Source organism: Ictidomys tridecemlineatus, chromosome 2, assembly GCF_052094955.1.
Source record: "Ictidomys tridecemlineatus isolate mIctTri1 chromosome 2, mIctTri1.hap1, whole genome shotgun sequence".
Lineage (NCBI taxonomy): Eukaryota > Metazoa > Chordata > Mammalia > Rodentia > Sciuridae > Ictidomys > Ictidomys tridecemlineatus.
The window spans coordinates 147,577,336-147,721,514 of record NC_135478.1 but is presented as its reverse complement, the minus strand read 5'-3'; the positions used below and the strand labels follow the sequence as shown (position 1 = coordinate 147,721,514).

General features: G+C 36.4%; 1 protein-coding gene and 1 long non-coding RNA gene across 2 annotated transcripts; both read right to left on the bottom strand.

Moving 5' to 3' along the window:
* Positions 1-32,316: 32,316 nt before the first annotated feature.
* On the bottom strand, positions 32,317-143,480 carry Hibadh (3-hydroxyisobutyrate dehydrogenase). The gene is made up of 8 exons (XM_078039929.1): positions 143,263-143,480; positions 134,099-134,259; positions 122,048-122,157; positions 119,104-119,225; positions 44,027-44,160; positions 42,262-42,338; positions 35,230-35,386; positions 32,317-33,282 (listed from the first exon to the last, which is right to left on the bottom strand). Exons 1-8 carry the CDS (start codon positions 143,351-143,353, stop codon positions 33,124-33,126), a joined length of 1,011 nt encoding a protein of 336 aa, XP_077896055.1. The 5' UTR covers positions 143,354-143,480; the 3' UTR covers positions 32,317-33,123.
* Positions 124,430-134,090, bottom strand: LOC144375364 (uncharacterized). The gene is made up of 2 exons (XR_013435090.1): positions 133,680-134,090; positions 124,430-132,021 (listed from the first exon to the last, which is right to left on the bottom strand). It is a non-coding gene; the product is annotated as an uncharacterized LOC144375364 (long non-coding RNA).
* Positions 143,481-144,179: the final 699 nt, after the last annotated feature.

Sequence of the window (144,179 nt, the reverse complement as noted above, 5' to 3'; positions counted from 1 at the left end):
CCGGATCTGCCTTGGTCCTTGAGCAAGGTCACCTCATTAAAGCATGCATGCAATGTCCCATCAAATGTCCTCTAAGCAGCATGGGGTACGCTTGGCAAGGAAATTTCGATGCGTCATTCCTACTTGGTAATGGCCCTCAGCATCTCCCCCTTTCTGATTAATTAAACAACAAGCAATGCGGCTTAGGACCGTGCCTGGTAGGTTGTCCAATTCAACATATGGTTCTTACCCGTCATCGGATGAACTGACCTCTAGGCGTCAGTCCCCTGTCTTAGGTTGAATCCACTGCAATCAGATCAACCCGTCGCTGACTACCGGTCCAGCATTCAGCCATGCTTGTGGATAGGCCTAAGCACCAGTGGGGGGGTGAGGTTCTTGCCTCACCTCTGTTGGCCCCCAAATTTAACCTTGGTGCCAGTGGGGGGGTGAGGTTCTTGCCTCACCTCTGTTGGCCCCCAAATTTTAGACCATCACTAGTAGAAGGGAGGAAGATACAGAAATGCCACGACACCAAGCCAATTGACGGCTCCTTTGGAAAAATTGCATCACTGGTGACACCATCAGCAAAGATGCCAGCATTACCACAATTAACATGGGGTGCACTGGCAAGGAAATTGCATCACTGGTGACACCATCAGCAAAAATATGCCAGCAGTACCACAATTCGCTGCACCAGACGAGAGTTCACAATGCATGCAACTGATATATAGTCCAGGCAAGTTCTGCAGACAGTTCAAATTGGAAGAGTCTATCAATATGTCCATTTCCTCCCAAAGTAAATCAAGTCCTTGATTGAGCATTACTTGTTGAGTTATATTCATTGATGCATCAGTTTATACAGTTTACTGTGGTAGCTATCATAGAAGCTGTAGTTTGGTTTTCTTAGTCTTCACCGGCACTGGGATGGAGATGGGAATTCTGGTAATGATGTTAAAGAGACATTATCCTGAACAGGATTATTAAATATAATGAAAAGGAAAAGTGAAAGTAAACAAACAGATCTGTTAATCACCTTTAAAAACAATAGTAAGCAAACAGATCTATTAACCACCTTTGAAAACAATCATTAACAGCTGTTTACCTAATTAGATTAAACCACTTAAATCACGTGAATAAAAAAAAAATTCGGATCCATTTTTTCATGAGCGCTCCTCATATGGACATACACACATACTGACATGCAACACAAAACAGTGCAGACATAACATACAACACATAAGACAATAATAACGGCCTTGTAGCTTTACCTAGGTAAAATCTCCATTGCAATGTTTAAAAACTCCACAGTCAAAAAATTAAAAACAGTCAAAAAACAAAACTGATCAGAAAAACATTAACCTAGGTTTGTATGAGCTCAAAAAATAAAATAGAACTTTACGATGTGGGAAAAATGCAATAATAAAATAGATATTGAAAAAAAGCACCGTGGTAAATCACTGTCGCAGATGTAAGAATAGCCAAGCTGGAGCTCTGGATTTCAGCTGTTATGGATTTCAGTCAAATCATCTTCTTTTTCTGTAGAAATTGTTTTGGTTAACCTCTCTGGAATCCAAATCGGCTGCTGTTCTCCCTGTGGGAACACACAAACGGAACCCCGACTCCAGACAATAACTGGGTCGGGACCTTTCCATTGTCCTGTTAGAATATCTTTCCAAAGTACCTTAGGCTTATGTACATTTTTCGGATACATATGTCTTTCCGCAGCACTAAGTCCTGATGAATCCAAATTTAGAAAGTTTAGAGTAAAAAGGGTTATTTTAAGTTTATCTTTGGGGGATATATACCCCTTTCCAATTCCCTCTTTTTGCTTTAATAGGTACGTTTTAATAGTTTGATGAGCTCTTTCAACTATGCCTTGTCCCTGTGGATTGTATGGGATTCCTGTTATATGAGTAATACCAAATGATGAGCAAAATTGTTTAAAAGATTTAGACGTATAACCAGGACCGTTATCAGTTTTTAACTGTTTAGGAACACCCACAGTGGCAAAATTTTGTAAGCAATGAGCTATAACATCTTTAGTTTTCTCTCCGGCATGAAGGGAGCCCATCAAAAATCCGGAAGAAGTATCAACTGTAACATGTAAATATTTTAATTTTCCAAATTCTGGCAAGTGTGTGACGTCCATCTGCCAAATATGGTTAGGTATCAGTCCTCTAGGATTGACTCCAAGATTAACTTGTGGTAAAAAGGTCACACAATTTTGACATTGTTTTATTATATGCCTGGCTTGTTCCTTAGTTATTTTAAAACGCTTCTGTAAAGTATTAGCGTTAACATGAAACCTTTTGTGAAAATTTGTAGCTTCTTCTACAGTAGAAAAAATATGTATATCATGTGTAGTTTTATCTGCTAAATCATTGCCCAAACTAAGGGCTCCAGGCAATCCTGTATGTGCCCTGATATGTCCTATAAAGAATGGATCTTTTCTATCCCAGATTAGACTTTGTATAGTGGAAAACAAAGAGAAAACAGTAGAGGAAGGGGAAATCCTACCAGCATCTTCAAGGGATATTATAGCATTAACTACATACTGGCTATCAGAGAATAAATTAAATACAGAATCTTTGAACATCATAAAAGCTTGTAGAACTGCATTAAGCTCTACCTTTTGAGCTGACTGTTTGGGAACTAAAAATGTAAAAGTTTGATCAGGGGTAACTACTGCAGCTGTACCATTATTAGACCCATCAGTGAATATATTTGGAGCATTCACGATAGGTGTTTTTCTTGTCATTTTAGGAAAAACTACAGGATGCTTAGACCAAAAAGACAACAAAGGATTAGATGGTAAATGATTATCAAATGAAACATTCGATTTACACATGATTATTGCCCAAGTATTTAATTCATTAGCTAACTCATCAATTTGCTCCATAGTATATGGAGTAATAATTTTATTGGGAGAAATTCCAAACACTGTCTTTGCTGCTCTTATACCTTTGAGTATTAATTGTCCTACAGCCTCAGGATACCTAGTAAGAATAGTGTTAGGAGAATAAGATAAATGTATCCACAATAATGGACCTTCCTGCCAAAATACTCCTGTAGGAATATTTCTTGTTGGTAGTACAATAAATAATAAAGGCAAACTTATATCAATTCTATCTAAATGCATATTTTCCATATATGTCTCAATAATTTTTAATGCCTTTCTAGCTTTAGGAGTTAACATTCGGGGTGAATTTGGATCTGATGGACCTTTTAGAATATCAAATAAAGGTCCCAACTCTCCTGTTGGTATGCCTAGATAAGGCCTTATCCAATTTATATCTCCCAACAACTTTTGAAAGTCATTAAGTGATTTGAGTTGATCTACTCGTATTTGAATTTTAGGTGGACGGACCATGGTTGAGGATAATAGAACTCCTAAATAATTAATTGGAAAATTTAATTGTACTTTGTCTATTCCTATCTCTAGATTATAATTTTTTAATAAGTTTGTAAGTGTGGCATAACATTCCAGCAATGTTTTTATCTTTATGTGCCAATAATACATCATCCATATAGTGAAATATTTTTAGTTCAGGATTTAGATTTCTAAGTGGCTGGATTGCTTTATTAACATATATTTGACACATAGTTGGACTGTTAGCCATTCCTTGAGGGAGTACTTTCCATTCATATCTCTCATCAGGACCTTCATGATTTAATGCAGGGATAGTAAATGCAAAACGTGGACTATCCTCGGGATGAATTGGAATCGAAAAAAAGCAATCTTTAATGTCTATAGCTAAAACATGCCACGTTTTTGGTAAAGCAGACAATTGAGGAATCCCTGATTGAGCAGGTCCCATAATGACCATTTCATTATTAATTGCTCTTAAATCTTGTAATAATCTCCATTTACCCGATTTCTTTTTGATAACAAAAATGGGAGTATTATGGGGAGATACGGAAGGTTGTAAATGTCCTTCCGCTAATTGTTGTTTGACCAGATCATGGGCTACTTGTATCTTTTCTTTAGTCAGGGGCCACTGAGGAACCCACACTGGTCTTTCTGATTTCCAAGTAACTTTGATTGTCTCAGTGGCCCTTTCTGAAAATCCAACCCATGTCTGTCTGTTTCTTGATCTATTTGAATTGGTGCTGCTATACCTTGTTCTTGTTTTCCTAATCTTTTTTCTTTCCTGATACCTTGTCTAGCCCTAGTAGTGGGCACATTAGGATTGATGTTATTTGTTAACATCAAACCTAGTTGATCTAGGACATCTCGTCCCCATAAATTAATAGGAAGGTGATCCAAAACATATGGCTGTATAGTTCCTTCACATCCTTCAGGATCCTTCCAATCTAATACCATAGCACTTCTATGGGGATTAGTCGCCACTCGTAGGCCTCGAAGCGTTTGAGTGGCTTGTTGTAATGGCCAATGTTTTGGCCATTCTTGAAGAGATATGATGCTAAGGTCAGCACCTGTGTCCAGCAGTCCATTAAAGTCACGACCCTGAATATTTAGTTTTAACATTGGGCGAGAATCTAAATTTAAAGACAACATAGCCCAATCTACACCTGTGGAGCCTAATCCCTTGGAACCTCTTTCTACATTAAGACTAGAGAACTTATTATGTAGGCTGGGTAGTATTAACAACTGTGCTATTCTATCTCCAGGTGAAATTACTGATATACCTCCTGGAGAACTAGCTATAATTTTTATTTCACCTACATAATCGGGATCAATTACCCCAGGACTTATCATAAGTCCTTTTAATGTAGATGAACTACGTCCCAACAATAAGCCTACTGTTCCTTGGGGAAGAGGTCCTTTTACTCCTGTGGGAATGATTTGAACTCCCATCTCTGGAGTTAATACTGCTCTGGCAGAGGCGCAGATGTCCAACCCTGCGCTCCCTCGGGTTTGTCTGATGAGGGATTTAATGGACAATGTGTCCTGGGCACCACCCTGATGGGGTTTCTGGGTTCCTCCACTGCCCCGTATATTTGTGGTTGTGGGCCCCGGAGCATTGGGCCCCCCGGTCCGTTTTTTGGCAATGAAGCCTGGTGCCTTTCTCCACGATATCGTGGGTAAATACCTGATCCTTGTCCGTTTTTTGATAAGGGAGTACCTTCTATGGTGGTTTGAGAACGGCATTCATTAGCCCAATGTCTCCCTCTACGGCATCGTGGGCAAATACCCGGTATTCTATTCCTTTGATTTCTAGTTTTGTTAAACCCTCCTCTTATGGGGCAACTCCTTTTAAAATGTCCTGTTTGTTCACAATTATAGCATGTTTCTAGCCTGGCATCTAAAGCCTGTTGTACTGCAGCTGCCAAGACTTGCCCTTGTTCATTAACATCTCTACATAATTTAATATATGTGTTTAAATCTTCATGTCTCCATGGTCTAATAACCTCTCTGCAGCAACGATTTGCTTGGTCATAAGCCAGTTGTTTTATTAATGGCATTGCTTGTTCTGTGTCACCAAAAATTTTGGCAGCCGTTTGAATAAGCCTATCTACAAAGTCAGCGTAAGGTTCATTAGGTCTCTGTATTACCTTAGATAGCTGACCTTGTAAATCTCCATGTCCTTGTAAAGCCTTCCATGCCCTAACTGCGTCTGCAGCAATCTGTACATATACAGCAGGATCATATTCCATTTGTTGCTGCTGACCCTCATAAGGTCCCTTTCCTAATAACATTTCAAGACTTCTTTGAGGGTAACCGGCTGCTGCATTTCGCCTAGCTGTCTCCATGCAAAATTCCTCATTGGCAACCTTCCATAACAAATATTGTCCTCCATTTAGCACAGATTTACACATGCTAGCCCAATCTGCTGGCGTCATGTCCAAGTTAGTAATGGACTCCACCATGCTTACCGTGAAGGGGGCTTGAGGACCATAGGTTGTTACAGCCTCCTTTAACTGCTTTACTGTGTTAAATTCTAAAATACGGTGAATTCGCCGCCCTCCTGCCTGTTCAAATACAGGGCATGCTAATCTTTGAGGTCCTGTCTCAGGATCCCATCTATCAACTACAGGGTTTGAGGGCCACTCAGCTGTCTCCATCGGTGGGGCTGTTGGTTGAATTACACCCTCTGGTAAAACGGAGTTAGTGACAGCCTCTTGTTGTGGCCTTTTTTCTAATAACCCCTTTTCCTTTAAATTTTCTCCCTTTCTCTGACTAGCTCGAGAGACCTTCTCTTTTGCTTGACCTAAAATGTCTTCCTCCATGGTCTGAATCTCTAACAATTTACTTAACACTTTTTCGGCTTCTTTTTTAATAATTTCTAATCTTCTATAAAGATAACGCAACCCAATAAGATAACACAAAACAAAACCACAACTGAATGAAACAAAAACTGAATAAAAATTCACTGTATCAATTTTCTTTTTCTCGGGGCTAACAAACTTCAAACCTTGAGCCAACCATTTTTCCCAGTTTGCCTGAGAAATTTCTAGGGATAGGCAGCTTGAAACAAAAATGAAATAAATCAAAACAAGAACACATTGTTTTTTGAAATGGTCACCCATTCTCTCGCCTTCCCTCAGGGGGGAGCGATTTTACTCACCTCCAAATTTCAGACGTTCCGCGTACGGGCCACCAAAATGCCAAGGCCAATGTCTCGGCTTGGCACCAGAATCACGAGGCACTCACAGCTTTGTAGGTTCAAACAGCAATTCTTTATTCCAGCTCTCACACCACCTCCACACAGGTCCAGGGGCAAACGCGTTCTCCTGTCTCCCGCACAAACCACCTACTCCACGAGGCTCTCTCCAAATCCCATTTTTATCTCACGAGAACTCAATGGGAACAAGCAGCAGGAACACCCTAATCCCAGCAATAATCTTCAACTTCCAACTTCCTTAAAACCCATTATCTTAAACTGGCAACGCCTTAAACTCAAGGAGCCGGTTACTTCCTCAAACCTGATCAGCTCTAAACCCGGATCTGCCTTGGTCCTTGAGCAAGGTCACCTCATTAAAGCATGCATGCAATGTCCCATCAAATGTCCTCTAAGCAGCATGGGGTACGCTTGGCAAGGAAATTTCGATGCGTCATTCCTACTTGGTAATGGCCCTCAGCACTTGTGATTCTCCTGCCTCAGCCTCCCAAGTCACTGGGATTATAAGTGTGTATCAGCACACCCAGCTCCAGAAGACTTTTACAAACTATTTTGTCCAGGTTTTTTAAATTATCCTCAACATGTAAGTTGGTCCAAATTTTCTAATCTGCTGATACTGAAAGCACAAATCTGTCATTCATTATGAAATACAGCTTTTAAAGGGTTCCTATAACTCTTTTTATCCTTGTTATGAAAAAGTTTAACACTTTTTCCATCTTTTTTGGTGAGGGGAGCGGAGTACTGGGGATTGAACTCAGGGGCACTGAATCACTGAGCCACTCCCAGCCCTATTTTGTATTTTATTTAGAGACAGGGTCTCACTGAGTTGCTTCGCACCTCACTTTTGCTGAGGCTGGCTTTGAACTCGCGATCCTCCTGCCTCACCCTCCAAAGTCACTGGGATTATGCCCAGTACTATTTGCTTCTTAACATTATCATTCTTTGTTTCTTTGATGCTCTAAAGAATTACCAACCAAAACTTCAGAAAATTGTATCTGCCTAGGATTGATTTGGCAGTAGATAACTGTTCAAGGGTTCTTTCTCTTTTGGTCATCCACTTATATCCCATTTTACTGGTCTGAAATTTATCCACAATATTGCCTGGCAAATTGGAACCCAAGATGCTTGGACAGTGGTTCCTGATGTTTCCCTTATGGATACCACACTGCCACTTCCTCTTTGAGATCTAATGCTGGCCAAAGGAGAAAAGCCAAGTCTATGGTTCTAATTCTAATGCAGGAAAATGTGGCCTGCAATTCCACACTCTAAAGCCTGAGGATGCAAAGCTATTAGTATTAATGGTTAATGTTAATATTTATTATTTAAACACTTAATATGTTTAAAGTTAATATTTAAAATGAATAATTAAAATTCACTTTAATTGGGGCTGGGGGTATAGCTCAGTTGGTAGAGTGCTTGTCTCACAAGCACAAGGACCTGGGTTCAATCCCCAGCACCAAAAAAAAAAAAAAATCACTTTAATTAATCTGCCTTTCACCCTCCTCTCAGTTGTACTGTTGAGAGCTATAGCTACAGGCTCCTTTTCAGTCAGTGATTCACATAATTTTGTTGCTAGCACTGAATTCCTCAGCTACCAGAAGAAAGATCTAATGTTTCTTTTTCAAAGGTCAAGTCTATCACAGTTATTATTTTCCTGTTTGAGCTGATTTTAAGAACAGCCTTTGGAAGGAGCAAGGGTATGATGGCATTCTGTAACAGGCTTCCCTCCACAGGGTTCCTATGAACAGAATTAGGTCCTGGGAGAAGGTAAGTGCAGAGGTATCAATACTTCTGTGTCCTGCTCCTTGGGGGATGGAGTTCTGTGGGCTCTGGGTTTTTTAAGGTAGAATAAGAGGCCATGAGTTTTCTGTGTCCCATAAAGCCTTTGTGAGTTAGTGACATTTGGACACCTGTTTGACTCATCAATGCCATGGATTGAACTCAGGGGCATTCAGCTACTGAGCCACATCCACAGCCCCATTTTGTATTTTATTTAGAGACAGGGACTCACTGAGTTGCTTAGCACCTTGCTGTTGCTGAGGCTGACTTGAAATTCAAGATCCTCCTGACTCAGCCTCCCAAGCTGCTAGGATTACAGGCTTGCACCACCGCCCCCAACCCCATGGAATGTTTAGAGAACTGGGAGTCCTAAGTCCAACAAGAGAGAGCTCCATCTTAGCCCTTTCACATCCCCTTCATCTTTCTGTGAGATGAAGATACGCCAGACTTCCCATGCTCTTGGATGCACAATCTGTGCATCACCTCTTACGGGAGATTTTTCCACCACTGCTACCTACTCTTCCTCAGACAACAAATTCATAGCATCTCTAGTCCCCATCTTGAAATTGTTATCCTCCTGACATTTGGACACTGTTTGACTCATCAATGCCATGGATTGAACTTCAGTCTTGCAAGCGAGGATTACAGGTGTGTGCCACCTTACCAGCTTGAAACCTCTTTTAAAAGGACACTAATTCCATTCACGAGAACTCTACCCTCCTTACCTATTTGCCTCCCAAAGGCTCCACCTCCTAATTCTATCACATTGCAAATTAGATATCAACATAAGCATTTTAGGGGACATAAATATTCAGATCATAACACTCACTCCTTTCTTCCTAGAATATATACTCATTTTATGCTTCTTTTTTAAAAATATTTTTTAGTTGTAGATGGACACGATACTTTTATTTATTTTTATTTATTTATATATGGTGCTGAGCATTGAACCCAGGGCCTCACACGTGCCAGGCAAGTGCTCTACCACTGAGCCACAACCCCAGCCTTACACTTCTTGTAGGATCCTTGCTAAGTACTTGAGAGGATAAAGAAATGAGAAAAATCATTCCCACCAGTAAGGAGTTTATAATCTAATGGAGGCCAATGTCATGGTCTTAAAATGTTTGTCCAAGGTGACAGACAATGTGATGTACTTCTCTGATTCTCCTTCAATAGAAGGCTGGTTGTCCTGACTGCCCCGAAATGGGGGCAGACTCCTTTCAGTTGTCAGATCCTCAGGGATTGCCTCAGCTCCAGAAAGCCACTTTGCCCAAGGTCTGGTATCTTCCCAGGGTACCCATTTCCAATAACCAACTGATGCACCATGTAAAGACCCAGACATCTGAGCCCAACTTTGGAACACTCTGAGGGGATATTCCAGCTGAGTCTATTCCTGGATCTGCACCACAGATGACTCATCCCTCTACCCACTCCAACTTTCTTTCCCCATCTTCTGCAGTCATCAGTACCAAAGGCATGCCTTACTTAATATCTGCATGTTAAACTCCATCTCAGAATCTAGTCCCTAGGGAATTAAACTTGCAACACATTAGTCCTAGAATATCCAAGTTTACAGAAAATGCTAGAATAAGTCAACTGCATCGACTTCTTGGCATTAACTTATCGAGGACTACAGAAGCAATATGTTGCATAGGGTAGGGGATGGCAAGCTTTTTCTATAAAGGATCAGAGAGTAAATATTTCAGGCTTTGCAGGTCACCTAAGTTTCTATTGTATCTTCTTCTCCTCCTCCTTTCCCCTCCCCCACAACTCTGTTATAGCCCATTAAAAATCTAAAAATCATACTTAGTTTATTGGGACTAGAGAAACATGCCTCAGGCCAGTTGGCTACAGTTTACTGAACCCTTGGGTAGGTATTAAGAGTATATAGACTTGTTAGGAGACAATTCTCCATGGGTCCCTTATGTTTCTCTGCACATCTAGCAAAGCAGAGAAACTGAATTACATTGTTCCAGTGTATATATAAATTTTTAATTTCTGTAGCTGTAACCTTGGAAGTTATAGTGTCTCCCACCATAGAGCAGGTCAGACATATTCTCTGTTCATTATAAAAGATTCAGGTTCCTTAATACCAAGGTTCCTCTATTAAAACTCAATAACCATATGTAAAGGTATCAAATGGCTCTTTTCATGTTGTCCTGTGGGAATTGAGGCTCAGGAAACAGGCACCAAAAAAAAAAAAAATGCTGATACTCTGGCTACTGATATTGCTATAAGCAATAAATTGTGCTTTGTCTCTGACTCAGAAATATGTCAATGCCAGCATCCATGAAACTGTAGTAGGCTAATTTGTTAGACTGCGAGTAGAAAAAAAAAATCACATCTTTCACATCTCTTGATTTGCTGGCTTCAAATTCTGGCTCCACCACTTATAGGTCGGCTAGGTGTCATACTTCCCAGGAAGGCCCCAGGGACAAGCCACAGAATCCACCAGCTGTTTGCCTGTTGAGATTTCTCCCTCTCCCTGGGGTATAGAACTCTGCCACGGAGCTTGTCTTTATTTCTTGCTTTCTTTATGTAAGAGCAGTGTGGGCACCAGAACTGCAGCATTAGCATCATAGGAGAATTAGAAAGATGAATTCTCAGCCTCAACCCAGGTTCATTGAATTGGCAATTCTAGGGACAGGACCAGCAACCTGTTTTAGAAGTCTCCCAGGCGATATTGAAGTACAAAAAGAAAAAAAAAAAAAAAAAACTCAACACCACTGCCTTCCAGCATCTTGCTCTGGCTTTTCATCCCTAGAAGAATAAGTTCTGTTTCTCAACCTGAACTCATTCTTACCCAATGCTTGGCTTTCCAAAGGGCTATGGTACCTTTCAGGTGAATTCAACTCTTCCTCTGTAACTTTGATCCCTGTGCGATGACATGTTCTAAGCACACACCTAAAGGATCAAGAAACATATCTCAAAGTCAGGAGCAGTAAGAAGACAATAAATTTGAGCTTGGGCATTTGTGTAAATCTCTCTTTGGGAATTTTTCCCACCTGAAAGATCATGACCAAATTTTCCTACTTGTTATTATGAGAAATAGCTCATGATACTGGGGTAAATATTAAAATCTCAATTTTTCTTTAATTTTTTGAATTATAAAAATTCTGAAAGCCAGGCATGGTGGTATGCAGCTATAGTCCCAGCTACTCAGGAAACTGAAGCAGGAGGATTACTTGACCCCAGGAGTTTGAGACCAGCCTGGGTAATATAGCACAACTTCATCTAAAAACCAAACAAAGAAAAAACATATATCTTGAATTAAATCAAAATAATGGTGCTTTTGAAAGAAAAATGAATTTGATACAAAAAAAAAAAAAACCTCTGCTGTGGATTATAAGCATATGTGTCACAAGCTCTCTGTCTTAGGTTACTTGACCTCTGCAGCCCGTCCAAGACTGCTGACATCAAACCCAGCTCATGGTTTTTCCAAACTGTACTCTGCCTGCTTCCTCTGCCCACTTCTGATATTCCTCCTTAAGGAACCACACTTCTTTTCCTCCCTGTTGGGAATCTCTGATTTAATATTCAGCAGAACCAAGACAGAATAAAGGTATAGGAACCAAATATTGTACAATATCATTTCAAATTGGGTCCAATTTTTATTAGACCTGCATTAATTTGATATGCTGTTATTTGTAAGGTGTACAGCTATGAATACTGAGAAAAGGAATACTTTATTTAAAGTGTCAAGTGCTGAGGATGTACTACCTCAGTGAACACAACAGCCTTTCAAGAACAACAGAAGGTGGTTCTCAAGTGTGGCCAAATTTGAGAGCCACTGATTGTTGTACCCCTGGGGTGCAGGTCATTGGCATGGTGAACACTGGGCTTTTCCACCTGTCTCCTTAAGGCCTCATGGTCCCCCAGAATCCTAGACCTGGCAACATGGCTACCTGTTCCACTCTTTCCCACACACAGGGCCATGTCACCAGCTTCCAGGGCACCTGGGAAGCAGCCAGCAGTCCTGGGCCTGCCTCGCCCAGGCCAGCCTGCTCTGGCCATGGGCCTAGAATGGACGAGTCCTGTCCATCCACTACTGATGGCACTCTTAGATTGCCACTTGCCAGGAACATTCTGTGGCTTAATATTTCTGTCAAGAAGGTGATCAGTAAAAATAGAACCTGCTCAAGAGGAAGAACATCTATTAAAATACCCATGGTGGAGGTTGGAGCCTGGAAACTTACTTATAGGTCGTGGTGGGGGTGGGATTGGGGGAAGCGTGGTTCAAACTTCTTTCCCAAACTCCCCCAGCACCAGATTCACCACTCTAGACCCTGCAAAGACCCTGTTCTCCTTCCTCTTGGTGCCAAAGTGGGGCCAGCACTGGACTTGGGATGCCTGGTGGGCCCTGCCGCTTCAATAACTGATTACCTAGCAGAAGTTGTCCAAATCCCCTGGCTGCCTCCTCTTCCGCCTCCTTACTGCCCACCTTTTGGCCATTTCGCTGCTCATTAGCACCTCCTGCAAAAGGTGACTGGTTAAGGGGAAGAGGTTGAAACTCAAACCCAGTAATTTTCTTGCCTGTTAGCAGCTCTTATAAAAGTCTTGATGGACAAGGAGGTTAATGCTGTTGGCTAAACCTGGAGACTTCTAGCATCTCTGTCCAGTGACTGCACAAGGGCTTGGCATTTACTGAGCACTTACTGCAATTGCCAGAGCAGCAACTGATGAATTGGGAGGTGCTGTGACGTCCTGTCTCACAACAAGCCCAGAAGATCTGTATAATTCTTATTTTACAGACACAGAAGCTGAGGCCAGAAGAGGCAAGCACCTTGTTCAACATCATACCAAACACAACCATTCAGCCCAACAGAGGATGAATTTTGATAGAAATCTGAGTTCACATGCTACATGCCTTATTGTCCTGCTTTGCTTTTCTACCATGTCGCTCACAATGGGATGTTTTCAGGTCCCCTCTCAAGCAACTCCTAGCCTCATGGGGGAGGAATATCATCTTTGTGGGAAACATAGAAAAGGTGTGTGAGAGTCACAGTTGCCGTGAGAGGAATGAGAACCAACCCACCAGGGAGAAGGAGGAGGTGGGTTTTAAAGGAGGCACCCCAAGATGCTCCTGGGAAGGGAGAGGATTTGGGCAGAGGGAGATCAGAGGAGATCAGGCAGGATGGGAAGCAGAAGGAGGGATGGGCCAGCACTCCTGGGAAGAAAGCCCTGCAGATGGGAAGGAAGCCCTGCAGAGCAGCAGGAGGGTGCGGTGAGGGGGAGGGGGCTGTGGGAAACACTGAGACACTGCAGGGCTCAGTGAGAGTGTTAACATAGCTGCCAGGTTGGGGTAGTGCAAACTGCGAGATGGGGATGGGGATCTAGCTCAGTTGGTAGAGTGCTTACCTTGTATGCACACGACCTGGCCCTGGGTTCAATCCCCAGCACCACAAAAACAAATAAACCAACAAACTGTGGGATAGGCCAGTGATAAAGGAGTGGAGGAAGGTTGGAGGAGCCAGGATGGAGGACCTGGAGGAAAGGAGGCACCAGCAAAGAAACTTTGTGCAAATAGAACAATCCTACCTTTGGCAGTACAGCAAGCTCTGGGCAGAGACTGAAAAGCCAGATCCAAAATTCCATAATATTACCTTGTTGTATCATCAAAGAACTTATCTTTTTGGGGTAGAGGTGGCAGCGGTGACCCATACTTTTATCCCAGCCACTCAGGAAAGGAGGATCACTAATTCAAATCCAGTCTCAGTAAAAGCCAGACACTAAACAACTCAGTGAGACCCTGTCTCTAAATAAAATACAAAATAGGTCTGGGAATGTGGCTCAGTGGTCAAGTGCCCCTGAGTTCGATCCCTGGTGTCCCCCCCCCAAAAGAAAAGAACTTAGCTTTTGACCCTCAGATGACTGATATAACAGTATGAGATTTATAGTTTTTCTAGAAATATTCAAATTTCTAGAATTTTTAAAGATTTCAGATCTTTCAGTAATAATTTTTTAAACATGGAAATTTTTCTCTATTTCTTCCAGGCTTCATAAGCTCAGCTATGTCATTAGGATCTTTGAAGAGATGTATGGGGTGCCTTTCTTCAAAATAGTAACCTGGAAAATTTCAGCCCGTGAGTCCTTCTCTCCCCAGACCCCCACATACATAGTTTTGTGTCTCATTATAGGTCCCCAGAATCAATTGGCCATTGAATACCTTTAAAATCAACTTTCAGTTCCTATATTCACCTTTCCCTCTTTCCTGCCCTAGAATAGGTCTGTCAATAAACGAATGTATAAACCTTTTGATTTCCTTGACTCAAACTAACATTTGCTTTGGGGAACAGGTAAGAGGTTGTGGGTTGGTTGGTTTTTTCTAAGCGGCATTCAGGATTTCACGCTGTGCTTCCTACAAGCTGTGATCAGATTTATGGGTGGTCAGGAGCCCACCTCGCACAGCCTGCTGGTCTTCAGCCTCCTCCCCTGCTGAGGGGTGGCCTTCATGCAATCCCTCACCCCCAAGCTGATCCAAGAGTCCAGTCCTGAGCTGGCCAGTGACCTGTGAGTGGCTGGGGAAAAAAATAGTAATAATAAGGAATTGGGCCGATCAGATTCCAGCTCTTGAGAATCTGGTTTGGGAAACATTGCATCAACGTCAGCCGAAGCCAAAAGGATGTGATGATAAAGAAAGCTGCTGGAGCCCCAATGAGCCATGTGGAAGCCAAGGCCATGAAGCAGCAGAAGCTCCAGGAATCCTGGGATACAGTCAGGGGAGGGAGGAAAATACACCAGAGTCCAGGAGCCAAGCTGGGGAGAGAGGGAGCCGGTTCCTAGATCTGCCTTGCTTTCAGACTCTAATTCAGGTCCTTCTATGTCCCATTCGCAAACCTCTGCTTCTCTAAGTCTCTGGTTGTGGTTGTTGTTTTCTGCCAAAGGACATCTCTTCACAAGAAAAACCTGCCAGTGTCTCTAAACACTTCTATCTCCTGACACAGCACTGAGATATCAGATATCAGTTCTCCTCAGACTGAACTTGAAAAGGGATTGTGTGGGGACTGAGTTGCACTGAGTTGCGGCTGGGCTGAGATTCTGTACATCATCATGCCCTCGAGTGATACCACTCTGCTTATCCCCAGTCCACAAGAGCAAAAGGATGGGTGACACAAAAGCAAGGCAATTCTTTTTGCTCAACTGGAAAGAAAAAAAAATCCAAACTAACAAAAACAAAGTTTGCAACCTGTCTAAAAGATCAATGCTAAAAAGGCAAAATAAGTGATATTTCCTGGCTCTTCTCCTTTCTATGGCATTTAGGAAGAGAATAGATATAGATGCTCAAAGCTGCCATGACCAAGGGCTTTGAAGTTTTGGGAGCCTGTCATATTTTAAGGCAATCTTTTTTGTTGATTTGTTTGTTTTGGAATGTTGGGGATTGAATCCAAGACCTCATGCATGCTAGACTAGCACTCTACCACGGAGCCACATCCTCAGCCCATTTTCTTTTTAATTGGAGGTTTTAAAATAAATATGAGGTCAGGCATGGTGGTATACACTTGTAATCCCCTAGAAGTGTTGGAGGCTGAGGCAGGAGGATCATGAGCTCAAAGCCAGCCTCAGAAATTTAGCAAGTCCCTATGCAACGAAGTGAGACCCTATCTCTAATAAAATTTAGAAAAGGGCTGGGGATGTGGCTCAGAACCAAGTGCCCTTGGGTTCAATCCCAGGTACCAAAAATAAATAAATAAAATAAATAAGTACTGTGGTATCAATGAATTTAGCCAGAGAGGATTTTTTCCCCCCTGAATGGATTGGTTTTGAATAATTTCTACATCTTTAACAAGAAATTATTAGATTTCACTAGAAGGAACATGATGGACTGTGGTGATCATTTTAAATGCTGCAGTGGGCTTCCTAACGTGCAACTGCTGTTGGAGCCTGCGATTGAGGTGTAGTTTGCTGTTAAAATGAAAACCTAAGTCTTGACTGAGTGCAAATGTTAACATCATTTTCCTTGAGCACATTTTCCTGTTCTAACTGCATGACAGGTCAAACCACATACCCTCTCCAAACACTGGAAAAGCTGCTATGGGACAGAGGTTAAGCGTGGGATAGGAAATAAAGGGGAAACAAAGGCCCTACGCAACTCAGTGAGACCAAAGTCAGAATCCTAAGTCAGCCTTGGATCTGATTTAAAGAACTCACAAAGTATAATAAAAAGCATCCTGTGGACTAAACAGCCACTCATCTTAAGGGAAAAATAATAATAAAAGCTCTGTGTCGGTGGTATCTTCTGGGTTAAACTCCTGGGCAATGGCTCTTTTAGTACAGTATAATTTGTTAGCATTTACTGCCTGTGATAAATTAGCAGTCCCCACCATGAGCTTTTACTGCCTCAGGTAGGGTGATCACAGCTTTCCTAACTGTAAATTACTTTAGCAACTACTTGGGACAGAAGGAAGTGAAACCAAAGGCCCAAGCTTGAGGGCCATTTCTTATTCTTCCTCTACCCTGGTGCTTATCTGCATGGGGCACTTGGGTAAACTCAGGCTTTATAACATCCTCCTGTCCCTTAGCTCACTAGCCTTTTTAGTTCTTTTGAGTGCACTTCAAAGCCACCAGTGAGTTATGCAAAGGACATGAATAGAAATCACCAAGATGCTAAACACAAGTGCTTATTAGAGGGTGAAACATCAGATTTTTATGTAATCACTTTTTAAATGCTTCTCTTGGACTTACTGACCTACTTTTTAAATTATTATTCAACCAACTTCTTAATCAACAATGGATTTTTAATTGAAAAGGTCAGTACAAGAAAAAATACCTGAAAACTCCACAAGATCGTGAAGACTATGCCCACTCTTTAAATCAGATCATTCAAATCTGGTACATAAAATGTTTAAGAGATGTCACAGGGATCATGCTTTCTGAATCTGAAATCAACACCCCTTATGCAATACATAGTGTCCTTAAGGAGACAACAGGAAAAAAATATTTGAAAATGGAATCACTTTTAGTGAGCACCTTCCACAGCTCAGATGCTTTACGTGGACTCTGATTTCATTTGATTTCCCAGTATAAGTTCTATTAATTGCTTCTCAATTTCATAGCTAAGAAAGCTAAGCTACAGAAATTTTTCTTTTTATTGGCAATGCTATTATTCACACATAAGTCTGCTATATTCCAAAGCCCTGATTCTTTTCCTTGTCTCCCAAGATACTATCCCAAATGATGGAGGTTCTCTCTCTAATCATCTATCCTTCTCCTTTCACTCCCCTCTCCCTCCCCTCCTGGATACACACAGTAGCTCTATTTTATTTTCTGTGGCTCTGGTATTTTAGAACCATATTTGGTTGCCCATATGCAATCATTTGTATTCCTTTTCTAACAACTAGGAGAGCTGGAGGTGGCTACAATGAAGCTGATAGATAATTTTCACTAGCCACATCATGACTCCATCGACAATTTTTAGCAGATGTAGGGAACATTCCATAGCTCCTAGAATTCCAACTTCACTGCTTTGTCAGAAAAAAAACTTCATTCTGAACCTGATAAAGCTCAGTTAGAAAGAGCCTGATAATAAGCCCAAAGTATGGAAAAGAATCTGTCAATATTATAAAACAAGTTAAGGTAAAAAATAATTTGTAATTATAAACAAGTTTTTATTTCTTTAATCTACTAGCAAATTGCTCTCCAGAAAAGTTTTTTTTAAATACACACACACACACACACACACACACACACACACTCACACTTGCAGTACACAAACTGTGGCAATACATTTGCTAACATTTTGCTAGCAATCTTGAAACTATCTTAGAAAAAGATCTGCTTGACTGGCAGCTCCAGAATTTCTAAATGGGAAAGTCTCGGTGTGGGGGCGTGGGAAGCAATCTCATTGGATGGAGATGGGAGTGTGTGTTGACACCACATTTGCATAGCACTTTACATAAGATTGAGAAAATATCCATTTTCCACATCAAAGAATGGAGAAGGGGAGGGTCAGGCAGGGGACTAAGATGACAAGTCACCATTTGCCCCCCTGGGTTGACCATTTACAGACCTGATACGTGCCCAAGATCCAGCTGTGAGGTTGGACTCCGTTCACAAGATTTATCTCCCAGGGCACGAACTTGTCAACCATTTTGTCTGTCTTAGCAGATGTAGCCAGGGAGTCTAGCACATTTCTGGCTGATTCTCTTCTGCCAGGTTTTGAGAGAACCAGGCTTCCTCTCACTGTCTCCACCGGGACCCATAGGTATGTCCTGTTATCATCCCTACTTTAAGATGAGAAGACTAACACTGAAAGAGGGTAAGTCACTTGCTCAAGACCCAGACTAGGAAATGGCACAAAACTGGAATTAAAACTCAGGCATGACCCCTTCATGGCTTGACTTTTATTTATTTATCTATTTATTCATCGAGGATGAACCCACCACCCTGCACATGCTAAACACCCACTTGACAACTTAGCTAAGCTCCCAACCCCCACCTGATTTTTAATATTGCCTTAATGTTTCCACATTAAAAGATGCAGGAGAACAGCAGTAGATGATTTTCAGCATTATTCTCAAAAGTTTAATGACAAGTTTCTGAAATAAAGGAGGATTTTAAAATGTATTCCACTCATACATATTAACTCAAGAAAACAAGATGAAGCAGAGATTCTGGCCTCTTGACACAGTGGGTTTGTGTATCTTCTGAGCATGAGGATCACAGCAGCATTTCAATGTGATAAGAGGTTTGTGAGTCCTGTCAAAGATTCTACCTGCCAGCATCCAGTGCAGTCCCACTGGGAGCAGGGACAGGAACATATATTGAGCATCTTCTACAGATAAGTGATTGTCCTAGCAGCCTGTGCATGCAACCGTGTTTACAGGGGCATTTCCTGATGCTCTGGAATTGTTATGGGGTCCATAATAAGAGGCATGGTTCTAACTGAAGAACAACTTCCAAGCTTTGGAGCCACACTTCCTAAGATTGGCAAACTCCTACTTCCTAAAAATGGGTAAAGCTACTTTGTCACAATCAGTTCTCCTTTCTTCCAGTCCCACCCCAGTGCCATGGCTTTGGATCTATTTCTGATGAGCCAAAGAAAGTAGAGTGTCAAGAGAATTACTAATAAAAATTAGGGGTGCATATCAGAGAAAATGGTTATCCCATTCATTTCTTAATCTATTCATTCATTCACCCAACAAATGCAGTATTTGGTGATCCCAGGCACTGTACTGGATGCTTGCAATCCCTCGGTGACAAAGCTGTGCTCCCTCCCATCATGGAGCTCAATTTGGACAACTCTAGGCAGTGGTCTTGCTGATTTGCCTCATGCCAGCCTGTGGTGAAGGTAAAGACTCGGGTACTATCGCACTTCAAGAGTGGTCGGTTTAGGTCTTTTTGTCAGTGACCATCTAGAGGGCTGCGCCCAAGCAAGGACCCCTGTCTGCATATGTTCAGAAAGATATATGACACTAAGTTGAGACAGAAGTGGAAAAGGCTAGCTGGAGGAGATCTCCCCATCAGGAAATAGTGGGCCTGGAGGGAGGTGCTGGAAAGAGAGCTGCTTAGTCCCAGGCCTCATATATGTCCCCTGATGGACCAAGATTCCTGTGACCCAGTCCACCTATGGATAGGTGCAGGTGTCTTACTTGGTCTTAAATGGATTTTACTAGAACCATCTCCTACCCGTCTTCCTAGGGAGGCAACCTAAGGAGTCTCCTCTTCCTCTTCAGCCTAATCAAATCCATCTGGAGAAGAAGAGGGCACGGCCTCCCTGACACCCCCATCCATCTGAATTACCTGGACAGGACCTGGAGTCCTGCTCGAGTCAGTATGAAATTGTCCTCAGTCTCTCTTCTAACACTTTCCAGGGCTGCAATGTGTCCTCTCAAGTGGAATGCATCCAAGGTGACATTTATAGGAGTGTGCTGATTGGATCTCGCTTCTAGGAAGCAGGGTAAGGCTGGGGTCCTTGGCCTTGAGAAGACAGGACACAAAAGCCAAAGGTTGTTATTTCAACCCAAGTTCAGAACTGAGCAAGTCAGTGTCACCAGTGCTGACAATATTTAAAAACATTGTGTGTCGGTGGGACACTGCCAACAACAAAGAAGCGTACCACCACCACCTTCGCCTCCCTGAACTTCTGGCAGTCAGAGTTGAAAACTTCAGATATCGTTTCATTTTACTTAGAATTACCCCCTGACTCCACTGAGCTGCGCTATTTGTTATTTTCAGTGATCAGAATAAGAAAAGATTTTCTTTTGACTTTTCACTCCAAAATTAAAGGAGAAGACATTTTTCCTGGTTACTGATGGAAGGCGATTACTAGTTATTCTGAAAGTAACAAAAACTAAAGTGCAGGGCTAGGGGTACAGCTCTATGGTAGATTGTTTGCCTAGCATTCATGAGTAGGTTTGATCCCTAGCACACTAAAACAACAACAACAAAATGATTCAACCAGTTTACCAGATTAACAACAAGAACCATTTCCTCTAGAAAAGCTATTTCTGCTGTCTCTCAAGCCAATGGCTGCTACCTGGTGGAGATTTCAGAACCTGTGCTTACACAGGCTGAACTCTTTTGTCCTCTGTTCCAGCTTCTCCCTTTGGTAGGCTCTGCAAAAACAGCCTTTGGTAGGTTCCGAGGCCAGAGGCTTTGCCTGCCTTGAGCACCAGGATCCCTGGCCTAGAGCACAGCTTAGCTCCAGGGCCCTCAACAAGCATCTGTGAATAAATATATTTCTGGTCTGCCTCTGCAGTCATTTACCTTTTCTCTTATAATCCAGATTAATCTCCCTTTAGTTCTCAAACAATGGAAAACCTTGTTTGTAACCTAATCTTACACTCATAATTTATTTCCTCCACCATTTAGAGCAAACAAAGCAAGCCTTAGGTCATCATTTTCCCATTAGCTGAGGAGGAGAGGGTTCATTTTATATGAATATTCTCTCCCTTTGCTGCAAAAATAATTATCTAAGATTTCTAGCTAAAGTGAAAAAAAATTTTAAAAATAAATAAATAAATAAATGATGGGGGTTTTGTCTTTTTTTTTTTTTCAACCTGGAAATGGTATTGCTCATTAAGGTTGAAAAAGTGACTGGGGCTCCCTGAATCCTATGCAAATCAGTCCTGATGAGCCCTTAACTAATCTGTTTACAAACCAGACCTGCTAGACAGGCCTCAGTGATTTTCTATCAAAGCAAAGCACTGCTCTTTATGGGCATCTGGCTGTCCCTGAATGGGTAGTTTAAACATAGACTCTTTCCTTCAAAGTAAGATCAAAGGCTTTATTACTCCTAAATGAGTGCATTATTTCCACTTACTACCTTCTTGTTTGCAATTTGTGTTTATTAACAGCACTGTCTCAGGTTTACTTTGTGAATTACTAGTTTCTGAAAACAGTATGGCAGTTTTATGGACCGCAGTATACATTTGTGGAGATTATGTAGCATATAATACACAGAATGGCCCATCAGATAGGACATTAGGCAAAGAAAATTCTCTGCAAAGATGACAATACCTGACCATGCAGAATGCATTTATGATTTTTTTTTAAAAGGAAACCATCTGGCATAACAGGGCTAACACAAGAAAAGATTCCTCAACTCTGAAGAGCTGGAGATTTGATAACTCTTTGACTGCCTTGGGAAGAATTTTCTTTGAAGTTTTCTTTTTATTTTTTTCAGAAGAGGTTCAGTTAAGCTATGCTATAGAAGAGGGTGCCATCAGTTCCGTTCAAGAAACAAAATCAGAGAACAAGCAGATGGTTTCAAAAGACAAGAATTTCTGTGCAGCCAATGCTACTTACTGTAGCCTTCTTTCCTGGTCTTTTGGTCAGCAGTTTCCCTGGATGGGGACGCTGAAGACCTCCCTCCCTGATCCTAACACTGAGATTAGAACCCTGTCCTTCACTCCCACCCTCCAATTCATTTTAGGAGGATGAAGCTGCCAAGAAAATTGCATCTTTTAAGATTTGTGGTGACACAGGTATACAAGCTTCCGGGTGTCAGTGACCTATAAAAGGAGCTAGACTAAACTGCTATGAGTACAGTGCCACGCAGGGAACACCCAGCCTTGAAAGGGGCAGCTTTTAATGTCACTAGATGGTCCTGCCAGAAATTAAATGGGATGGCCAGGAAGGGCCATAATCAGGGATCAAGCCACTGTTCAAAGTCATATCAGTTTTTAATAGTCTTTTTTTGACACTGAAGCAAGCATAAATTTCACAAGGATAAAGACACATTTGTCAGAACCCTGTGGACAGACCAATCCAAAACGAATTGGGCTGAAAGTCTCAAGCTGGACAACAGGGAATCCAAACCTATCGTAAATCTTCCCTTTAAGAGTCTCTTCCTGCTTATTACCTTCTAAGTGTCCTTGATGGCCCAGTTCTACTACTGTAACTTAGGGAGAAGAAAAAAACATGAGATACTCTGTATTAAATGCACATGAAAAGAAAGCATCCCTGCACACACTGACAGTATCAGAAAAATAAAGACTTTCAGATGATAACGTCTCAAACACAAAAAAGAACTTGGAGATAGGATGATTCCTAGAACCTCCAAGAGGAAAATAGGCCTTCAGCAGGCCGGGCATTTCTGCTACATCTCTCACACTAATGTCACATGGGATGTACCAACACGCTGCTTCTCCTAAAAGCTGCCTTATCTTTCATTCAAGGTAGTCTTCTGCTCCTGACTCTCTTGTTTACCTGAACTGTTTGCAGCTCTTTGTTTAAAATATGGACCTGTCATCTCACAGACAAAGGGTCAATTCTAGGCAAAAGTAAAAGCCAAATAAATGAGTTAGGAGTTAACTAGCAGAGCATACTTACATTAGCACAAATAGCTATCAGGTCTCCCTAGCCATCTTGGCTCATTAAAGGAACAAAACTAAACCAAGCAAGGAGCATGAATCAAGTTTGGCACTTATAGAGAGCAGGCCTCAGGTCAGGGTTAAGGTCATTAAGAGGAGACAGAGAGACAGACAAGAGATTAAAGCTACATTTGCTCTCAGGGTCTCTGAGATGGAAACTCTGAGGTGAAATTTCTGGAAAAAGGTCTCAAATAGTCTAAAATGACCAAAGAATACTTCAAATTCTACCCATAATTGGAATGAAAATGAAGTTCAAGAGGCTCAAAACAAATGTAAAAGAACACTGAACTTGATATCATCTGAACTCTGCTCACGGGGCTGGAAAGCTCCATCTGAAAGTGGATTAACTCTTTCAGGGCACGAGGCTCTCTCTTAATGAAGCTGGGAGGAGAAATTCACTTGCAAAGAGCCCAGACCATTCGTTTTGCCAAGGAGAATAAATTACAATTATGTCTAATTTCAAATGATTAAAGGAAAGTAGAAAAAGACTTAATTTTCTGACCTGACAACTTCAGTGAGAAGTTTTCTACTCTGAAATAGTGTTTAGTATTGAAACAATATTTGCTCTAGCCTCCAGTAATCCAAATGCTAAAGTATTTTAGGCATTTATCATTTTTAATGACTATGGCAAATGCCAAATTTTGTCCTTTTGAAGATAAAATGCTATACTCAAAAAGTCACAGGATTTGCATATACAGCCAACGCTGAGAAACACACCCCAAACCTGCCCTTTGATTTTATGAGTCTGGCTGTGAGGAAGGTTTCCATAGCCTCCCCCTCTGCCAATGTCATTATTTTATAGAGAGGCCTGCCAAAATGCAGCTCGTAGCTAAGCTTGTGTGTCAGGTTTATTCAAGTGGCTCATTCTAGATGAGCTCTCTTGCCATCTCTTTACCAGGCATGACGGACTATCATTAATAAAAATGTATTGATCTCTGAATCTATTCCTGGCTATAAAAAAACCCTAATAAATGAGATGGCTATATGAGCAATAAATAATACCTAACAAGAGAGAGTCCAAAACCTGTCAGAAGAACATGCCTCACATTTTCTCAAACCCTTAACTAAAATGAATCAGAATTTTAAAGTTAAAACAAACCTTAGATATTAGTGTAATGCCCTCATTGTCAAGAGAGGGAAACAGACCCACCATATCGTGCATCTCAATGCTGCCTGGGGTGAGAACTTAGGTCTCCAGTTCCCCAGCCCAGGGACAGATCTTAAAACCAAGACATTTAAAAGCACTCCCTGCAGGCTGGTGGCAAGGTGCTTCTGCTTTCCTGTATTTCCTATTAACATTCTGAAAGTGTCTAATTCTAGTCTGAATGAAGAAGTCTTCATCCCTTTTAGGTATTCTTGAATTATTAAATGATGAATACAATTAAATAGTAAAAGGTCATCTTCAATCTGTCTGTCGCCAACGGGAGACGATTGCATGCGTGCATAGCACGATGGACACGCTAGTTTACGGGTCTGACACCTTGCATGGAACGTTACAAATCCCTATGATGTCCTTAAGCTCCCTCTTCAATTGAACTGAAAGATGGCTAAAAACCTCACTCAGGCGGAGGACTCCCCATTGGCTGGCCATTTGAGAATGCTCAAGGGTACAGTTACTGCAGCTAAGGCTGGTAGTAACTCGGGATGTTTTCCTGAGCAGCAGCCGCCTTCTGACAGTAGCCTGGGAAGAATTTATGCCCATGGATAAAGTTGCCTCATTCTCTGTTCAGGTTTGCCTTTCTCCCCTCTACAATGTGGACAGATCATACACATTTTTGATTGCTTAGAAAACAAGATAAAGATCTGCCCGAGAATAGTCAAGGCATAGGACCAGTCCATTTGGTGTTTTTTTTTAAAATTTGGACTGTGCTGTGGCTGAGTCAGATCATAATGGTGCCAGATCAGCAGGACAGCAAACAGTCTCTCCAACATGGAACTACTTACAGACTCCCTGGAGTAGGTCAAACCTGAGCTGTTGTGAGATGCACCTTATGCATGTTTTAAAAGCTCACATTTGGAGCTATTGTGCTCCATAAAGGAAATAGGTGCAGGTTTCACCTGTATGCAAGTAGATGATTAAAGAACATCAAGGTTAGATGGAGCTTCTACTAACAACACCTACTCTCAAAACTTTCTTCAGTTTTCAGAGCATTACACTAAAATTTTGATCAAAAAAACTTCGTAAAATGTTCATGTTCTACAAGATTTGGGGGGGTAGCTATGTGTAACAAACCGCATTCATTTGAGGCTGAAACCCTAAGTAAAATAAACTCAGTCTGCTTAGCAAGAATCTTAAAGAACAAAAATTTATGCAGTTAGTAATTTCACCTAACATAAATGTAACACTCTAACTTCTACCCATCTATAAATTCACTTATTGAACTCTTACTCAATGCCAGTTTCTGAACTCAATGTGGATATTCAAGGCTGACACATTCTGTGCCCTCAAGTGCTCTCAGCCTGGTGTGGAAGACAGATGAGCAAAGCAGTAAATATAAGGTAACAGGGTAAGTGCTGCGATGTGAGAGATCAACAAGGAGGTATGAAACAGAGGGAAAATGACTCAGCCTGAAGCAGCTGAGGAAGGCTGTTTAGAAGATAAGGTGCCTGAGCCAGCCAGTCAGTTAGAGGAGGTGAAGAGCGTCTCAGGTGAAGAAATGGCATGTGCAAAGAAACTGGGGTGTGAGAAACATGGCAAATTTGGAAAATGGCAAGAACTATAGACAAAGGTGCTGGTGGAGTAAAATAGAAGCCAGAGCACAAAGAGACTTGAATACCATGCTTAGGAGTTCAGTCTGCATTGCAGACTAAAGTATTTTAAGTAGGGGAACCACTGGATTAGATTTCTGTCTTAGAAGGACCTCTCTTGAGGCAGTGTGAAGGGTGAATTGTGAAAGATCCATGGCTAAGAAGAAGCTGTGAATATAGACAGAAAGATTATTGGTTGTCCATGACGGGAGCAGAGAAGGAGAAAGAATAGGGAGTGACTGCAGATGAACCCAAGGGATTTTAGAGGGTTGATGGAAATATTCTAAAACTGGATTGTGGTGATGGTTGTATAATTCTAAATTTACTAAAAGCCATCAAGTTGTATAAAAGGAAAACATTTTACTATATAAAGATAACAACAACAAAACTATTTAATAATTTTAAAAGAACAGTTACAGATACGGAAGTAGCCTACATTAATACAAGGAAAGGCCTGCAATAGACATTGAAGATTTAGAATTAGCTGTGGAGAGAGGATGAAGGAGAGGGAGGATTTGGAGATGGTTCCTGGCAATCTGGATGAACAGGGTCCAGAGTCTGCTGGTGAAGCTGGGGACCAAAATGTTTTAATACGCAGGTTTGGGACAGGGGTCAATGCAAAACCTTAGAAAAGGGTTTCTAGAATCTTGCATTACCGACATTTTGGACAGGATAATTCTGGTTGTGGGTATTGTTCTGGATTATGGGATGTTTAGCAGATTCCTTGGCCTCTTATCCACTAAATTTCAATAGAGTGTGACCACAAAAATGTCTCTAGACATTGCCATGTATGTCCTGCGGGTGGGGGGATGCTGAGACAAGTTGAGAAAGACTTATCAAGACACAGAACATAACGTGATTTTTTCCCCTCAAATAATAAATATATATTTTAAAATTGTACAACCCACTGTTTTAAAAATATACTTGCAAAGTTGTGCAACCACCACTACTAATTCCAGAATCTTTTCATCACCCCGGAAAGAAACATTATACCCATTAGCAGTCACTCCCCATAGCCCCTCCCCTCAGTCCCTGGGAACCACCCATCTACCACAAAAATCTATGAATTTGCCTTTTCTGACACTTTGTGTGAATACAAACGTAGAATATGTAGTCTTTTGTGTCCATCTTCTTCAGTTGGCATGCTTTCAGAGTTCACCCATGTTGTAGCATGTATCAGCACTTTATTTTTTAGTTTTATTGAATTTATTTTTTTAAAATACACGACAGCGGAATGCATTACAGTTCTTATTACACATATAGAGTACAATTTTTCATATCTTTGTATATACAGTATGTTCACACCAATTCATGCCTTTATACATTTTTTGTATTATAATTCTTATTACACATATATACCAAAATTTTTTGTATCTGTTTTTATATAAAGTATGATGACACCCAATTTGAGTCTTCATACATGTACTTTGGATAATGATGTCCATCACTTCCACCGCCCTTGCTAATCCCCTGCCCACTCCTTATCCTTCCAACCCTCTTCCTTATATAGAATTCATCTATTCCTCCCAAGCTCTGCTGAGGGCCATTACCAAGTAGGAATGATGCATCGAAATTTCCTTGCCAAGCGTACCCCATGCTGCTTAGAGGACATTCGATGGGACATTGCATGCATGCTTTAATAAGGTGACCTTGCTCAAGGACCAAGGCGGATCCGGGTTTAGAGCTGATCAGGTTTGAGGAAGTAACCGGCTCCTTGAGTTTAAGGTGTTGCCAGTTTAAGACAATGGGTTTTAGGGAAGTTGGAGGTTGAAGATTATTGCTGGGATTAGGGTGTTCCTGCTGCTTATTCCCGTTGAGTTCTCGTGAGATTAAAATGGGATTTGGAGATAGCCTCGTGGAGTAAGTGAATTGTGCGGGCAGACGGCAGAAGGAGATTGCCCCTGGACCTGTGTGGAGGTGGTGTGAGAGCGGGAATAAAGAATTGCTGTTTGAACCTACAAAGGTGTGTGGTGGCTCGTGATTCTGGTGCCAAGCCGAGACCTTGGCAAAGCTCCCCCTCCCTACCCAATTATGAGCCAGCCTCCTTATATCAAAGAAAATATTCGGCATTTGTTTTTTTGGGATTGGCTAATTTTGCTTAATGTTACCTTCTCCAACGCCATCCATTTACCTACAAATGCCATGATTTTATTCTCTTTTAATGCTGAGTAATATTCCATTGTGTATATATGCCACATTTTTTTAATCCATTCATCCACTGAAGGGCATCTAGGTTGGCTCCACAGTTTAGCTATTGTGAATTGTGCTGCTGTGTCCCTGTAGTATGTTGTTTTTAAGTCCTTTGGGTATAGTCCAAGGAGAGGGATAGCTGGGTCAAATGGTTATTCCATTCCCAGATTTCCAAGGAATCTCCATACTGCTTTCATATTGGCTGTACCAATTTGTAGTCTCACCAGCTACATCCTCACCAACACTTATTGTTGTTTGTCTTCATAATAACTGCCATTCTGACTGGAGTGAGATAATATCTGATTTACATCTCTGATTGCTAGAGATGATGATCATTTTTTCATATATTTGTTGATTGATTGTATATCCTCTTCTGAGAAGTGTCTGTTCAGGTCCTTGACCCGTTTATTGATTGGGTCATTTGTTTTTTTGGTGCTTAGCTTTTTGAGTTCTTTACATATCCTAGGGATTAGTGCTCTGATATGTGAGGGATAAAAATTTGCTCCCAGGATGTAGGCTCTCTGTTCATCTCAGATTATTTCTTTTGCTGAGATGAAACTTTTTAGTTTGATTCCATCTCATTTATTGATTCTTGGTTTTAATTCTTGCGCTATAGGAGTTCTATTAAGGAAGTTGGGGCCTAATCCCACATGATGAAGATTAGGAACTACTTTTTCTTCTATTAGACACAGAGTCTCTGGTGTAATCCGTAGGTCCTTGATCCATTTTGAGTTAAATTTTGGCAGCACTTTCTTTTTATAGCCAAATAATCTTTCACTGCATGGCTATACCACAGTTCATCTAATTGTAAGATATATGGGATTGTTTCCATTTGTCATCTGTTATGAATGATGCTTCTATGACTACTTGATTACATTTTTGTGTGTGGATATATGTTTTCATTTTGGGAGTACACACACACATGGGACAGAAGTATTGGATCATTTGTCAACTCTAATGTTTAACCACTTGAGAAGCCACCAAACTACTTTTCAGAAACACCATCTAAGGGTTCCAATTTTGCCACATGCCCACCATCACTTGTGACTGTCTGTTATCTGATATCTGTTGGACTTTCAAGTTTCTAAGCAAGCACTTAATGTTAGGTTACATGGTTTATGACAATTTTATGGACGAGAAAATGAACGGTGAAAGGAGGGTGACTTGCACAAGATCACACTTAGAGGTCACTAAATTCCTTTCCAGAATGAATATTCATTGTTCTATGTTAAAAGCTGTATAATTAATTACAATTCTATACTTCATGCAGGATGCTCACGGTCTGACATGTAATCTGTTTTTGCTGGCTTTTTAATTTTATTAAGAGATCCAGCCACGCTTATACCCCTCCCCTCTCAACAACTTGAGATATCACATAGCAGGTGTCGTCTCTCATTATCATTGCTTTTCTTTATTAGACCATTCCTCTCCTAACAGTATAATCCTGAAATATTTTCCATCTAATATATATATATATATATATATATATATATATATATACACACTAAAACTTTCCTTGGTCCCTATTTCCTGTTTTTATACTTTTATTTTTATGCAGTGCCGATGAACCCAGTGCCTCACACGTGCTAGGCCAGCACTCTACCACTGAGCGACACCCCAGTCTCTATCCTTATTCTCTTTTGCATCCAACTCCTGAAGAGTTGTCTCTAAACCTATCATTTCCAATTCCTCTCTTCCCATCCTGTCATTCTCAATCACCCTCATTTCCAAGACTTTTCAAAAACTTACCAATGACCTCTCATTTGCCAAATTCAAATGATCAGTGTTCAGCCTTAGTATTACTCATCAATGGCTTTTGAAACCATCATTGCCTCCTTAAAACAGTTTTCATTTGGCTTTCAGGACAATGCTCCCATATTCCCAGCCCCTGCCCCTCTATTTTACTGGTCACCCTCAGTTGCATTTGCTTGTTCTACCTTATTTTCTCAACTATTAAAAGTTTGAATGCCGCAGGGCTTGGTTCCTGGAAACTTAATTCTTCTCTTAGGTGTCTATTGAACATCTCGGGTAAACTCGTGTGTTTTCTACAATCCTCCCCAAATGTTCCTCCCATAATGACAACTCCTTTCTTCCAATTTCTTAGCCACTAACCGTGGTGTGTCATCCTTGACTCTTCCCTTTCTCCCTGGCCCCATTTGTTAGTCAGTGGTTCTATCTTTTATGTTTAGAATCTGAGTACTTTTTTTGGGGGGGGGTGTTGGCTTTTCAGACTAGGGGTGGAACCCAAGGGTGCTTTACCACTGAAGCTATACCCCTGGTCTTTTCTTTCCTTTTTTGGTGCTGGGGATTGAGCCCAGGGTTCTTAACCACTAATCCATATCTCCCACCCTTTTTCTTTATTTAGAGACAGGTCTCACTTAGTTGCCTAGGGCCCTGCTAAATTGCTCACTGGCCTTTAACTTGAGATCCTTCTGTCTCAGCCTCTTGAGTGGCTGAGATTACAGGCATGTGCCACCATGCCAAGCTACCCCTGGTTCTTTCTGTTTTTATTTTGACATAGGGTCTTGCTAAGTTGCTGAGGCTGACCTCAAACCTGTGATCCTCCTGCCTCAGCCTTCTGAGTAGCTAGTATCACAGGTGTGTGCTAGTACACCAGAGTTCTGATGGCTTCTTGCTCCCTGTTATAATACTTTGGTCCCAATTACCATTCTCTCTCATTTGGATTGTTATACTCACCTCCTAACTGGACCCTTTGTTTCCCTTTGTGCTCCTGTCAACTATTCTCCATGTAGCATCCAGTGGGATTCTTTTAAAAAGTAGACCAGATCATTGTTCTGAACAAAACCCTCCACCCACATAGGTTGTTTCCAGAATGGCTGCCATCATGCCTCCCTGTGTCCACATGCTCACTTCCTATGCTAACTCAGGGCTTGGCTGTGTGACTTACTTTAGCCAACAGGACAGTACAAATACAAGGCAAGCCAAGAATTGAAAAGTGCTTGTTCATTGTGGCTTGTCCTATGTTGCTGCAGGGAATGCCACCATGTGAACAAACTCAGGCTGTCTTCTTGCTGGGGTAAGTGACCATGTGGAGAGAAGTCCCAACCATTCCAGCTGTCCAGCAGAGTGAGACCCTTCAGTTCCAGATGAATTAACCTGCTCCAGAATATGAAAGCAAACCTAGAGGATCTTCAAAAAATAATAAATGTGTTGTTTGAGCCACTAAATATTGGGGTGGTTTGTCACCCAGCAAAAGCTAACCGATAAACTACTCATCTCAATGTATCAGAATAAAAGCCAATATCTTACTGAGTCACTTCCCTCACAGGCCCCTTGTTATTCCTCATGTCCAGCATTATCTTGCTTCTTAGCTTCTGTACTTTGTTAGCTTTTGTACTTTGTCTGGAATATTCTTTTTCAGATACCTGCATGGCTTGCTCTCTGACTTCTTTCTTTTGGTGGTGCTGGGGATCAAGCGCCTCACAGATGCTAGGCAAGCACTCTACCACTGAGCTATACCTCCATTCCTTTTTTAAATTTTTTGACAGGGACATTCTAAATTGCCCATCCTGACTTTGAACTTCAGATCCTCCTGCCTCAGTCTCTCAAGTAGTTATGATTAGAGGTATGTGCCACCATGCCCAGCTCCCTGACTTCTTATTTCTGCTCAAATGCCAACTTATCAGAAAGAGCTTTGCTTACCACCCTAACAAATACACCTGGCACTTCTTATCCATGCCCTTTATCCTGTTTTATTATTCATTTTGTCCTTATTATCACCTGAAATATAAACATTTACTTCTTGTTTATTAGAAGATGCACACACCAGGATTTATGGTCCATAAGAGCAGGAATTCTGTCTTGTTCATCACTGTATCCCTAGGACTTATAGTAGTGCCTGGAACTTTTTATCACCAGGAAAACGATGGAAGTAGTAATACTTTTGCCAATTTGATATCTAGGTCTATCACCTGGAATGTTTCTCGGGGCTGAGATAGGAAAAGTGGGGACTGTTCTCCATAATGGGGCGTGCATGTTACACTTAAGGCAGGCTGAATTTCTACAGCTTCTTGATACAGGAAAAAAAAATTCAAACCAATGACAACAAAGGATTCAGGCAGAGCAGCAGGAGGTTGGCCTGCTGCTGTCCAAGATGTTCCCTTCACCCTCCGTTCCTTCCTCATTCTTACCTTCCTTTCCCCATTAGTCTGTAAAGCCAGCCTTTTTTTTTTTTTAAAGAAGAAACAAAAACTCCAAGAAGATATTATCAGCATATAAATTTATTTAAATTCAAAATAATATGGTTATTTTTAGAATAATGTAATAATTTCTAAAGCAAACATCATCATTGGCTCTGAAACAGTCTAAAGATATCATTCTTTGAAGTCAAAAAATATGTAATAAGAATGTATACAGAAGCAAAAAAATATAGAAATAAATCTGCTGAGTACTAGGAGTTGTGACAAGAAGGGAATACTGAGACATTGTAACAGAGTCCGAATTATAAAACAAGCAGCAACAAGTCCTCTGGCTTTATCAACTCCCTGGAAAATAAATCTGTAACCTCAGGAATGCAAGATACCAGCTCGTGGTTAACAGGACAAACTTCCTGAGGAACACAGGTAGTAATTCACTATACTTCCTTTCTCTAACTCCTTTCCTCACAGCAATTTCTTTTCTTTCCTTTAAGATGGGTTTCATCCTATTAACAAAACATTTGGCAATATTTTATTTTAATTGCTAAGTAAATTTCCTGTTCAAAGTATTCAACGATTTAGTAGAAGATACTCAAAGATCAAACTTTTTTAAAAAGGTTAATTCAGCTAGTTAGCAGAAACCATCAGTGGCCAGCAGAAAAAAAAAAAAAGTTTTCCCCCCAATAATACGTTTGCTAAATAGACAAAAAGAATAAGCAGTTAAAAATGGGTGGAAAATCCTAGGGAGTACTTAACACAGATAATCAAAAGAGACTGATGACCTTTGATTAAACCCATTTACTTGTGGAGTGAGCTAGGAGGTGGCTCTAAGATAGTCTGGTTCCCAACAATGTCCACGGCCAAAGGGCATGTTCAGAAGTTCTCCTCCTCCCGTAGAAACTGGAACACAGATGAGAAGTCTTTTTTGGAATAGCCCTTTGCACACATCATTCTGTAGATCTGATGGGCTAGACTGCCCAGAAGGATTGGGCTCTTTGTGCTGGTAGCAGAGTCTTGTGCCAATCCCAGATCCTAAATCAAACAAGGGCAGGAGGGAATACAGAATACATTAGGACTGGTGGTAAAGGCGCACTTTGAACTGTGGTTCCTAATGCTTTGGTTTCAGAGAAGGAAAAACAGATTCTGAAAAAATGTTTCTTACAAACATTGTTTCCTCTCTATATATCCATATGTATGTATGTATGTATGTATGTATGTATACCTATATATATCTACACATATACATATAATATGTAATACATAATATAAATATATACATATAATATATATGTATATATATTTTTTCTTTTCTTCCACCCCCTCCACCCCGCAATTTGGTAAGCTGGGAATTGAGCCCAGGGCTTTGCATATACCAGGCAAGCACTCTACCACAATATTTTTATATATTTTTATAAGTACTGGCACATAGCTGCAAAGCTGTTCCAAACAGAAACCTTGATTTCTGAGTGTCTCCTTCATTACCCCATCCTCTATAAAACCTGTTTATTTCTGGATAAGAGTTACTATGCAAATAGGATTACACAAAGAAATGATTTTCAAATCTGTACAAGTCTGTAAGATTGCCATACAAAAATTCTAACACAAACAGAAATAAACTGCAAAATAGGAAACAGAGATTCAAATATTACTTCCTCGAATAAATATTGAAAGTGTACTGACAATGTACAAGAAGCTGGGATTCAATGATGAACAAGATAGCCACAGCCCACCCAAACTCAGTCTACCGAGGAATAACAACAATTAAATAAACATTTATATGATTTGGAGAAGTACCCACCATGGGAGCCTGGGAGGCATAGTGTGTGGGTGCTGGATCAAGTCTTCCAGAGGAAGAAATGGCTAAGCAAAGATCTGAAGGAGGATTCGTGTAAGCCAGGTAAAAGGGGGAAGGGGCAAGGAAGAATGATCTTGGCAGCGGGAACAGCAAACAGGAAGGTTTCAGAGTGAGAACCCAGGTGGAAATGAGTTCAGCATGGCTGAAGCAAAGAGAGGGAATGAGAAAGCAAAAATGAGTCTAGTGAGGCATGCAGTCCAAATCACCAAGGGGCTTATTCGAAAATTGTGGAGATGGACTTTAATCTGTAAGTTACAGAAACTCTTAAAGGAAATTTATGGGAGAAGTGACACAATCAGGTCTATACATTTGAGAAAGTCCATTTTTGCTATGGTATAAAAAATGAATTGGAGAAGATGAGGTCAAAAAGCAAGGAGACCAGCTAAGGACACCTGTGGTATAGCTAAATGAGCTGCAGCCAAGATACCGGTGGAAGAAGAAAAGGGAAGTGGATGAATTCAAGGTATATTCAAGAAGTTCAATGGACAAATGCCACGAGGCATGAGGGAGAGTAAGCCAAGTGTGGCATCCAGGTGTGCCTGTTATTATTTTTGTAATCAGAAAAAAAAATCAATTGGTGAAAAATAAGCTTTATACAGAAATCTGAAGGTCTGCTGGTCTAAAGAGTATTTTCTACAGTTAAGATCACAAACGAAAGGAAGCCCAAAACTTGCTTTGCAAATGACTTAACTAATTTACACATAAATCTATATATATTCTTAAACAGGAAGATGTATTTAGAAACCCTGGGAAAGATTCCCTGGCACTGTGTATGTACAGTGTTAACTATCAGGAAAGTCACTGCTCCCACTCTAGGGAGTTGGTAAATTAGCATAAATGTATGATGAAGAACAAAACTGTACCAGCTCATGTTACAAACAAACCCAAGGACAAAAGAAAAATCCTTGCTTATTCTTCTGAAAGCCCAGGAATAAAATGAACAAGATAAGGATTTTTTTAATATAAATTTTTACTAATTTCTGGTGGGAAAGTGAACCACTATTCAACTAATTTTACATTCTAGCATAGACATATTTTGTTAGAAGGAGGAAGAGAAATCAGACCACTAAGCATCTCCCCGCCCTCCCTGCCACCCCATGGGTTAGCCTCAGCATTTACCATACCTTAGCCATGAGTGTTGTTCCAAATCCACCCTGATAGTTATTAGCGGAGGGAACTCCATCCATCACTCCAGGAACAGGATTATAAGTGTCACTTGACCAACACCGTCCTGAACTCATATTTAGGATTTTAGCCAATAGTTTTGGGTCAAGCCCTAACCTGTCAAAGGTCAAAGAAAAAAGTGTTAAATGTCAAAATGTACAAGTCATGCATGACTTATTTACACATGAGGATGCTCCATCTTCTCTCTCCATTTATTACATGTCTTTTAAAATCAAAGCAGATTGATCTGAGAGTGAAGAATTTAATCTTGAATTATAGGATATTAAAAGCTACTGATTGATTAAACATGATCATTTCTGAGCCAAGACATTTCATATTTAGAGAAAACCTGCACTACTGTACAATTGACAAGAAATAATAATACATAATTGCATGAAAATGTGGTTGGTTTGTCACACTAGGGGTTTTCTAATTTTTTGAACATTACTGCTTTTATGTGTTACTTATGAACTTTAAACCAATATGAAAATCTAAATGCTACATTCTTTACACACGAATGATATATTTCAGAAATACTAAAAGATAAATGATACATCATGGGAGTCCTTGTGGATGCATTCATATATGTGTTTATTACTTTTGTGAGAATAAATGCAAGAGGTCAGCTTTGAGTAGTACAATGAGCTTAAGAGAAGTTATCTTTATAAGGAAGACATTTCTTGCTGCAAACTTTTCTTTATTTATTAAATCTTCATTAGATAATGTTGCTTATGAAGCAAGTCTGCCCAGAGCTGTGACATATGCTATCTATTCAGAGACATGCATTATAGTTCTGGGTCAACTGCTGATAAGGTTACTGATCCTGATAAAACAAAGCTTGTCCAAGCGGAAACATCATTTGTTCTACCACTGGGCTGATGGCATAGTGGCTGTTCAATATAGACCCTAGAAAAATATAAAAATGTTGTATTACTTTGATTTTGGAGATCTTAACAGTTTGAGAAGCATAGTTTTGTCAAGTATCACTGAATAAAGTTTCAAATAAAACTTTATATCCAGCAATTTATTGGTTTCTTTCATGCAAAGGGCCATTATAAAACAATTTTCATAAAAGCTTTCTGTGTTTTGTTAAAATCAATCTCTTTTAGAAAATAAAGAATTGAAAAAAGACACTTAAGGTTAAACAAACTGTGCATTCTGACATGCTTAAGTTCTTGCTTATTCTGTGTTTGAAATATGTTTTGCTCATTTCAAAATCTGAATATCATGAACAGTAAAACATTTTTCTGATGCTAGAGCAAGGGCTACCGCCAACAGGATATGTATGGAATATATAATCTGGCTTTTAAGGGGTAGCAGTGGTTCATGGAAGGCTATGTGGCATGTTACATATCTGAATTCATATGGTGGCCCCTGTTAAAATGATGAGTTTTTACTAAAGAGTATAGACACAGAAGATTCCATCTAAATCAGCTATCATACATTGTTCAATGGTAGACTACCAAAGAGAAACCCAACAGTTTCATTAATTCTTTTATAAAGAACAAAGTTTGTTTCATGTGTAATTTGCTTTCCCCTTTTAAATAAAATTAGACTATCAGTATGATGTTGTGCACATGACTTAGGAAAAGATAAAGCCAATGTGCTTAGGAAATAACTGTGAAAAGAAAAATCACAATTATTAACAACCAGTTAATTTGCTGTAACTGAAAATCTAGTCTCTAAGCATAAATGTCCAAGAACATATACATATGATGTGTTTCATAAAGACAGAATGTTTTTAAAGACCCCCAAACACTGCTTTTCCTACCCATTGAAATATGGGCTTCCTATCTTATAGATTTTTCTTTAAGATGATTCATCATCTAAAGCAGCAGAGTTACATCCTTCTTTATAATCTACCAGATTATACTTGGCAGTATTTCCTAAGAATCTTTACTGCTAAGGAAACTTACACTCTATAACCCACCAAACTGGTGAGTAAAGCTTATTATCTAACTTTGTGAAATCCTTCATTTTTTTTTTTTTTTGAACATTCAAGGAAAAATACTGGCACTTATTTGTGGAAACCCGTTTTGGTGAACACAGTACTATTTAGGAGCATCCTGAGGGGCACACGTTAAAAAAAAAAAATCAGGTGGCAGTTGTTCCAAGCTCACTTTTCAAATCTGAAGCTTCGCCTGCTGTGCAGATTCCCTTCAGGAAATGGCTACTCCCTCCCAGCTTTTACTCCCCTGCCCCCCACTCTGCAGCAAAGTGTATCATTAAAAAGAGCAAGTGAGAAGTGTTTTGCATTTCATCTTTCTGAGGATTCTTTCCCTGGCACATACATAACTGACAGTTAGAATTAGACATGATATTAAAATCAGTTACTGAAGTCCTCTGTCTTCCACTGTGCCCAAGGCTTGTAATGGTCTGAAACCAGCTAGAATACACAGTAATTGTCATTCAGAGAGTCTATCCTAGAACGTCATGCTTCACTGGAGAAGACTGAGTTTCCATTTGAAATCAACAAATTAATCCAAGACAGGTATCTGAAAGGGCAAGTTTAATAGGAAGCAGCTACTGGGCTCTCAACCATGATAAAATGTTATTGCTGTTTCCCTGTAAATTGGCTGGGAACATATGATACTTTCTGCATAAGAGCCCCATTGCTGTTCAGGAGATATACAGCTCAAGCCATCAAAAGGATGACAGTCTGTCAGTCCCCATAATAACTTGCCACTGGATATGGTTCGAGAGTACGTGTGTGCATGCATGTGCCTTTACAGTTGCTGGAATGTTCTCTGATATAAACAGAGAATGAATTCATTGCTCTGATTGCATATATAATGCAATTCAAACATCACAGTGTCAAATCTACTCACCTCTAAAACACAAGAATGTTAAATGAACTTTTGAGACAAATAAAAATGATTCATAAATTCTAAAAATAAAAATTAAAGAGAATCCAAACCTTTTGCCTTCACTGTAATCATAGTTTTAAGGATCAAAAAAGTTTTATTCTCTTAAGTGTTTTTACTACTCAGTTTAATATAAGAACAACAACTGGGAAGTTTGTATCACAGGAACTGATCTGGAAACAAAACATCTAAAACCATGTCAATCTTAATCAGTCATTCATTTATTCACCAAGGGTTACTCAGATTGTCCATGTGGGAGAAAAGCATAGAGCGGAGGAGACAATAAAGAAGTTAAGGAGAAGCAGTGCCTGCAAGTCAGGAGGGTGTGAGTTAAGATACATGCCCAGATAACTGTGACTGAGGCAGAGGTGCCATATCCTGTCCCCTCACTCACCCCTCCCTCCTCTCCTCATTCATTTAACTCAGTCTTCACTGAGTGCATGCTATCTGCCAGGAATGTTCTTAAGATACAGCCATGAGTAAATAGTCATTCTCTTTCATGGAGCTTACTTTCTAGATGGAAAGATAAGCAATAAACAAACAAATAAATGTATAGTGCCAGGTAGTGAGAAGTGTTAGGAAGAAAAAAACATTCACTTCAAATACCCCCTCACAACAACCACAAATAGCAATGACTACCATACCATACCCACAGTGCCCCAACTGTGCCAATAATTGTTTTAAAAGATTTACATGAATTAACTCACTTAATCTTCAGTACAACACAGTAAATACATACTATTCCCATATAAATGAGCAAATTGAAGTCTGTAGCACAACTGAAATGCAGAACTAGACAGATACCCTCTAACCAGCTTGAGGTTCACTGAGTATCGTGTGGTTCGTGAACTGGCCAATACGATGGCATTTTATCATATTATTTAGAAATCTGTTTGAATTTTTATTACAATTGTCTGTATAACAAATAGAAAAAATGGCAAAGAGGCTTTAGTCATCACATAAACGAAAAGACAACCATTAAGGGTGTCTTTTTGCTATTCAGGAGATATACAGCTCCTGAAAAATTATGCTTGTGGAAAAGTTCGCATCTTGAACAGCTTTCAGTTGTTCAAAATGTCTACTACTTCAAGCTTCCCTGGGTAGAAGAAGACAAGATGGTGGTTGTTGGAGGGGCTTGGGACCTTACTGGAAATGCAAAGAACATATCACACTACTAATATTTAAGAAGAAATCCATTCTCAATGGGGCAAAAATAAAAACAAAACAAAAAAAAACTTACATTAAAATGTTGTTTCTAGGTGATGCATAAGAACAAATCTTTGTAATGCAAACAGGGGACTCTCAGGCCATAAAACTACTTCTAAGGCCTAACTAGGAACCCAATTAGAAAGTGGAAAGGTCTAATAAAAAAGAATTTCAAAATATATTATATACCAATATTTTTCACTCTTTATTTTTTTTTTTACAACATTTTAAAATTTCACTAACACCCATAAAGGTTCACTGTAAAAGAATATAGGGTCAATAAGAATTTTAAATGGTAAGATTTTATTCTTCTATTAAAAAAACAAAGTCCCAGAAAAAACACTGACTTACAAGAATGAAATTAATCAGAAATGATCACTTCTCAGGAATAGGTAACTCAATTTATAAATACTGACACTAAATACTCTAAAAGAATTCACTTCAAAGTGAACAGAATATAAATGTGGCTGAACCACTTTGATGCTATACTACTTTGTGGGAATTTACTACTTGGGAATTTATGCTTGCTGATGCCAATTTTCTCTTTCACCTTGCAAAGCTCAATAAATCGTGGTCACTCTCTATACTCTATTAGAGAACAATCCTGTCATTTTAAACCATGTCTGTAAACCATGGAGAAAAGACAATAGCAGAAGCACTCACTTTTAGGGCTTTCAAACCACCGACAATTTTGTAAGATAAAGTGATAAAATCCTAATGTTATGAAAATAAGTAATTTATTAGTTGTAACACTAGAAACATAAATTATTTTAACAGTTAAATAAAATGAGTAAGTTTTTGTCTTGTGTTCAGACTTTTAGTATATATTTTATGTGTCTGTATGTATTGGAACATATGTAGAATTTTGGAAAAATTACATATTTTAAAGTTTCATATTTCTAAATACTATTTGTGATAGTGTATCAAGGCCAAAAGTCAGGGAAACACTAAACTGTATTTATTACTTCTGCTCTTAAATGTCTGTATTTGGAATTATATTACTTTTCATTTTTTTCCTTGAAAATACACACTATCAGTAACCAAAGTTTTTCATTTCATTATATATATTTTATTTAATTGATTTTCTACTCTTCTTTCTTAGCTGATACTTGGAGGAAAACATCCATAAGCACTTTCCTATACAAAACTTCATTTAAGAAGGGCATCTAATCAGAGTTCTAACAGGAAAATTATTCAAGGAATTCCAGAAGATGACTCACTGTGCCTAAGGAACACCCTAACCCAGTGATGCTGCAGGTACTAAATAAAGACTAAATGGCAGAGACAAGGGCATATGTCATATTATGGTATAACATAGGTCCATCTAGGCTTTAACTTTTTATGATACATTCACTTATATCTAGAAAAATGGGAATAAAATTATAAAGATGCATATGCAGGGGCTGGGTTGTGGCTCAGCAGTAGAGCGCTTGCTTAGCATGTGCGAGGAGCTGGGTTCGATCCTCAGCGCCACATAAAAATAAATAAATAAAATAAAGGTATTATGTTCAACAACAACTAAAAAAAAGTTAAAAATTAAGAAAACAAAGATGGATATGCATAGTAATCCTGATGTCAACAACAATTTAATTTTGTATGCAATTTTTTGGTTCCAGAAATTTATATTTTCCTCTTCCAAGAAATTAGTCTAAAGAATGGACATGAAACCAAGTTACTAGAAACCAGTTTTTAAATATGATAAGTGACCCACAGCCTACAACTGGCCACAATACAGACACAACACTCTGAAGGCCTCCCTATAGTTTTATTAAGGCTTTATAAAGATATGCCTTACCATCTTATAGACATTCAATTTTAAAATGTAAATGGTACAGGATATTGATAAACCAATTAGCACTGATGCAAAGCAAATTCCTCTTTTATCTCAATTACAACATGACAACTTAATAGGTCAAGATAGTTTAACATCTGAGACAAGGGCAATTCAATAAAACAACAGTATCTTGATATGGTAATTAAGAGGAAATGTGAATCCATTACCATGTTTTTAAAAATATCTCAAGCACTTTGGCTCATTTTATTGCTTGTATCAAAAGCTGTGATATGAACCACTACTCTGCTTTGTGATATATTTGGTTAGCAGCTTGGTGAATGTGAGGAAAAAAGCACCTGAATAAAACATCTTGCTTACTAAGCATTTTCTAAAGTAAGAAATGTATATTTATTATATTCACAAAATGTAAAATATTCAAAAATTAATTAGGTGATTAATCATTTGTAGATTCCTAAACCAAAAGATTAAAGGCTAAAATTAAGACATTAACCTTAAGTATTCTAAAAGATGAGCATCTGTAGTAAAAACAGAATTCCTGAATCACTTTAAGCAAAGTATGAGTGACATTTATTTTAAAGACAGATCCTAATGCCAACTAACCAAACTACAGGCAAGTTAAAATGAAAGTTATGCATATGAATTGTAGCTTTATGAATGCAACCAAACTACCAAGAACACTTTTAGTGCAGATTTTGGGGACTATATTTAGAATAGGTACATAAAACTAGTCACACAGTAGCATAAACTTGAATTCACATACATTAAAGCTGTGTTTCACACAGATTTTTCCTGACACTGCCAAAGAATGTTTAATTTTTATAGTAAAAGTGTTCCTTGCATTTAACATAATAGAAGAAATGGGACTTCCATATAAAAAAGGATAATATAACTTAAAATGCACAGTGCAGTACATTTTATGGCTATAGCAAAGAGTATTCATGCTCTCCAGGGTCCTATTGCTTGTCCAATAAGCAAAGTCTATTAAAGTTCAATAATGAAGTGCTTTCAAAATGTCCCTGGATCAATTCATTTATCTCTCACAAACATCAAGTTTTTTTTAATACCAAAACTCAAATAGGAAAGCCAATAAAAACTGTTAGTATATGAAAATGTACTACTAGACAAACCTGATTCCAAGATTCATAGCTTCAGCGGTTCCAATCATACTAATAGCTAACAGCATGTTGTTGCAGATCTTTGCAGCCTGAAAAAGAATACATGCGAAATATCTCTATTTTCACGTTAAAACACACAGGAAATTTTTCTTTGCCCAATTCCATAGATTTCTTTCCAAAGGAAGCAGCTTTCAACTGTTGATTCTCATGCAGCATGCTTCCAAAGCCCAATGGCTACCCCACAGCAGACATGGGGATCTCTTCCACTAGGTCATAAACTCACAGTGGTGACCCAGCACCTACTATGGGCTCGGCACTACAGGGAATATCCCTCCATGTGGTATGACTGTTCTTTAAGGGATGGAACTTAGAACTCACTGGGAATGGGAATAATATGCTACATGGAAGGCAAAAAATGAACAAACAAAACAATAAAATGACACAATATATGGCAGAGGTTATGAGGCAGAGAGAGCATAACTTCAGAGAAACAAGATCACCAAAGACAAGAGGTGGAAATCGTCTCTCAGGAAGCCAAAGGAGGATATAAATAGGCAAGGAAAAGAAAGGAGGAGATTAGAGTAAAAGATAAATATATAAATAAAGGGGATTAAATTTTTAGGAGCATTAGATGTTTCTGGAATTAGTAAGAAAATTACTCATATGTATAGAGTTTAGGAAATGGTGAGAAATTTGGTTGTTGAAATTGTCAAGAGCTTGTTACCAGCTATGAAGGCTAAGACAGAGAGCTAAGATTTGATGTTAGGAAACAGGAATCTACTCAAAGTTTCAGAAAAAAGAAGTACATATCATGATACAAGCACCTTGTTAGTCTTGGTTTTGGTTATTGTGTTGCACAGAGTGATACATTTGGCATCTAGAGACCTATTAGGCCCTCTGAGCAGTAAACTAGGTATGAGATAATGAAAGAAAGATTGGACCAGGTCATATGTGGCATGGACAAGATGGTCAGCAATCAGTCACAGAAGCAAAACTCCACAGAGCTTAAAGAATGACATATAAGGTATGGAAACAATAAATGTACCTAGGATAATACAGAAGTCTTGCGTGAGAGAAAGAGAGTACTGGTAACTAAGATTAAAGCCCTGTTTGGGGGCTGGGGATGTGGCTCAAGCGGTAGCGCGCTTGCCTGGCGTGCATGCAGCCCCGGTTCGATCCTCAGCACCACATACAAACAAAGATGTTGTGTCCGCCAAAAACTAAAAAATAAATATTAAAATTCTCTCTCTCTCTCTCTCTCTCTCTCTTTAAAAAATTTTTTTTAAAAAAAGCACTGTTTGGAAGGAGGAAGGGAGGAAGAATTGAAGGAGTGTGTGTATGTTAGGAGTGGGAAGGGTACAACTTATTTGACTTCATAGTTCAGTATTGTCAATCACCTCATATTTCTAGATGAAAATTATTTGCTTTTCAAGAAAAATATTAAAAGACATAGGTTACTTCTACTTGACCGTAGTATAAATGGAGCTATAGCAAGTAATTACAAATTCAGATGGAGGGCAACAGTTACTCAGACAACATGAGCACCTAAACAGAAATAGTTTTAAGGATGATTTCAGGGGTGACATATCAAGATCATAATGATGGAAATTTTGATATTTTTTAAAAGTTTTATTTTAATAAGTAAATTGGCTGGCATCTGCTTAAGCCTACCAAGAATGAGCAGAATAAAGAGAAAAAAGAATGTGGTCAGGAAATAGAAAACACCATGAGCCAATTTTGCATCATTATATCAAGGTCATTAATGTGACAATTTTACCTGCCCGGTCCCAACAGCTCCACAATACACCACATTGGAGCCCATGCACCCCAGCAACTCTTGGGCAGCAGCAAATTCCTCTTCAACTCCTCCTACCATAAATGTTAGGTTCCCAGACCGAGCAGCTCCCACACCTGAATCATTTGGGTGTAAAGAGACAGAAGCAAAAGGATACATTTCTTTAAATGTTCACATAGTAAAAGGAGAGAAAATCCCCAAACCAAATGAAAACATCTGGCCTCCAAATTGTATATATACCACATATGTCTAAGATGCTCTACATCTCCACAAGAATATTTCAGTAATCAAGTGCCATGAGGTTAACCACAAACAAAAAGAGACACATAGATTTAATCTTACTCTCATTCTCAATTCATCTTAAACATTTTGGCACGATACATATAGGATTTTGAAATGCGAATTTTATTCTAATTCATCTATTATTCTCCTTAGAAACCTATTCCATGATAGGTTTGCCTGGGCTCTGACAAGCACAGCAGCAGCCAGAAGGATTTGCAAAGAGATCTAAAAAGAAAGAACTTGCTCTCTCGCCCATAAACAAGAAGGCATTTCAGGTGGTAAGATTGTTTTTTTTGTTAAGAGAAAGAAAATTTGTTTACTAAGACTGATTATTCCTGTGTGTACTTTCCAGATCTTGCTGAGTTGCTTAGGGTCTTACTAAGTTGCTGAGGCTGGCTTTGAACTCAAAAAAATCCTCCCATCTCAGCCTCCAGAGCCACTGGAATTACAGGTGTGTGGCATGGTGACCAGCCGTTCCTGATTTATCTTTTAGGTAATTCATTCCTAGTGATATGAGCAGAAAGTAGAAATAAAATTTAATTTTCTTTGGCTACTTCTTAATTACTTTTAACAAAGACTTCATTGATTAAAATGACTGGAAAAACAACTTCTAATTTGACATATAAAACTTGGCCTAGGCTTGTCTAAAAAGGGCACAGAGAGCCTCGCTCATTTTATTAACATTAAAATAAAAGCAAGAGAATTATTACTCCTTTAGTATTGAGAGAAATCTTAATTCATAATTTTCAAGTGCGGTTTTGTTCAAAAATAGGAATGTCTAAAAGGCACAGTGCCACACACCTATAATCCCAGCAACTGAGGAGGCTGAAGCAGGAGGACCGCAAGTTTAAGGCCAGCCTCAGGAACTTAACAAGATTCTATCTCAGAATAAAGTTTTAAAAAGGGCTAAGGATGTAGCTCAGTGGTAGAATGCCCCTGGGTTCAATCTCTAGTACTGAAGCAGGGAAAAAAGGGAGGTAAATGGAAAAACTATCATATTATAATTTTTACTTTTATAACTTATTTTACATACAGCTAGGAATAAAGGAACTATAGCTGTATTAAGTATTGAACCTTGCCATTAAATAGATAGCTATAAGTAAAGGCCTCCTTTCTGATTTAATTTATTCAATAAAATAAAGCTTTGACATTAAAAAAAGCCAAGATTTCTTATTTTATTCAAATGTAATATTTTGCTATTGCCAACTTCAGTAGCTTTCTCTTTTGTAGTTCACACTATTTTTAACCAATTATTAAAGGCAAAAGAAGGTAGCATTGTTAGTAACAACCTTGGAGGAAAGAGTGCCCACGTTATAAAAGCTGGAAACACTTGCACATACGGTTGAGATTACATTATTTCACAATATCTTCCAACACACTTTGGAATGGATTATGTACAAAAATCCAATTATACAAAAAATACTTTCAATTATCTGACCTATGTCATTTGAATATTTGATAATACTGATGTTTAAGTGGCTGTCATTTTGCTTGTTTCTAACTTACTTCACCAAGATGGTGAAACCATTAATGTTTTACAATTATTTTGCTCAATTTCTTTAGTTATTTTTATTCAAACCACATAAACACTCTTTCTCCTAATCCTGTTGATCTGACCTAGAGAAATTAAGTAGACAATTTAAGTCAAAGCTTACAAACAAATCCAGCACTATCCATCATAGGTCAACAGCTTTGTATCTAGATTACAGACTGCTAAATAGCTTCAGAGAGTCATTTATTAAAGGAAAATTAATGCTGACAATGGTTCTCAGCTGGTTAATCTTTTGACAGGTGCACTTTCTCACTTGTTCAAACACATATTTCAAAAAGAAGAAATAAGTTATTTAAGCAAAAGCAGACCACAAAAGAAAGAATAATTTATCTTTTAATTCTGAAGTCTCTGGTAGTTCCACTCTTTCTTCCTCTCAAAGAGGTGTTGTAATAATTTCTGACTTTATCATAACCTATATCCTAATGCAAGGGTCTAACTAAACTGGGTAATTTTAAAGTTTGGGCATTTCTTAGGACCAAATCTTATCTTTCCATATATATTATTTTATCCATATGATACTATCAAGTCTAGTCCTATTGCAAAGGCATAACTAGGACCTGAGTTATTCTAAAAGAAACCTAAGCATTTTGGACTAAGGAAAGAACATCTAGGAAGCTGGAACTCAAAAATTGTGTAGACATTTTATGAATTTCAGAAGACATTGTATGGATTTTAATGTCTATCAACAGTAAACAAAAAAATGTATGTATTATATGGCCATACCATTTTAATTCAAGTCTGTTTTCCAAAAGAAGATGTGAAATGCATACTCAGTTGCAAGAATACTGAAAGAAGTATTTACAGTTCAAGGATCCCTAATCCAAAAAATGTGAAATCTGGAATGTTCCAAAATTTAAAACATTTTGAGCACCAACATGACACCTCAAGTAGAAAACTCTATACCTGACCTTATGTGACAGGACGCAGTCAAAAATGCAGACGCACTAAAAATACTGTGTAAAATTACCTTCGGGCTATGTCTATAAGGCATATATGAAACAAATGAATTCCTTGTTTAGTAAGCCCCCCAACCCCAAGATATCTCATTACATAAAGCAATATATTCCAAAAATCTGAAAAAATCCCAAATCTAAAACACTTCTGGGCCCACCAGATGAGGGAAACTCAACCTATACTTTACTTATGTATTTTAATAGTGGTATATAAAAAAACAAAATATATTCTATGCTTAATTTTACTATGGCATTTATCATACTTTATTAAAATCTTTGATATTCTTTTCTGAGTTTTCCTATGGGGTCACCACCGGGGTCTTGCTTATGTCAGCTTCCCCATTATCTATCAAAGTATATGATATATTCAATAAACAAGTGGAAAACAGAAGAATAAGCATAGTAGAAAAACAGTTAAGGATCTGGAGATATAATATCTGGGTTTGGGGATATATTATCTGCTGGATGTGTGATAATAAACAAGATTATTTAACTTTTGAGTCTCAGAGTATAAAATTGGAAAAGCATTAATAACTTTGTCATAGAATATGAATATGTGAACATATGCACTAAAATAAAAATGCCACTTAAATATAAGGGCTTAATATTTTATAAACTTGGGCTTACAAAGTAGGTGTTTAATTCCTATTTGATTATTTAAGCCATGATTTCCTCTGGGGTCATCTTGGCCTTGTTTGCTAAATATTAAATGATTTGTTCTACATCCATAAACAACAGAAGCAGGCTAGCCCAAGTTAAGTATTACAGAGCAGTCCATGTTAAGACTGCAACATTGTGAAGACCTCTTGCAAAATCTCTCAATGGGAGCATAGTATCGGAAAGGTATGAGAAATCTGCATTTGCTTCATCCATTCAACACTATTAATTGGATGCCTATTAATATCAGGTCCTGTGATTAGCTATAGTGTCAAGGCTGAATCACCTTTCTCCCTGCTTCTAAGAAGACATAAACCTGTGATCTGGCCACTTCTCTGTCCATCACTACCACCCTAGTCTGAACCACTGCCATCTCTAGTGTGGACTTCTGCAATAGCTCCTATATGATCTCCTTTCTGCTCTTGCCTCCACAGTCTGTTCTCCATATAGCAGCCAGAATAATCCTCGTAAAATATAAACCTAGTTCATGTGTCCTCTCTTTCTCAACCTTCCAAAGGCTTCCCATCACTTCCAATATAAATCCAAAGTTCTACAAAGCCCCAGAGGGCCCTTTAACATGGCCCTTGGCTACTTCTCCTATGTTATTTCACATCATTCTTTTCATCACTTGCTGCTTTCTAGCTACCTTGGCTTCCTACCAGTTCCTGAAATAGGTCAAGCATATTCCCATACCTTGCATGTGCTCTTCCTTTTGCCTTGAATGTTCTTCTCCCAGGTATTCATGACTTATAGCCTTCACTTCATTCACATCTCTGCTCAAAATTCACCTCTTCCAAGAGGCTTTCCCTGTTCACTCATTGTAACAATCCAAAAGAGCACCTTATCACTCTTGATCTCCTTTACCTGCCTTAATTTCATTCACAGTACTTACTACCACCTGTTTAAGACCTCTGTTTCAGTTTGTCTTCTCCACATGAACATTTGCTTCTTCAGGGCAGTGACTGCTGGCTCCCTGACCCCATATCCAAAGTCTGATACATAGGGGATGCTCAGTTAACCGACTATTGGTTCAAAGAGAAAAATATGCTGTGGTTTGGTGTGTCCCCCAAAAAGGCACATGTTAGAAACTTATACCCAATGTGACAGTGCTGAATGGACAAGTTTGAATCTCTCCCACATACTCTCACACTCCTACACACTCTCTTGTCCTATCTTTGCCCTTCTGCCACAGAATGATGCTGCAAGAAGGCCCCTGCCAGATGCTAGCCCCTTGATCTTGAACTTCCCCACTGTAAAAAGTAAATTTGCTTTTCATAAATTATCCAGTCTTAGGTGTTCTGTTATAGCAGCATGAAAAGGCCAAGAAAGTAGACAGTAGGAAAGGAAGACTGAGAAAATGAACAACTACAGCGAGTACTGAGAGCTAACTGCTTTCATGGAGATCTGCCAGATCTGCCCGGGATCACAAAGTGTTTTTGTCATTCTTGCAAGTTACTAAATACCGCTTGCCCTAAGTTTTTTTTTAAATTATGGAGTGAAGCAGACAAAATAATCACTGAGTTACTTTGAAGCTTTTGAAATTCTATAATAATTTGGGTTTCTCAAATTCATATACATCCACATTTGAACATTCATCAAATTAACACACAAACCAAACTGATGTTTCACTTTGTACAAATAATATATAAATTGTTTCAAATTAGAAAAAAGAAGCTGGGTGCAGTGGTACATGCCTGTAATCCCAGTGACTCAGGAAACTGAGGCAGGAGAATCATCAAGTTTGAGGCCACCTTTAGCACTTTACTGAGGCCCTAAGAAACTGAGTAAGACCCTGTCTCAAAATAAAAATTAAAAAGAGTTGGGGATGTGGGTCAGTAGCAAAGTGCCTCTGGGTTCAATTCTCAGTACAAAAAAAAATTAATTTTCTAAGTACATTAATTAAATCTACCAAGTAGTGTGGTTGCCTATAGGGGTTATCTAACACTTTCTGGTGATGATGTTTCTAGTGATTCCATTCCATGGCCCCAGAATCAGAAAAATTGAACTCATTTGTATAGACAAATAAAAAGATGAATGTACACATCATTTAAAATGGGTAGTTGATTACCTTGCTTTTAAGATGATAGACGTCTACCACTTCTCTTGGCAGTATGTTTTTATTTCAACCAGCCTTACAAGGAAAAGTGCTTTTAAATATAATCAAAGTCTCCTAGTTAACAAAATAAAATTTGATCACCCAAGATTTATATATCTCAGTGGTTTTCAACACTGGGAATGAAGACATAGTCCTTGCCCTCAAGGAGTCTGAAATCTAGTACCTGTGATGGTGGAAGGGGTGGTGGGAGCAGAGCAGGAAATGGGGAAGGGATAAGAAAATTTGAATAATAAAGAGAGATGCATGCCTCAGGAGAGGTATAAATATAGTCAAACACAGGTTCACAAATTAAAAATTCCAACAGCAAGCATCTATTCAGTGCCTTTAACAATTTGCTAAGTCTTTCTGCTAGGTGGAAAGATTCAACAAGTAAGCATATTTTTCTTAATCAAAAAGCAAGACTTATTTTGTGGTAAAGAGGATATTTGAAATATGACTATTCCAGAAAGCCCAAAATGTAAAGCTATGGTAGACATAGAACAATAAAATGTACTTGGGGAGAAGATATGTATACCCAGGTCTAAAATATAATTAGGGAAAAGAGATGTACACCCAGAAATAAGGCTAAAGGTAGTATCATATTCCAAGTGTCAGATGAATGAGGGCAATCACAATCAAATCCTGATTTCTTCTTTCCATCCATTTTTCAACCCCTGTCATTGAAAGAATAATGAATTCTCAGAAAGAGAAAAGGTGAAAAAGGAAACAAGAAACTATTCTTAAAGAGTAATGGTTTTACTGACAACAGGGCAGGCTTGTGGAAACTTTTATAGGAATATAAGAATTCTGACTCCACTTGCAAATGTGGTTCAGAGCAGTTTAGACTAACATGAATAGAGCAAGAAATTCAGCAGGTTTTACATATGGACACTGAGTTCTGTCTGTTATCTAATGCACACAATGCCCCACCTTCCTTCATAACAGATCTGAGTTTGCTTAGCAAAACAAAATAACTAGAGAAGAGAAAATCAGGAATAAAGAATAAAGTTCAAGAGAATTACTGTACAATATAATTATAGGCTTAAAACCTCAGTTATGCATTAACGTAAACATAAGCAGCAGTTAAAAGCATTATTCACTATTCCTCAACATTTCTTCTATAGTCTTAGAACTCCACCCATTTTTTCCCATTAAGTAAGTTATTTTGAAGTTTCATGTTTCAGCAAAAGAACTATACAATTCACTCTACCTTACCTTTTGTCTTTAAGAAGCAATGAACTTCCTTTTTCTCTCTCCTTTATATTGGTTCTGATTTTTAATCTTTGTTTTTCTTGTCAATGAACCCTAATCACTTCTGGGGTTTTTGTTTGTTTGTTTTGTTTTGTTTTTAATCAACTACCTCAAGAAAAATTGCCTTGCTAAAAAGTATTTGCAGTGGCTTGAATGTACAATGATCCATGCCTTTCCCAGGCTCTTTCCTTATATGAAATTCCTTTTCCTTCCTTCTTTTCCTGGGTAACACTGCTTATCTTTAAAGACCGTATTCATATCATCTCTGAATAGCATTTCATGGCCATAACCCCCTTTTCTATTCCTTTTCCTATTCTTATAATGTTCTAAGTGATATTTCTAATAAGCATTTTTACTACCTCCTCTAATTCATGATTTTTCTGGTGTGTCTCGTTAAGATCCTTATACACAGGAATAGTTAGAATCTCACTACCCAATATAAAGCTTGTGTGTGATAAGTGTTAAATTTCTTCTTAGAAAGTAGGCAAGATAGAAATCAGTGATTAATAAAATGACCAAGAATACTAATTAAGATTAATTATGACTTCATGTTTTCTAGTTTATCAAAATAGCTCAACTTTGTTTTTTTGTCCCAGGGATTGAACTCAGGGGTGTTTAATCACTGAGCCACATCCCCAGCACCCCCACCCTTTTTGTATTTTATTTAGAGACAGGGTCTCATTGCCACATCCCCAACCCCCACATTTTTTGTATTTTACTTAGAGACAGGGTCTCATTGTGTTGTTTAGGGCCTTGCTAAATTGTTGAGGCTGGTTTTCTTGATCCTCCTGCCTCAGCCTCTGGAGCTGCTGGGATTATAGGCATGCACCACCAGGCCCAGCTTCAAAATAGCTAAACTTTTTAATAAAAATGAATTATATTCTTGAAAACTGTTTAGAGTAGATATTGGTATTCTTATTACACAAAAAATAAGTGTGTGAGGTAATGCACATGTTAATTAGCTCCATATAGTCATCCATAATGTATTTTTATTCTAGAACAACAATGTTATGTGATAAATATATACCATTTTTGTTTGTCAATTAGTCATATTTTTTAAATGTTCAGCTTTGAAGTATCGTGACTCTCCACATGTGGTACTGGCATTTTCACTTACCACTGCATAAACAAGCATGAACATAAGTGCACATGTATGGGAACATTACTATCTAGAGTTAAAAAATGAAAAAGATGTGATTTGAATTAAGAGACCCGGGGTGAAACCATGGTTCAAGGTCACACCACTGGACAAGTCATAGCCCTCTCAGTCTTGATTTCACCATCTGAAAGTGGTAATAAAAACACTTGGCAAATACTTTAAGTTCAAATGAAAGAATACATTGGAAAGGTATTTTATATAGTTATTATACAAGTGTTATAAAAAATTCAAATGTAACAACAAGCTGAATGGCATGTTAGGCTTAAAAATGTTCATTGAGTAGCATTTCTAAGTGATATGTCTAATAGCACTTTGGCCTAACAGTAGCAAATAACTGAAATTTGGAATTTAGCCTTGTTGAAAAGCTGAACCAAAAGATAAACCATGATGCAAGCAAGTGCTGATGACCCAGAATAACCACTTTTAAATCAGAAATGAGGAGATCATTTTTTATTCTATGACTACTGGAAAGAAGCCTTCAAATTCAGAGAGGGAAGAGATGGAAAGCTAAAGCATTACATTTTCTTTACTACTGTAAAAACCTTGCTGCCAAGCACTCCCACTCAAATATAGCAAAACATAGTAAATCACTTAATTTACTCAAAAGAACTTAAATGTTTTAACCAGTCTGCCATCAAAAGAGATCAAGAAGAGGACCAATGGGACTTGGGCTGCAATGTGAGCCGTCTTTAAAATGCAATTGTTCTAATCATTTTCTACAGATGCAGCCTCACAAGGGGCTGCTGTCACAGGGACCATTTACGACTTGTTATGGTGTCTCTATTGTTTACCAGAGACATTCGCTGAAAAAGGCGACAGCTGGGACAGAAAGCTGCTACTCAACGAACAATATAATCCCGTGAAAGTAATCAACAAATTTAAGGGTGTTAATTAACTTTACACTTTATCATGTTCAATTAGTTGTCCTTTCTAGAAAAGATTGCCGTGCACAATCAGTTTAGAGCGTGCCATGTTTGATTTGTAAGTGATCACTGTTTCTGTTTCAGAGTCCATGTCAGATGTTCTCTTGGGTTTTGGTGACACAGATGAATGGCTCTGCACATGTTAGGGGTGATCTGGTTTAACATAAGCCAGCATAACATAACCCCTTGTTAACACTACTTCTGGCATTATCCAAGCTGGAAACAGAAAAGCAAAAACATTCAGAGCACCATTCTTAGAGTCAGATAAACAAAGTTTGGTTAGCTTTTCCTGAAATAAACATAGATACAAATACATGGAGAAATAAGCAATTTTTCATCATTATTTTTCAAAGTAAGACTTGTCTTTCAGGGGCATGTTTAGGATCATTTCCTCCCAGCAAGATCCTGAAACTCCGCTGCATTATGCACAAAGAAAGCATCACTGTATCCTCAGATTTTACATAATGCAGATAAGTCTTTTCATAGCAGCTGAATAAATGCTAGAGATGTGTTAAGTACTGGCTTGTACCAAATTCTAGAATGTGACTTTTAAATCCGGAAACTGTATCTTGTGAGTGTGGGAAATCTGCAGGGAAGTATATTTAATCTGTGAATGCAATTTGCCGTCTATCTTACCTTTAATGCACCTGTTCCTACTTACTAATAGGACAAGGGAAAGCTCGTGATGGAGTGACAATATATTCAGTATTGCATTTTAATGAAAGTCACTGCAGTTCCTCTGAATTGAAGAATAGGGATTTGTATCAAAATATTTTATAAGCCACTGATGAGATGAAGAAAACCCAAAACCAAGGTTTGGCAAGAGGTGTCTATCTTTTAGAAAACAAAAGGAACATGTATCTATCTTTTTTAAAAAAAAAAAAAAAAGCTGATATCTACGTAGATTTTGAAATATTTTTACAAGCTACACTTTGTTGTTCTAGACATGCTATTTCCTGCATAATACACAAATTAAATGCATATAAATAATTACAAGTGATTAGCTAGTTATCACATATACAAGGACAAAGCTGAACTTTTTCAAAATAGAAAAGTTAACTCTGTAAGCTAATAATGTCCTAAGTTAAATATTAAAGAAGGAAATTATAGTCTATATCTGAAACAGCTGAAACCACAATACACGGCAGCAGAAAACATTTGTTTTCTGCAGAAGATCTGCAGGGAGAAGAGAAGCGGTCGATAGATCCTTAAATTGGAAGCAATAGCCGTTCTTCTATCCCAAGTTGGCAGCTGCTACATTTGCAGACCTGGTTCATTATTTACCCATAATGACCATCAAGCTGCAGTCAAAGTCAGATCACAACAACTGTCAGCAGCTCTTTTAATTAGCCTTGTTTGAATTCAGATAAATATCACAATAGCCCTGCTTATGCTGAAAGAGCAACAGAATGTTCTGTGTGGAGCTAGGGTGGCTCAAGAAGGACCAGTGCAATACAGAAGCTCAGAAAGAAACGCAAAGCAGAGCTTTAGGGTACAGTAAGTCAATGAATGGAATAGTACGCTTTCATTTTGAAGCTCACTTTTAGAAGTAATTCCCTTGCACAATGCCCGAGGTTCAATCTCTGGCACTGCAAAAATACATACATACATAAATAAGCAACTGACATTTGCCCAGATCAAGATGGTGCCCAATGTCAGGCTGCAATGAAACACAAGGCTCTTGAAGGCCAAATAGCTGCAGCCCAAGTAGAAGTGACTTAATGACTTTGGAGAATATGAGTTTTAAAACTCAGTCTTGTGAACATGGGTGTAGTTCAGTGGTTGAACACTTGCCTATACCACAAAAACCAAAACAAAATTCCATCATGTAACCAATATATCTTTCAATTTTAAAAATGATTTTTTAAATGTCAAATAAAGAATCTTTCATTAAATAGCAAGCAATCTTAATGTCCTTCTCATTTTACTTTCTTAACATATTCTGCATGTGGAGTTGGATATTGTCCTAAAAATTTTATATACCTTCCTTTCATTCAGCATTATCAATCACAAAGTAAAATAAGACTAACAGACAAGTCCTGAGGAATGCAATTACTGTCATATTCCATGCCCCTCTGGATCCACCCTCTCCCAGTTTGATGAGAAGAATAAACAAGCATAATAATCATCTGCCTTCCATTCTATAGAGAACTGATTGTTCACAGGAGGTATTGCAACTGGTAGGGAAAAGGAAGTGGTGGCTGATAGACAAGAAAGGGTGGAATTAAGGAGTAAGTAAGCTAGGCATAGTGGCCCTTGCCAGTAATCCCAGCAGCTTGGTAAATTGAGGCAGGAGGATAGCAGTTCAAAGTCAGTTCAGCAATTTAGTGAGGCCCTAAGCAACTTAGTGAGACCCTGTCTCAAAAAAAAAAAAAAAAAAAGGGCTGGGGATGTGGATCACTGGCTAAGCACTTCTGGGTTAAATCCCCAGTAACAAAAAAAAAAAAAAAAAAAGGAAAAAGCAAAAGGCAAGATAATAAACTAATTGCAACAGCCCGTAAACTGTGAATAACAAAAAATTAAAATTAAGTCGATGCAGAACTAGTAAGATGCACTAGACTAAGCAGGACCTACCATCTCTGAAATTCACTTGGAAATCCCTTGAGAATCTAAACTGCAAATTTTGTGGGGAAAGCCTAGTTGGAGGTGTCCACTTCCACATAGTATTTGAAAGTGGTCCACTCCTGCCACTCTTGTTAGGACCTCAGCCACTGTGTACCTTTGCAACCACTTACAATGATGCATGACATAAACTGAAGGAAAAAGAGTTAACCAGATTTGCATGAGGAGAAAGGACACATTACTGTTTACACTGTGCATTCCACTTGGTTGTTTCCTTACTGAGAAAAAAAAAAAAACCCACTCCTATGGGAAGTAATTTTAAAATTATATTTTTAGTCAACTTCAAGCACTAAAACCTTGGAATAAAACTTTTATAGCATGCCGTGAACCATATATGTGATAAAGGCAACTATTTACTAAATGTTGATAATGTAAATGGGGAGAACTCTATCTGGTTTCATGAGAATTAATCATAACAGAAAGGTATATTTCTTGCTTTACTTTTTTTTTTTAAGAAATGAATAAGCCATATGTATTAACCTATCTTGGATGATAGTCTTCTCCCTCTTCACCCCTTAATACAAATGATCTCCTAACTACATGCACAGCCAACAGCTACAACTTGTTCAGTATACTGAGAACAAAGACAATAGTCAATCTGTGAGTTCCAAATCTAGAGTCAAAATTTCAACTATCTATTGGCCATTTCTTATTGCTGGCCTTCAGAAGCACAACAAATTCAATATATTCTAACAACTTTTGTCTTCCCATTCTCTCCTTCAAACACTTCATTAATTGGCTTCTTTTTCTGCATGTGTATTCTCAGTTTAGACCCTACTACCTATGTGTACTAGAAGTTCTATGAAAGCCTTTCCCAAGGTTAGTTCCTTAGATTGCTAGTTCTACAGGATATTAATGGTGATATAAATTTACACCTATGTTTTGCTTCTGAACAGTAAGTTTTTCCATCCTGTTCTGATAACAAATCCTGCCCTCTGGCCAAAGAACTATACATGTGGACAATAAGAGTACCCCATGTTCATAGCAACAGTAACTAATCTACTGGGGGCCAAGATAACCAACAGAATTCTGCTCTAAACTGAGGTTGCTAAAGTAGAAATACAAAGGATTAAGTGACACTAACACTATCAAGCAGCTGAGCTCTGGATCCAAAATTAGGCTAAAAAAAAAAAGCTGATTTTTGAGAGTTTTTAGAAGAGTCAATAAAGTTTTTGATTTTATTTTAAAAACCATTTTGTATCCATTGTTACTTCTTATATTCTATTTTGCTCCTTAGAATCACTTTTCTTTTTACTGAAATACATGATTTAGGAATTTATAAAGTAAGGTAATTCTATTGACTGCCTTTCTTCCTTTTCATGGAATTCTGACTTATAGGATCATTTTGTTTAATCCTCATTCCTTGACCCACCTTGGCCATTTTCATTCATTTTTCCCTCTATGTGATTGGTTGATTAATTGATTTAGTACTAAGGAGTGAACCCAGGGGTACTTAATAACTGAGATACATCCCCAGTTCTTTTTATTTCTTACTTTGAAACAGTGTTTCACAAAGTTGTCCAGGCTGGCCTTGAACTTGTAGTTCTCCTGCCTCACCCTCCCAAGTTGCTGGGATTAAAGATGTGTGTCATAGCACCCAGCCCCTCAATGTGATTTTATAGATGTCTCATTGGAGCTCTCAAGTCTCCAGTTTAGGAGCAGTTCTTATACTGGTAGGTTGGAGCTCCTGCTCTATTAGAAATAAATGCAGATCCAGTCATGGAGCCTGGTTCAATGCCTGGTCTTACCATTATAATAATGTCTTCCCATGTCCAAGATTCAAGGCTTGCTAACAAATCCTGCCCCTATTGACCCTTGTAGGCCAAGTAAAGGGTTGAAGCAGCTTCTAGCTTCAGGTTTTGAGGATAAGATCAGTACTTGATTACTCATGTGGAGTACTTTTACTCCCATTTTAACTAGGAAGAGAATTCTCAACCCCTGCTGCCAGTTTTGGATCCAGAGCTCAGCTGCTTGAAAGTGTTAGTGTCACTTAATCTGCTGTATTTCTACTCTTTTTCTGATCCATGGAGACATGTATCTTGTCTTGCAGCATTCTGTTACTGCTTTCTCATATTCTATTACTACATTCTATTATTTTCCTATGCTTAGATCAGAGCAGGTATATCCAAATATGAATTTACTCTACCATCTTGACCAAACTCTACATTTTATTTTTCTCCAATTTCCATAGTCATTGCCCTCTGTTTATCTCACCTAAAATACTGCCACACATTGCTTTGAATTCAATCCTTACCAATGCCATGGGGACCATTAATCTTATCTTTCTGTATGTCTAACTTACTATAGAGGTTCCTTCGTGGGGCATGCAAGTTCTTTCAAAGTCTGGTCCCAATTCAACTTCCTATACTCATTTCATGGTTCCTCATACCCAATGCCTGACACTCTAACCAAAGTAATGACTCTTTCTTTTCCCACCTAAGAATGAACTTCCATCTTTCTTGCCTTCCTACACCCACCTTGTCTCCTTGTACTGGTATAATTCATCTACATTCACTCCCTACTCTACCACCTACTTCAGGCTCTGCTTAGTTGCCAAAACTCCACTTATTCTTTATGGTTCTGCTCAAGTGCCATTTTCAATAAATCCATCACAAAGAACTCATGAAACCCATCTGTGCAACACTCTCATGCACTTTATTCATACTCTTCTTATTGATCACAGCACTCTCTAATGTGAAAGTGAATGTGAAATGCTTGATAGTTGCTTACCTGTTTGCTTTCTCTCGACCATTATCTCTTTGCAAAGTAACCATTTAATAAATGGATGGTAAAAAAATTGCCCAAAGGAATAGAGTAGGGAAGATGGCGGCGAAAGGAGTGCATCACCACCGTGTACCGCATCACTGTGCGGGAGAATGACGAGTTAGAGCAGCTAAAAGCTATCTTGTTAGGAATTTCCAGCAAAATTGGGGTGCTCCAAAACCTAGTGGAAGGATTTTCATCGCACGAGGATCAGCTACGGGGGCTCAAACGCGAGCGAGTTGTCTGCACGGAGGGTCACACTGCTTATTCAGCAAATCGCCCCGCGGTTAGAATCTGCGGCGCAACGACGAGATAGCAACGCAAAGATACAGCGCTGCGGATTCTGTGGGCTCCTGCCAGCTGTGCAATCACTGTACTCAGTGCTGAATTCTGGGTTTGAGATGGGGAAAGGAAGCGGTCCAATTCGGTTCTCCACACCGGTCAGACCACAGAGGAAGCCAGTGGCAACCATCTTGGAGAGCTGACGTCACCATCCCTGATTTCGACTGATCACAGCTCACTCAGCTATAGAACAGGTAATTTCAGGCTGCCATTCGCCTGCGTCTCGCAGACAAATTACTCAGGTTCAGTGCTAAAGAATCCATGGAAACTGCTTCTTGGAGCCTGCTCCTATCAGAACATACACCGAGCCCAGAGCGGCCGAATTCTGGCTCCCGGAACTGCTCTGGCCCAGGGCTAAAGAACCCACGGAAACTGCTTCTCAGTAAGGGTCCTGCTGAATACTATGGAGGCCAGAGGGGCAGAGCAGAGCTGCTGCCTGCGCCCGGAACAGGCCCAGAAACCCGCCGGCGTGGTATCACTTCACCCCAACTGCAGTAGGGGCTGAGCAGAGCAGCCGCTTGCGCCCAGAACAGACCCAGCGACCCGCCGGTGTGGCAGTCACGTCACCCCATTTGGAGTAGGGGCCGAGCAGAGCCGCAGCCCGAGCCCGCAAGGTAGGCAGACCTGCGACCGACTAGCGGAACAGGCCCAGCGGCCTGCCGGTGTGGTAGACACGTCACACCAATTGGAGTAGGGGCAGAGCAGAGCTGCTGCCCGCGCCCGGTATAGGCCCAGCGACCCACCGGCGTGGCAGTCGCGTCACCTCATTTGGAGTAGGGGCCAAGCAGAGCCGCTGCCTGCATCCGGAACAGGCCCAACGACCTGCGGGCGTGGTAGACACATCACACCAATTGGAGTAGGGGCAGAGCAGAGCTGCCACCCGCGCCCGCAAGGTAGGCAGACCTGCGACCGACCAGCGGATCAGGCCCAGCGGCCTGCTGGCGTGGTAGACACGTCACCCCAATTGGAGTAGGGGCACAGCAGAGCCTTCGCTCATGCCTGGAACAGGCCCAGGGGCCTGACAGCATGGTAGTCACGTCACCCCAATTGGAGTAGGGGCAGAGAAGAGCCGCCACCCACGCCCGCAAGGTAGGCAGGCCTGTGACCAACCTGCGGAACAGGCCCAGCGGCCTGTAGGCGTGGCAGACACATCACCCCATTTGGAGTAGGGGCAGGGCAGAGCCACCGCCCGCGCCCGGAACAGGCCCAGAGACCCACTGGCATGGTAGTCACGTCACCCTAATTGGAGTAGGGGCAGAGTAGAGCCGCCACCCGCGCCCGGAATAGGCCCAGCGGCCCGCTGGCGTGGTAGTCACGTCACCCCAATTGGAGTAGGGGCAGAGCGGAGCCGCCGCCCGCACCCTGAACAGGCCCAGCGGCCCACCGGCGTGGTAGTCACCCCAATTGGAGTAGGGGCAGAGTAGAGACGCCGCCTGCGCCTGCAAGGTAGGCAGACCTGCGACCGACCGGCAGAACAGGCCCAGCAGCCCGCCAGCGTGGTAGACAGATCACCCCAATTGCAGGAGGAGCACAGCTGCTGCCCACCCTGCAAGGGAGATTTTTCAACTATACAAGAGCAATATAAATACATAGGGGGAAAATTTCAAAAACACAACAGTTTCACCAAGCAGAAAGAAACGCAAGCAGTATGAAAAGACAAGGAAAGAAAGGACCACAAGCAATGCAGGTCAACTCAACTTTAGAAGAGGTAATAGCTGTAGCAGATGGAATGTCAGATAAAGAATTCAGGATATACATGCTTCAGATGATCTGGAGTCTCAAGGAAGACATTAGACAGCAAAATCAGACAATGAAAGATCACTTTGACAATGAATTACATAAACAAATCCAAGAAGCAAAAGATCAACTATACAGGGAGATAGAGGTAATAAAAAAAAACAAACAGAAATCCTAGAAATGCAGGAAGCAATAAACCAACTTAAAAACTCAATTGAGAATACTACCAGCAGAGTAGAACACTTAGAAGATAGAACATCAGACAATGAAGGCAAAGTATTTCAACTAGAAAAGAACATAGACAGCTCAGCAAGACTGTTAAGAAACCAGGAGCAGAACATCCAAGAAATATGGGATAACATAAAGAGACCAAACTTAAGAGTCATTGGGATACAGGAAGGCATAGAGGTCCAAACCAAAGGATTGAGCAATCTATTCAATGAAATAATACGAGAAAACTTCCTAGACTTGAAGAATAAGACAGAATCCCAAATCCTAGAAGCCTACAGGACGCCGATTGTGCAAAATCATAAGAGATACACACCTAGACACATTATAATGAAGATGCCCAACATACAGAATAAGGAGAGAATTTTAAAAGCTACAAGAGAAAGGAAGCAGATTACATTTAGGGGTAAACCAATCAGGATAACAGCTGATCTTTCAACACAGACTCTGAAAGCTAGAAGATCCTGGAATAACATATTTCAAACACTGAAAGAAAATGGGTTCCAACCAAGAATCGTGTATCCAGCGAAATTAAGCTTCAGGATGGAAGATGAAATTAAAACCTTCCATGATAAACAAAAGTTAAAAGAATTCGCAGCTAGAAAACCATCTCTTCAAAAAATCCTCAGCAAAACATTACAGGAAGAGGAAATGGAAAATAAAAATGAAAACCAACAGTGGGAGGTAGGATAGTAAAGGGGAAAAAATAATCAAAGAGGAAAACAAACCATGTTTAGTAACATAAATAAACAAATATGGCTGGAAGAACAAACCATATCTCAATAATAACCCAAAATGTTAATGGCTTAAACTCACCAATTAAGAGACACAGGCTAGTAGAATGGATCACAAAACAAGACCCAACAATATGCTGCCTACAGGAGACACATTTGATAGGAAAAGATATACATAGACTGAAGGTGAAAGGTTGGGAAAAATCATATCACTCATATGGACTTCGGAAACAAGTAGGACTGTCCATACTCATATCAAATAAAATAGATTTCAAGCCAAAGTTAATCAAAAGGGATAAAGAGGGACACTACATACTGCTCAAGGGAACCATACACCAACAAGACATAACAATCATAAATATATATGCCCCAAACAATGGTGCAGCTATGTTCATCAAGCAAACTCTTCTCAGGTTCAAGAGTCTAATAGACCACCATACAATAATCATGGGAGACTTCAATACACCTCTCTCACCACTGGACAGATCTTCCAAACATAAGTTGAATAAGGAAACTATAGAACTCAATAACACAATTAATAACCTAGACTTAATTGACATATATAGAATATACCACCCAACATCAAGCAGTTACACTTTTTTCTCAGTAGCACATGGATCCTTCTCAAAAATAGATCATATATTATGTCACAGGGCAACTCTTAGACAATATAAAAGAGTAGAGATAATACCATGCATCTTATTTGATCATAATGGAATGAAACTGAAAATCAATGATAAAAGAAGGAAGGAATATCATGCATCACTTGGAGAATGAACAATAGGTTACTGAATGATCAATGGGTTATAGAAGACATCAAGGAGGAAATTAAAAAATTCTTAGAGATAAATGAAAACACAGACACAACATATCGGAATCTATGGGACACATTGAAAGCAGTTCTAAGAGGAAAATTCATTGCTTGGAGTTCATTTCTTAAAAAAAGAAAAAACCAACAAATAAATGATCTTATACTTCATCTCAAAATCCTAGAAAAAGAAGAGCAAAACAACAGGAAAAGAAGTAGAAGGCAAGAAATAATTAAAATCAGAGCTGAAATTAATGATATCGAAACAAAAGAAACAATTGAAAAATTGACAAAACGAAAAGTTGGTTCTTTGAAAAAATAAATAAAATCGACAGACCCTTAGCCATGCTAACAAAGAGAAGAGGAGAGAGAACTCAAATTATTAGCATACGGGATGAAAAAGGCAACATTACAACAGACACTTCAGAAATACAGAAGAAAATCAGAAATTATTTTGAATCCTTATACTCCAATAAAATAGAAGATAGTGAAGGCATTGATAAATTTCTTAAGTCATATGATCTACCCAGATTGAGTCAGGAGGATATAGACAACCTAAACAGACCAATATCAATTGAGGAAATAGAAGAAACCATCAAAAGACTACCAACTAAGAAAAGCCCAGGACCGGATGGGTATACAGCAGAGTTTTACAAAACCTTTAAAGAGGAACTAATACCAATACTTTTCAAGCTATTTCAGGAAATAGAAAAAGAGGGAGAACTTCCAAATTCATTCTAGGAGGCCAACATCACCCTGATTCCTAAACCAGACAAAGACACTTCAAAGAAAGAAAACTACAGACCAACATCTCTAATGAACCTAGATGCAAAAATCCTCAATAAAATTCTGGCGAATCGGATTCAAAAACATATCAAAAAAATTGTGCACCATGATCAAGTAGGATTCATCCCTGGGATGCAAGGCTGGTTCAATATACAGAAATCAATAAATGTTATTCACCACATCAATAGACTTAAAAATAAGAACCATATGATCATCTCGATAGATGCAGAAAAAGCATTCGACAAAGTACAGCATCCCTTTATGTTCAAAACTCTAGAAAAACCAGGGATAACAGGAACATATCTCAACATTGTAAAAGCAATCTATGCTAAGCCTCAGGCTAGCATCATTCTAAATGGAGAAAAATTGAAGGCATTCCCTCTAAAATCTGGAACAAGACAGGGATGCCCTCTCTCACCACTTCTGTTCAATATAGTTCTCGAAACACTGGCCAGAGCAATTAGACAGACGAAAAAAATTAAAGGCATAAAAATAGGAAAAGAAGAATTTAAATTATCACTATTTGCAGATGACATAATTCTATACCTAGCAGACCCAAAAGGGTCTACAAAGAAACTATTAGAGCTAATAAATGAATTCAGGAAAGTGGCAGGATATAAAATCAGCAAGCATAAATCAAAGGCATTCCTGTATATCAGCGACAAATCCTCTGAAATGGAAATGAGGACAACCACTCCATTCACAATATCCTCAAAAAAATAAAATACTTGGGAATCAACCTAACAAAAGAGGTGAAAGACTTATACAATGAAAACTACAGAACCCTAAAGAGAGAAATAGAAGAAGATCTTAGAAGATGGGAAAATATACCCTGTTCATGGATAGGCAGAACTAACATCATCAAAATGGCGATATTACCAAAAGTTCTCTATAGGTTTAATGCAATGCCAATCAAAATCCCAACAGCATTTCTTGTAGAAATAGAGAAAGCAACCATGAAATTCATATGGAAAAATAAAAGACCCAGAATAGCAAAAACAATGCTAAGCAGGAAGTGTGAATCAGAAGGTATAGCGATACTAGACTTCAAACTATACTACAGAGCAATAGTAACAAAAACAGCATGGTACTGGTACTAAAACAGGCGGGTGGACCAATGGTACAGAATAGAGGACACAGAAACCAATCCACAAAACTACAACTATCTTATATTTGATAAAGGGGCTAAAAGCATGCAATGGAGGAAGGATAGCATCTTCAACAAATGGTGCTGGGAAAACTGGAAATCCATATGCATCAAAATGAAACTGAATCCCTTTCTCTCGCCATGCACAAAAGTTAACTTAAAATGGATCAAGGAGCTGGATATCACATCAGAGACATGGTGTCTGATAGAAAAAAAAAGTTGGCTATGATCTACATACTGTGGGGTCGGGCTCCAAATTCCTCAATAGAACACCCATAGCACAAGAGTTAATAACTAGAATCAACAAATGGGACTTACTCAAACTAAAAAGTTTTTTCTCAGCAAAAGAAACAATAAGAGAGGTAAATAGGGAGCCTACATCCTGGGAACAAATTTTTACTCCTCACACTTCAGATAGAACCCTAATATCCAGAGTATACAAAGAACTCAAAAAATTAGACAATAAGATAACAAATAACCCAATCAACAAATGGGCCAAGGACCTGAACAGACATTTCTCAGAGGAGGACATACAATAAATCAACAAGTACATGAAAAAATGCTCACCATTGCTAGCAGTCAGAGAAATGCAAATCAAAACCACCCTAAGATACCATCTCACTCCAGTAAGATTGGCAGCCATTAGGAAGTCAAACAACAACAGGTGCTGGCGAGGATGTGGGGAAAAGGGTACACTTGTTCATTGTTGGTGGGACTGCAAATTGGTGCAGCCAATTTGGAAAGCAGTATGGAGATTTCTTGGAAAGCTGGGAATGGAACCACCATTTGACCCAGCTATTCCCCTTCTCGGTCTATTCCCTAAAGACCTAAAAAGAGCATGCTACAGGGACACTGCTACATCGATGTTCATAGCAGCACAATTCACAATAGCAAGACTGTGGAACCAACCTAGATGCCCTTCAATACACGAATGGATAAAAAAATGTGGCATTTATACACAATGGAGTATTACTATGCATTAAAAAATGACAAAATCATAGAATTTGGAGGGAAATGATGGCATTAGAGCAGATTATGCTAAGTGAAGCCAGCCAATCCCTAAAAAACAAATGCCAAATGTCTTCTTTGATATAAGGAGAGTAACTAAGAACAGAGTAGGGACGAAGAGCATGAGAAGAAGATTAACATTAAACAGGGATGAGAGGTGGGAGGAAAAGGGAGAGAGAAGGGAAATTGCATGGAAATGGAAGGAGACCCTCAGGGTTATACAAAATTATATACAAGAGGAAGTGAGGGGTAAGGGAAAAATAATACAAGGGGGAGAAATGAATTACAGTAGAGGGGGTAGAGAGAGAAGAGCGGAGGGGAGGGGAGGGGAGGGGGGATAGTAGAGGATAGGAAAGGCAGCAGAATACAACAGACACCAGTATGGCAATATGTAAATCAATGGAAGTGTAACTGATGTGATTCTGCAATCTGTATACAGGGTAAAAATGGGAGTTCATAACCCACTTGAATCAAAGTGTGAAATATGATATATCAAGAACTATGTAATGTTTTGAACAACCAACAATTTAAAAAATTGCCCAAAAAAGGGAAGTAAGAGAGAAATGACGTAGGAAATAATAATTCAGAGAAATTATGAATATCATTTTATAAAGTTTTTTTTCTTGATTTGTTATAGAAAACAAACTGAAGAGACTCATGGAAATCTGTATGATACCATTTACAAAATACTAATGAGTTCTGGTCACTGTAATGTCAGAAAGTTTTAAAGCCATTACAGTATTTTAAAAGATTAAAAAGAGGGTCAAAAGGCTAATCCTAGGATTAATAAGAATAAATCTTGATGGCATTAAAAAAACCCTTTATCTGCCAAATTTAAAAACGCATTTGTATACAGACTCATTTCATGGCCCCTGACATTCAATGCCTAATACTCTAACCAAATTAGATGACTCTTTCTTTTCCCCATGTGACAAAAATAAGCTTCCATCTTTCTTGCCTTCCTACATCCATGCTGTCTCGTGTGTGTGTGTGTGTGTGTGTGTGAGTGTGTGTATGTGTGTGTATTTAAAACAAGCAGTAATTCTACTGCTCAGGAAAATATCATCAAAGAAAAAATGACAAAGGAAACCATATTTCATGAAACAATGAATTGGACTCTGACTAATTACCTATTAGGCCTCCAAAAAAAAAAAAACCCTGCATCAATTGAAAGTTAATTCAACACTATACCAGAAGTTCAGACATATAGTGTATGGTAAGCCAAAATCTAGAGACATGGTGTATGCTGTATTTGCCAAGTAAAATATAAACACATTCTTTCAAAAGTACTATCTTCTCAAGTAAGTGTGTGTGTGTGTGTGTGTGTGTGTGTGTGTGTGAGAGAGAGAGAGAGAGAGAGAGAGAGAGAGAGAGAGAGAGAGAGAGAGAGAGAAATTTGTCTTGAAAGCTTAACCTGTTCGGGTCACATGATCAGGGTAGTAAACTGCATTTCTTGTCCTCTCTTTTCAAGGAAATATATCAAATTAACACCTTCAAATGGATTCTAGAAATAAAACTTATATATCCATCACAAGTTAAAGAATATAGAAAGGATTTTAATGGAAAAAAACATTCCTCCACTTTCATGAACTGCAATATTTGAAAAAATGCCCATTGGTATGTTATAACACCTACTTGACAGGATTGTGAAAGACTAAATAAGCAATGCTTAATACAGAATAGTCTTTCTTGGTCCTCCAGCAAAGCTGAGCACCTTTTCATAAAAGCCAATATACACTTCTTCAGTAAATTACTTATCATATATTTCTTTCTTTCCTCCTGATTTCTTGATCTTTACTTGTTCATTTACCATTCTTGTTATGCCTATTTTTTTTATATCTTGAAAATATTTTCTGAAAGCCTATCATTTTTTTTTATTTTCTTCTTCTGTCAATGTTTTTTAACTTTGTTTCTTGTCACACAGATATGTATGTGTGTGTTTAATTCTTGGATTGGTTAATATTTTTCTTTTTTGTTTTTTCGATCATGTATCATTTCAGAAAGTTTTCTTTATGCAAAGATGAGGGATATATTCTATATTTTTCTCTGGTCTTTTAAAGCTTTTTATTTTTAAAGTTCTTCAATCCATCTGCTATTTATTTTAGTGTACAGTGTTAAGAATTTGCCTTGCAACAATGAACTCAACTGTCCTAATGTAATTCATTAAATAATTCACCAATTCCTCCACTAGTCTGACTACCTTATTCAGATACTAAGTCCCCATATAGACATGGGTCTGTTTGGGGACTCATTTCTGTCTTCTAACCTACTGTATATTCTTGAGCAAACACCATACTGTTTAAATTATTATAACTTAATATTATGTTCAGATATCTAACAGAATCCTAATTGTCTTATTAAAAACTTTCTGGCAATTTGTATTGATGTATTCTGCTGAGGGCCATTACCAAGTAGGAATGACGCATCGAAATTTCCTTGCCAAGCGTACCCCATGCTGCTTAGAGGACATTTGATGGAACATTGCATGCATGCTTTAATAAGGTGACCTTGCTCAAGGACCAAGGTGTATCCCGGTTTAGAGCTGATCAGGTTTGAGGAAGTAACCGGTTCCTTGAGTTTAAGGCGTTGCCAGTTTAAGATAATGGGTTTTAGGGAAGTTAGAGGTTGAAGATTATTGCTGGGATTAGGGTGTTCCTGCTGCTTGTTCTCGTGAGATTAAAATGGGATTTGGAGATAGCCTTGGGGAGTAGGTGAATTGTGCAGGAGACGGCAGAACGCGATTGTCCCTGGACCTGTGTGGAGGCGGTGTGAGAGCTGGAATAAAGAATTGCTGTTTGAACCTACAAAGCTGTGTGGTGGCTCGTGATTCTGGTGCCAAGCTGAGACCTTGGCAGTATTCTTCCAGAAAAGTTTAAGTTTTTCAAAAAGAAACAATATGATTTTGCTTTAAAATTTATATATTCTCGAGACTTCTTTTATATACTTTATCAAGCAGATAAATGATATCTCTTCATTTATTCAGATCCTCTGCTCTTCATTTTAATTAATATCCACATGGTATGCTGTTTTCCCTTTCCTTTTTAATCTACCTAAAGTTATAAATATATAACTTATAAAACTTATAGATAGCACATACTTGGTTGGGTCTCTTTTTAAAAATCCAATCTGATAATATTTCAACATCTGTATTACATTTACACAGCAAAATTCTGCTATGTTATACTTTTTATCATAACCATCAGACATATTTTAAAGAACTTAAAAGGAAAAATCTAGTTTCTGTTGCTCTTTTTCATTTCTAAAGTTCCACAGTTCTCTGTGGTGTCATTTACCTTTTGACTTAAGAAATTCCTATATGATTTTTTGTAGAGCAGGTCAGTCAACAATTAATTTTTTTTTTAGTATTCTTTTAGCTGTAAATCTCTATTTCACTTCACTTCTCTTAAGGGTACTTTTGCCACATAAAAATTCTGATTTTAGCACTTTAAAAATTTTGTTTTACTGCCTTTTGATCTCTGAGATTTTTCTGATCATTCCAATCATTTCCCCTGTATTGCATTATTTTTCTCTGGTTAATTCATGATTATTTTTGTCTCTGGTCCTAAATAGTTAAATTATGATAATTTGGGCATAGATTTCTATCTGGGGCTTACCAAACTTCTTGAACCTGTAAGTTTAAACTCTCAACCTCTGTTTTCTTCAAATGTTTTCCTGAGCCACACTCATTTCCTTTTAGAATCCCAATGGCACAGACATTAGACTCTTTGATATTGTCTCACAGGATCGTGAGGCTCTGTTCAATTTTTTTTTAAAGATTTCTTTTTCTTTCCACTGTTCAGATTGGATACGTCAGATTCACCGACTCTTTGTAATACCTACTCTGCTTGTGAACATTCTTCAAATTTCTGATTATTGTACTTTTCAGTTATAAAATTCTCATTTTATTCTTTTTTCAAACTCCTATTTCTTTATTGAGACTTTCTGTCTTCTTACTTTTTTTTTTTTTTTTTTTTTTTTTTTTTTTTGGTACCAGGGATTAAACTCAGGAGCACTCAACCACATCCCCAGCCCTATATTGTATTTTTTCTAGAGATAGGGTCTCACTGAGATGCTTAGTACCTCACCATTGCTGAGGCTGGCTTTGAACCCTGGATCCTCCTGTCTCAGCCTCCAGAGCCACTGGTATTACAGGCATGCACCACCTCACTCAGCTCCTATCTTCTTAACTTTTTGAAGTGTGGTTCTAATAGCTATTTTAAAGTCACTGGCTGATAATGAAGCATCTTGGGGTAAGTTTGTGGTTGACAATTTAATTGTTGTTTCCCTTGAGAATTTATCACACTTTCTTGGTTCTTTCTGTGTTGAGTAATTTTTTATAGTATCGTGGACATTTGGAATATCATACATTATGAAACTATGGGTCTTGTTCAGATTCTATGAAGAACAGAATTTCTGTATATATATACAGAAATAGTACGTGTGTGTGTGTGTGTGTTACCAGGCAATCATCCAGATTAGGGTCAGGTTCTAACCTACTTTCATAGGCTGTAGTTCAAATATCAGTTCAGTTTTCAAGTCCTTTGCAGTGCTATTTGAATTGTCCCACATATGCACCAGCCTGAATCTAGGCTGATATTTTGGAGACTGTCTACTCCATAGCTAAACTCATAAAGCCTTTGGTATGCTCTTTAGGGTCACATTCATGATGTATTCCTCAGGGGTGGCCTCAGAAGATCATACACATATCATTTTTTTGATGTTCCTTCTTATCTAAGAACTATTCCCAACCCTCTGACATTCTAGTATCCCACCTCCAATCCTCTTTCTAATGCACTTGACTAGAAAGTCCTATACTTTCTGCCACTGGGACTGTCTTTAGGGCCAAGCAGCAGGGAAATAAAAGAAAATATATATATATATATATATATATATATATATATATATATATATATATATATATATATATAGATTCCTTCACATTGTTTGGACCATAGTTCTTCTGCTACAAGAGAAGGATTCTGCTCTCAGATTTTTAGGTATCTGCTCAGCTATCACTGCCCCACAGAATAGCAACTTCAGGAGTGAGGCTCCTATGGCAGAGCTATGAAAAGAAAAAACAAACATAAAACTCCCTTCTTTCTTCTCTGTATTATGAAAATCTGCTTCTGATCTTGGACCAGAATAACTGTAACTTGTGCACCTTTAAATACAGGCTGAAGAAACAAAAGATGGTGGTGGCAAGAATGGGGAGGGCCAGAAAACTCACTGCCAGAGCTTTTGTTACTTCAAGTTCATTCAGTCCAAGATTTTTAGTCAGAGGAAAAGAATGTATTTACTCCCTCTTAACACACTGGCACCTAGTCATCATTCTTGAAGAAAAGTTTTGCTGGATGAGAATTCTAAGTAGATAGTTGTCTATCAATATTTTGACAATATTGTTCCACTGTCTTCTGGCTTCAATTGATCTTATGAAGTATGCTACTGACACAAAAGACTGCATATTATACAAACTCTACATGCACATTTACATGATACTTGTAAAATATGACATTCTAGAAGAGGCAAAACTACATTGACAGAAAGTAAATCAGTGTTTACCCTGTGCTGGGGAAGGTACTGACTACAAAGAAACAAAAGGAAACTTTCTGGGTAACAGAAGCATTTTATATCCAAACCATGATGATAGTTATATGAATATATATAAAAATTACATCAATAAATTCATCAATCTCCACATTTAAAATGGATGAATTTTATTATATACAAATTACACATCAATAATGCTAGGACGGGACAGACATACTTGAGGGCCATTCTACTGTTCTTGCATAGGTGATATTTTTTTCCCCTTGTTGTTTTAAATATTTTTCTCTTGTCTTTGGTACTTTAAAATTTTTCTGGCTACTTAGTAAGATTTCTTTTTCTTGGTACCAGGGGTTGAACCCAGGTATCCTCAACCCTTTCTTTTAATTTTTTTTTTATTTTGAGAGAGGATCTTGCTAAGTTGCTGAGGCTGGCTTTGAACTTGCGATCTTCCTGCCTCAGCTTCTCCAGTTGCTGGGGTTACAGGCATGTACCACCATGCCTGACTAAGATTTCTTTTTTGATTCCTATTTGGCATATCTTGCACTTCCTGTTTCTGTGAACTTATGTCAGTTCTAGAAAATTATCAAACACCATGTTGACCACTCCCCCATTCCATCTGAAACCTCAATTAGATGCCTTGTTTAACTTTTTCTTTCTAGCCATGTATCCACATCTTTTAATCTTTCTTTAATACTTTCCACCTCTGATTCATCTTTACATTTGAATAACTTCTACAGACTTTTCCTTCCTACTTAGTAATTATCTCTTCAGCTTCCATATGCTATTTAACTCATCTACTGACCTTCAGATTTCAATAATTTTTCCAAATACCATCAGTCATTTCTGATATGTGCCAGTTCCTTATTCATTGTTTTCAATTCCACCTTTTATTTCTTTAAATGTTTTATAAATTGTGAGTTCATGTTCTTTTTTGGGAATTTCAAATTCTGTAATTCATAAAAATTTAATCTGTTCCTGTTGGCTAGTCTGGTGATTTGTCTTCTTTGTCTCTGGAAATTATTTTTAAATTGTGAGCTTATATTTAATGTACTTAATATTTGTAAACTCTAAGTGTCCTGGAGATAACTTTCTCCGAGAGGATTTTTATTCTTTCTATGGGCAAAGGCCCTATTAACCCAACTTAGAAGCCCTTAAATTTATTGGTTGGGTATTTTCCCAATCTGGTAATTTAATTAAGAACTTTACACCCATGGATTCAGGGCTACTATTACAAAGACTCAAGGGTTAATATATTTTATTTCTCAACTTACATCCAGATAGACAGATTTTCTAGCCTCAACCAGTAGGCAGAACATTCAAAGACTACTCTTTTTCCCTGAGAGTAAGGCCTCTTCTTGGGCGTTATGGCCTATTTTTAGGAGGGGAGATAAGGGTTGCCTTCTTCACTTTGTGTGAGCACAAGGTCTGGGTTCCCATTATCCCATGTTTCATATTTACCCATGAACATTAACCCTCAAAGCCCATGGTTCTCAAACTCAGCATCTGTCCCTAGGCAGTCAAAGCTGCTGGGTTTATGTATCATTCTTATTTCAGGTAACTATTCAATTAGTTGGTCACTGAAGATTTCTCTTATATTTTGAGGAATCTAAAAAGTATTTAAAGTATGTTTAGGACTGGGGATGTAGCTCAGTGGTAGAGCACTTGCCTATCATGGGTACATGTCTTACCTGGGTTTGATTCCTAGCACTACAGGGAGGAAAAAAAAGAGATGTGTACTGCAATTCATCTTGTACATGGGTATTTTATGGCAGTAGGCTATTTTAATATATCCAGTCCTCCTCCATACTGTCAGATGCAGTACACAGCTATATAAAGAAAAAAGAAGAGGATGAGTGGGTGGGTTTCTTAAGTGTCAAAGGAAAGATTTGTTTCCTTCTTATTTTTTATGCTAGAATACTTTTCACTCTTTTCTGATAATAAAACAGGTTTCATCTCTACTATTAGCACCAATACTACTCTAAAAATTTACAATAGCATGTTGCTTTCATAGCATCTACTTTTATATGTGAAACCAGGAAGTTTTATCTAACTAGAAATAGCAGTCAATCAAGTTAATGAAGACTTTCTGTGAAAGTAATCTAAAAAATACTAGGTATTTGGAATCTCTAGATCATTTCAATTTGTGCTTTACTTTTTTATTTTAAAATATCTTAAAAATATTTACTACCCACTAATTAAGTATTTACTGGATATCTTCTGTATACAAGGAACACACTCCTGGCTCTTCAGATTATACTGAATAATTAAGGTCCAATTCTTGCTCAAATTGTTTTGTGACCCAGACATGCGTTGCTGCATTATAAAATTATTTCAATAAAAAGGAAATTCATATAGCTCCGTTGGTAGAGTGCTCGCCTCGCATGCAAAGGCTCTGGTTTCAATCCCCAGCAAAACACACACACACACACACACACACATACTATTCATCACCATTAATAAAAAAAAAAGTTAAAATTCTCAAAATTCAAATGATGGAAACATCACATTTGGGGCATAAAACTAGAAGAGGAGAAGCTTCACTGAGAAGATCAGATTAGTGTGAGCCAAGAAAGAGATTAAGATTGTGATGTTCTAGTAGGGAATGACTTGGGACAGACAAAGAAATTCCAGCTGAGGTGAAATGTAAAAGCTAAAACCTGGCATATAAAAGTATGAAAATTATTAATAAAATAATAAATAAATGTATTTAAAACAAACAAAACTCCAGAAACACTGACTCATACTTCATCTTCGAATTTGCCACGCACTTTTCCAATTCAGAACCTTTAAACCTTCCTTTTCCTCTTGGAATGTCCTCACCCAACCCCCACAATAAACAATAAACATCTACCAGTTCTTCAGGAGAGCAAATGGCCTAGAAGTCAGATCTGTTAAATGTGGATGACCTTAACTATATCATCAGCTTATCATGGGACTTGTTTATAGCTCTGTTATGACCATTATCAATCCACACAGTAATGCAGTGCACTTTCCACACCCATCTCATTGATTGCAATGTGAGTTCCTCAAGAGCAAGGACTATGACTTATGCTAACAAAGTGCCTCATATATACATTATTTCAAAAACAGGAATGGAGGAAGTATAGGAGAAAGGGGGAAAAACTGAATTTTCTCGCATGCACTGAAGGAACTCTGGCAGACAGTGAAGAGCCATTCTATGTCACTGGCTGAGGAGAGAGGAGCAGTTGCCGACTCTACAGCAGTGCACTGTCCAATACAATAGCTACCAGCCACATGTGGCTCTGAAAATATGTCTAGTTCAAATTCAGATGTGATTTATGTGTGACGCACACCATATTTCAAAGACAGTATGAAGGATCCAAAATACTCCAATAATTTTCAGATTCATTACATCTTGAAATTATAGTATTGAGATGCCTGAGTTTAAGATAACATGCTATTAAAATTATATTCATACATGTTTCTTATTACTTTATTAATTTTTAATGTAGTTATACAAAATTTAAAATTACATATGTGCCTTACATTATATTTCCACTGGAAATTTTGAACCTGAAAGATTAGAAAAATTGAAACTGTAAAACACTATAAATAGGAATCAAAAGAAAGAATTGCTTTTATAGAAAAGATGAGATTTAACTTTAAAATTAAATTAATGACTTAAGGAGCAAAAAGATAAAATAAAGGCCCAGAAATCAGAAAAGTCTGTAATGAAAATACAGAATTAATAAAACTCTAGAGATGAGACAGTTGAAATAGTTTAAGTAAATTCCCACAGGTCAACTTTGATTCCACAGTTTAGAAGAGGGGAGAAAGAGGCAATAGGCAGATTTTTCTCAAAGAATGGGAAGGACTAGTTTTCTGGCTTGCATTCCACCCTAGACTACAGAAATTATTTTACACAGAAACATGACACTAATAGTATTATAATTTAGAGAGATTCTAGGTTGACTATAGTAGAGGCAAAAATAGGGGCCTAAATTTATTAGAAAATATTGTTTCCAAGGAAAAGCATACCTCAAACTTCAAATAGGTAATTCTCCACCTGTTTGATTTATAAACAAACAAAAAACTCTGCAAGTTTACTTTCTATCATAACAAAGTACATATATAGGTTTAAGCATGAAAAATTTTTTCTTACTGTTCTTCTAGGAGAGGGAAAAAATGGTCATGGACACCTCCTTCTCTAATAATATGAAATTTATATACAGTACTTAACCACTGGAAATAATATTTTAAAAGAGCTAAAAAATTGAGTTCAAATTCACATATCCTCCATTTTTTTTCTTCTTCTTCTTCTTTTTTTTAATAAAGCATAAGAAATTTGGAGCTATTGTAAGCAAAAGATTATTTTAATTAAATTCTCAATTCCCCTAAAAATAAAGCTATGAAAGTATTAGGATAAAATTACATTTGTCTAATATTAATTTAACATAGTAGTGTAAGTTACATCTTCCTCTTAGGAGATTTAATAGAGAATTCTTTATAGTCGCAATGATTTTTACAAAGAAGGTAGCACAGGGCAAGTTAACTATTAATCTCATGTTCAGACAAAACCCAACTTACTGGACAAAAGTCCTCCAAAAGTTTATGGAAAAAAAGTTCCTGTGAAGTATATTCTACGATCTTCTCTAATATCGCAAACCTTAACATTATAAAATTATTTAAATTTCCCCAGGATAAAATTATAATGCCAAACTCCCTTCCGAGTAGGCTTTTTATTGAAAATTTTAGCACTTTTAATTTATTTTCTAAGAATCTCAAGATTCAATCTATTTACAATGTAGTTAAGGAAAAAAACCTAGGTAACAAAATGATTACAATGGAATTACAATGGATGGTAAGTGCCCTAAATGTCAGTGGTTCACAAGAAAGGTCACCTCTACCTAAAGAGGATATCAGGAGGGGCTGGGCTTCTGGCTCAATGGTGGAGAACTGGCCTAGCACATGGCCTCAGCACCACATAAAAATAAATAAATAAAATAAAGATATTGTGTCCAACTACAACTAAAAAAAAAAATTAAAAAAAGAGGATATCAGAAGGCAATATCTATGTTATACTTAGAAATTTGACAGACCAAAAAAAAAAAAAAAAGAGGCAGAGATTAAAATCCCAGTAAAAGAAAGCATCAATAAGACCTATGGACCTGAGTAAATGAAATATGTGTTTAGGAAATAGTGATGGTTCCAGTCTGGCTAGATTTTAAGGCACATGAAGATAAAAAGCAGGAAACAAAAAGAAAACCTAAGTTGGATTCAGAAGGTGGAAGACCTCGAATGGCAGGCTGAGAAGACTAGACTGGAATGGAACATCAGGAACCAGAGGTTTCTGGACAATGTGCCAGATGTGTACCTTGGGTGGACTGAAGCAAACCCAACAGTGAAGTATTGGAGGTAACAGCAGAGCAGTGGCATCTACTAGGGGTTGTAGAGGCAATAAAAAGTAGAGGAAGTCTGAGCAGCAATGTGCTGATGTACCTGCTTTCTAAGCAAGAATGTACAGGATTGTTTTCAAGAAACAAAACACATGTGCATATGTTCAGCTTTTCCCCTATTATTAGAAGACCTCCTCTTGGGCAACTGGCCTAGTCTTTAAAAAAGAAAACCTTTTTCATCACATGAGTAGGGAAATCTGCCTTTTCCTGAATGGATTCCGGCTGGACAGGCTGAGGAGAGCCATCTGCTCTCAGCAGTAACAGCAGCAGCACATTAGCCTACATGCATACCTTCTTCCCTTTGCTGGTTAGCTCAGCTCAAACTGCCCACCCTGGGATTCCTTTAACATATGCAGTAAAAGTCACATTCTACTTCTCACTGAATCAAGGATGGAAAGCTTGAGAACACGCAGTCACTGATAAAATAAAATGGCTGATTCCCATTAAAGCTGAAGAGGAATCCAAAGAAGGAAAGAAAGAAATTAGGTGAGATAGAGCAGAGAAAAGGGATGGGTGCAAGAATAATGCGTGAAGACTTAAAGGAAAGAAGAAGGAAATGATCAACCATTACACCTATGTTCACTTAAATTTAACTTGTATTACAGCAAAATGTTAATTTTTAAAAATAACTTTTGGCCCACAAAATGGGTGGAGGTAGTAACAAAGTTAATTATATCTCATAATTAGTAATTAAGATTATGTTAAGAAAGCCTTTGGCAATGTACTCTAATGATGGAGGACTGATATCTGAAATATAATAGTATATTAGCATAACCACATATGCAAAGTACATAGAACCATGTCCACAGTTAACTTGTCATTGAATGATTAAATATGAATTCATAATTAGAAAAATCCACACTGTAATTTATTGGCTTTCATGACTGTTCTGGTTCATTAAAAGTTGATTACTAAATAGTGACCTCTAGTGGCTCATAATTTTCTAATGCCATATTATTTCTTAAAAGAGTCAGCACAGATTTTTTACCCAAAATAAGGTAATTACTTCTCCCTATAAAAAGAAACGTTCCTTTTTCCCTCCTTAAAATAAATTTGGTGTGACAACATAAAATGCTATAAAGCTCTCCTGCTTCTGCCCAAGTATCACACATTCATTAACAAATCACAGCTTAGCACCTATCTGTGAGATCCTGGGCTGAGAGTTAAGGGTATTTTATTACTAATTAGCTACTGATTCACTAATTCTTTTCTATCCAATACAAAATTAAACCAGCATTGATACAATTGTCATACTACTATCTATTCATTGCTGATTCACAAGACATGCTGAAAACACACTTTTTAAAGTTCAAAAAGACAGTAATTTCTGATTCACTGTATACTAAACTTCAAGCTTTCATCTTAAAAAGCAATTGATTAACAACTGTTTTAAAAGAAAGAGAACTTAATCAATTGGGGGTGTAGCTCAGTAGTAGTGTTTGCCTTCATGCGCTTAGGCCTTGGGTTTGATCCCTAGCACTGCAAAACAAAAACAGGAAATCTAGCATGTCTTAAAATTTTCTTAAAGTGTTTACAACAATAACTTTTCTTAAGATATCTACCTCTTTTTTTGACATGTGAACTTTTTGAACATCATCTCTTCCTTAAAATGAATACATTATCTTTTAAAAGGATCCATGTGCTCTCAGTAGTAGTTTTAGATCAAACTCAAGCTACAATTCCATAAAAATATTTGCTTGTATTACTTGCAACCCAGATACACTGATTATTAAAACAAGATTTCAGAAAGGCTAACAATATGAAGAGAAGATTTGGAGTATGTTATAAAAAGAATTATATATATATATTCCTTCATCCTACCAAATCATTCAAGCTATTGACCTTGTTCTCTAAAGTAGTGGCAATGCTGTAGCACCCTCTGAAAATGTGACTAAGCCACAAATAAATTGAAGATGTAAACAAAAGAAACATAAATACTTCCCTCATATACCACTGCTGCAGAACACATGGGTGTGGAATGCCAGTTGCTTTTCCTGATGATTTAATATACTAGCTGGATAATGAGTTGTACCTTCTGTAACAACTGAATCACCATTTAATGCTATTATCAACAGTTTATGACCCACCAGCAAGAAATGTCAACCTGATTAATCTAAACACTGCTGACCTCAAAAAACAAAACAAAACAAAAAAACCTTACTCCTCACAGTAGAATACTGTTATTAACATCTACTGTCCTTTACCACATCATTAAATGAAACAGTATTTTAGAGAGTTTAGTATGCTAACTTTGCAAAGTGAGAGTTAAAGAGCTGAAGACATTAATTAAACAGGACCATTTGTTACAACTATGAGAAACTTGTTTTGAAGATACATGATTTTATAAGTTCAATATGTCATTTAAAATATTAGCACTATAAATTAGTATTTCAGTAAGATATCATTTTGGTTATAAAAATCAGTGGTAAACTCTTACTTTTTACACACAAGTTCCAAATATAAACAAATTAGAACAGAAAGCTCTAAAAACACAGACTTGGGGATTTCCTCTTTCCTTTCATGAGCACAGATAGAAGAGAATGCTAGCATGAAATATTTCATTTTCATAGTACAACTGAAATACAGCATCCTGCAGGTCAGCCTGTTTCTGTTTTTCACAATGGGCCATTTTGATGGGAAGTAAACCTGAAATCCTGGCGTTTCAGAAGAGATCACTTGATACTGTCATTTCAAGATTCCTATAAGGTCACAGAAAGGCACACATGGGTTTCAGAAAGGCACATTAGACCACAAATTAGATAATTGATTTTTACTAAAAAGAGAAATAACGTTTTGTCATTATAATAAGTTAGGCTTCTAGAACCTGCCCAAAGCAAATTCAATTTCAGCTTCCTTGTACCTGGGTTAGGAATTTGGGTCTCTAAGAAAAGCATCTGAGAACAGGCAGACTAAGTAAAAGATTTTCTACAACTAAAAGTTGTGAAATAATTGTTCAGATGATGGAATGAGTGAATGGACTGAGGAAATTAAGGATAACTGCTTCTTCAACTAAAACTAATTTTTTTTTCTTTTGTGAATCAGGCTCCATATGGTTACCAAAAAGATTTAACCTCAAACTAATAGTAAGGAACATAATCAAACAAATCTAGAATAAGGAACTCCATTGGACAACTAGTCTAGACTAAAAAATATCAGTATCATGAAGGATTTTTTTTAAGGGAGGGCATGGGAACTACTCTAGATTAAAGATGAAGAAACATGACAACCAAATGTAATGTATAAATTTTTATTAGATATTGGACCAAAGAAAATTGAAAAGCCCAGTTACTTGGGGGACAATTGAGAAAACTGGAACATGGGCTATATATTAGATGACACTGAGTCAATGTCAAATTACATGGGTGTGATAGTAGCCTTGGAATTATATAGGAAAATGTCCCTCTTCCCAGAAAAATATATGCTACAAGTCCCTAAGGGTGAATGGTTCAGTCAAAAAGAAACACATAAACGTAACTCTATATACTCAATATTTAGAAATGTTTCATGAATTCTATTTTCACTGTCTTCTAAAAGGGGACGAAAGAGAAAAATTCTGACCTAAAGATCAATAAAAGTAAATAAACATCTGGACCTACAAGTTAGATACTTTTTGAAACATCTGAGTCAAATTTCTAAAAACAGAATAATTATTAATTAAATTGACTACATCTCCATTTTAAAATCCAGATTTCCATGTTTCTGTCTCCAATAGCTGAGTCTTCCCTGACAATAGCTTACCAAGTGAATGACTAACCATAGCAATGGGATTTGTTTTAGGATATCTCCTGCAGCATTGTGTATCGAAATCACCTAACTTCCATTTTAGAGTGGTCTTAGAAATAAAAACCACTACCATGACCAAAAAAAAAAAAAGGCTAGGGATCTTTATCATAACACTATTTGACCCATATTAGTAAGAAAAGCAGGATTTGCAGACTGGTTCTATAACACACTGCCATGCTACTGAGTTATAGCCCATGAAAATCCATACTGCTTACTCTTATACTAAAACTGCACTGCATGTATATTGCACATGTACATTTTCAAAATACAAAAGAATCTGTTTAAATAGCAACACTTCTACAAATTAAAAACTGGGAAAAGTACAGGACCAAATTAAAACAGATGTGGCTGTTTTTCCTATGGTTTTTCATAAAACAGAAGTATCAAGAAAAAAAAACATGCTTTCCTGGCTTAATTAAAGAAGTGCAAGCAATTATGGTAAGGCCATATAGGCATTTTTTCAATAAAAGAACCATCATACCCAACAGCAGTGATGGGTAAAAAGAAGAGAAGCTAGAATTTGTATAGATTCACTCTTTCAATGAAACTCATTGGAAAAGAACTTAATCACTTGAAATTAGAAAAATCCTGGTCCACCAGTAATCAAAATTTGTCCAGATAACTAGAACTGTCTACATAAGAATTCTAGAAAAAAATTTTAAATAATGTTTATAATAATTAGGTAGAAAGCTCCTCATACCAGTATTGTCAGATGAACAGATTTTTAGTTCCCAACTGAACATAAAACACAGGGAAAAGTGATTTATTAGGTGTTTTGTGCTTTTCAGAGCTTACACTGTAATTTATATCTTTTTCTTCTAGAGAGATTCATTCATTTATCCATACCACATAAGTTGGGGTGACTACTATGTGTTAGGTATTGTTACAGGCAGTGAGAATACAGCAGTGAATAAACCAAAACAAATTCTGGCTCTAGTAGAGCTTACATTCTCACAGAGCAGTCTTTAATCTCAATTGAATATGAGGACATACTCCTAGAAATTCTGATTTAATTGGAGAGAAGGTAAGAGTGGGGGATCACAGCAGAATTAAGAGGTAGGCTATAGAGAGACCACTGAGTTCATCCTCTGTGACAGAGGGAAGACAGAGTACATGCAGAAACACATGGGGGCTTGCAGACTTAGTAGTAGGATCATATGGAAGTTCTTTCACCGCTGTGTGCATTCTCTTAGTGAAAGAAGGAAGATCATCAGTTGACACTGGGGAAAGGTACCAGAGGTTTAAAAACAGAAGGTGTGAAATAATTGTTCAGATGATGGAATGAGTGAATGGACTGAGGAAATTAAGCAAAACTGTCAAACAGTACTAAGGGCCCACTGAGATTAGTGATCATTAACTTAAAAGTGAAGCCATGCCAACATGGTCATCCATTTTACTCCAGCCACATTCAGCTACTCGAGAGCAAATGTAGCACAAATGAACAGTTGTATTTGACCAAGGATAGGGTCAAATTCAACAGAGGTAAAGAAGAACAAAGAAGCTAGGAATGTACAATCAGGCACAATAGAAGATATAAGTACAATATGGAAGGAAGGGAGGGCAGGAGGAAGTTAGGGATAAAGAAGCTATTTCATTATTCTGCTTTAGAACTGACTCCAACAGGCACTGCCCTTAACTATGACTGCTTATCTTCCTAACATCTGAAGTCTCCTTCCTTTAAAATTACTTGATTCCTTTTCTTTTACAAAAAGATTTTCTTTTTTCCTGCCAACTTTATTAAGATTTAATTGATAAATAAGAATTTTATATATTTATGGTATATGAAGTGATGTTCTGATACACACTATAAAATGATAAATCAAAATAACACATTGCAAAATTACCATTGTTTCCTCCATAACATACATACATACATATATATATACATATATATATATATACACACACACACACACACACACACACACACACACACACACACACACCTTAGTCTTTTTCATAGTTTGGGAGAATTTAGTATTTGTAGATCTTTTAGTACTTAAAAAGACCACAACACAGAATATTATTTTTCAGGAATTTTTACTTACACGGAAAGAGATTCTATTGTAAAAAGGAATCTGGAAAAAGAGGACAATTCAAATGGATTTGGCTTTTTATGCTTTCTGTGATAACAGTTAATCCTCTAGAAGAAATACAGTACTTTAGCCCTCAACTTTATTTAAAATGAAGTACATTTATTTGAGAGAAGAAATACCCATTTTCTCTTTGGATTTAATTCTTAGTATTTGAGAATAGGGGTGAAAAAATGCATTGCTTTTAATTAGGACTTAAGAGTCTCTTTTGCAGAATGCTATTACTGGACCATCTCAGTTGGTGAGGTAACTGTTGTTTCTTTATTTTCCTTAAAACAGTTCTGTATATTTTACAAGTCTATAATCCCTTCCCTATAACCCTAATATATAATTATAAGTACTAAGAAGTAACAGGTTTTTTGTTCACTCATTTGGCAGCACAAGTTTACCTGAACTGATATGAAGCTTTTTTAAAATTTTTTTGGTTTAGATATTAGGTGTCCCCCATGTGAGAGATAATGCAAGAAATCTTACAGGTGAAACAATTGGATTATGCGAACCTTAACCTAATCAGTACATTAATCTATTTGCATGGATTAACTGGGTAATAACTGTAGGCAGGTAGAGTATGGCTGGAGAAGTTAGGTCACCAAGGATATGCCTTTGGGGTATTTATTTTGTCCCTGGTGAGCCAAGTTTAGTCACTTCGCTTCTTGGTGGCCAAGTCCTAAGCTGTGTTCTTACACCACACTTTTCTGCCTAACTATTCTTTCTCACCTCGGTTACAAAGCAATAGAAAGTTCATCTGTGGATGGAGAACTCTGAAAATGAGAGCCACAAATAAACTTTCCCTCCTCTACATTGTTCTTGTCAAGGTCTTTTGGTCACTACTGTTTTCCTTTATTTTGGTTAGTGTGAATACTCCTATTTTGCACTGCAGAAATAGTTCATGTGTTTGATTACAGGGGCTTCCTTGAACTCTGCTAGGGATGTTATATAATATAGTAAATATAAATACTATCTTTCTATAATCCTGAAATAAAACTCATGGGGCCTCAAGTAAGGAATTATAGACCTATGGGAAATATTTTTTTTCTTCTCCTATTTTATGAACAGAAACTCAAACTTCCATCTTATTTTTAGAATTATTATAATTTGCTTCCAATTGTTAAATGCTTATGCTATACCAGACACTGGGTTTTATATGCATTATTTTAATTTAACTGAACACTAGGGAATGAGTTTTTAAAGCCAAGATAACCTTAAAGACATAAACTTTAATCTAGGCTATTCTAACCTCAAAATCCATTTGGTCTTCCATAGTGAGGAGCTGGGAGCTGTAATTTGAATTCATCAAATGGTTTTTTTATTTCTCTTTTGTTGAAGATAGCATCTTATATAGGTAAAATGCACAAAACTTATAGTAACCCAGATTTAGTTTTAAATTAGTTCCACTTCCACAAATGACTAGGAGAAGTTCCTTAGCCTCTTTATGAGAACATTTCTACCTCAGTAAAATGGAAATAACATTAGATTTTAATTCACAGAGTAGTTATGAGTATTAATGAAATAATGTCAGCAAAGCACCAAGTAATTTTATAAAAGTATCTGGCCTAGGACTTATTATGTAACTGCAGGTCATTAAATTTAGTTTCCCTTAACTATTTTTACCAAAATGCAATCATATAATGACATTTACTTTCCATATTATAGTTATTATTCCATAAAACTTTTTCTTCACAGAAATAAGATAATATTTACATATGCTCCTTTTATTGTCAAAGAAGCTTTATTAGCCACTAAATGTCACAGATACACTGATGTCATACAGAATTTTAGAGCTGAGAGAGATGTTAGAGGGAAGTAAATACACTATATACAGCTATTACAAGCCAGGTGCATTATTTCACTTAATCCTTTCAATGAATTGATGAAAGAGGAGTTGTTGTCCTGGTTTTTAAAATAATAATAAGAAAAAAATACAGGCTAAACAACTTGGCCAGTGTCACAAAATGAGTACAGAAAAAGATGTTTTCATCAAAAGCCAAAAGGAAATAATATCTCATGATGCAGCCTAATATTCTTTCAATCCTTCTTAAAAAGGATTTTCTACTTTCCTTCTCCAGAGAAAATGGCTTAATACCCTAGTATTATAGAACATTACAATAACTATATAGTATCTTTATAATAATTTTTAACAAAATATAAAATTATTGTCTTATAACCTCTTTTTACAACTTAACAAAATACTATAAAATCTTTTCGTGTCAAATATTTATCTACAGTATTTTGATTCATATGTAATTTAATCAATTCCCTCATTGAAACATGTAGGTTATTTCCAAGTCTCATCAATATTTTAAATCAGTGGTCCTTAAAGTTTTTGGTCTTAGGACTCCTTTATACTCTAAAGTGTCATTGAGAACTCTAGCACTGCATTGCCTACTGGTATTTACTATATCAAAAATTAATTAATTTGTGCCAGTTGCACGCCTATAATCCCCGCAGCTTGGGAGACTGACAGAGGATGATCATAATTTCAAAGCTGACTCAACAACTTAGTGAGACTCTGTCTCAAAATTTAAAAATTAAAAGAAAGATCTGGGGATGTGGCTCAGTAGTTTAGCACGAATGGGTTCAATTTCTGGTAGGTAAGTAGGAAGGAAGGAAGGAAAGAAGGAAGGAAGGAAGGAAGGAAGGAAGGAAGGAAGGAAGGAAGGAAGGAAGGAAGGAAGGAATAATGGAAGGGGAGGGGAGGGGAGAGGAGGGGAGGGGAGAGAGAGAGAGAATAGAGAGAAAGAAAGAGAGAAAGAGAGAAAGAGAAAGAGAGAGAAACAGAGAGAAAGAGAAAGAGAGAGAGAAACAGAAAGAAAAAGAGAGAAAGACAACAATTTTTTAAAAATGTTTATATATTGATTCATTTAAAAATATAATAATCAACCCATTATATGTTATACACTTTTATAGCAAACATTTTTTAAAAAATTACAGTAGTATTATTAAACTCAGGTCTTTGTGTAAACAAGGCAAGCCTCCACTACTAAGGTACATATCCAGCCTTATTTTACATTTTTTATATAATATTTAAAATTTACCAAAGGAGATAGGGCAAAGGGGTGGGAGCGGAAGGGAGGGGACATGAGAGTAGAAAAGATGGTGGAATGAGATGGACGTCATTACCCTAAGTACATATATGAAGACACAAATGATGTAAATATACTTTGTGTACAACCAGAGATATGAAAAATCGTGCTCTATATATGTAATATGAACTGTAATGCATTCTGCTGTCACATATAACAAATTAGAATTTAAAATAAAATTACCAAAGGAAAAAAATTAAAAGAGTAGCACAATTTTACAACTGCGAATCTTTGGTTCTGGCTTAAAAGAAGGCAGCTAGATTTTCATAATGGATTAAATGCAGAAACAGATATAGTTGGTTTTGGTTAAGGTAGATAAGGAAAAGCTGGCCTCATACAGACAATGTAGTTAGATAGTAGGAGTATTTTAATAACCTTTTCAGATAATACTGGATATTCTTTTTTGATAATGAATCAAACCTGACAAATGATTTCTCAAAGACTATCTCTAGGAATCTGAAATTGTTACCAACAAATTTTTATATGGTTGTTAAAATCTTATTTTGTACTTTGTGTCTTTCATGAAAACATAATTAATAACATTATATAATGGTCAGTGAGTTACACAGATCTTCCAAATTCCCAATATATAATATAAAAAATCCACACTATTTAATAGGAACACCAATTTAATCATAAGCAATTTAAGTAGAAGAAAGCTATTAAGCTCATATAGTTAAGTACAAGTATTCCAAAGGTCTAATTTTTACTTGAAGGATCCAGATTTATTGTTGGCAACAAATACTTTCAAGTGGTTTTCCTTGCAATAAAAGCCTAACTTTGTTCTTTTTCTACAAAATGTCTTGTCATTCTTTCAAATAAAAATGATATTCCACAAAACTGACAGTTTAGCTAGTAACTCATAAATATAAATATACATAAATATATAAGTATTTTTCTTCAACAACCATGGAACCAATTATGAATCTTCATTTCATCAAATAGAATACTAAAAAGAGAAGCACTCAAAAACCAAGATTTAATAAATGGATAATTTTTATTACTTCTTCAAGAACATTAAGTGAAACTGTATGTGTGGCTGTTAAAAACACAACCTTGCCATCTTGATTTATGCTAAGAAATAGCAGTTCTACCCACTATTCCTTCTGCACCACCAATACTACTATATGATTAGAAAAATAATGTTGACCTCAAAGCCCCCCTTCAGGCCCATAAATGGCACATTAAGAACCAATGTTCTGAGGCTGGAGTTGTGGCTCAGTGGTAAAGCACTTGCCTGGCATATATGAGGAACTGGGTTCAATCCTCAGCACCACATAAAAATGAATAAAATAAAGGTACTGTGTCCATCTACAACTAAAAGAATATTTTTTTAAAAAGAACCAATGTTATACAATGTTATACAATGTCTACAAGGCTATACATTTCCCCTATCTTTGCTGAGAACAGATTTTTCTCTTTGCCAATTTGAGGATTAAAAATGGTAACTCTCTTAGACCACCCTTAACTGCCTCCAAGTCCAAGTAACCCCACAATTAGCCAAGCAGCAATGCACATTTTCCTTCTTTGTGGCCCTCACTTTACCTTATTAAAATGGAGATATCATCTACCTTGTTTAATATCAGTAGGATGATATAAAGACTAAATAAAATATTAGAAAAAGAAAGTAAAAATAGATCCAGTGTCAATGACATGCAAAGGAAACTTTTTTTTTGGCGGTTGAACCCCCACCCCAGGGCCTGGTGCATGCATGGCAAGAACTCTGGCAACTGAGCTGTATCCCCAGCCCTAAAAGAAACATTTTTCTTTTTCCCACTAGAATTTGATTGTACTAAAAGTGAACTTAGGGCTTATAACAGCAAAATTTTCAATTTAAAGAGATACCTAAGCAGTTTTCCTCCCTTAGGAAAAAAGTTGTATTAGCTAGATAGTTATGTGATTTTTTTAAGAGAAGAAATGTTACGAGAGTAAATCCTCAATTTAAGAACATAGATATAAAATTTATCAACAGCAGGCTCAAAGTTAGCCTTCTTCCATGCTTACTCATCTGAGAATATGGGTATTTTAAGGCCTTACATAAATGTAATCCACCTGGACATGGGGAGGAGGAGGTAACCTGAACAAACTGACTTCACATACCACCAGTTCACTCATTTTCTCCACAGTTTATTTTTAAACATGTTGTGTTTTTTTCCTATGAATAATAAATCTGTGATAAATGATTAAATTATCACTAGTTTAAAAAAAAAACAAATATGCCCTTATTGCAAATACCCCAAAACAGAGGGAAAATATGAAAAGGAATACTGATTTCCATCCCAAGTGATGATTCTCATGGGCACCTGGAAGGTTGGCAACCTGGTTTCAATGTGTTAAGAAAACTACAAAAACCCAGAACAACTATAGTCTAGAGTAACTGTGGGGAGGGGGAGGATAGTTTGTCCTCTTTGTAAAAGAAGGGAACCACTCTGGGAGGTGTTAGCCTTGTGACTGAAATAGTGACCACCTCCACTTCCCTGGGACAGATTTCTTTAGCTTAACAACCCTCACTGGTGACTTGTGACATTCTCCTGCAGGTCCCTGCAGGTCCAGTACCCTGACAGGCCATTATGAAAAGGCTCTCTAACAGGGCCACTGGCTGTCAGAAGCTACCAGCTGGCCTGCCACAGCCCTGCAGTCGCCAGGGTCCAGCTGCCAGTCTGGGCGGTGCTGTCCATGCTGAGCAACGTGCCACCCAGCTGCTGCGTGGTCACGTCCATCTGGAGCTCCCTAGCTAGACAAATCTCTGTGCCTGTCAGATCTCTTCAGCAAGCCTTGTTATGCAAATTCAATCACTGGAGTGTGCCCTAGTACTGCTGGCTAACTGCTCCTAGAACCCATCTCACGCTGACAGTCAGTTCACAGTTTATGCTCACCAAAAAGTACCTCATTTATTCTTGCTTTGCCATTCCCTTGTATCATTAAAACTGAACAGCTAAAGTCCACGGTGTTCTAACCTCTCTGCAGTGGGCTCCTGTTCTCCACAAGAGCTCAGCGGAAAATTAATTACAAAAGAAACCCTTCTAATCAGACAGGAAGAGGTGTTAAAGCTGCAGATTCCCTACATTGACAGAAATGATTTTACTACCAGAAATAGAAAATTTAAATCTTAACGACTGAAAAGAAAATTGGTATAACAAGTTATATTAAAACCAAAAAAATGAATTATTAGGAGACAAATGCTGTAATAGTATTTTACTAACACTAGTTTTATATGAAAAGGCAATAGGTGACAAGAAATTTTGTTAGGTAATAAGGTTCATGTGGATGTCTCACTGCCTTGTCTCAATTCCCTACACCTTTTCCCAGCCACACCCAGTCATGCACTCCCCACACTGCTTGCACCTCCCCACTACGCCTACAATTAGGAAGCTTCTTTCTCTGTCAATGCTCATTTTAACCAACTAGTGATTTAAATATTATTTGGGAAATAAGTATCAAAGGCATTTAACTATTTCCAATCTACTCAAAAGACAACTGAGAAAAGATTCTACCAAGGTAAAGCTATAATTTAAAGATTCTCATCAGAGAAATATTAGCTAAAAGCCAGACATTTTAATAACTGAGAAGGTAAAAGCAAAAGATGAGGGTTATCAGTATTGCTTTTCCAAGCTATCAGTTTTCATGATCTGAGTACAACAGTTTAGGAGGGAAAGGGTCTAAATAAATATCTGGTTAATTATTCAGTGATATACATAGCAAGAGAAATTTAGCTAAAATAGTTATTGCAGAGAAACATAATAGTATCTGGACCCCAGTCCAGATAAGGAAAGTTTCTATATAGGAATGTACAGAATCTTTACTCTGAAAGTAACAATTCACTGTTGGTTATAAAACTGAAAGAATAAAAAATTTGCTGGCCAGGAACAAGTCAAATGTAAACATTATTTCAGGTTTAAAGCCTGTGGATAAGGGAGAGTTGTTGGGGGGTTTTTATTTGTTTTGCTTCATTTTCTAAGGGAATCTGGAAGACAAGTAAGTAAAGAGGCCATGATAAACACAAGACAAGAAATTTGGATAAATCAGAACACAGTACTTTAAAATATATCATGAAGCCATTCATTTATTCTGCTGAAACAATTTTACTAATGCACAATTCAACAATTTTGCTTCTAGAAATTAGTAAAAATTACCCAATTTACCCAAGGAATCAACATTAAAAGCATAAGAGGTTATATTCACTATTTTTATTGTTTTATCCTGCTCTTGATCAAATGGGAAAAGAGCAAAGTGCCTATATACTTGGACTTAAATTGCTAAAGCAAACTATCTAACAACCACTTTTAAATCAAGTATCTTTTAACTTTTGAGAGACCAAAACCTAAAAAAAAAATTACACAAGTTAAAATTGAAATTAAAAATAAATTATTTCACTCAAGTATGTAAAAGTGTAAATATATTCAGGAATCATTTACATTATAGAAACAAATAACTATCCAGAGTACTGACATTTTTTAAAATGTGGGAATGACAATATTAAGTAATAGAGATATACTGAAAATGTGTATTTTTATCTAATGAACTGGATTTATCAGTATATTATATGTATACTTACCAATTCAGGTTAACAAAAAAGCAAAGTATATTTCTGTAAGAGTTAAAAATCACTAACATGCTTACACTTTGATTAGGGGTTCCCTTCCACAAGGGAACTCAGATCTGTCTTCAGATTCTTAATAGAAGTACTCTTTTCAGTAAACTAAATTCACTTCTGTACTATAATTAAATACTTTAATTCCATTCACTAATCAGAATTGAATTTCTGTGTAAATATGTCCACTTAACAAAGCAAAAACAGCAGTCTCCTAATTTTCAAAACTGTTTTAATTTCTATGATAAATAAAACCTTTCCCTACAGCTCTTTGTACATAAAGTGAAAAATCAGTAACTAACGCAACTCATCTTGAAACTACTCTGCTCAAATTCTTACTGACTACATAAGAACTTCACTCTTTTTCCTTTAATAATCCCCAAAGTGATTTTAATTAACACTACTAAGCATATATTATGGATCAGGCACGTTTTTTCATTTCTTTTCTTTTGGTATGGGGGGAGGATAGAACCCAGTAGCACTTTGCCACTGAGCTACATCCCTTTTTATTTTTATTTTGAGGCAGGGTCTCACTAAGTTGCTTAGGCTGGCTTCAAACTTATAATCCTACTGCCTCAGTCTCTAGAGACACTGGAATTACAGTGTCATGCACCACCATGTCCAGCTTCAGGCACCTTTTTCTAAGAGCAACTCTTAGAGCATCTTTTTCTAAGAGCAACTCTTATAATGTCCATTTTACAGATAAGGAAACTGACGTATAGAGATAATAAACAACTTCCTCAAGGTCATAGATCTAATCTATAGCAGAAAAACTGATTATAATTCCCTCTGTCACAAATATAAAAACTAAGAGAAAACCAGAAATCAACTATTTGGTATAAAACGATCAGTAAACGTGCAATCTAGAAAACTACTTCTGTGCATATAAAGTGACAGTCATGTTCTCTGAGCAATTTTCTTTCCAGTAAGGATTCTATGACTCACTTCTGGAAATGTGTGAACATGCCCAAGTCATACAACTAGTAAGCAATCTAAACTTGAGTCCTGAACCCAAATCCTATGACACTCCAAGCTGCCTTTTCTCAAAGCCCTAGAGGTCCTGTTTTGTGGACCAGAATTGGAGTTCTCTCCTTGGAAGTAAATTACAAATTTGGTGAGGACCTGAGACCCCTTGGCTTACTCAGAAAATCACCAAACCCATTGTAAGTTCTGACTACCTCAAGCTAATAACACAGGCAACTTTATTAATACATGCACAATGGAAAGCATTCACAAAGATGGTGTCTAAAAACATTTAACTAAATCTGTTCTCCTGAAATTTAGTACAATTTACTTGTCAATCTAAGTGAAAAAAAGACTTTAAAATTGGTGATGTGAGCTTCTAAAAGCTTTAAATATTTGCCATGTTAATTACTCATGCTAGTCTTTTCTTCCACCCAATCAACATAACTGCTTTTCTGAACACAGCAATTCTGGAAGAACCTACATGGTGGATGTTTTGTCAATTTGGCCAATCTTATTTCTTGCCACTTAAAAATCAGAAATGTCAAATCCAGAAATAGCAAACTTCCATATTCCAGCAAATCATGTGCTATTTCATGTTTCTGTGTCTTTGTACATGGTATATCCTCTTTGTCTAAAAACAACCTCTCTCTTCCCCACTTGACAAATTTCTGTTAATCTTTTAAATTGCAATTCAGACCTCTTCTATGATGGTCCCAAACAGATCAATAACTTCATTTTGCATGTTCTTATACATTTATTATAATGTGTTGTTTTATGAAAATGCATCTGCCCCATCTAATACATCTTAAGGCCCTCAAGAGTCTATTCATCTCTTTTCCAATTACTCAACAGAATACAAACTGAATAGGAGGTGCTTGGTTTGGATATGGTTTGACTGTGTCCCCCAAAGGTTCATGTGTTGAAACTTAATCCCCATTGTGAGATATTAAAAAGGTAGAAACTGAATCAAACTATAGTATTTAGAGGTAGAACATTTGGGAGGTGATTAGAACTTATAGGCCATCAGGGTAGAGCCCTCCAGATTGAACACAGGTAGTTTTATAAGAAAAGAGAGAGACCAGACAAGACATACATGCATGATTCCTGTTTCTTTACCATATTATGTTCTGCATACCTCCAAACTCTTCCAGCAAGAAGGCCACTACTACATGCAGACCTTCAACTTTGGACTGCCAGACCATGAGTCAAAATATAATTCTTTTTTTTTTTAAATAAAGTCATCCATATCCCTCAAGTATTTCTCTTTTTTCAAATGCTTCTAGATTTTAGATTTTTATTTCATGATCTGAGATATTTAACCCCTAGCGCGCCCCCCCACACACACACACTTCTTTTTGGTCAGTCACAGATTTGATGATCCAATCCTCTTCATTACCATTGAGAAAGGGCTAAAAGTCTTATGGTAAGCAAAGCCAGGAACCCTGCTGCTTGACAGCAGACACAACCTTTTGGATAAGCATTGTTCTCCTTCCTATATACTATTCTACATATGCCATTATTCACTGTCATTATCTGCATGCTAGCATCCAAAATAAAATTTAGTAAAGACCTACTAAGAACAAATTATGTGTCAGGCATTGTGTTAAGAGCTTTTACAAATATTAGTTTATTCTTCATTGCATTGCTCAGATAAAAATGTTGTATAGAACAGAGCCCAGGCTGCTGGTGTAAAAATTCGTAACACAATGCATGACTCGTGGTTTATTAAATTCATATGGAAAGTGGAAAAAATTAAAGTTTTAATATTGATGGTAATGAACTAAATATTTAATACTCAAGGCAAATTGAGACTAAAATGATACAGATGGGGAATGCCAAAAGTGGTGAACCATATTTGGATTTCAAGCCTTCATACTTCAGGTTTAATTGGAAAGAAGAGCTAATCAAAGATTATGCAGATTGTTAGAAGTAACTCCTACAAGATTGTCTCAAGAAGGCAAGATGTACTGGGAATTTTATATTTTCATCATCTCTGATAAAAGAATCTTTTTATGACAAGTTAATTTTCCAACTCATGGCCTCAATTATTTCTAAAATAACAGAAAGTAGAATAATATTCAGTAAACATTTACTGAATGAAAGAATGTTTAAGAATAAAGAATAGAAATCTAATGAAGACAGTCTGATTTGGGGGTCAAGAAATAAAAGGAAGAAAGATGATAATAAATGGAAGACAGGATAAAAACAATAAACAAAGTACTAGGACCAACTTGGATCTTTATTTTTTTAACCAAAAAAGTGGCACTTCACCAAGTTCCATTCAACCTGAGTTATATTCTTGGTGAATTTTATAGGCTGATTTCTTGTAATACCTAAATCTAGTTTTTCTTTAAAAAAAATAATAAAAAGTCATGCTTCCACCTTTTTGTATCTCTCCCAACCATGAATCTAGCTCAAACTACCACCCCTATTGCCTGCACTAATTCAGTAGCCTCCCAATTAGTCTCCTTTTATATACCTGACTCGCAAATTCTTTCTACACTATGGCTATTTCATATTTTAGAAATTCTGATATGATCATGCTTCATTTCTGCTTGAAATTTTCAATGATCTCTCACTGTTCTTAGCATAAAGAACAAAATAGGTAGCACTTCAAAAGGACCTTGATAGTCCTGCCTATCCTCTTTCCTACTAATAGACACAGTTTTATAAATACACCAATTTTCCATAAGTTAACGTATAACTTCAGTGTAATCCCAATGAAAATGTTAATAGAATATTTTGGGAAGAACATGATAAAAGTAACTCATGTTTCTATAGAACAATAACCAGGAAAAAGTAGTCTGGAAATTTGTGGGAAATTCTGGGGTGCGGGGCCGATCTGAGAAGACTATCCTCCAAATAATAAAATAAAACCAACAGAAAGTAAAAGGTCCTACTCATGAAAGAATCAACCATGAGATATCAATAGAACACCATAGAGAGTTCAGGGATAAACCCCAATGCTTACAGGAATTGACAGCATTAAATTAATGGTATATTGGAACTTCATAGGGTAAAGATAATATTTTTTTCATTAAATAGATTTTAAAAAGAAAAAGTAATCTAGATGTCTACCATCAACTCTGCCACCAAAATAAACTGCATATGGATCAAAGATTTACATTGTTAAAAATTAAGTCATAAAATAACTAAAAGAAATTATCTTTGAAATTTTACAAACTTAGGTAGGGTAAGTCCTTTCCAAATAGAACATAAAACTCAGAAGCCATAAAGGATAAGACTAATAGACTCTACTAATCAATCATTCAAAACTTCTGTAGTTCAAAAAGTACCATAAAAATCAGACTAAAAAAAGGTCAAACTGGCAGAAAATATTTTCAACATTTATATTTTCCCACACATTCTCACATTCATTAAAATATAACTTCCATAACAGCAAATTGTGTGTGTGTGTGTGTGTGTATGTGTATGTGTGTGTTTGTGTGTTTTCTCACTGCTGTATTCCCAGGCTTAGAATAATACTTAGTACATGGTAAATACTCATTATCTGCTGAATGAAATAATGAATGAGCAAGCATATCAGTTAGAAAAGATCAATACCTACCATAACACTTAACACGCTGTAAGTAATAAACAAGCAGCTGCTGGATGAATGAATCTAATGAAAGTATGTCCAAAGGACAGGAAAAACAATCGTTTTTAAAAAGCAAGAAACATTAAAAAGTTTTAAAACATTATTAAAATGTTCAAAGAAACATAAAAAAATCTTCAGGATACACAGAGGAACACATAATTTGAAGAAAAAAAAAGGAAGAAGAGAATTGAAACCATACTATACCATTTTTACCTACCAGATAACAAAAGAAATATAAAGACAGTGTTGGCAAACATGTGAATAAATACTCTGAAGTTTGCACTGCTAAAACAAATTACCTGAGACTGAGCCATTTATAAAGAACAAAATTTTATTTCTCAAAGTTCTAAAGTCCAGGAAGTTCAAGATCAAGGCAGTAGCAGGTTTGTCATCTGGTAAGGGTCTAGTTTCTGCTTCCAAGATGGTGATTTGAACAATGAATCCTTCAAAGGGAAAGACTGTTGTGTTCTCAACAGAATAGGAAGTGGAAAGGCAAAAAGAGATCAAGGGACCAACTTCCTTGGTCAAACCTTTTTATAATGGCATTAATCACTGTTGCACTGGGGATTATGTTTATAACATGTGAATTTTGAGGAACAAATTCAGATATTATTCTCCTACACTGTTGGTTGAAATATAAACTTTGGTGAAAAAGTAGTAATATCTGTCAAATTTTAAAATATACATATTCTTTTTAAAAATTTTTCTGATTTTTGTGATACTGGGGATTGTACTCAGGGCCTTTTTACATGCTAGGCAAGCACTCTACCACTGAGCTACATCCCCAACTCTTATACATACTCTTTGACCTAGCAATTCCATTTCTCAGAATTTTTCATACTGATAAGTTTGCATATAGACAAAAACATCTATGGTTAAGAATACTCAGGGTTGCCTCTTGGTAACCAAAGAAGTCTGTCCACTTAATAGAATACTTTGTAGTAATTTAAAAATCTACTATATACTAAAAGATATATAAAGTGGAGGGGCTGGGATTTGGCTCAGTGGTAAAGCACTCACCTAGCATGGATAAGGCACTGGGTTTGATCCTCAGCACCACATGAAGATAAGTAAATAAAGGTATTATGTCCATCTACAACTAAAAAATATTTTTTAAAAAGATATTAAGTGGAAAGGAGTTGTAAAAGAGAATTTCATTTTTGTTTTTAATATGTATATACACATATAAACAATAAAGTATTTTTTAAATGTTAACACAATCTTCATTTATAATATACAGAAGCTTTAAAAAGAAAAAGGAGGAAGGAAGTCTTCATTTCATTTTTAAAATAGAAGAAAAAACAAGCAAAGAAAATTATAATAAAGGCAAGAATAAAAATACACTGAGGCCTGCCATGGTAGTACATGCCTATAATCTCAGTGGCTCACTTGGGAGGCTAAAGCAGAAGGAAAGCAAGTTCAAAGCCAGCCTCAGCAACTTAGCGAAGCTCTGAGCAACTTAGTGAGACCCTGTATAAAAAATAAAACGGATTGGGATGTGGTTCAGTGGTTAAGCACCCAGGTTCAATCCTTACTACCAAAAAAAAAAGAAAAAGAAAAAGAAAAAAGAAAGAAAAGAAAAAAAAATACTGAAGAAAAATTTAAAGAAAAATTATAAGCAAACCTGATGGCTATGAGTACATATTTATGATTAAATCCTTACTTCCAAAATGGATTTTGAGTTAGTTTCTAAGATGACATAAACACATGGACTATAAGTACTAAGAGAAGGAAACATATTCCCAGTGTCTAGCAGATTTAATAGAAACTAAAAATTTTAAGCTAAAGACACAAGTGAAATGTAAATCATACAGAAAAAGGGAAGAGCAGAGGAAATGATGATTATTACTGGGTCCCAAAAGCTCTGGGCCTCCTAGCAGTCTCAGTAAAAAGAAAAATATGATGCTTTTTGTCAATAATCTTCCAACAGTACCACCAGAATCCCCCATACCAGATTCCTCTGCATTTTACATCTCAAGTGTTGTAACTACAACCAAAGAGTGAAGTCCAGACACCACTAAGACTATCTACTATTTTGTTTTTCTTTTTTGGTGCTGGGGATTAAATCCAGGGCTTTGCACATGCTAAGCACAAATACTGTCAATGAGCTGTACCCCAAGCTGCCAACTATTTTTTTGAATGTAAGTCAACTTTTTTCCTAAATACAAGTAAAAATAGGAGCTTCTGACTATTTTTACTTATATACTGTCATGATACTGTCATGACCCTTTCTTATGTTTCTCTTAACTATTGAAGATGGGAATACATAAAAGCTAGAACATAAAACATAAAAGAGCTTGAAGAGGAAGTTTCAGAATCAAGAATCACCATCAATCTATATTAATGTAAGGAACTATAAATGCAAATAACTGACATGTAAGGATAATAATTTGCAAATTATATCACAGATTCAATGCAGGATATAAATTTGTTCTTAACTGTATCAGAGTACATCTGCAGTGCAAATCACACAAAAAAGAAGAAAATTCTGCCTTCGAATTTGATTAGACTTTCCTGTTTTTAGTAAAAAGTTTATTTGTTGGGAGAACTCAAATCAATTAAATTTATTTCAATCCATTAGCAAAGTGGTGACTAGCATATTTCAGCACCAGTATAGATTAAACACAGATTGCATCAAAGCTATTAGAAGTATATATTATCTAAAATACTATTACTCAAGATAGAATTAAACTAACAAAGACAAGGGAAAAGAGGGAAATACCTCTTAGAATGTAAGAAATATACATAATGTCTTTTTCTAGAAAACAAAGGACGGCTACTTTGTATAGAAGACTTGAAAATTTTGTTCCTGGAATAATCTTTCTATAACATAAGAGAATCACATAACTTCTTTGCTTTCATTATTCTTTTATAAAATAGGGATGATTCTTCATTATTCTTCATTTCTCCCTGGAAGCTCTGAAGAAAGAGGTTTGACTATTTCTACTATTTATATTATTTCTGATAAAATTGTCATTATTTCTGGTTAAACCTTTGTTTAAAAGGAAGAAAAAAATTACAAGATTCAATGAGAAATACATATTATTATTGCTGATCTGCCTATGGGCCTATTTGTTTAATAACTTGAATACTGTGATTCCATTTTCTTCAAGAAACTGAAAGACACAGTTAACTTTCCAGATCAAACTTCCAACAAGCACAGTTTTAGTATGACATTTATCATACCTAGCAAAACCACCAGAGTACAACTCCATCTGCTGCAACAAAACAAAGATAAAGGTCTCCAAACACTTAATAGCACTTTCCCCAAAAAAAAGGGCCATAAACCTAACACCACTGAAAGAGAAATGCAATCTGCACTTTGCAGACCTAGACAGGAATTGCTTCAATACTATCTTTTCCCCTCTTCCTCACCATAAAAACTACCCACCCTCGGTTGTGATGTACAAATCTACATCCCAAGACTCTTAGGAGATTAGGAATCCACAAATACCAACAAAGACAGGAAACACGAACTTCTTTCCCACAGAAACTTTGTCACCATTTCACTTCAATAATTATGTATTGAGTACATTGATAAAAAACACTGAAAAGAAAAAAATATAATCCCCAATATAATCAAGGCAAAGTGGGTACAACTGAAACTAGACATAATAACACAATTGTCTCTGTCAAAGGTTAAATGGAGAACCTCTTGAGAGAACAAGTGATTGATCCCTCCATCCCTTTTAAATCATTACTGAAAGAGAATAACTAAGGAACCCTTCAGAAAGCAATCACTGTATCAAATACATGTATCCATGAATAAGGCATATACCAATAAAAGTTGTGGTTTAAGGCTAAACATCTCCCCAAAAAGTCTTTTTTTGGAGGTCCAATTAAAAGAAGAGTCAAAAGTAAGCACATTTATTTAAGAACTTTCAGTAGGAATTGGAAAAAAAAATAAATCCAATAGATAAAATTTACATCCTAAACTTTAATTTGATTCTTTCATATTTAAAATGTTTTATTTATTTAAAAATTTATTAAAATCAAGCAGGCCAAAGCAAAATAACAGCAATAAAATTAAATAGCAATTACTCAAAACAAAGCTTTGTTTTTAGGAAAGGTTTGTTTTTCTCTCAAAAGATATGCATGAAAAATTATAAGTCAATGTTTGTTGGTTCTTTATAATTATACATTCTGGAGTATTATCATATAAAAAATACAACATTTAAAATTCAGACATAAGTAAAAGGAAGGCACATCACCTTCATTTTGTCATCAATGAAAAAATGGGATGTGGAGCAATAACAGAGATAACTTATTTCTTAGACAATAAAACTGTTTTGATGGGCTAGGGGAGAAGAACCAAGCATAGTCGCCAAGCTACATGGTTGTTCATCTCTAGTTTGCAACAGGAAGTACATGGGAAATAGTAAATGGCTAGGGCATGAAACCACAGGAGCCTCATTCCCACAGTACCTTTTCCCAAAACTCATTCCCAAGTTGTAACCCTCATAGCCACAAGACACATACTACAAATTAAAATATGTGTCAACAATTCCTTAGTTTATTTTGGCATTTAACTGTATTGCAAAAATACTTAATAAAAGGTGCTCAGTTCAGACATCAAAATTTTACCATTCTGTACAGTTTTTTTTAACTTCTCATCCCCATATAACTGATAATGCACATAAATCCCATAGTTCTAGCCCTTAAACAACAAAAACAGAATTCTTTAAGCTTTCTTCCTTTTCTTCACCCTCATTACAATAGTTTCCCACATCATCTCCCCTTCATGAAAACACAGCTGTATGTTTATATTAGCATACTCCTGGAATATCAGGACTCACCCTTTAAAGTCACAATTTCTACCTTCAAAAAAGCACCCTCACTTAAAAATGAAGCACAGAAAAGATCAAGAATTGTTCATTTTTTTTTCCTGGTAAAGAATCTCATTACCATTCAGCACTTTGATTAGAAAAGATAACTCACCAAAGTCAAGCAAAGCTGATTTGACCGTGGTTCTGCCATAATTAGATGGCCTACTAAATAAAGGTTCCTTACAATCTGATCAACAGAAAAAAAGAATAAGCAAAACCACACAAAAATAAGACTGGGCTAAACTCCAGTTCTCATCACTAACTTCTGGGCAACTTTCTAACTAGTAATAATAATTATTCCCTTGGAATTTTGGGATTAGGGTCAAAATATCTGTTTAAAAGGCTTTTTTTCCACAGAAATTTCTTGCTAATCTTTTCTAAAAGGATACTAGTTAGGGCTGGGTTGTAGCTCAGTGGTAGAGTAGTTGCCTAGCATGTGTGAGGCACTGGGTTCAATTTTCAGCACCATAAAATAAATAAATAAAATGATGGTCCACAGACAATTAAAAAAATAAAAAAATATTGATTAGGGCCTCCTCCTCACTCTTCTTTCCAAACTGCTGCCAATCATTTTTAGAGCTAGAAATCTGAATCATAAACCAGACTTATCAGGCTATTTAAATACTTGAAATTCTCACTCTTAGAATACTTAAAAATAGGAGTTGGGTGGGGTTCTATTTGTTTCCAAAATATGCACTTAAGCATTTCCACTTTAGCATACTTGATCCTATAAAATTCAGAGAAATACAATATTCAGAGAAAGCAAAATGTCATAAACATCAGATTCTTACAGTTTTCAATGAAAATTATGTGGTTACACCATGGAAAGTATGGATTAGTTGTACTTTTTTTTTTTAAACATAATCTGAACTAAGTACAGAAAGTATCTTTCACTGCATTGTCTTCAAGGTAGAACACTCACACACACCACTCTTAAAAATCCTGTTACAAGCTCCTGAAGGATTGTGTTTGAGAGTGCTTAAAAATACTAATAAGATGAAAATCATCAAAATCCCTAATGTATTATATAGTTCTTTCAGTAAAATATGAAATGATAGTTGTGATGTCAAATTAGAACTGAATGATGTGTTTTTATTGTTCTTACTGACTGATAAGCTTGGCACACTGTTATTCACAAGTCTTAATGCTGAATTCTGTAAACATTTAAAAAAGTATGTCACTGATCAATCATGCACACTGAAATTCTCACTGATATTTTGTAAAGGCTAATTGTTGGTATTTGAAAACTTAAAAAAACCTATAATCTTATACATTCAATTGAAAAAGACAAACGTGAACTCATATGACTATATAACTTAATAAGACAGATTCTTTTTTAATACTTCAACTCCTAAACAACCTACAAAGAAAGTTATTTCAGAAGTTTTTTTTTTTAATTTCTGGTTTTCACTTCTGGTTCTACATTTTCTTACCCCTTTTGTCCCTCTCCTTTAATAGATTCAAGCACATAAAAACAAAAAGAAAAATATGCTAATTCATTTAATTTGATTTTTAAAATTTTGCTAATAGTTCTTCCCATAGTCGGGGGTAGCATGTGTGAGCGGGGAGGATGTCACTGAATGGTGTTGTGCATTTTCGTTATTCTAGCAACCACAAGAAACTCTTAACTTGAAGATAATAGTCCTACCATAGTATTTGGAAATCCTCTACCTAAAATGTCTTCTTTGAGCTAAGTCAAGCTAATTCTTACAATAATTGCATGTGGTCCTTCATCCCTTCCAAAGTGAGCTCAACTTCCTCACTAAAATATGAGAAGAATCTGTATTTCATAGGGATGTTTTAAGAATTGGTGTTTTAAAAAACATAACTCACATAAACACTCAGCGTGACAGCCTAACTCACAAAAGGTACTTTAATCAATATTAAAATTGACTTCTTCTAGGAAATTCTCTATTATGTAACTGTCTTAAGATGATTAAAATTGAAAATATGTTTAACATTCTTATTGATAAGATTGTATGCATTTTAATGTTTTTCACTCTGTTAAGATTGTCAGACTGTGTTCCAAGGAAGAATGGAGGAAAGAACGCAGCAAGCAAAAACTAAAACAGAAAACAACACAATATTGCTCTTATTTTCATTCTCTCAGCAATTTTTTTAAATAAACGTAATTTTTTATCCCTCTTGTTACCTATATTTCCAAGAAATTTAATTTTGCAGTCCTTTCTTTTTTAGAAGCAGAATAGTATGCCAAAAATCCGCTTAAAAGTGGGTATCTTCATTGCTGAATGTTTTATACTAGAAAGCCGCAGTCTCTTATTAAAAAAAAAAATGATTACTGACAACTAGGCATTTCTAAAATTTAGGAATTATTTCACACCACTCAAAGATTTCACTTGGTCAATTTTCTACACAAATAAACAATTTTCTTTATTCTTGTTTTTATGTTTTTCACCCTGAAAAATCCACTGATAACTGAACTTTCTGCTTGCCAGTTCACTTCTCAAGGATCCCTATGAAACCAACACTCAGCCACCCCAAGAGATACTCAGAATTGTTTATCTAGGGTTGAAAACAATACACTTCCCAGGGCTGGCTCCTTACATCATATGCAGGCAGGCCCAGGAAGCAGTGTTTGTCTTTCATGCCCTCTTTTTTCACCCCTTCAGCCCTTTTAAACTATTCTTTTTCATTTAAAAACTTCTCAAGAGCTTTACTTTTTCTCCAACTTGACTAAAAAGATAAATTTAAACCATTTGTCAGGTTAGTGTCTTTTCTTCTTTTACATTATATCTGACATGTTAAATCTCGATGATGATGATGATGATGATATTGTTGTTGTTGCTGCTGCTGTTGCTTTTTACCATGCTCATTCATGCTGGGTACAATTTCATTGTTTTTTGTAACTTAAATATACAAAAAAAATTATTTTGCATATAGTTAAGGTATTTGATTTCAAATCACCTTTATCAGAGTTGCACATGTGTTCCTAAAGGATATAAAAGGATTTGATGCTTGGTTTTTTGCCCCCCCCCTTTAAAAAAAAAACCCACACATTATATATGCAGACACAGTAAGCCATTGTTTCCTGCCTAAATATGCACTGAAAATGTTTAAATTTTAAAAGCTAATATTAAAAACACAATAATACCTAAATTCCAACTTTCTCCTGAAAGCCACATTAGCTGTCTCCTAGTCAGTTTAATTTTTAAAACATTTCAGATATTTGAAAAAGAATTAAATGAAAAAGCCACCAGTAAAATTAAAGCCATCTCAAAGACCTAAAATCTTTGAGCCAGGAAATTTCACTGAATTAAACATTTTTATCAAAAGTCAAATCAAGTTAAACATATTCCACAGATGTAGTTATAAAATAATGTATAAGAAGAAGACTCCTCAACATATGTAAATGACACAAATAAATAAGAATCACATTTTAAACACCTCCACCTGAGACTATGAAAGTATAAATAGATGGTTTTAACTCTTAACATTTACTTTCTGCACTACTTTCTCTCCCTTTCTCATGTTAGCTACACCCCTCCCCATCAACACATATGTAAAATAGATCATTTAGGCCCACCAGTATTTTAGAACATTGCCTCTCCTCTTCCACTTAAGACAGCCTTGCCTTTTATATCTATGTGGAGGTTCCCATAGCAGCACTCACTCACACCAATACTATTTTCAACTGAAAGGAGAGCAGCCCAGCCAAATCTAAATGTTTCATCACTAAACAGCATGTACTCTAACAAGTAGGACTGTTTTCTAATAACTTCTTTTAATGAAAAAGTAGATTTCTGGAATTTTGGCAAAAGAGTTATTTAATATTAAAGAAATAACTAGAAAAATACAGTCATTGTATACAATTACACATATGCATATCATTATATGAGATTTGCATTTGCTTACTCTTACTACATAAATGCCAGGCCATAAAGATTACTTCAATTATAATTATGAATAGTGAGTATAATTTGTGCTAATTCAGTTTACTGTGTCAAATTTGATTTTTTTAAAAAAATGTTGGTTATATAAAATCACAAAAACCCTAGCGAGAAATTCTAATACAACAAGCCATGAAGCAATTCATGGACAGCAGGAGGCAATTCCAGAACACAGGCATAATCTATAAAGAGAAACCACTACTGCTTTTTGATGTTAAATAAGTAGAAATATTAGCATACAACAAAGCTAGGAAGCAGACTGTTGTATCAAGTTTAAAAGTAAAATATTGAGGGTCAAATGTCATGAGTACCTGTGTCTAGACTACTTTCAAATGTGAAATCATAATTTTTAAAATAAAAAAGATCTCTCTTATAATACTAGAGGGTGCACATATTTAGTTTTAGTATAGCACACATTCCAATCAAGTTCAAAATAGAAGGGAAAAAAGTTTTTTGTTTTGTTTTGTTTTTAAATGGGACCATCAAGGTGGGAGGTCAAACATTTACTTTGAAAACATATACATTTCTTAAACAGGCTGTGCACATTAAGAAGCCTCAGAGAAGAGGCAAGAGTATACAATGAGTAACATTTCATAAAGCTTTTTGAGAAATGATCAAAGCCAAGCATTAAACATCTCTCTGTATGGTGAATGCACTTTTTAAAAGAATAAAAATTAATATAATATACACTCAATCTTATTTATTCTGACAACATACTGAGGCATCTGGATAGTTATATTAAATAATTTAATTGTTTCTGCTATAGTTTATTAACTTATATTTATAGATTCATAAAAATAGAACATAAATATGATTTTAATGAAAGTATATTACTTTTATAAAATTTATAAATTTTTTTTGCTTTTATAGTATCACTTTTAAAATGAGCTGATTCTGAAACTATAAAAACTCCCTGAAAACCAGTACAGGAAACTCAAGAACTTACTTTCCCAAAAACAGCTTTTAAGACATGAACATGAACTGCCTAATGAATCTCATAGTTAGCCTTGTGAAAAGGACCAACTTGCACCTTTCAAAGGTCTCTCCCTCTTTTTAAAAATTCCCATACAGTGAAACCTGCTGACACTTTTTTACAAGGGCCTGGGAGAATGTGTGTAGGGGTGTGCGGGGTGTGTAATTTGCAGCACTGGGGGGGGGGGGGTTCAAAATATTTGTGAGTACTTTTATAAGCAGGATCCCCTCTCTACTGTTATGACAAATAAAGCAAAAAAAGTAACCCAATGTAATACAAAATAATGATAGCAATAGAACCAATTGTTTATTTTACTTTAAAAAAAAGGCAATTCCTGAAAATGTTTCATTTTAATTTACTTTCATTTCAATATCAACAAACTAAAAACACATACTTGCAGAAAAAATAAACCTTTTCAATTCTTTGGATACATTTAATCAACCCTGATATCAGATGTATTTTTAAGCCAACTTCAAAAGCAAAATGTAGAAGTATTATGTCCTCTCAAAAACAAAATAATGTTTTTTAAAATTCTCCTTTTATCACAAGCAGGTTTGGATGCAATGCCACCTGGTGGCATAGATAAACTCTTAAACCCAGCTCTGGTTTTTAGAAACTGAGCTGGTTGGTAAAATACCAAACCTTTTGACAATTCTACCTTCATCCCAAAGAAGCTATTCATTCCATAATTAAAAAATAATTTTTGTTTTAAAATTTATGCTTTTTAATGCTATTAACTACATGCACACACATGACAATTTCCTTAGTGTTTAAATACCATAAAATATGCAAAATATTTTTTCATAAACCAAAATTGTATCAAAACTTCAATTTTTAAATAATGAAATGTTTAAAGAAGAGTATGGATGGAATAATCAGGTTGCTTTGTAAAATTACACTGTATAATTAATTCCATGGTAAGAATGTTTTTATGGTGTGTTTTGGTGACCTTTTATTACCATCAAGTTCACAATGCTGGTGGGCTGCCTTTTAATCCCTCCGCAGACAAAGGCCCTAAATAAACACAGATCCCTTCCTGGGAAAAAGTCCACTCTGGTTAAATGGTAAGGAAATGAGTAAATCATTAGTAATCTTTAAAGCCGAAGCTATAAACTCAAGTTACCTTAAGTTGAAATGAAAGTGTCCTGCAAGAGTTTCAAAGTTCTGTCACTGATAGAAATCTCCAGCTCTTGACTCCAGACTAGGCGCCAGCTGATAAACAAACAATTTAAGTCAAGAGCTGGAGAATTCCCAGCTTTTTCATTTAATGGCTTTGGCCAAGAGTATTTATTGCCTGCAGTTTTATTCTCACTTAGCTCTAAGAGGAAATTTAAACTCATCATTATCTTAAAGCCCCATATGGGTAGCAGTCAGCTCACCTGATGCAACTCCTCTTACTCTGTACTAGTTTGAATCTCTACTAGAAGTGATGTAATAATATAAACTAATTAATTAGTTTTATGTTGACTTTTAACAAGCTAAATAAATTTTGTTCAATGTACTTTATATTCCCACTTGGGGTAGTAACAATTCCAAAAAGTTTAACTTTACAATTTGTAGTACAAATGGAAAAGGACAAAGTCATCTCTCACTCCAAGCTTGCTCATGCTCAAGTTCCTGCTCATTCACTCTATCTATCATTCTCTCTGGTCTATTAGTCCTTGAACATCATGTAAGGTAACTTTTTTGTATCAAATGTAGACTCTCCCACTTAACTTCAAAGTATATGGTGTTGAGCAGTCTATTTCCTTATAGAGCAGAGTGCAAGATTTAAGATGTAAATGACTGATCATGAAAACCTGTTGATTTTATATGAGTACTAATAAGAGTATAAAAGTTTAGCCCAATTAAAAACCACAAGATATCATCAAATGTTTCTAAATGCTATTTTTAAAAGTTTGCTATTAAAGATTATAGGTCTCAAAGTCAGAATTATGTGGTTGCTCTTTTTTTTTTCAAAATTATCACTTATATTTAGAAAAAAAAACTACCCAGGATTTGAGATTAAAATAATTTTTCACTATTTGAATGTTTGCAGAAAGATATTCAACAATTATAGTAAATAAACTATCTTTCTTCCTCCAGTTGCTTATCTAGTAAAAGAACACTACAAAAAAATTTGTACAGCCTAAGGTAAAGGGTTAATAAAATATGTCATTAGTGCAAAGAAAAATTCTTTTCCTCCATTTCTTAATTTTCAGAAAGTTTTACAAACCTATCTTGGCTGGAAAAGCCAATTAACTATTTCAGTGTCTGCCAAGACTGTTTTTTCTACTCTTTTACTATATAGACAAAGTACATTAAAAATGTTGGCCACTTGAGAACAAGTATTACTCTCACACATAAGAAGAATTAGGAGCAATAAAATTAATTAATGATTAAATTACTTGTATTCCTGGCCTTATATTAAGTTTCATTTTTTAAAACTCCTTAAGAATAATGCCCTTTTAGAGGCTGCAATGAATAAACAATTGATAACTACAATAGTGTATAACTCAATAAGAAAAGACATAAGGTGCTAATCTTGAAATTCTTAGTACTCTTCTAAAAAGAGAAAAATGCCATATCCCCGGAGATAATTTGAGCTAGATACAAAGCAACAACAGCAACAACCCTCCACCTTCAAGTGAGGTTAAGATCCCTTCAAGGCAGGAGGGAAAAGGCATGTCTGCTGCTCTACCCATCTTGGCACTAAAATAAGGGTAACTGTTATGAAGTTTGCATGTAAACTGAAATTTTCACAACTAAAACACCCATCACAATGCAAAACAAAATAGAATTATATGGCAAATATAGAGAGAAGGATTTAAAACTTCATATGCTTCTCATCGCTAATATTATCAAACATAAACATACTTTAAGAAAAATCAGGCACCTAGAAAACTTATAAAGTCTCTTAACAGTTTGGGTTTGATCACAGTAACAAGAACTTTGTCAAATCTTAATTCCATCTCTTTGTCCCACCCCCCCTCAGTGCTATCCAGGCATCATAAGCAAAATAACATAAAGATATGTAGTAGATAAAATATAAGAGAACTAATTTCACATTGCTTAGGAATCAATAGATGTTAAGAAAAATAAATTATACATAAATATTAGCTTCAGATTTATTTGCTAAGTCTATTTCACCTTTATATAAACATGACTAGGCAGTCCTAAACTACATGACCAGACCCAATTGTGTCTGGTCTGACTTACATCCTGACTGGCAATTAAAGGACATTAAAAATACCTTGGGATTACTCTAGGCAGGACCCCTACCTTATCCCGTGTACTTTTCAGCATAACCATGTAAAGAGAACATAGTGTCTCTCCACAAGGCAGAGCTTAGCAAAGAGCAACCCTTAAAATGGTTACTTGACTGGAAATTACAATGGAGTTGAAAAATTAGGCCTTCAGAATTGGACATGAAAGAATTACAAATTGAGAGAATAAATTTTTAGAAATAAACTAGGTTGTTAGAAATTAATAATAACTATTACTAACAATAAATAATGATAACAATAAAGAAAATTCTGAATAAAGTGATAAACATGCACCTTCTCTAATCCATTCTACAATTTTCTTAGGAAAAAAAAACTTTTAAAACTTCCTCATCTTTTCCCATCTCAGTCAACAGTCTTCCTTCACTGTTTAAGAACTTATTTACATTTATTCAGAGACTCTTGACTGTGACAACTGTATAAGGGAGTCTTAGTATGCCAAAGAATATAAAAGAGACTTTATGGGCACATCTTCTTCAGGGCTAATTTCAAAGAAAGCCTTGAAATTTATTTACCATATTTCTGAACTACCTGTGCAAATTAGAAAACCCTGGGCAAAAGATACCCTCTAGAGACAAAAAGAAAACCAAATGGCTATCAGGTGATAAATAAAATTATGGGAAATGTAAATGGCTAAGTAACATAATTGACTAACATAATTTTCTGTATTGATACCAATGAGTTTTAAATCATTTCTATGGAAATGGGTTTTTCCATCAAAGTTAAAGTATATTTAACTATTTGAGTTATTAAAACTTAAAATGATACCAAATTTAAATAAGACCAGAGTCTTTTTACTTAATTTTCAAGACAGAGTAAGTCAAGTCTTTCCTATAAAAATGAATGCTACAATTCACTTTTAAATTTTATAATATATAGGAAATGCTAATTGAAAAGTTAACTTTAAAAACATCATAACAATTAATATCAGCTCATACTAGGGACTGAACTAAGGATCTTGCACATGCTAGACAAATATTCTACCATTGAGTTATACCTCCAGATCTGCAATACATCTCTTGAAAGGAAGGGCCTATGAAAATAAATTATTTGTCCAACTATTTCACAATTAAAAATTTATTTTAATAGCTTTATTAATTGATATACAAAAACCCATACATATTTAATGTCTACAATTTGATGCATACACCTATGAAACTACCAGCACAATCAAGGTAGTAAATATTCTGTCACTTCCCAAAATTTCCTCATCTTCCTACCCTATTACTGCTGCTTCTGCTGCTGTTATTGTTTTGCAGTAAGAACACTGAACATGAGATCTACCCTCTTACCAAATGTTTAAGTACAGAATACAGTGTTAATTATAGGTACCATGTTGTAACAGCAACTCTATAGAACTCATTCATCTTCCATAACAAAAATAAATAAATTCTTACTGAGGGAACAAAGATTACTATGTAATCAAAGAGCTTCTGAGACTATAAAAAAAAGACCTATTATGATATTCCCTCCCAACCTCAACACATTATAAACCACAGAAAACTCAGTTCTATGAAATTTGATAAAAGAATTTGCTTTTGGACAGAAATAGCAATGTTTCAGTCCAAAGCCAAGTAAAACTGCCAAGTTATAAACTTCTCTAAGAAAACATTTTAATAGAAATGCCAACAGACCCTTAACTATAATAGCAATAGGTGCCAAAACAGAAATAATTTTTGTTTTTGTGGTCCTTTTAACATGAATTAGATTCAGATCTGGTGGGAAAACAGTAGGTATATAGCTCAATGAGCAGTAAAGATGAAGACTGTGCACTTGATTTTTAAAACAATAATGAAATCTATGTGAAACTTTTACTGAGATTTAGCAAGCAAATCTAACACTCCAAGGGAAATTTAATAGGTTTTGTGCTTACTATTCCATATTCTAAGAATACCTCAAATTACTAAAACTTAACCCAGCCAAGTAGAGTATAAAATTTGGTTTCCTGGTAGGGAGCTGCTATATAAACACATACACACAAGTTCAATTATTTAATTTTGACATTAATTCCTAACTGGAACAATACCGTTTGGTGAATCAATGAGGCTTGCCAGCCTAGGGCTAAGTACAAGTGCCACTTCAGAATCACTTCAACTTACATTCTCTGTGCAAACCTATAGATATATTAAGCAATCAGTGGGTTTAGCTTAATTGTTCAAGCACAGTTAAGTGCTATAATGATGTCTTTGGAGCAAACTGAACAGTATTTGGTCATGAGTCACCAACAATAGTTTTAAATTTGCTTTCTGTCTAGCATTTGCTATAGAGGAGAGCTGATAAATTGGAACCAATTCTGTGGCAACACATCCACTCCCTCCACCCAAAGAAGTACATGTATCCAAAATGGTACAACTTAACATTTGTATTAAATGAGGATTACAAATTTCATAATGACATGATTTGTATAACACAAATAGATTAGGGCATAATACTTATGAGAGCAGTGTCAAAGGCTAATTTACATGAAGCCCAGTTAGCTCTACTTTTAAAACTACATGAAGTGTTAAACAAAGGCACAGTATGAAACATATGGAAAGTCAAGTATACGTTATTCAATTTAACAACCTTCAAGTAAAACTACCAGCTAAATCCTAGTGGTGAAACAATAAAAGTTCCAGAAACCTGCCAGTTTGTTCATGCCTCACAGTCTGAACAAAGCAGCTCCCTCCACTGAAACACACTATTTCCTGGACCTTTGCATTCACATCTCTGCTTAAATGTCATTTTCCCCAAAAAAATTAAGGGCATCCACCTACATTATGTAAGAGCCCTCTTTTTACTCTCCACCTCAACTAATACTTGCCTTTTTTCTTCACAGTACTTCTCACTGAAATTATTTTTATTTACATTCTCTATTCCTATTAAACAAAAATTCCAAGAGGCAAAGTGCTAACCCTAGTGGCTACAGCACACTTAGCATAGAAAAGGTACTAAGGAAATGTTTATTGAATGAAATGGGAGATTGAGGCATGTCCCTTGTGGTCAAGGTGCTGTCAGCATAAGAAGAAAGATCAGATATAGTAGGTAATCTTGTAACGATTATATAAATACAATAATTTTAAGTGCAAAGTAATTCACTGAAGAAAGAAATGTAGACCTTGATTTCGATAATTTGTCTTCTCTTTCTGAAAGTTCCTTCTTTTAATTTCTTCATTAACATAAGTACAACAGCACTAACAAAAATAAAACTAAAGGTAGTAAGAGAATGATATGAATTAACCAATTCCCTTTCTTCTTTAAGAATATTTACTGAAGGGCTGGGGTTGTGGCTCAGTGGTAGAGTGCTTGCCTAGTGCAGGTGAGGCACTGGGTTCGATTCTGAGCACCACATAAAAATAAAAATAAATTTAAAAATAAAGGCATTATGTCCACCTACAGCTTAAAAAAAAGAATATTTACTAAAGAGCTATCAAGTCTAAATCCAAATACCACAAATTCCCTTGAGTTATTACTGGGAATTATCTGTGAGTTTTTCAGTTGACTTTCCATATACTTTCCATTTCCAGATGTAAAATTTTTCTGTTGTCCCAGTTAGCTGTATAAGTTAAATCTGATGTTACTCTCTCTTTAAATATCCATAAAGTTGAATATGAGATAAAAAGTATTAACCATTTTATCATATGCTCCCAGATGTGGAACACATATAAAAACTCAAATATAGGGCTGAGGTTGTGGCTCAGCAGTAGAGCACTCGCCTAGCACATGTGAGGTCCTGGGTTTGATCCTCAATACCACATAAAAATAAATGAATAAAGGTAATGTGTCCAACTACAACTAAAAAAAAATACATATTTTTTTAAAAACTCTTTAAAAAAAAAAAACCTCAAATATTGGGGTTGGGGTTGTGGCTCAGAGGTAGAGTATTCACCTAGCAAGTGTGAGGTCCTAGGTTCGATCCTCAGCACCACATAAAAAAATAAAATAAAGGTATTGTGTCCACCTACAATTAGAAAAATAAATCTTTAAATATAGTATGTAATTATGTAATAATAAGAATGTAATTATAATATACTAATAATATAATTACATATATAAATTCTAGGTTATATTTTCCAACCTCTTTTAATGCAACTGTGTCAATATTGTTGAAATATATGCAGAAGTGAAAACTTGGTTAACAGCTAACTCAGCATGAACAATGTTTCTCTACAATGCCTAGAATGCTGCTAGAGAACAAACTGTTAATAATAAGTTCTCTTTCTGGTTGTTAAGTACTGGGAATACTACTATATTTCATTATTTTTCAACTATTCACACATTATTAGTATGTTTTCCTAAATTTTAAACTTGTAATATAGGGACTTCCTCTATATTGTTCTAATATTATATAGTTTGAGAGGGAAGAATAATTGCAGGAAGTCCCCAAATATTTAACATTGGTCTTGAATTTCAAAAACAGAAAAGGGGCTAAAGATGTGGTTCAGTGGCATGCTTGCACAGCATGGACAAGGCCCTGGATCTGAGCTCCAGCACCACACACATACACATACAAAAGATTCTTGATTCAATCAGCCATACTTTTAAAAATGCCCACTAGAAGTACCTAATGGGAATAAAGATTGAATAAAACTGTTTGCCCTCTTCAGAATCTAGTAGAAAAAAACCAGGAACAAACATAAGCATAAGACAGGGGTCCTTAAAATAACAGAGATGATAATACAATAAGAACAGAGAAGAAGGGTATGGAAAAATTAACATTATTATCATCATGTTCTTTTCATTATTACATGTTACATAATTATATAATATTATATACTATATTTTAAGTTTTTATATATGTGTTCCACATCTGGGAAAAGAGTTTCATTGTTGTTATATAAAATAATCTTCTCATTCCTCTGCTTTCAGGTATACTCATGTTCAACTCCCAAGTCTTTATAACTCAGAACAGATTCTGTCCCAGTTAAACTCAAACATGAGAGGGATATGTCAAAACAGCACTTTCTTTTTATTTCTCTGGAGGTTTATCTGATTAAACAGCACCAGCCAGGAAACACTTAAAAGACCCCAAAAACTGGTTCTATCTCAATCTATCTGAAGAACAAAGACTCCCTGGAACCAGTTAATAGGAATGATCTGACCTCTTATTCCTTCAAATTCTAGAATAACAGTTTCTCAACTACTTCTTCTCAAGTGACTCTGGAACAGAAATGTTAAGCTTTTTCAGGTTAGAAAATAAGGCAATTCCCCCTATTTTTTCACTACATGCCAGTGCCTATCACCCAGCAAAATAGAGAAGGGACTAGTCACTGAGGTAATGAAACAGTTGGAAAAGAATCCTCAGAAAGGAATTGCTGTGAAAAAGGGAGGAAACCACCATAAAAAGAGACTGAAGGGAAGTCTGGCAGAGTGTATCAAGAGCCCTAGACTGAACAGGAAAACTAGGATTCTAGTCCTAGATTTGTTAAAAGATGGCAAACCCCAAGCAAATCACTTACCCTTTTTGAACTTCAATTTCTCCATATATTAAATAACAGTAAAAACTAAATTGCTGAGAAGTCCCCTTCTAGCAATAAAACTCAACTCTAAGATCACAAGAGACACTTAAAAGATAGATACACTATTTAACCTCAGCAGTCCATAAGAAGATTTAAAAATTTTTATTAAAAAATAAAAAATAAAAAAAATAAAAAATAAATAAATAAAAATAAATAAAAATTTTTATTGATTTTTATCAACTACTCTTCCAGATCTTACTAATATGGGTTATCTCATATCAGCTCTTCAGGGTAGATGCTTAGGTAACATTCAGTAAAAGATCATGATACTCAGAAATATAGACATAGGAAACAAACAACTCTTTTCTGGACTCAGCTCATTTCTCCAGCTTATTACTGAATGTTGGACTAGGATTCTAGTTTTCCAGCTCAATCAGTTATCAATTGCTACATAACACCTATTCCCAAAACTTTATGGGTAACTTTTCTTTCTCACAATCTGTTAGGTAAACTTGGCCTAGTTGGTCAGGCTTGAGGTCACTAATGTGGCTGCAGACATCTGACGCACCTTGACTGGAGCCCAGTGGCGAAGATGGTCTCACTCAGATGTTTGGTGGTTTAGTACACATATCTCCAGCAAGCTAGCCCAGGCTTTTCTGTTGGTGGGCTTTCAGTAGCAAGAAAAGGCACACATCAATGTATTAAGAGCTTTCAAAGAGCCACTTCTTGCCTAATATTTACAAAAATACCACTAGCTAAAGCAAATCAGATGGCTAAGCCCAGAGTCAATGTAGGGAATACAGAGTAGAGATACAAGAGGTCATTAGAGGTGGTTACTATAATAGTGTATCACATCAGTTGTTAGTTATTTTAACCAATTAATGAGAAAAATATATAATTTTTTAAAGATAGAGAGAAGAGAGAAAGAGACAGAGAGAGAATTTTTTAATATTTATTTTTCAGTTTTTGGTGGACAAAACATCTTTATTTTATTTTTTTATGTGGTGCTGAGGATTAAACCCAGTGCCTTGTGCATGCTAGGCAAGCGTGTTACCACTTGAGTCACATCCCCAGCCCAAAAATATATAATTTAAAGGGCATTCCTCCATTTTACAATCTTTATTTCCTCCTGGAATAAATCAGAACTCTTTGGAAATAATATTCCTTAAAACAGCAGAATGTGAAACATCATTTCACTAGTCTTCAACTCTGCCACTAAATAACAGTATGATCTTGAGATAAATTACTTAAAACATCCCTGAGTGCTATTTCCAATGTTGGTAAAATATCACCACTTATAAAAATATCAACACTGCCTATTTATCTCATGTGGTTGTTTTTCCACTTGAACTCAGAAGTTTTTGAACTCTATTTAAGACCAACCATGTTCCAAGCATTATGCTGGAGAAACTAAAGACTGAAAAGTCAGATACACTTCTGTGATGTATAAGAATATGAATAACACAAAAAAGGGGAACAATACAAATAGAATAGAAAAGATGAAAGTATGATGTATTTATATAGAAGAATGTCATACAGCTGCTGAAAGTAATGAGCTATACTTAACAACCATATAAAGGCAAGATATCTATTCATTGCCCATGGACATCCCACTAGGCATATCAGTAAGGGCTACATTCTTTTTTTAAAAAATCACTTCTTTTTAGTTACACATGACAACAGAATTTATTTTGACATAATTATAGAAGCATGGAATATAATTTGTTCTAATTCAGTCCTTGGTACTTCCCCTTCCCCTCCTGCCTCCCACCCTCTATTCTATTGATAGTTCGGCTATTTGCTTATAGTTTTGTTTGTTTAAACTAATGTCTTGTGGATGTACCTGATAGTGAGATTCACTGTGGTATATTCATATATGTACATAAGAATGTTAGATCAGAGTCATTCTACTGTTTTTTCTATCCTGTCCCTCCTCCCTTCCCTTCATTCCCCTTTGTCTACTCCAATAGTCTTTTTTTTTTTTTTTTTTTTTGGTAGATACTAAATTCAATCCACAGTTTGCCAGACTATAAACCATCCTGCAGGGATACATCTGTTCAGGAAAAAAAAATAATACAAAGGTGAATCTGGCTCACCTAGGAGCTGTTTCAGTGCAAAGGGGGTGCCTCTTTCCAATTCTCACAAAGGCACTGAGTAAGCTAGTGGCTCTCCCAACACCATGGATGAAATTCAGGAACAGATCATGAAAAAGCAAGTCACAGAACATATGCATAATTCCATTTCTAGAATGTTCCAAATCATGGAAAATAAAATTACTATAAAGAGATTTTAAAAATGAGGCTAAACTGTAAAGAAAATCATGAGAATGAGACATAAAATTCATGATACTGGTTACCTCTAATCAGGGAGAAAATAGGATTGGGGGAAACATGTAAGAATTGCATTTAATATGTTTGAAGTGACAGACATACCATTTTCCCTGTTCTGATCATTATATATTGTTTGGTCATTATCTGTCATATACCTGTACTTAAGAAATGTTATACTATATCCATAAATATTTACAATACTATGTGTTGATTAGAAATAAAAATATATTAAAAATAACTTCAAAGTTAGAGAAGTCTATTTCTTAAACTGGGTGATACAGATTAGCTCAACATGTACTTATGATTTATACCTTATACATATCTGATATTTTCATTCATATTCAGTATTTAATAAAAATAAGGAACAACAAAGGACTCCCTATACTCAAAAAACTTAAACTTCAGAAGAGAAAGGGAATTTGTGGCAAAATATGGGCTTTGATAGAGCCACGTACAGTTTGGCATCTTCAAAAAGAAACACCAAATAGGTTAAAGCATGCTAGAGTGCCTTATAAAAAAATATCTATACTATACAGTGAAAATTATGCAAGTATATATTGGTTCCTCATACTGTGAGTCATAGAGCACTTAAGTAAAGTTATATTATTTACATTAAAAATAATGTATAGGGCTGGGGACGTAATTCAGTGGTAGAGCATTTACCCAGCATTTGTAAGGCCCTTGATTTAATCCCCAGAATTATCAAAAAATAAAAAAAAGAATGATGTACACAGGAGCCATTTGTGATGGGTCTAATAAATATTGAAATGAAATGTGAGGAAAACCTTCAATCTGTTACTCTATGGACTAATAAACAATATAATAATGACTCTTTTTACTTCCTCTCCAGAAGCAAAGGAAAATGTTGGATTGAGGAAACCATTCACTTCTCAAAAATCTTTTAAATTCATCTGGAGTTTAAAAAAAAAAACTCTTTAAAATGAAAATGCTAACCACAAAGCAGTAAGTACACTATGGTTCTATTATGATACTAATGTACTTGTGTGTGTATGCGAATATACAACACATATATATATACACACACATACATATTTTCGTTTAAGTTTTTTTTGAGATAAGAAACAAAATTAAGCTTGGGAAAAAGATAACATACAGGAGAAATTTTTTTTAAGGTTTTGTTCAAATGATCCTAAATATCTAATACTTCAAGGTTGATGAATTTAGAACATCTATAAAACTGTGGGTCCACAATGGGTATCTAAGCTATGCTTTTCCCATATCCCTCTTATTCAATTTTACTTGGTTAAGATATAATGATTTTTAAAAATCAGACTATTTAACATACAGGAAGTTTTATCTTTTTTAACTGAGAAAGTGGAATTTTTTAACCCATCATAGCTATGAAATTAATAACTATATGAGATCACCAATATAAACAAGGTGGTAATATATACTAATTAATCTCATAATGATCCTGTGTCAACCAATAAATCCCTACACAAACTTTTAATCAACAATATAATGCAGATTCACATGTGTTCACAGTTATAGTAGGGTTTTAAATAGATTGATAAGAACAAAAGAGTATTTCAAAGTGTTCACACAAATAAGACTGCATTTTGAAAGTTAAAACAACACTTAAAAATCAAATTTGCCTGCCTTGCACACACCTATAATTCCAGCTACAAAGGAGGTGGAGGCAGAGGTAGGAGGATCTTTGAGTTCAAGGCCAGCCTGGGAAATATAATTTCAAATTGTACTCTTGAAATAAAAGATCAAACAATAAGATCACACAGCAAAGAAAACAATCAACAGAGCAGAGACAACCTACAGAATGGGAGAAATGATGTGCAAACTATACATCTGACAAGGGGTCAAACAACTCAATAGCAAAAAAACAAGAAAGAAACACAACACAAGGTAATCTGATTTTAAATAGGCTGGGGAGAATAAGGAGGGAGGTAGGGAGGGCAAAAGGTTGACCACAAGGTAATAAACTATACTTAGGAAAAATAAGTTCCCATGTTCCTTGTACAATAGAATGACTATATACAATAATAATATAATGCATATCTCAAAAAAGTTAGATGAAAGCACTTTTTAATGTTTTTCCCACACACAAAAATAAATGTTTGAGAAGATACATTTACCTTGATTTGAACATTACTACTACAATGTACCCAGGTATCAAAACATCAGGTGTACCCCATAAATATGTGTCAATTTTTAAAACTTTTTAAAATTTTTAAGTCAACAGTAAGATCAAATGTACCATACCAATTTTCTTTTTTATTTTCATATTTTTTGTTGTAGATGGAAACAATATCTTTATTTTATTTATTTCTTTTTATTTGGTGCTGAGGATCGAACCCAGTGCCTCACATGTACTAGCCAAGCACTCCATTTCACTGAGCTACAACCCCAGTTCCCACCATACCAATTTTCAAACTCAACTACAGATCCACTCAAAAGAAAGAATTGTTCAGTTTATTAATTTCATCCTATAAAAGCCACACCAACACAAAGCTTACTAGTATTTCGTGATCAAATTGCCTATGTCCACTCAATATAACAATAAAAGCTAATAATTATTTATTCCTCCATCTATATTCAAAATACTTTGGGGGAAAATCGTTGGAAATATAAGATCTTTTCAACAAACATCATTCAGTTTTTTATGGAAAAAATAGAAACTGATTTGAATTATTATCTCTTACTTATTACCTCCAAAGCTTTCAGTCAAGTTTAACACAATTGGAATAAAACTCTTATTCTATTGTCTACACTAAAAATACACATACACGTGAGGCTAGGGTGGTGGCTCAGTTGTAGAGCACTTGCCTGGCATGTATGAGGCCCTGGATTGGATGCTCAGTACCTCCTATGTATGTATGTATGTATGTATGTATGTATGTATGTATGTATAAATAAATAAATAAATAAATAAATAAATAAATGCCCATTAACAGCTAAAAATATGTGTGTGGGGGGGGACACAGAGTAATTTTGATCACACAGTAATTTTGAAAAATTTGGGAATTACACAAAGTCTTATCTGTAATCCTGCCATTCCAAAATACCCAGATCCTTCTATTATTTGTACAATATGATTTTAGAATTCTATTAGTGGGTCTCCTTCTCTTACAGAGATGATCATATGATGTCTAAGTATGTTGTATGGTGAATTACATTTACAAATTTTCTGATATTAAGCCATCTCTGCATACACAGGCTAAATCAATCTTGGTTGTAGTGTTTGATCTCCTTCATTCATGGTTGGATGTAGTTTACTAATACACTTTTTAAAAGTTTTTAACTTCTACATCATGACTAAAACAGACCTCCATGTAACTTTTCTCTCTACTACTGTTTCTGTCTTAAATATCAAGAGTTATATATGTCTTGTAGAGTAAGTTGAGATGTATTTCCCATTTTCTTTCTTTTTTTTTAATTTTGGAGTTGTACAGAATGCCTTTATTTTATTCATTTATTTTTATGTGGTGCTAAGGTTCGAACCCAGGGCCTCGCATGTGCAAGGCAAGCACTCTGCCATTGAGCTACAGCTCCAACCCCTGTTTCCCCATTTTCTATTGTCTGGAAAAGTCTGTATAAATTTTAGGTGATCTGCTCCTTGAAAATTTGGTAGACAATCATCTGTAAAATCATCTGGGCCTGTTTTCCTTGTGAGATGACTTTTTTCTTTTTACCACTTCTTTACTTTCTTCAACAGTGAAAGAACCACTCAAGCTAATTCTTGAATTCGTTCTTAAAAGTTAAATTTTGTACAGTGGTGCATACCTGTAATCCCAGCAACATAAGAGGCTGAGGCAAAAGGATCACAAGTTTGATGCTAGCTGGGTAACTTATTTCAAAACTCTGTCTCGAAAATAAAATTTCAAAAGTCTGAGGATATAGCTTAGAGGTAGAATACCCCTGGGTTCAATCTCTAGTATTAAAAAAAAAAATAGTTACATTTATAGGAACTTATCTATCTCTAACCATAGTAATGAGACCAAAAATTTACAACTATTCAAGCTATAATCTCCTTGTGTCTAAATTGAGAACAATGTATCTCAAGAGTACTAAATATGCCTGTTTTGTTTTTATTTTTAATGTGAGATTAAGAACCTTTAAACAGGTCTAAAAATAACTAGAAATTATTGAGTAGCACAAAATCATAATAGCTACTTTCGATAAATAGAAATAGGTATGCATATATTTTAGCTACCACTTACCACCAGAAACAGGGGCATCCATGAAAACTGCTCCCATTTTCTCAACTTCTTTGGCCAATTCTTTTGAAACTGAAGGATCAATAGTACTGGAATCTATTAATAATGAGCCTTTCTTCACTTTTCTAAGTAAATAAATAAAAATATTCATAGTTTACAACTTTGAATAAACATTGCATACAACTACTTATATAATTCAAATCAGCTAAAATATGCCAGATATCAAGGTGGGGGGGGGTCTTTGGCTTAGTATTAAAAACATTATTAGTTTGAAATGGTTCAAAAAATCTCATATTCATTTCCAGATCAATTAGAGTTCAAAGTAAACCCAAGCTCTTCCAAATAAGCCCAAAAGAATCTAATAAACTACATGGTACACATTCTGGTTTCAGGTAAAGTACACAGTAACCATATAATATAGGTAAAGCTAAAATGTAAGCAATTTAAAACAACTATTAACTTTAAAAGGGTATTTAATAGGATTTAAATTTTTGTTTGTAAAGTCACTGAGTCTTAAAAGAGTAATTTATTTGTCTTTAACAAGCCATACTACAAATTTCACATATCTATGTAATTTCTTCTAGATTAACTAAACACAAGTGAAATCTAGCCATTTGCTTTAGGATTATATATTTGTTTTATAAGTAAAACTTTTTGCGGGGAAGGGGGTACTGGGGATTGAATTCAGGGACACTCGACCACTGAGCCACATCCCCAGCCCTATTCTGTATTTTATTTAGAGACAGGGTCTTACTGAGTTGCTTAGTACCTCGCCATTGCTGAGGCTGACTTTGAGCTCGAAATCTTCTTGTCTCAGCCTCAAGTAATACATTTTTAAAGACAAAAATATCAAACAAGTAGGAAAACACAAGAATAAATCTAGAAATTTCACAAAGTTTTTTGTTCTTTGTAGGAAATTAAAATATACATACAAAGAGGAAGCAGTGTTTTTGTACATCTTACCTTAATATTCAAATGACATTCTTGTAGTAAAATGTTTCTACTTTTACTACAAGAATATATATACCTACACTGTTCCCTTATTATCTAAAAAGCAGTGCATATTTTTACTGGCTAATATACTATGACCTCAATTATAATTTATTTAAGGGCAATGGCTAGCCCTTAATTCAAATTTCCCGAAGTTCTTACTACAAGGTAATATTAACTCAGCCAGGAATCATGACTGGAAAAGAGAACTCAGCAAGTATAAATATTAAAGAAGAAAATGGGGGGGGAGAATCACTGATAAGAATTACTAAAAAGAAAAGTAAAATCTTTCTATAGGAAAAAATAGCATACAACATGATTTAAACAACAATCTTAGACATACAAATTGTTCTAGTTCCAAAGCTTGGGTATATTCCATAGAAGGACACAGCAAACTATTAGAGATCACCTCTGTGTAGGTTTTACTTTATGTAACCTAAAAAATAAGAATTAAGTTTATCAGTCTTTTGTAATCTTCCTATTTTTAAGATATTAAATCTTTTTTAAAAATATTTTTAGTTTTGGATGGATATGATATCTTTATTTTATTCATTTATTTTTATGTGATGCTAAGGATCAAACCCAGTGCCTCACACGTGCTAGGCAAGCACTCTGCCACTGATGCTAAGGATCAAACCCAGTGCCTCACATGTGCTAGGCAAGCACTCTGCCACTGACCCATAACCCCAACCCAGATATTAAATCTTCAAACAAACTGGAAATCATCTAAAAAATTACACATGCACTGGATATAGGAAACTGATCCTTATCCAGAAGAAAATAAAGAACCATCCATGAGAGGCAAATTATAGTTCAATGTAAAGCCAAACTCTTTCAAAGCACCCCCTGGACAAAATTAGTTTGGTGGCTGGCCACCACCCTCCAAAGAAAAGGATATTAATACAGATAGGGTCCTGTCTCCACACAAGTTTTTGCAACTTTTCCCTGAGAGGTAAGGCAGGGCTTTAACTGAAACAGGCAGGACAATGAGTCAGCAAGAGTGCCTCTGGACCACACACACCGAGGGCCTGCCTGCTGGCTTCATCCAGAAGGAGTGTCTTTCAACCATTCCTGAAATCTAAACATTTATCTTATCAGTTTTCTGCCTAATATCCAAGTGTCTTTTGCTTCCAACTTTATTAGTTTTCCAAAGTAATTCAATTTCCAAAAACCTCAAATTTCATGTATTACAATTTCCTGGAATTCAACCCTTTCTTGATGTGTCCATAGAGTCCACTAGTTTGTACAAGCTCTTTGTTGAAATTCAACAACAAAAGAAGTTAGGAATAGGAACCAGTTAAGACCAGAAAACTAAGTTGGAAATTCAAGCACTAGCATCCTAACATAACCACAAGGGTTTGGCAACAGGGGCCAATTAACCAAAAGGTGCACAGAGCCAGGGAAGATAGGTACTGGCTAGGAAACTCTGACCTAAATTATGTTTTATTTAAAGAACTGCTGCAAATCTTTAATTCCAACTTCCTGAAGTTCTTACTACAGATACACTAACCCAGAGGACATACAGTAACTTTTTATTATATAATAAAATGTTAAATAACAGTGTTCTTTCCAGTGTTTGGTTTTATTTTTCATAGAACCCTTTTTCTGAATTCCTAAAAGCCATAAGAAAATTATACTTTTAATAGTTGTATAGTTTAAAATGCAAACTTTAAAAGCCTCTTAAATGTTACCAATGAAAGTGTAATTTTAATGCAAGAGTTAAAGAAAAGAAACAGAAGCAAAAAAACTTATTTCCAAAAGTCACATACTTGACTCCAGTGGAAAAAATAAACCCTTTACAATGAGGGGGGAAAAAACCACACTATTCACTTTATGGAAGAAGAAAATAGTACAGAAAGTTTAAACAAATATAATTGTAAACTCTTAACAGTTCTAACAAATGTGAAATTCATGAACTAGCATAACAAGAAAATATCCATAGTTGAAAAATACATACTTTAGAATTCCGTTTGTTCCAGAATAAGCTTCTACGGCATTGATACTGGTAGGCAGCATTGTAATAATCCTGTCAGCCTTTTCAGCTACATCTGCTGGGGAAGACACTACCTTTAAAAAAAATTGCGAAGGCATGTTATTAAATTAAAATGCAAGCAGTTTCTAAAACACAAGTATATTTTGTATATGTGCTTAAGTAACAGAACACAAAAATCAAATCTTGTTTACAAATGACAAAAATAAAAAGCTTATTGTCCAAAATAAGGATTCCATTTTTTATCCATGAACCAATGCAGTTTCTGTGGAATCAAATCTACTGTTTGTTTTTAAAAATGTGAAGGGAGTAAATGGGAAAAGGGCAAAATTTTAAAAATATTTATTTTTTTACAACAGAGCTGGTAGCACTACTACAGGATACTGAGTAAACTGGTGGGCAACAAAATCTGTTAGCAAAATCTCAATACAAACAACCACCACCCTCTACTTTCTATTTTCAAACTAACAAAAAAGGAAAAAAAAAAATCACTCCATTTCACAAAAGTCAGGACAGGACATGAACACTTCCTACAATGACAGTGAGTACTACCAGGATATGGGGAGTTATCAGAACTCATGGGGAAACTGTATGTACAAGAGACACAGGAATAGTTATCAGGGTACCCTCTCAATTCTCATTTCTGCTTTAAAATGACCATAAACATACTACAGAGGAAAGATGCTCTGTATATATGTGTGTGCAAGCATGCATACACACTCTCACTCACACTCTCCCCCTGCTCTCGGCTCTCTCTCTTTCTCACATGTACAGTTTGATACACATGGCCAGACAGTTGGGAACCAAAGAGGTCAGGACAGACTGAGAATGTACTATTTGACTCAAATTCTCCTTTAACAGAAGTGGAACCCATCACCCCAATTGTCACAAAACTTTCTCTAAAGTCTTTTGTTTTTCCATGTAAAAAAAAGATGAAGGACTACCAATCAAATAATTGAAGACTTCTCTCCAGGATGACTTACACATGTAAAAACTGACACTATTCAACAAACATCATGTATGGAGAAACTGACCTGTCTTCTATCAGAAAATGTGAAGTGACGAGAAAGCATCTTAGGAATGGGAATGTCTCTGCTTTTCATGTGGTAGAAGTTTATATAACATTTTCTTTTTATCTTTTATGTGCATTTGATGAAAGTCAAAGAATGGAAAACCAAACACAGTGTGTAATCTAAATATTATTATGAGCTAGAAATAATTACATTTCAATTTTTCTTAAAATATAAGCTTCTAAATCAAATTCTGGACAAAGCAATTTTAAAAACCATTCTTTAAGTTTTCAGACAATTAGTATCCTAGCAATTTGTGTATTAAGTCCAGAGAAGAAATGTAGACCACCTCATACTCTAAAACAAAACAAAGATATTCTCTGTCAATGTTGCGATCTAACAACAATGGAACATTTTAAAGTCTACAGTGAGGTACATTCAACATGTATATTTTGATGTGTAACAGGGATAGGCCACAAAGAATTTGAAAACTTTTTAACTTTCCATGAAATTACAAAGAAATGTTAACATGAAAACTTTTCTTACACACAAACAAATACTGAGATTCAAAAAAAGAGGTAACCATTTCCTGGAAACCCATTCAAGTTTACTCAAGAAAAATACAGCTCAGTAGTAACATGAAGAGATAAGAAATGGAAGTCATAGGAGTTGTAATTCTCTACTCCTAGACTCTCAAGAACATGGTTACTTAGAGAGCCCCATTTGTTCATCTCCATTTTAGTATAATAAATACAATGCAAATGATAGCATATCTTTCAGTGGCCTTTCCTTCTATTGTAGATCCATCTCTAGATCTTTCAGAGATATCAGTAAGTCCTGAAGTCTAAGAGTCAATTTTAGGCTTCCTCACAGGAACTGAGTTCTCTTCCATTGAAAGAAATTCAATTTCATATAGATAACTCCTTGAGAGTCCCTAAAGGGCAGTAGCAATTAGATTACAGATCTAAGGGTACTTCACACCTCCAAGCTTCTCATGCCCATGAACTGGCAGTGCCAATTCATTCAACTGCCAAGTGCATGGGGTGCCAAATCAGCCCCCTGCATCCCTAGCATCTGCTTCGTGGGATGCTTGGGTTTACAGAGCACTGCTAAACCCCTCAATTATATACTAAAGTAGTGTCAAAGCTCACAGGCCTGGAAAAAACACACAGTGATAGCGAAAGCTGAAATGTCACCACTATAGTGGCCACAACTGCTCAGTGTCTCATGATGACATACACTGGTATATTATAATAACAGCCTTTAATTTGCATTACAAAGGCATGTTTATCAGACAGATAGACAAACACTCAAATAATCTTGCCATCAATGTGATGACTTCAAGACAAATAATTGACGAAATTTGGCCACAACTCAAAATCTAAGGGGAAAAAAAAACAACCTCTTGCCAATCTGACACTAACCACAAAAGCCTTTAGGAGCTGAACTAATTAGAGTACCTTCAATTACATTTGCTAATTGAGTGGATAAGCAAAGACAGCATGGATCAGAGAAAAGAACACTAATTTGGGGAAGCCAGAGAACCAGGTTCAGTTGCAGCTCAGCCAAGAAGTCATGTGCTATTTTGCACAAATCACTTAACCTCTGGCTTCGGTTTCCCAATCAATCTATAAGATAAAAATAGTAATTTGGGTTATCTTTAAGGGTTTCTATCTACAAAATAAAAAGGAAACTTGGGCAGTAACATTAAATTTAGTAACATTAAATTCAAGGACATGTGTGGCCCCGTAAGAAAGGGCTGATGGGGCTGGAACACCTGCAGGGACTCAATACAAATGGACAGCATTAGCAGGACTCACGCTGTGCAGGTCTTCAATACCTCCACATCTGTGGACAATTCCTAGCCTGGCTGACTGAATCTTGGCTCTGCTATGACTGCCCAGGCTGTCCAGACAGATCTCCTGCTAATTACAACAGCCTCATTTTTATACCATTATGAATTAAGATCAGTCTACTTTTTTATTATCACAATTTTGACTATAGGAAATTGGTTTCCATGTATATCTCAATATCTACAGTAAGAATTCTTACAGCCAGTTTCTCTGGACTTTACCTTAATTAATCTGTCTGCCAGGATACCTCAATGGCAACTATGTAATATAAAGAGTAAAAGACTGGATGGATTCAAGACAAAATATGCTCTGCTGAAGGGGGGAAAAAGAAAAGGACCGAGAGTAATCTGAAGGAAATGTACCTCTTTTTTACAAATCCACTGGAAGGAGACAACTGTTGCCTAGTTGCTTTCTATGAAGAGAAAAATCTTGCTGTCTCTTCTAGGCAAAAGTCAGGAAAGTCAAGCTCAGCATTGTTTCCAAATAAATGGGTAACAGAAACTTGCAAAGAAACAATATGAACATGACCTTGTTACACCTCTACTCCAGTGGTTTTTAATCTTTGGAAGTAGAAAAACACACTGTTACTTCAAAATTGCACTACATTTGACTGACAAAAACGTTTTGTGCCTGTATCTTGAAACATCTGGTCAACAATGATGGAGCAAGAGGCTTTTAAAGTTCTTATTTAATAAGATGTGAGTGGATGCCAGATTAGAGCCCAAGAGATTTACTTAACCAAACATGTTCAGCCTTCCGATCCAGAAACAACAAAATGGTTTCCAACTTTTTAAAGGGAAAACAAAAGAGGATCTAATTAAGCCTCGTTCAACCAGAAAACTCATACGAAAATGATGCATACGTCGGGACTTTTGGCACATATCAGCATCTCCATGGAAAATCCTAGACAATGAAAATGAAGCACAAGTTGCATGCCCTTCATGCTAAGCCTTAAGTTACAAAAAGAGACGAGCATCTTCTTATCATAAAAGTAGGAGAGAAGGGACAGTGCAGAATAGATCCATAAAAAGGGATGCTGTCAAATGATCATATAGTTTAATTTTAATTTTTATCATTGTTCTTTCATTTAAAAGTATGTCTACAATTTTCTTCCAAAATACTTTGGACTTAGTGATTCAGCCAAGACAGTGTATAAGCCAAGACAGTGGTATAAAAGTGTGTTGAGAAACATGGTATAGATACAACAACCAGCACCACAGGAAGAGTAGCAGTGGCAGTAATAGCACTCTTCATGTGCCAGCTCCTCTAGGACTAAGAGGGAGTTATTGTTATTATGTCTATTTTATAAGATAAAGAAATTTAAGCAAAAGAGAGGTGAATAGTCTACTTGAAGCCACACAGATAGCACATAGCAGAACTGGGAGTTGGGTCCAGGCAATCTCAGGTTTTTAAAACACTACATTGACTATGTATTGATTTTTTTTATTTCTAATATATACAAGCCTAATGGTTATCATTAGTTACATTGTTATCAAAGGTGCTAAAAGTTGTGATGATACGTTGTAGGTCAAATCTAAATTTCAAACAGAAACAAGGATATAATAACAGGATACTAAATCAGGAAAGTCCAAATTTTTAATGGAAATGTCATGTCCACAAATAACAAATTTGATAAATTATAAATGCCTCATTAGGTTAACATTTGGAGGCATAAATAAGCTAATTAGTCATGTAAAATACTGAACATGTCAAAATTTTTATTTCCTTAGTAACCCATGAAATAATTTTTTTTGGGGGGGCAGGGGGATGCAACCCAAGGCCTCACACATACTAGGCAAGGTCTCTACCACTGAATTACACTCCCAGACCCATATGGTACTTTTTATGAGGATCTTGAAAACTAGCTGATTTCTCTTTGAGTTAGATTCCTTGAGTTAAATATTTTACAACTTTTTCATCCCTGCTAATCTCTCACTGAAAGCACAGCGAATATCAGAAATCAACTTGGCAAGGTTTTGCAATTTGGGAGATGGGGGAGATACTTTAGTTTACTTTGGCTTTCACCTCATCAGCTTCACTTAATATTGTAACATTGGTGGAAGGGTGGGGCAAGGTGAATATCTAGCATTAAAATGTCCGAATCAACTAAAATTCACCCAGAATTCTTTAACCTTTAATCCCTTCAGGGCACTGTTTTACAAAACAGCAAGAAGTTTCATGGTTTTCACATACATTTCTCATTCCAAGTCTTGTCTTTGCCTTATAGTGTAGAATGGAGTTCATTTTTTTCTTTTATCCAACACTTTGAAAAATTAAACATAGCCACAAAATAATATTAGCATATTAATATATCTGAACTTATTCATTTGAATTATTGTTCATTTGAATTACTATTACCTATTAAAGGGGTGTTCCTAGAAAATCACACTCGTTCAAATGATACTGCCACCGTTCAAAATATTTTCTTAGTTGCCAACATAAATCATTTATCAATAAATAAATTTTATTTTCATTTTATTATGAAATAATTAAAAAAGAACAGGATACTTCCTCTCAGGCCCAAAGCTTCTTCACTCTCTATCTTTCTCACTTCATTTATACACATTTTATTCTCCTACCCTCCACTGCTGATACAATCAATACTCGAGTACAGACCCTTAAGACAACCAGAGATGGGAGGAAGATGAAATATAGGTCAAGAGAATTCCATCTTCCAGGCTTCTGGGCTCAGTGTGAACCACACACAATACTTCCCACTGCAAAGGTCAGAGGGGCACACAAGAAGTAAAGGCAAGTCTTCATTCACTAATTTCAAAGGAACAGTTATCCAGAATCCATCTTCTTTCCTTACACCCACTTACATATCACAAGGAAGAAGAAAAAGAAAAACCTGGTCATTAAATCTATAATCTATTATTTGTATAGTTCTCCATGAGAAATGACTCTTAATAGTTTTTCCCCTCCTCAAAAACTGCTTCATTACCATATTATAGTCAAATTAATTACAATTTTAATAGAAATTTCCTTGTAATATTAATTTGGCTTGCCTCCTGAGACATATTCAACACCTTGTCACTTTCAACTCAACCTGTTTTATTCACTACTGCACTAGGTGATCTGTTAGACAAATGGCAGGTACTCAAGTGTTATCTGTTGACCTAAAGTAAAATATCTCGCAAATGGAGACTAAAACTCCTCTTTTTGAAGAAATTGCTCCTTCAATCCCATTCTTATCTTAGATAGATCCTATGTATTCTGCTGTCTGACTAAATGTCAGGTCTTTAAAGAGAACGCCCCTATCTGCTTTCTCACCTAAGATAATGCACATTAAAAAAAAAAATATGACATTTTACTTTTTTTCTTTTTACCTATACAATTTGGAATCACATTTGTGTGTTTCAATAATCTAAGACCAACTACTGATCCCCAAAGGCAAGGACTATGAATCATTCTGGGCTACAGTTCCAGTGCCTAGCACACAGGAAGTACTCAAGAAATATCTGTTAAGTTAATTACTTAATGAAGGTAATCACCTGGGATTTTGTTTGTTTGTTTTTCAGTTCTGGAAACTAAACCCAGGACCTTGTTCATATTAGACAAGAACTCTAAAGCTGAGCAATATTCTCAGCCCTGTCATCTGTTTTGCTATAGTAATCTATAGGAACTTTATAATCAGAGTAATAGAAAGTTAACTTTCTTCATTAAGAAGTGAGGAGAGGGGCTGGGGTTGTGGCTCAGCGGTAGAGTGCTCACCTAGCATGTGCAAGGCACTGGGTTCAAGCCTCAGCACCACATAAAAATAAATAAATAAAATAAAGGTACTGTGTACAACTACACTAATTAATAAATAAATAAATAAATAAATAAATAAGTCAAGAGACTCTGACATGCCATCTGAATGGAGAGCATCAGAAGAGGAATAACAGATGTGTACAGTTGAAATGCATCTAAGGTCTTTTGTTTTTGGCTTTGGTTTGGTTTTTTTTTTTGGTACCAAGGATTGAACCCAGAAGCACTTAATCACTGAGTCAGATCCTCAGCCCTTTTTAAATATTTTATTTATAGAGAGGGTCTCTAAGTTGCTTGGGCCTTACTAAGTTGCTAAGGCTGGCTTTGAACTCACAATCCTTCTGCCTCAGCCTCCCAAGTTGCCAGGATTACAGGTACACATCATCCCGTCCTATGCATCTAAGGATTACAGAAGCTAATTTCTGGCTAACACTGGTTGACTACGTAACAAACACGATTTTAAGTTCTTTGCACATATTGACTCATTTAATCCTCATAATATCTCCATGAAAAAGGTATGATTATTATCCTTATTCCACACATGGGAAATCAGAGTTAGAGGTAATTTTTAAAAACTTTCCCATGTTTACACAGATTCTAAGTGGTGAAGACAAATCCCAAACCCAGGCATTCTATAGATTCCCAACATTTGCTGTATCAGTTTCCCTTGGCCGCTACAAAAAATTACTATAAGCATGGTGGCTTGAAACAGAAATTTACTCTCTCACAGCTCAGAAGACCAAAGTCTGAAATCAAGGTGTCAGCAGGTCCTCACTACCTCCAAAGTCTCTAGGGGAGGGATCTTCTTTGCCTCTTCCAGCTTCAGGTGGCTCATGGAATAGCTCAGCTCGCAGTAGCATAACTCTAAAGTCCACTTCCATCTTCACATGGCATTCGTCTCTGGGTCTTTATGTCTTCTTTCCTGTCTATTGGAAGGACACTTGTGACTGGTTTTAGGGCCCACTCTAAATCCAGGATGATCTCATTTCAAGATCCTTAATTTTTTATCTTCAAATACCCTGTTTCCAAAAAAGTCACATTCATAGGTACCAGGAGTTAGGATTTGGATTTTTTTTTTTTAAGGTCATGCTGGGGATTGACCCAGGTCCTTATACATGCTAAACACATACTCCACCAATGAGCTATACCTCAAGACCTCAGTTTTTAAGTGACTTTATTGAGCCATAAGTCACATACCATACAGTTTGTCCATTTAAAATGTATAATTTGAAGCCTTCTGGTATAGTCACAGGTATGTGCTACCATCACCACAGTCAATTTCAGAACATTTTCAAGAAGAAACTCTATACCCATTAGCTATCACTCCTCTGTGTCAACCTCCACCTCATCCCCAGCACTAAGCAACAGGGTACTTTCTATCTCTATAGATTTTCTTATTCTAGACTTCTATATGAATGGACTTGTACAGAATCTGGTCCTTGAAACTGGCTTCTTTGATTTAGCCTGTTTTCAGAGTTCTATATTGTAGCAAATATGAGTACTTCATTCCTTTTAATTATTGAATAATATTCCATCATATAGATTTCATCTATTGCTATACATTTGGGTTGCTGCTATCTTTTGGCTGTTATGAATAATGCTGTTATACAGAAGTTTCTGTGTGGATACAAGTTTTCACTTCTCTTGTGCATATACCTATGAGTAGAATTGCTAGATCATATCATAACTCTATACTTAGTTTTCTGAGGAACTCCTACTAAGTAGCTATACCATTTTACATTTTATGAGGGTTCTAATTTCTTCACATCCTCACCAAAACTTGCTGTTCTCTAATGTTTTTATTCTAGCCATCCTAGTATGCATACCTCGTGGTTTTGACTGCACTTCTCTGATGACTAATGATGTTGAGAATCTTTTTGTGTGTTTACTGGCCATTTGTATAACTTCCTTGAAGAAACACTTCTTCAGATCTTTTGCCCATTTAATTACCTGCCTTTTATGTTTGGGTTATAAGACTTCTGTTATGGTTTATCTAAACCATTTGAAGAGTCCCCCAAAAGCTCATGTGTGAAAGACAATGCAAAAATTTTCAGGGGTGAAATGATTGGATTATAAAAGCTTGCTAGCCACGACGGAGAGTGGATTAACTGGGCAGTAACTATAGGTATGTAGGGTGCAGCTAGAGGAAATAGGTTACTGGGGGTGTGCCTTTAGAGTTTATATATTATCCTTGGTAAGCAGAGCTCTCTCTCCTTCCAGGTTGCCATGTCCTGAGCTGCTTTCCTCCATCGTGCCCTTTCACCTTGATGTTCTGCTTCTCCTTGGCTCCAGAGCTATGGATTCAATCAACCATGAACTGAATCTCTAAAACCATAAGCCAAAATAAACTTTTCCTCCTCTAAGTTGTTCTTTTCAGGTCTTTTGTTCATAGCAATGAAAAAGCCATCTAAAACAACTTCTTTATACTTTAAGATATAAGTCCCATATCAGATATAAATATTTATCAGATTCTGTGGATTGCCTTTTCACTTGCTTGATGGTGTTCTTTAAAGCACAAGTTTTTACTCTGATGCAGTCCAATTTATCTGTTTTTAATTTTATTGCTCATATTCTTGCTGTCAGATCTAAAAATTCTTTGCCAAATCCAAGATCATGAATAATAACTCCTGTGTCCTGTATTAAGATATACTTAACCTCTGTATACCCACTAAACAACCCATTGTAATGGATAATTATTAATTAATTCCAACAAACTCCAAGAGTACAGAACCACACATTAAAGAGAGAATGAGACAGGGGATATATGATCAGTGACCTGAGACTACGTATTCAAAAAGCATCTAGGCACTTTATTTTTCAGAAACCTAGTTTATAAATACATAACAAGCTGCTTTATTTCAGAATCAAGGAAGATGCTCCAAAATATCTGATACATTAATTTCACTATTTAGTGACTATGCACCATGTAATTAAGAGCCAAAGCTCTGAAGTCAAAGACAAATCTTTGTTTAGATCCTGGCTCTTGCTATTCACCCACTGTATACCTTGGGATATTATTTAATTTCCCCACAAATGAGTTTCCTGATAATAAAATGATAAAATGAGATAACATAAAATGTTACAAAGATAAAAAATAGAAGGAAAAAGACCTGACACACAAGAGGTGCTCACTAAATATTAGAGTTTTTCCTTTCCCTTTTATACGTAAATATCTCCTGTACTCGCGGATAAGCCTTATTCTTAAAGTAGGCTTGCCTCATACCTACCTAAAATTAACAAAGAACAAGAATTTTGTTGGGAAATGGAGATAAGGGGGTAACTTCGGAATATGAGATAATTCAGGCAGAGCATCAGAAATATCTGGAATCTAGGAAGAAGCAGAAAAGATTCACAAAGTAGTGACAATCATTTTAGTTATTCCACAGGTAAGGTCTAAAGGCTATAGGCATAAAGGGAAAAGTAACAGCAATAATAATAACTTAAAAGGCCATGAGCTTCTGCTTTGCCAGTCCAGGTATCTTTCTCTTTAGTTAAATTCTGAATTCAATTGAAGATATTTCCTCAGTTTAGAGACTGAGTAGCACTGCTACTCTTACAAATATATAAGCCATTATAAAATGACAACACCACAGATGTGTTATTTCTAAAAGCAAAATCTATCTCTTCAAAATAACTGCTAATTGATTCATCTCAGCTTAAAATGCTTACCATATCTGAAGATGGCAAAAGGCCACCTTTCCAGATTTTCTAGCAAAATTATTGATCAAATCTTTCAAATAAGGTTACTAAGTTTCTAAGTTACTTCAGGTCATCTACAAGCCTATTGCACTAGGAGGACAGGGTCGGTTCTCACAGACTACATGGGAGTAAGTAAGCTTCAATGTTACTGACAAGTTCCAAGATCACACTGACATTCTCATACCAGATTGCTGCCATTTCCAGACAGCTTACAACCATGGGAGGAAGAATATACAGGATGTCCAGTTATGCAAATGGATTCTAAGTTACCTAAATCTGTCCTTTATCTGGGCATTGCATTTCACAGTATTTACTTTCAAGTCTATCATCCAGAAGTTGACTGTTAAATTTTGTTTTTATTTATTTATTTTTGGTAATAGGCATTGAACCAGGGACACTTGACCACTGAGCCACATCCCTAGCCCTTTTTTATATTTTATTTAGAGACAGAGTCTCACTAGTTTGATGAAAATGACTTTGAACTCATGATCCTCCTGCCTCAGCCTCCCAAGCCCTTGGGATTACAGGTGTGCACCACTGCACCCAGCTAAATTTTATTTTTCTCTCATCTTTTTCTATAGTTCTCAGGAGGTTTATAGATTTTTCCTAGTTCTGGAATCACATTCTCCTTCCATTCCCACTCTACAACTTGCTCCATATCTAAAAAAATCAAAACTCTAAATTCAGATACTAACACATGGTCTCTTGTCATCTGAGTTACTAATAAAGTTCAATAAATCCAAACAATATACAAGACTTAACCAGCAGATGCTATCATTCAACGTGATAAACTCCAATCTCCAAATTCTTGAAACACAAATGGTAGCCTCCTAAAACAACACTCTAGAGATCTTTTATAACTCAACTCTTCACTATAACACACAGTGTTTTTAGGTCATCTCCAGGTTTACAGCCAATAGCTAAAAGGTATTCACAAAGTGCTATCATAAAGTATTTACAAAATATATTCACATATATTCTCTCATTGGAGTTTCACAGTCTAATGACATAGATTTTCATCATGCACATTTTACAAATGAGGAAACCATCAGATGTAAGTAACTTGTCACCATTAAGACAGCATGTAACTATCTGATCCAGGACTTGAGATAAGTTTTGTATCTCTAAGACCATTCTAAGACAATCTTGCCTGTCTTTCACTAACTTGGAAGGCTATTTCCACTAAATGAATTGCTTTAACAGCATAATCAATAAAGTTACTACTTCGGGAAACTAGTAGAGCAAAACAAGACCCTCTGACCAAATTTGGGAAATGTTCCAGGTCACCTGTTAAAGGTCAGATAGACCCTCTTCCCCCAAGTAGCTAATGGAAGTGCTCCTTTCTTGTATATCTGGATCCTGAAAAAAATGTTAAATAGCTAATGAAATAAAGTTAACAATTAATTAGGTTTACAACTTCATTGAGTATACTTCAAAGAAGATGTCACTTATTTGAATGTACATTCTGGTTTTCGGTTTTTGGTTTTATTTTAATACTGAGGATTAAACCCAGGGGTGCTTTACCACTGAGCTACATCCCCAGTTCTTTTTTTACTTTTTGAGACAGTTACTGAGGCTGGTCTTGAACATGCAATACTCCTGCCTCCACTTTGCAAGTTGCTGGATTACAAGTGTGAGCCACTGTACCTGGCATACATTCATTTTTAATTATCAAAATCTAAAACAATATGCAAAAAAGACCTTACCTGTTCACCTGCCTCTTGAAACTCTTTGCATGCATCAGGGAATACATCATAAATAATGAGCGGATAACCATGTTTCATGAGGTTTTTTGCCATTGGATTCCCCATGTTGCCCAGTCCAATGAATCCAACTGGAGTCTTAGAAGCCATTGACCTAGAACACACTGATTTCAATATATTACTTTCAATAGGGGCAGATAACATTTTTCATTGTAAACATTCTTTCAGTATTTATAAGTCAGTTGTCATTTATGTTTACTATAAAAGAGACTTCTAAAAGAGTAGTTTAAAAATAATAACCTAATTCCATTTAAAGGTATCAACAATGTGCAAGCAAATTTTACTTCTAATTATTTAGTTCTCCATGAAACATTCATAAAGTTTAAGCAATCTTTTCTATTTTCTACCTCTATAACATCTTTTTGCCATTTTGAACAATAAATTTTAAAATGTTACCATTTGTAAATCTTCTCTTGTCAGTTACCTACAATGTAAAGCATTTTAGTTCCTTATATCTATATTATCTCCCATAATGATATGGGTAAGGCCTACACCTAGGACAGATCTTAGGTTGGAGGTGTAGCTTAATGTAAAACATATGCTTAACAAGCCAAGACCGTATGTTCAATAACCAAAACTTAAAAAGAAAAAATCTTAATATAATGTTAAATCTAGGAAGAATATATTTCAACCAAAGTTACTACTTTACAAAAGTGGTCCTAGGGGAGGGGAGGAGAAAGGAGGCGAGGTAAATGCTTCCATGGGCTTTAAATAGCAAAGGTAACAATATCAGGACCTGGGCTCAACAACTTTGCACCTTCGGAAAGAGGGATTTCCAGAGGTGGCAAGAAAATGAAGTGAGGGAAGGAGGGTGGCAAGGGAAGGAGGAGGGAGGGAAGGGGGGCTCTTTAACTACATACAAGACTGATTTTTGTTTCTCATAAAATTACACCTGGGGCTCATTATTCAAAGTAAAGTTTTAGAGTAAAAAAAAGTTTTATCCTACCACAAAAATAACATTAGATACAATGTCTCAGTTTTTAGAACTCCACTCAACCAACACCACTCAACAAATATTCATTGCATATGAAGTACTGAGGAGCTCCAGAGCAGACAAAGCGGGGTCCTTGCCCTGGAAAAGCTCCATCAAAGGAAGGAAGAAAGAGAAATAACTCCACTTGCCCTTTCATTTGCCAGTTTTCTTATCATTTTTTGTTTGAAAGACTCCAGTTTCAAAATTGTTTAGTACAACAACTAATCAGTCACCCTCTCATGTTACAGATCCTCTCAAATTATTGATTCCTGCTCTTCCCTGAACTTAATCTGAATATGACATTTTTCTAAAAGTAAATTATTTGAAGCTCTAATGATTAAGAAATAGGGGCCTTATTGGGTTAGAAGCATATTTAAATCATTTTAATTTCATTATTGTCTCTACCACTTTTATTAAATGTGAGTGTCAAGTAAGATCAAGCAAGATCACCATTACTAGTGCTAAGTTTACATGCTGAGTAAAAACAGGATCCTTCTGCCTGATTTTCTGGCCACAGGGGTTCAATGACAAAGAAATGACACTTATCTAACAATAAATTTTATTTTGAAATTAAACAGAATGAGAGGTATACATTATAAGAGGATTATTTTTATTCTTTTGTACCAGGGAATGAACCCAGAGGTGCTTAACCACTGAGCCATCCTAAGCCCTTTTTTATATTTTTATTTAGAGACAGGGTCTCAGTAGGTTGCTCAGTGCCTCACTAAATTGCTGAGGCTGGCTTTGAACTCATGATCCTCCTACCTAAGCCTCCAGAATCGCTGGGATTACAGGTGTAGATCACTGCACTTGGCTTGTAAAAGGATTCTGATGCTCATAAGCACACTGACAAAAATGGCCTGAGAGAAAACTTAGTCCTATTGTTCCAGACTATCGTGTTAAGGTTGGAAAGGTATAATTTTAAAAAAAAATTCTATTCTATTTGATAATTTTTACATTTTTTAATTTTAGGTGGACACAATATTTTCATTTTATATTTTATGTGGTGTTGAGGATAAAACCAGTGCCTCATGCATGCTAGATGAGCACAGTACCAATGAGCCACAACCCCAGCCCCTGGAAAGGTATAATTTAAAAATCTAGGGCTGGGGATGTGGCTCAGTGGTACAGCGCTTGCCTTAGCAAGTGTGAGGCACTGGGTTCAATTCTCTGCATCACATATAAATAAAGTCCATTGACAACTAAAAAAAAAAAAAATCTAAAAACATTAGAAACTAAGAAGACTATATTTTAAAGGCCATTAATTTAGCAGGCAACTGTTTTAGGTCAAACATGTCAGTATGACAAGGACAAATCGTAAATCCTTCCCATACTCAACAAATATTAAGCAACTATGCACATGTTCCACACCAGATGACATGGAAGACACTAATGAAACACAGTTCTTGCCTTCAACAGCCTTAAAATCCAAGATGTTGTACACTATGCAATCTAATACTAATATAAGACAGTCGGGATAAAATATTGTTTAAAAATACTACTAAAAGAGAAGGAAAATTCATGATCTGGGAAACTTGAAGAAGGAAGCATTTGACCTGGGTATTTTAGAATAGGTAATATTTCAAATAGGGAGAACAGAAAGGAAGTAAATGTCAGAGAAAAAGAACATGAGCATATGCAAGGAACTAGGAAAGCCAGAAGTGAATGATAACAGTAATCATTAATGTTTATTGCAAATTTACTACATGCCAGACACTGAAAACTTTATAGATAACATTGTCATTATACACTATCATCTTTCAGTAAATACCTAAGAATTTATTAAATTGTAACATCAATATTCAAATGAGGTCAGTATGACTAGATTCTTCAATTGTATGACACTGTCCTCCATTCTTCCTATGGCATTCCCAAAGAAATGAAACAGCAGATTTAAATTAGAAGAAATAATGTGACCATAATATGGAAGACTAAAGCATGCTAAACAATGTGACTGCATTTTGGAGGCAAGAGATAGTTATTGAAGGGAGGGATAAAGAAATGATGTGATCACACTTATGCTTTAGAAAGAGAAATGAGGCAGCATTATACAATAGATGAACTGGAGGAAAGAGTCTGAATTCAAGAAGACCAATATAAAAGTAATAGAAATCCTCTAGATCTTAGTTCAGGCTGCTACAACAAATATTCAGGCTGTTGTGGCTTAAACAATAGTTCTGAAGGAAAGTCCAAAATGAAGGTAAGAAAGATGCCAGAGGGCTAGGGATGTGGCTCAAGCAGTAGCGCGCTCGCCTGGCATGCGTGTTGCCCAGGTTCGATCCTTAGCACCACACACAAAGATGTTGTGTCTGCCGAAAACTAAAAATAAATATTAAAAATTCTCTCTCTCTCTCTTTCTTTAAAAAAAGAAAGAAAGAAAGATGCCAGAACAAGTGTCTTGGTTTGCAAATGGCCATTGTCTCTTTGTATTCTCACAAGGCAGAAAAAGAAAGGACACGAGCTCATGTCTCTGATTATATAAGCTCTAATTTTATGACCTAATTCCCTCCCAAAGGTCCCACCCTTCAAATCCATCACCTTAAAGGTATGAAATCCAATCTATGAATCTTGAAGATATACAAACATTCTGTCCATAAAAGACAGTTAACAGGTAGTAAATATGGGGAAAGACAAATAGGAAAAATTATTCAAAGATAGACCTAAAAAAAAGTAACAAATTGGATTATGGGATGAAACAAGGCAAAGGCAAAAAATGACACTAAAAGAATAGTAGTATCAATACCCTAGGTAGAGAAATAAAAAAGGAGAGTTGGCTTAGTTTTAAATAGGGTAACTATGAGCTATCCGTGAGGTCAAAGATGTCCAGCAAACTTAGAAACATTATAACCAAGGCTGTAGGGACAGGACAAGAAAAGTTCCCATAGTAAGGATGAGAAAAGAGAGAGACAGAGAGAAAGTGAGGGGAAGATCTGTTGATGATCTATTTCAAAATTAGAATTGAAATTGTGAGAGTCAGCAAACTAAACAAGAACAAAGAGGCTGAAGCCCAAAGGTTGAAGTTCTTTGAATTTCAGGGAATAAGTACACTTAGAAGTCAAAAAGATAAAACCAACCCTGAAAATGACACAGATGTTAGAATTAAAAATTATTGTAACTGCGGCCCAAACATTTCAAAAGTAGAGATATGGAAGATAGTTTTAAAAATCCAAATGTAAATTAATTGAGATGAAATCTTCAATGTGTAAGATGAAAATTACACTGGAAGATTAGCAGCAGAATAGATACTGTGGAAGAAAAGATCAATAACTTCACTGGCATAGCAAAAGAAACTACCCAAAGCAAAACAGAGAAAAAATAATTCTAAAAATGAGAAGAGCATTAATCAGCTGAGACAGTTTAACCAGCCAAATGCATATGCAATGGGAGTCCTCAAAATAGAAAAGTGAAGAAAGAAAACTATGGGAAGAACTAATGGCATTATGGGAAGACCTACTGGCCAAAACTCTTCCAAATTTGTTAAAAACTATAAACTCCATGCCTCCAAGAAGCTTAATGAATCCCAATACAACAAATAAGAAAACTATGCCAAGACACATCAGAATCAAAATGCTAAAAGAAGCCAGAGGGAAAGCATGGAAGCAGATTTCTTATCAGAAATATACAACTGGAGCAACATCTTTAAAATATTGAGTGGGAAAAAACTGTCAAGCTAGAAATCTGAAACCAGTAAAAATATACAAATATTCTTATTTATATATACAAAGATGCACAAGGAAATTTAAGGCAGTGGTACCAGATACATTGACTGTGATGATGGTTTCTCAGGTACCTAGACATCAAACTTACCAAATTGTAGAGTTTAAATAGATGTGGTTTATTGTACGTCAACTACATTGCAAATAGCTGTTTTTAAAACATCAACATCATACACTTAGAACATTATAAAAACAAACATTAGAGTTCTCAATTTTAAATAATATAAAGAAAGTAATATATCAATCAAATGTGATGTATGAAACCTGAATAAATCCTGATGACATTGATAAGAAGGAGAGAGTCAAATAGTCAATTATTTTTAGCTTTGCAAGCCATAAGGCTTGTGTCACAACTGTACCACTCATCCATTCTAGTTTGAAAGCAGCTATAGGCAATACAAATATAACCAGGTGTGCCTGTGTTCTGATACAACTTTATTTATAAAACTTTATTTAAAAGTTTTATAAACTTTATTTATAAAAACAGGTTATTATACACTAAATTCTGAATAACAAATATACAGTTTATTGTAGAACTGTTTGTTACAACAGAAAACCCACAAATAATTAAATAACTGAAAATAGGTCACTTAATTCATAATATGCATTGAAAGATTACTTGATAATTTATATTAAATGCAATGTAAATTATACCAATATTTAAAAGAATATGATATATCTATCTAAAAGCATAGGGAAAATCTCCAAGACAAGTTATTGAGTGGGGGGGGGGCCAAGATGCAAAACTTTATAAATAACATATAGTGTTCTTACTTTTCTGGTTTTCTATATAGATATATAATAAATAGCAGTTACACCTGGAGAGTTAGAGTAACGGATGAGATTTGAAGAAAAGATTCTGACTTTTTATATCCTTTTGAGTTTTTATCACATATACATAACTTTTATAACTACTTTCACAAGAAAATGAACTGGCATACAATGAGTGCTGAATAAGTAGTATGTGAATAAATAACTACTAACCAGAAAGGTTTCATCAAAGTGTTTATGGGGATAAAAGCCAGTCCTATCACAATTACAGAGAAACTAAGGTGACAAAGTGGATCCAGCAAAGGTAAACCATTGCAGCAACCATTACATATTGCAGGATGACTCCCAAGTTCAGGGTCAGGTTCCAAACTGCCTAAACCAGTACATGGTAATGCCATTTCTGCCAAATGTCTGGTTCAGGGGCTCCCAGCCCTAAGTCAAAGCTGTGGGAAATCTGAAAACGTAACAATAAATGAACAAGACAAAGCATTGCATTCAATCAGCAAACTTCTGTGACTTTCCATATCACTACCGAGGTGGCAGCCAGAGGGAAGGCACAAACCAAAGGCAATGGATAGTACCCAGAACTAAAGTAGAAGACTGAAAAAAATATTAGGATACTATCAAAGGCATCAGTAAAACTGCTAATTATATATAAGTTTGAGGTTGGATATAAATCTAGAAAGATACTTAATGAAATAAGACGAGAAAATATGTCCATGTATTAGAGGGTGACAAGGAGGAGTCAAAGACAAGGTGTATTAATGATGCTGGTTGGTTAACAGAATGAGAATCTTAGAGTTAAATCAATCAGATGACTAGTTCTTGTGTAATCCTAGCAAGAAAAATTCTGCCAAATTCTGTGATAAGACCTAGAAGAACTGAAGTAGAATGCTGATGTTGCTGAGGTTGAGGCCATCAAGAACAATAAGGCCCATGTTGATGAGCCAACATGAATACCAATGAAGATGATGCTTTCAATGATAGACTCAGTTATCTTTATTTCATCTTGGCTTATGACAAAGTTAGAGAAAGGGTGGTAATATAACTAGCTGGGCTGATATCAAAAGAGAAGTTGTTTATTGATGGTGATAATATTTAAAATCAACAAGAGTGTCTACTATCTATCAACAAGAGCACCTACATGAGAAAATAACTATAAAGGTTACTTGAGATAATTATGTAAAGCAGTAAGCAATGTTTAGCACACGATAGTCAATAAATATTAGTTCCTTTTATTAACAATAATCATGAAGTAGCACTATGGGACAAGTCCTATGCCAAATGCCCCTTTTTGCCTGCCCAGTGGGTTAGAAGAAAGAAACGGAGAGAATAAAGAACGTATAGATGCATTTAGGTAATGAGCCATATATAAAGACAACATTTAGCGAAAATTAAGCAAGAGAAGGAGTGTTTGGCAAATAAAGAAGAATTTGCTCCCAAAAGGGCAGAAATCCAAAGAAATATAATGGCATTATGATTACCCTAAAAATTTTCAAACCTAACGAATACATCTTCCTTTAAGTAAGTCCTGACAGTAGTATGTAGAAATAGCAAAGTTAGACTGCAGATATATAAAACTGGAGTAAAAAAAAAAAAAAAAATCAGACAACATAATAAAAAGGTGATATTCATTGATCAACTGGTAAACTAGCTAGAAAATTTGGCAACATTAGTTTCTAAATTTAAAGATGCAAGTTTACAGATTTTGATCTCTCAAATGTAACATGATCCAAAGTCATCCATTTCTTGGTAGTCTAAAATGCCAACAAAAATCATCTAAATTTCAAAATTAAGGTGTGGTATTAACTGATAACTTTTATGTTTTTTTAATAATAAATTATATGGATCCTTAGAACATTGCCATCTATATGTTATAAACATGTAACATACTATGAAGGTAAAAAGCCTACAAAATTCAGAATACTAAATAATGTTACTATTTTTTAAAGTATTTTTTTAGTTGTAGATGAGGCACAATATCTTTATTTATTGGTTTATATGTGGTGCTGAGGATCAAACCCAGTGCCTCACACATGCAAGGCTAGAGCTCTACCACTGAGCTTTAGCCCCAGCCCTAAATAATGTTACTATTTAATCATGGTTCTTTTTAGTAATGTCCCTAAACTCTAAATATACATTTGAAGTTTTTTTCTATCCTTTAAGATTTGAACCTCAAAAGAGTTAACTGCTTTGTAGTAAACTAAAATCAACATGAGTGTTTAAAACAATTCCACAGAATAAAAAACAATTGCTGATCTGTTTTAAATATTTCATCACAAAAGAACTATTTAAAAGTTTTTCATAAATCTATATTCTTATAACAACTTGGTGCCAAAAAACCTAAAGATCATATGCCAAAGTAGTCTAACCAGCATTGTGAGGCAGGTCCTTCCAATTTATAAAAGCAAGTATTATAGTCTTAGGCCTCAGATTCTTCTACCAGGAATTGTAAGAACCTTCACAACTCTTGAGTTCTTTCAAATATCATTAGAACATCTTGTAAAATCATTAAATAGCAAATATATCGTACTCATCTAATGAAATATGAAAGACTTGTAAGTTTCCTCTCTTGGAGGGCAGGAGATGGGGGCTATTGAGGTCCAAACAAGGTCTAGTGCATGCTAGACAAGTGCTCTACTGCTGAGCTACAACCCCAACCCCATTAGTAAGGCTTTGTTAATCCTAAATATGATCATACTAAATAGTGCATCGTTAAAACTCAATTTTACAGAAACACAAGGGCAGTATCCCCACAAATCAACATTTTTTCAATATAAAAGGGGCCCTGGTGTCCTAGAAGAATCACTAAGAAGAATCAAGGACTACTTTTTAGATCCTGCTGGGGAGATCCTAATTTATTTATCCAAACAGGGTCTCAGGTTCCTCAGGGGAAAAATGAAGGACTGAATTAGTTTTCTTTTGGATCTTCATGTAGCTCTCAAAACTGCCTCTTCCTAAGTCCCTGGTTAGTGTTCAAAACTTCTAACTGTATGGGGGAAGGACTCTGGAAAGGTTCAATTTGGCTGGACGTTTTGAAGCTACAATTTTGAGGACGGTCAAAGTGTTTGGGTTAATAATTTGACAGAAGTGACTCTTCCAGGCAGCAGTTACAGAAGAGGGATAAATCCACCCTGCTAGTCAAGGGTGACAAACTTTGCTGGAATGCTGGGATGTTATTCATCCATCTCTCCCAATTAAGGTGTTTAAACACAAACCGTTGTGGGCCCGAGAGTGTTTTCACTGACTGTGCAACCTGGGACGTCAGGATGGGCAGGGGTCGCAGGGGTGAATGCGGGATCGCCCCTATTGCTTGGTCCTCCAAATGTCCTCGGAGCCCAAACTCCAAAGAAGCATGTACTGGGCCCAAATACTCCTCCCTTCACCCCAAGTCCTTGCCCACCCCTTCCTAAGTTCCTGAACCCCGCACATCTGAAGCCGAGTGAGGGGACTGCGGCAGAAGAGACAGAACTACAGGCAGGAGGGGTGGCCGCAAGGGAGGCCAGGCCTTTGGAACAAGTCAAAATTTTGTTTTTTAAACCCCAGCCCAACCGCAGCAACCTTGGGTAAAAAGACCTCTTCAGCCCTCTGGTCGCCAGTAGCCCGCGGCCAGACGAGAACCTGGGGAAGAGGAGCGAGGTCCTTACCCGCTGCAAGGCTGGCTGCTGCCGGCCGCTGCCTGTGGCTCCAGTACCGGAGGCCGGAGGTGGCTCCTCGGAGCCGCAAGGAAGCTGCCATGCTGCCCCCGCCCCGCCTCCCCGCGGTGACCTCCACTGCCTCCCAGCTAGCCCACAGACTGCGAGAATGCGCGAATGCGCAACCCCGCGGGCGGGCTGGCGCGATCTCTGCGTGGGGCCGCTAGCGCATGCGCTCTCACTGATCTGGAAGTGCGTCCGCCCGCAAGGGGAGGAGCGTGGTGCCGAGAGGCGCGGCCCGGGATCGGGGGCGGAGACTGTCAACTCCCTTATTGACAGGGAGTGGACCAATAGCAACTCCCAGATACCCCCACCCCCCGCCCCGCGCCCTGGCCCCTCCCTCAGGCTCCATCTACGTATTCGGCCTGAGAGCGTGAGTCTCCTTGTTTACTAAGACGTGGAGGCTGTGTGGGAGGAGGTGTCTGTCGCTCGCTCCCGCCTCCTCAGAGCACCTGTACCCAGAAACCCTCTTTCCAAGAGCTGTAGCTCTGCGTTTCTACGTTGCAGGCAAGGACAAACTTTGACTCGCAGCAGCTGCAAAAATTTTTAGGCAAGAGATGAAATTTCCAGCCTTTCTAAGTATGGATCTTATAATTTAGCGTTTGTATTTTTAGTGCCTATTTTTTTTATACAGTTTGAATTATTTTATTAAGATACTTTAAATTATTCTTGCATCTTTCCTGTATCAGAATTGTATATTAGTCATTTAGTGAATACATGTTCACAATACCCTTTGTTGAGAGAAATTTTAAAGGTAGAGACAAAAATGAAAACTTGGGTATTTATTTTACAAGTCATTACATTCTACAAGATATTATGAAATGAATAGTATTCTTATGAGAGACTTGACTATTAACAAGAGTGTTTTG

Coding starts and splice junctions, on each gene's coding strand:
- Hibadh (XM_078039929.1), bottom strand. CDS start 143,353: ATGGCAGCTTCCTTGCGGCTCCGAGGAGCCACCTCCGGCCTCCGGTAC. Junction 134,260..143,262: donor AGCAGCCAGCCTTGCAGCGG/GTAAGGACCTCG, acceptor TATTGAAATCAG/TGTGTTCTAGGTCAATGGCT. Junction 42,339..44,026: donor GAGCTGTTGGGACCGGGCAG/GTAAAATTGTCA, acceptor ATTCTTTTTCAG/GCTGCAAAGATCTGCAACAA.